Source organism: Podarcis vaucheri (genome assembly GCF_965113315.1).
Source record: "Podarcis vaucheri genome assembly, chromosome: 11".
NCBI classification, from domain to species: Eukaryota; Metazoa; Chordata; class Lepidosauria; order Squamata; family Lacertidae; genus Podarcis; species Podarcis vaucheri.
Genome location: NC_138749.1, coordinates 51,309,650 through 51,431,545, shown reverse-complemented (window position 1 = coordinate 51,431,545; position 121,896 = coordinate 51,309,650). Strand labels below are relative to the sequence as shown.

The following is a 121,896-nucleotide window of genomic DNA, read 5'->3' as shown; positions in this document are numbered from 1 at the left end:
TTATTATTATTATTATTAACAACAACTGTGCTGGGAGATGGCATATGTATTGCATTCAATATCCAGATTAGGGATAAAGAAGGAACTGATTTATACATGGAATGCTTTAAAATGACTTATACGTGAAATTTGGTGGTTTCAATCGAGTGTTGCTTGGATCACTTCCTGCATCAAGGGCCTGTTCATGTCTGAGCTGGTTTTCTCATTGTCAGTGTGTTTTTCAAAAGCTTGACAAATTAGATGCACAAAAGAATAGGTCTGTTACATTTTAAATATGTTTTAGACTGTCAACCCTCGTGCTGTATTGTATTTCTGTGGCATAGATTTAAAAGTGTATTAATACATATGTACTTTCCTACAGTTACATGCACTGTTGTGTATATCTGCTTATGTGCTAGTTCATTTAGGAAATGCATATGCATATATTCCATGTTTAATGCTGGGCATATAATAACACATAAAACATGTGAAGTTTGTTCATATGGAATTAGAAACTGTTAATGAAACTCGGGGGGGGGGAGGGGGGAACATGGCCAAAAGCTTAGCCTCGAGTTTTCCAGAAAATCCCATCCCTAGTCAAAAGCTCACCATGTAGCACTTTAGATCCCAGACTACATAAATAAGATACCCAGATGCATCCCATTTGTTCTCTCTGACATGCAACATAGCAAAAGGCAAAGAAGTGCAAGCACAGCACGTTCTGTTTCTGCTCAGACTAATTATGTGGCAGGAACATCCACGGAGAAGCCAGGGAGCCAGTTTCAGAGCCTCTAGCCATAGTACTAAAATCTCACAACATGAAGAGCACCACTGTCATGTCTGATACTTGGCAAAAAGTAACCCAGGTCATGGAACTTGGGCTTCATTCAGTTGATGCATAGCACATTTGTGGTTGAAGGCGGGAGACGGCACACCCAACACATTAGATATTCATACTGATCTTTAATTGTATTGGGTTTTAAATTTTTTTAAAAAAAAACTCGTATTTTATTGTATTGCAATTTGAAATACAGTGGTACCTCGTGTTAAGTACTTAATTCGTTCCGGAGGTCCGTCCTTAACCTGAAACAGTTCTTAACTGAAGCACCACTTTAGCAAATGGGGCCTGCCACTGCCGCTGCGTCACTGGAGCACGATTTCTGTTCTCATCCTGAAGCAAAGTTCTTAACCTGAAGCACTATTTCTGGGTTATCAGAGTCTGTAACCTGAAGCATATGTAACCTGAAGCGTATGTAACCCAAGGTACCACTGTACAGCCGTACCTTGGTTTTCGAACAGCTTAGTTCTCGAAGGTTTTGGCTCCTGAACACCACAAACCCGGAAGTGAGTGTTCCGGTTTGCGAACTATTTTTGGAAGCCAAACATCCGATGGGGCTTCCGCGACTTCCAATTGGCTGCAGGAACTTCCTGCAGCCAATCGGAAGCCTTGCTTTGGTTTCCGAACGTTTTGGAAGTCGAACGGACTTCCGGAATGGATTCCGTTCGACTTCCAAGGTATGATTGCATGTAAGAAATGAAACGAGCAACAAAAGTACAATTGAAAACCATACAGCGCAGAGTTCAGCTCATTGCAATTCCTACAACAGGCATCAAGAAAGAATCAAGTGGTCCACCGAGACCCTCAGGTATTTTCAAGTGGTCCGTGGAGAGGGGGTAAGTCACCACTGATCTGTGGGCACAGAAACAAGTGCATATGTATGGATGCAGAAGAGACCAAGCCCCACATATTTAGCCCTGTGGGGGAAAAGGCTGCCTTTCACTAAGTAGTACAGCAGAGATTTGTACTGAACTATTTTCTCTGCCCACCCCCCACCCCATCTCCTTTAGCATGAGCATCTAATGCACAGCACAGTTTTATAGCAACACACCCAGGCATCTGGTAAATCTTCTTCTTTTTCCAGATGGGTGTTCTCCAATTCACCAGTATCCCCCCCCAAAAAAACCCCATGTGTTTCAAGAAATAGCACATGAGCTTTGCTATCGGACAGCAGAAAATACAGAACTAACACAAATATTACCCCCCCTTCCACTAGTCCATGTTTTCTGTTAGAGTTAACTTAGATGCTTCTTACAAAGGTTTACTGATTTGTAACTCAGCATTCAACAATAAATCCAATAAAAAGCATAGGAAAACAATAACCAGCAATTAAGAAATGATGCAACAAAACAATAATCATAAACCAAGAGGGGTTACATCTAAAACATAAAACTCCAGTGACCTAAGGCTCAAAATCATGGACAAATAAAAACTCCTCTTATTGTGAGACCATGGCAGGCTTTATTTGGGGAAAAGATGTACAGATAAGGGGTCACTATCAGAAATGCCACAGTTTTAATCTCAATTTAGGTGGTTGGCAGTGAAAAACCTTATTACCACATCTCAGTTCCAGGAAGTACATACATGTGAGAAAACACACCACCCTCCATGTGTGGGTCTATCCCAGACCCAGGTGATTTAGGACACTAAACATCTAAACCAGCATCTTTTAAGACTGGTACTATATGCTGTGTAAAGTATTGCTATAGATTTATAGATGGTAGAAGGTAATTAAGGTCCGGGGATGTCAAAACTTTCCTTGGAGGAAATAGCCTGAGCCAAGTGTATATTAGGGCTAGTAAGGAGTTTGGTGGACCTGCTGATAAGCCCCTGTTATCAGCACAAGTAAAAGCTTGTTAAATAGGCGCACACTTCCTGGGTTGTGTCTTGGACATTGTAATCCTAGCCAAATCAGCAACTGTTGATGAAGTGAGGCAAATGGCTTTGTGAGGTGACCATGGGGGGGGGTCAGGGTGTTAACCATTAGGAATTCAAAGTGTCAGAGGAAATAGGTGTGTAAACAAAAGGGGGTGGAAGTGATGTGACAAGGAAGCAGAGAGGAACAGCTGAGATGGGATGGGCTTGGCAGAGCAAGTGAGGCTACCGAGAAAGGATGCTGATGCTGAAACTAAGGAATAAGCGGGCATGTGTTGGGGTGCTGCTGTTGTGAGCCGCTTGAAAGCTTCAGGTCATATATATGTGAAGTGGGAAGCAGTGTCCAGACATGTTGTTGTTGTTTAGTCGTTTAGTCGTGTCCGACTCTTCATGACCCCATGGATCAGAGCACACCAGGCACTCCTGGCATCCACTGCCTCCAGCAGTTTGGTCAAACTCATGCTGGTAGCTTCGAGAACACTGCCCAACCATCTCGTCCTCTGTCGTCCCCTTCTCCTTGTGCCCTCCATCTTTCCCAACATCAGGGTCTTTTCCAGGGAGTCTTCTCTTCTCATGAGGTGGCCAAAGTATTGGAGCCTCAGCTTCAGGATCTGCCCTTCCAGTGAGCACTCAGGGCTGATTTCCTTAAGAATGGATAGGTTTGTTCTTCCTGCAGTCCATGGGACTCTCAAGAGTCTCCTCCAACACCATAATTCAAAAGCATCAATTCTTCAGCGATCAGCCTTCTTTATGGTCCAGCTCTCACTTCCATACATCACTACTGGGAAAACCATAGCTTTAACTATACTAGCTCCACAACTTAGGGCAAAACTAAAAACAGATCAACAACGTTTACATCCAGATTTTCATTTTTTGCAATATGGCAACCCTATCATAAAGACACCCTTGTGCCTAATTTCCCAAAGGAAACACAAACGCAGATTAAAAGCAAGTGCCCTGGATTCTCCTCCATAAACAGCATCATATCAGACAACTCCTATAGGCCAAGGTCCCTTCAGCCCCCCCCCTAAAATATTTGAGGGGGCCGGGGCCCTCAAAGTTGATATACATTGCCATTCAAATGGCATGTGTGAACCACATCTTGTGATCAATTACGGAGTGTGGGCCTTACCTGCCCCCCAATATTTTATTCAACTTGGCACCCCAGAACAGCATCAATGTTTTTGCACAGCACAATGCTCAGAAATAAGATTGCAGGCTTAGCTTGCCATTCCTTGATTTTCTAAATTTAAGTCTGAAAAAGTTAAATTAAAGTGCAAAAGCTTGTTTCTTTAGACACTTCTGACGATTAAAACTTAAAAGCTGTGAGATGAGGGAATGTGGGCAAAGCTATGATGTGACCCCAGCTATGTTGGCCTCCAATGCAAGACGACTTGCAGACTAAAAGTGCACAAGCACTCTGTAGCTCATTTTAAAAAATGCATGTTGCAAAATAATTCTAGATTAGTTTTAATTTGCTTAACGCTACTACCTCCTGCTGGCGAATTTGAATAATTTACAGCATTAGCCAGTTCTGATATAAAAACAAAGAATATTTATTGGGGAAATGTTCCATTGCACTATACATATTTTTTTGTTAAATTGTCCAGTCCATGACCCTGGGATTGCAACTGAACTCTAACAGTGTGAAAAATGTACATGTTAAGTTGTGGGGGAACATATCAGACGACACAGCGATTCTTCAAACAGCTCTTGTTTATTCACAGGTCAGAACAGAACTGAACAGCGAACAACTCAGCCGGCCTGCTTTTATAGGCAGCCAGCTGTCAACATTGTAGCAACAACAACCCAGGGTTTCCCACCTAAAGTAACTGACGTGGACCTGAGTAAAAACTATATACACGATACTCCTTGTGGCCAGGGTGAGAACTTCAATACATAACAGTACAATAGCTTTTCAAGGTGAAGAAATGGTCAAGAGTGTTGACAGCAAGGAGACTCTCTGCAAACATTCCCCTCTACTGTGGCTATGCTTTTCTTCATTTGTTTTTAATGCATTGCTGTAAACCAGACCATTCTTTCTACCTTACAAAATGTTCAGGTTAGAGGAGGGAAGTATGTCATGGTACGCTAAGCTGGTACTCATTTTTTGATTGTCTGTGCTTTATTCAGAATAGGAAGAGAGAGGAGAGGAAATAGTTATGCAGTGAAAAATTTATCAATAGCAACCACCAAGTCAATTTCGTAGAGATTTTGTGAGGCCGGATTTTACATGTTGATATAACAGCCTGGAAAGCTACTAGCATATTTTCTATAGATTTGACATAAATTGGAGGAGGGTGGGAGATTTTCCCCAAGAGGTCTCAATGGCATCTGTAAAAGAGCCTGCAAAATCCTTTATTAAAAGAGGGGGTGGGGTGGGGAGCAACCTCCTACTCTAAGAACTATAAAATACACTTTAATAGTAATATACAATGTGCAAGAGTTTACTCATTCTTTCAAAAATTTGCATACCACTTAGCCCCATGATTTCTAAGTGACAATGAAGTTACAATGAGATAGAAAAGATAAGCCAGCTTTTTTTAAAAAAAAATAATTGTTGTTGTTGTTTTCAAAATGCAATACAATTACCGGTACCTAAAGGCAAGACTAAATATATAAGAAACCATTATGACTAAAACACTGATTCACAGAGTAGAACAACACACTGATCAGGTAAGACACACAATTTCTCCCCCACCCTTACGACATATATAAGATATCAGTACCTATGGGGTATTACTGATGAGAATGAGTAAGAGGATATATTATTTATTTATTAATTAATATTCATTAAATTAATTGTATTTAATTATGCATGTAGGCTAACAGCAAAGGCAAACACAGGTAGTGCCTGTTTTTAAAACTGGGCCTAGCTCAGAGAGCCCCAGTAGCAGACCATTAAATCCCATCCTTAGGTAGACTAATGAAGCATAGAAATAGGCTATTAAACCTTATTGGATTCTGCTCAGCAGCTGACCCCCATTTTGACCTCTTTTCAGTGAAACAGATCACACAGCAAATTTGAAATGAATTACTTACGGTTTCTAGGTCTCAGACATGCATCTTTCCTTATGCAAAGGCAATACAATATTCTGAGTAATACAGCAAAGCAGCCTCAGACACGTGTCTGAAAGGCATGTCTGCCTCTGTTGTTTAGTGTGTGAAGAGGCAAGTGGGGGAACAGGAAATCGGCTTGACTTCCTCCCTCTCAGGAGAAGAGGGGGCGTGACCTCCGTGAGCCTCTTCCAGCAATTAGAACTCTGTGGTCCTTAACCCCTTCATGCACTAACTAGCCCCAATGTGTGGTGCTGTGTAGGGATAGCAGCAGCAAATGAAAAACAGCGAGAGTTGGTAAAAAAAATTGCCTCCTCTGCAATTCTCCTGGCTGCTACTCCTCTCCTGCCACTGCTGGATGGATGGAGATAGATCAGTTAAAAGGCATAGATAACTACAGCGGTACCTCTGGATGCGAACAGAATCCATTCCAGAGCCCCATTCTCATCCAGAAGCGAACGCAATCCGCATCTGCACGTGCGCAGGTTGCGACTCGCCACTTCTATGCATGCGCGTGACGTCATTTTGACCGTCTGTGTGAGCGGCAAAATCCGGAAGTAACCTGAAAATACTTATCCCGAAGCTACTTCAACCTGAGGTATAACTGTATCTCTGCATTAACAAAATAAAATAAAAAATCCTTCCAGTAGCACCTTAGAGACCAACTAAGTTTGTTATTGGTATGAGCTTTTCATGCATGCACACAAAAGCTCAAAGCTCATACCAATAACAAACTTAGTTGGTCTCTAAGGTGCTACTGGAAGGATTTTTTTTATTTTGTTTTGACTACGGCAGACCAACACGGCTACCTACCTATAACTATCTCTGCCCTTTAGCTGCATAAAAACAAAAACTGAAAACATCCTGATTTGCAAAATAATGCAAGTATACCCCTAGTCATTGTGTTTCTTTGTGAATGCCCCCCGTGATGGGAAACCATTTAGCTTAGCAATTTTCTTTACAGCATCAGGAAGTTCTCTGAATCATGTATGAAGCATCCCTAAGGTGTCTCATTGCCCTGTCCTATCCTGCCCTGCTGACTCGGTGCATGGGAAGCTCTGGGCATTTCATCACAAACCATCCTCTCTGGCTGCAATGTTTAATGCCACACCTTCCCCGAGGCTCCGTTTATTACATAACAAATGGACCTTTTGTTCCCAGGGCTCAATCATGTGCAATCTCTGCAGTGCAAAATATTGATTAGCTAGGTCTATTAACAGCAGAGAGTTTCTAAAAGCTTGTATGTGGAAACTGGAATGACTCCAGTCCAGTTTCATGACACGCATTAGTTAGGCCAGAGCTCAGGTCCTAGAAGCTATTTAAGTGAGATGTTTTTTGCAAGCTCCTGTTTCTCCAGAGGAGTCATTCATATGGGTAAAAATATTTCTTAATGGAAGGAAGGAAGGAAGGAAGGAAGGAAGGAAGGAAGGAAGGAGCACAGTTTGTTTACAGAGCTTTCAATACAATTCAGAATGAAAATCTTATGTGCTTAGTTTTCCCAAAAAAAATCTACCCTGGAACCAGTTAAACCTCCCCATGTTGGTGCAGTAGGTTTAAGATCACAAGGAAGAAAAAATCCATCCACCAGGTGACATGGGAAACGTAGACTACATTCATGTGTACACCTACTGGAGAATAAGCCTAAATAGGATTTCCAAATAAACTTCCATAGATAGCTAATTTAAGTGTACTTGACTATGGTGGTACCTATTGCTATGTACTTTTAAATATCTTTTTTTAAAAAAAAATTATTATTATTTATTAAATTTGTGTACTGCCCTTCATCTGGAGATCACAGAGTGGCTCACAACATAAAAATGCAAAATGTGAACACAATACCTAACAAGAACAGGAAAAAGAACAAACCAATAACCCCCCTCCCATGAACAAAATTTAACATATATAGAATGCTAATCAGCCAAAGGCTTGGTTAAAGTAAAGGTAGGACATTTAAATCCAGTCAAAGGTGACTATGGGGTTGTGGCGCTCATCTATGGGGTTGTGGCCCAGGAAGACTCCCCTGAGTGAGTGCTTGAGGGCCCTGCTCCTTCCTGCCACTTACCATCTGGCCTGGGGCGGGGCCTGGGGCCTCATAAGGACTGCCTGCTGCTTGCTGCCTGCTGCCCAGGAAGACTCCCTGAGTGAGTGCTTGAGGGCCCTGCTCTTGCCACTTACCATCTGGCCTGGGGCGGGGCCTGGGGCCTCATAAGGACTGCCTGCTGCTTGCTGTGTGCTGCCCAGGAGGACTCCCTGAGTGAGTGCTTGAGGGCCCTGCTCTTGCCACTTACCATCTGGCCTGGGGCGGGGCCTGGGGCCTCATAAGGACTGCCTGCTGCTTGCTGTGTGCTGCCCAGGAGGACTCCCTGAGTGAGTGCTTGAGGGCCCTGCTCTTGCCACTTACCATCTGGCCTGGGGCGGGGCCTGGGGCCTCATAAGGACTGCCTGCTGCTTGCTGCCTGCTGCCCAGGAGGACTCCCTGAGTGAGTGCTTGAGGGCCCTGCTCTTGCCACTTACCATCTGGCCTGGGGCGGGGCCTGGGGCCTCATAAGGACTGCCTGCTGCTTGCTGCCTGCTGCCCAGGAGGACTCCCTGAGTGAGTGCTTGAGGGCCCTGCTCTTGCCACTTACCATCTGGCCTGGGGCGGGGCCTGGGGCCTCATAAGGACTGTGTGCTGCTTGCTGCCTGCTGCCCAGGAGGACTCCCTGAGTGAGTGCTTGAGGGCCCTGCTCTTGCCACTTACCATCTGGCCTGGGGCGGGGCCTGGGGCCTCATAAGGACTGCCTGCTGCTTGCGGCCTGCTGCCCAGGAGGACTCCCCTGAGTGAGTGCTTGAGGGCCCTGCTCTTGCCACTTACCATCTGGCCTGGGGCGGGGCCTGGGGCCTCATAAGGACTGCGTGCTGCTTGCTGCCTGCTGCCCAGGAGGACTCCCTGAGTGAGTGCTTGAGGGCCCTGCTCTTGCCACTTACCATCTGGCCTGGGGCGGGGCCTGGGGCCTCATAAGGACTGCCTGCTGCTTGCGGCCTGCTGCCCAGGAGGACTCCCCTGAGTGAGTGCCTGAGGGCCCTGCTCCTCCCTGCCACTTACCACCTGGCCCAGGGCGGGGCCTGACAGGCCTCACTAGGACAGTTGTTACTGCCGGAGAGGCACAGAGTGTTTTTAAAATGTTTTTTTTTTAAAAAAAATTCTGGATTTTTTTGTATGTGGGGGGTGGGGGTGGGATTGATGTTTGGTTGGGCTTGGGGAATTATTATTTTTTATTTTGATGTTTTTGTAATTTTTACTGTTTCTTGTTTGTATTGTTTTATTGCCAGTGAGTCTTGGGGAGGACCGCTCCCCCTGCAAGCCCACTCTCCACCTTGGGCCTGGGGGCGGCCCCCATACTCACCACCGCCACAACTCTAAGGACACTGCTGCTGTGGCAGCAAATGTTTAAGCGTGTTATATATTTTAAAATGTTTTAAAGGTGTTTTTACTTTTTATTTTGTTGTACCACCAGAAATGGTGGTTTTTTATCCATGTATTTTTATTTTGTTTTGTTTTATTTTGGGTTGGGGTGGGATGGTTTGTTGTGTGGGGTGGGGATTGGTTTTGTTCCGGTGTATTTTTTGTTTGCTTTTATATTCTGTAAATGGAGGCGAGTATGAGGCTTGGGATTCCTACTGTGGAGGGGCGAGGGAGGTATGGCGGTGGGGGCAGATGGCATAGGCGAAGGGGATCGAGATACGGATATGCTCGTACCCCTTCCAATCTGCGCCCCATCCCGAGAGACGAGGGTAGGGTGAGAAAGGATTGCTCACCTCCGTCACTGGTGTTGTGCAATGCCAGGTCTATAGGCAACAAAACCGCCACCCTGCAAGATTTCATCATCTCGCAGGGGGTCGACCTGGCTTGTGTGACGGAGACCTGGGTGCGCGAAGGGGTAACTGTTACCTTACGAGAGATGGCGCCCCCGGGTTTCTCCGTCCTCCACCAGTCACGGACTGTGGGCCGGGGGGGAGGGGTGGCATTATTAATCCGGGAAGATTGTTCTTTCAGGGCTCTACCACCGCCATCGATCCCCGGCATTGAATGTGTTGGCCTAGTGTGGGGCTCTGAGGTGAGCTTGGCTGTCTGGCTGGTGTACCGGCCACCTAGCGCACCAGCAGCCACCCTGTCAGGCCTGCTGGAGGCGGTGGCCGGCTGGGCCTTGGAGTTCCCTAACCTATTGGTATTGGGGGACTTCAACATCCATGCTGATGCCACTCCCTCCTCACAGGCTCTGGACCTGGTGTCTTCCATGGCGACACTAGGGCTCTCCCAGTTTGTTTCGGGCCCTACACATCAAGCAGGCCACACGCTGGATCTGATCTTTGGCGCTGGTATAGATGTGATCATGTTTCCTTCGATGAAGGTGCCATGGTCTGATCACTATGCTATGAAAGCCAGGATTGATGTTCCACCCCCACCCTGCTTAGGTGGTGAGCCGATTTGGGCTCGCCCGCGGAGGCTGATGGACCCTGATAGATTCCGCCAAGCCTTGCGGGACCTTTCTCCCCCTGGCGACTCATTGACTGAGCTTGTTGAGGGCTGGAATACCCAGCTCCTGGCAGCCATCAATGAGATCGCACCTAAGCGCCCTCTGCGACCCCGCAGAAACCGGGCTCCCTGGTTTACTGAGGAGCTCCGGAAAATGAAGCGGGACCTCAGACGGCTAGAGCGAGTATGGCGGGGTGCCCGTGACGGAGCCTCAAGAACATCTTATAGGGTTTTTATGAAAACCTACGAGATGGCAGTGAAGGCCGCTAAGAAGTCCTACTTCTCGGCCTCCATTGCATCCGCTAGCTCTCGCCCGGCACAATTATTTAGTATAATTCGGTCTTTAACGTCCCTCGAAGGACAGCCAAATTTAAATAACAATTCGACACACAGCTGTGAGGCATTTGCGAGCTTTTTTGCGGAGAAGGTCCTGTCGCTCCGCCATGACCTCCCTGCCAATTTGGATACAATAGAGGAACTGGAGGCCCCTCGACTGTCCTCGGGTCCAGTACTGGACCACTTTGACCGGATATCCCCAGCCGATGTGGACAGACTCCTCCGAGCTGGAAAGCCCACCACTTGTCCTCTCGACCCGTGCCCGTCTTGGCTGATTAGAGCATGTCCAGACGAGGTGCGGGCCCCCCTGGGGGATATCATCAATTTGTCCCTTGGCACCGGGACATTCCCAGGGGAACTGAAGGAGGCAGTGGTGTGTCCGCTCTTAAAGAAAACATCATTAGATCCCTTAGATCTATCCAATTACCGCCCAGTTTCGAATCTTCCATTCCTGGGTAAGGTGATTGAGAGAGTGGTTGCTGAACAGCTTGGTAGGTTTCTGGATGAAACATCGGCTCTGGATCCATTCCAGTCCGGCTTCCGCGCTGGTCATGGGACCGAGACGGCTCTGGTCGCCCTAACAGATGATCTTCGTAGACAGCTGGATCGAGGCGGGTCGGGGCTGCTGATTCTTCTAGATCTGTCAGCAGCTTTCGACATGGTCGATCACGAACTTCTGGACCACCGCCTCGCCGACGTGGGGATCCAGGGCACAGTCCTTCAATGGCTGCGCTCGTTTCTCTCTGGTCGGGGACAGAGGGTGGTGCTGGGGGGGGAACTGTCATCCCGCCACTCCTTGGTGTGTGGAGTGCCTCAGGGTGCGATTCTCTCCCCGATGCTTTTTAACATCTTTATGCGCCCCCTCGCCCAGCTTGTCCGGAGTTTTGGGCTGGGCTGCCATCAGTATGCTGATGACACCCAACTCTATCTGTTGATGGATGGCCATCCTGACTCGGCCCCAGACACACTGATCAGATGCTTGGAAGCTGTGGCTGGATGGTTACGTGGGAGCCGGTTGAAGTTAAATCCTTCGAAGACAGAGGTCCTCTGGCTGGGACGGGACGATATGGGATTGAGGGGGCAACTCCCATCTCTTGCGGGGGTGCAATTAGTGCCAGCACCGTCCGTCAAGAGTTTGGGTGTAATCTTCGATACCTCCCTCTCTATGGAGGCGCAGATTACAGCTATAACAAAGGCGGCATTTTTTCATCTCCGCCAAGCTAAGCAGTTGGCCCCTTACCTCTCTCGCCCTGACCTAGCCACTGTGATCCATGCGACGGTCACCTCCAGACTGGATTATTGTAACTCGCTCTACGTGGGGCTGCCCTTGAGACTGACCCAGAAACTCCAGCGGGTGCAGAATGCCGCAGCGAGACTCCTTACGGGGTCCTCGCTGCGAGATCACATTCATCCGGTTCTATACCAGCTGCACTGGCTCCCGGTGGAGTACAGGATCAGGTTTAAGGTGCTGGTTTTAACCTTCAAAGCCCTATACGGCCTAGGACCCTCGTATCTACGGGACCGCCTCTCCTGGTATGCCCCACAGAGGAACTTACGGTCCTCAAATAAAAACATCTTGAAGGTCCCAGGCCTCAGAGAGGTTAGGCTGGCCTCAACTAGAGCCAGGGCTTTTTCGGCTGCGGCTCCAACCTGGTGGAACGCTCTGTCACAAGAGACAAGGGCCCTGCAGGACTTGACATCTTTCCGCAGGGCCTGCAAGACAGAGCTGTTCCACCAGGCCTTTGGTTAGGGCACAGCCTGACTCCCTCCTTTGGCAATCCTTACAATACTTTAGTTTATGGTTGCCATCAATTCTGATTTTAATTAATTCTTATGATGTTTTTATAATGTTGCACTATTTTAGTGTTGTTAGCCGCCCTGAGCCCGGCTTCGGCTGGGGAGGGCGGGATATAAATAAAATTTATTATTATTATTATTATTATTATCTCACTTTCAGGCCAAGGGAGCCGGTGTTTGTCCACAGACAGCTTTCCAGGTCATGTGGCCAGCATGACTAAACCACTTTTGGTACAACTGAACACTGTGACGGAAACCAGAGGGCACAGAAACGCTGTTTACCTTCCCACTTCAGCGGTACCTATTTATCTACTCACACTGGCGTGCTTTCGAACTGCTAGGTTGGCAGGAGCTGGGACAGGGCAACGGGAGCTCAGCTCGTTGTGGGGATTCAAACTGCCGACCACCTGATTGGCAAGACCAAGAGGCTCAGCGATGGAGGTGGTGCTGTGGCCTGGTTAAAGATAAATGTGCTTACCTCGCGCCTAAATGTATTTGATGAAGGCAGCAGGCAAGCCTCCCTGGGGAGAGCATTCCACAAACAGGGAGCCACCACAGAAGTCCCATTCTCATGTTGCCACCCTCCGGACCTCTTATGGAGGAGGCACATGAAGAAGGCCCTCAGATGGTGATTGCATCGTCTGGGTCAGTTCATATGGAGAGAGGTGGTCCTTGAGATATTGTGGTCCTGAGCCACTTCAGGATTTATAGGTCAAAACCAGCACTTGGAATTGGGCTCAGAAACTAATTGGCAGCCAGTGCAGTTGGGCCAGGTTGGTACAGTGGTGCCTTGCAAGACGAAATTAATTCGTTCTGCAAGTTTTTTCTTCTTGCGAGTTTTTCGTCTTGCGAAGCACTGTTTCCCTTAGGAATGCATTGAAAATCAATCAATGCGTTCCTATGGAGACCGTCCGGGGACAGAAGGGAAGCGCCGCACGCCTTCCACTCTGTCCCCGGACCTGTTTAAAGCAAGGGGCGGCGGGGAGAAGATTGCTTCTCCCCGTTACCTGCCCCGCAATCTCCGGGGACAGAAGGGGAAGGCGCGCACGCCTTCCCCTCTGTCCCCTCTTTTGAAGCAAGGGGCGGAGGGGAGAAGATCGTTTCTCCCCGTTGCCGCCCCTTGGTTCAAAAAGGGTCCGGGGAGAGAGGGGCTGGCAACGGGGAGAAGCGATCTTCTCCCCGCCGCCCCTTGCTTCAAAAGAGGTCCGGGGACAGCGGGGAAGACGCGCTGCGCTTCCCCGCTATCCCCGGAGCTTGCGGGGCAAGCTTCGTTTTGCGAAGCAAGCCCATAGGGAAATGCGTCTTGCGAAGTGGCTAAGAAAACAAAAAACTCCTTCGTCTAGCGAGTTTTTCGTCTTCCGAGGCGTTCATCTTGCGGGGTACCACTGTATAATATGTTCAAACTGTCGTGCCCCAGTGAGAAATCCTTAAATGATTAGGGCAGATCAGTGTTTAGGCCAGAGGAAGCCAACATGATGCTCTTCAGATGGACTATGGGGGCTCACCCCAAGTATATGGAACTCCCTTTCTGCAATACTGTGTCAAGCACGATTTCTTTACAGCTTCCATCTCTTGCTAAATTTATGCCTCTTTCCTATGGCCTTTGGAAATGGAATAATTTATTCTGGTGTCCTCCTTTTAGTATTTTACCTACACAAGAAACAGAGCATTAGGCAAATAAATTTCTCACATTCTTTATTGATAAGTGGAACATTTATAATGGAGCAGCACTGGCAACAAACATTGTCAGTACCATCTGCTCAACAGAGGGCACTCTAAGCCTGCTTAAATATGGGGTGCATATGGCTTTATTTTCGTTTATAGTAGGGAATCTGTCACTTTCAGTTTCTCTCACTGTTCCTTTTTCCCATCTTCACTTATCCACATTTCCATATCAGTTTGTGAATTATTATTTTTAAGATCTCCTGAAAATTCACCAGCATTTTAGTGCGAATTTATCCTAAAATGCACATTTTTGTATGCAGTGTTGCCTAATATACACATATTTGCAAAGCATTTTACCCATAATATGTTATTGCTTACTAATATCCATATTTTATGCACACTTTACCATAGTATATTCATATTGATACACATAATTTGGCTGGAGAAGTTCATTGCAAAATTCTGCGAAGTGCAAATTTCAAAGGATGGCTGTGTTTCTTTTGCATATTGTCTTGGAAGTGTGAACTAGGTAGGTTTGCCTTTAAACATAAACTGAATCAAATTGTGCCACTTTGTACTTAATCTGTGATTAAATATCTCCCATAAAGATATCTAGTTCTGTAAACTCAAGTGTAGGGAACCTCAGGTCCAGGGTCCAGTTTCAGCCTGCTAAGCATTTCTGCTTGAATTTCAGGACTCTTCATAAGCCACACACTTCCCCAAGTCACACCATTCAATCACCATGCCTTGCCCTTCAAGCTCCTTCTGCCTGACGGGAACGAGTCCTTAAACAATGATAATGCCTTGCTTGCCTAGATGGAGAGGTTAGTGCATGGGTAAAACCCTCCGGCTTCTGCATGGCTGAGATGAAGCCTATGTTCAAAGGTAAGAGTGACATCCCTGGCTCCACCCACCCCTGGAATGGTAGCCCTCTGGCTGAAACAGGTTTTATTTTATTGTTTGAAGAAAAATGAAATAATATTATATTTTTTAAAAGAAAACTTACTATTCCAAAACAAGTAGCCAGTTTATGGAAGCTATATACTCCCTGCTACCCAGGTATATAAAATAAAAAGCTCCATCAATGATCCCCCCCCAAAAAAACTATTACAGCTTTTTACAGATTGGACATCCTGATGTTCTTTCACCTATGGCGCTTTCCTGATCTAAATTCAGGCATTGCATCTTGAAGCTATAGGCATCAAAGGCGTTACAGGTGTGAATTAGATTAGGAAAATTGCTTGGTTGGTGGAGGGAGGGGAACAAACTGTTAACCCGCTCCCTTTCCTCTCAGCTTCATTTGAATAAAAGAAAAAAATGTCTGGTGATCCAATCTATTCTATCACACATATAAAAAGGTAAAGGTACCCCTGACCATTAGGTCCAGTTGTGGATGACTCTGGGGTTGCGGCGCTCATCTCGCTTTATTGGCCGAGGGAGCCAGTGTACAGCTTCCGGGTCATGTGGCCAGCATGACTAAGCCGCTTCTGGCGAACCAGAGCAGCACACGGAAACGCCATTTACCTTCCCGCTGGAGCAGTACCTATTTATCTACTTGCACTTCGACGTGCTTTCGAACTGCTAGGTGAGCAGGAGCTGGGACCGAACAACAGGAGCTCACCCCGTCACGGGGATTCAAACCACCAGCCTTCTGATCTGCAAGCCCTAGACTCTGTGGTTTACACCACAGCACCACCTGCGTGTGTGTCCCCCATCTTAGGTGGTTATAATTGTTTTCACATAACGTGCATCCAGAATTTAAGAATCTTGAATGATAAATTCGGCACATAAGGCACGTTTTTCATTTAGCCTTGTGTTTGAATAATCTTATGTGGATGTTAAGAAGCCTGGGGTGTCTTAACAATTTCCCCAGTAACAATATCACCTGTTAGTAAAGCTTAATTCATCTGGCCTTCTTTATCTTCCCTTCTACTTGAACATAGGAAGTCACTTTATACCAGATCAAAGTATTTATCTGGTCCACTATCTTCAACTTACCAGCAGCAGCTCTTCAGAGGCCTGGTTCACAGCCATGATAAGCCATGCGGTGGCAGATTTTGGGCTTTAACATTTCCGCGGGGCCCCGGCTCTCACCTTCCATTGTTTGTTGTTGTTGCGATGCCCGCTGCAGCACCCTCTCAGCTCAGTGTACACTGCGGGCAAACTGGTTGTGCTCCCTTACATCCGCCTCTGTGCATTGCTCCCATTTATCATCTACACTGAATCATGTTATTTAGAATTGTAGAGTTGAAAGGGAACACAAGGGTCATCTGGTCCAACCCTCTGCAATGCAGGAATCCTCTGACCAACGTGGTGCTCGAACCCACGACCCTAAGATTAAGAGTCTCATGCTTTACCAACTGAGCTACCCCGCAGATGATGTGTTTTAATGCAAGACTATAGTTACATTGGGTGGCTCTGTGGGTTAAACCACAGAGCCTAGGACTTGCCGATCAGAAGGTCGGTGGTTCGAATCCCCACAACGGGGTGAACTCCGGTTCCTTGGTCCCTGCTCCTGCCAACCTAGCAGTTCGAAAGCACATCAAAGTGCAAGTAGATAAATAGGTACCACTCCGGCGGGAAGGTAAACGGCGTTTCCATGCGCTGCTCTGGTTCGCCAGAAGCAGCCTAGTCATGCTGGCCACATGACCCGGAAGTTGTACACTGGCTCCCTCGGCCAATAAAGCGAGATGAGCGCCACAAGCCCAGAGTTGGCCACGACTGGACCTAATGGTCAGGGGTCCCTTTACATTACCTATAGTTACATTAGGATTCCCACAAAGCAAATAATCATGCCTAATGCTGCTCAGCCCCACCACCTGAACACTGGAAGAACACAGGTCAAACTACCATATTTTTCCATCTATAAGACGCCCCCATGTACAAGACGCCCCCTATTTTGGGGGAGGGGCTCAGATTTAAGAAAATGGGGGGAGATGGCCCAGAGTATAAGATGCCCCCTAATTTTTGACATTATTTTTAGAGACACAAAAAAAACAACTAGTCTTATACATGGAAAAATACGGTATTTGTATATCGAGCCCACTAGGGTCTGAAGCAGATTCTTTCCCATTACCTGCTCCTTTTCACCAGAAACATCAGGAATTGAACCAGAGACCTGATGAATGCAGGGCATGTGCTCTACCATTGCAAGTCAGATCATATTTTACCAAGTGACGCTAGGGCTTTCATTCTTGCTAGAAGCTTGGCCTTGTGGTTCTGGAAGGCTCCTATAGAAGAGTCCCATACGCACAGAGACTTTGTGCCTGCCCTTTAGGGGAAACAGGAAGCCCCAAACATATATATTTTTAGATGTCCTTTTTATGTTGAGATTCGTAGAGACACCATTGATCCTTTGCTGAAGAGGCTCGCCGATCTTTCAGACAATTCTAAACTTAGTTCTCTCCTCTTAGGCAAAGATCACAAGATGACCTGGCTGGTAGCCAGATTTTGCACCCAGATTTGTAGGCACAGATCATCCTCTAGAATACTTACTTGGGAAATGTTGAAGTCGCCCTTTGGGGTGCCTCAACGTCAATTTTTATGGTAGCCCAAATCTCAGTTGTATGGGTGTATGTATATATCTCAATTTTAACTCATGAGCTATTGCTGCAATCTGTTCTGGTTGTATATTTTATCTTTATGAATGCTGTTTTTATTGTGTCATGCGGGCTGGTCTTTGACCGTAATAAATTATCTATGAAGCCAAGTGACACTATTAAACGAAGCCTTGTGTATTTGAGTTTCTGGTCCAATTCCTGAATCTGGTAACATTTTGCCTGAGTCTCGCCATGACAACAGAGCTATCTTCTGTCCCATTCTTACCTTTAGGAGGAACAGCAGAGCAAAGCATATGGTTAACTAAACAAATGCTTGCACGCATATAGAGGATTTTTAAATAACACACACACAAAACCCCTGTATCTGTTAAGATGTTCATAAGTAATAGAAGTAATTGTTACTGCTCGCCAGAAATTGAAACAGCAGCACCACTAATGAGATAATAAATTACAAGTACAGCCATAGCAACAATCTAGTTTAAAGATAACAGCTCTTGTTTTCTACACAATTAGCAAAATGTGGTAAAAGAAAGCAAGCCAGTGGTGTAGTGCCTTTGGAGGCTGTGCACATGGGCTTGCGTTGCTCTCCTGAAACCCAAATACTGCACATTGCTGCCAATTACCTAGAGGGAGAATTGCACTGTGAAGGATTTACTCAGTCTACCATCCAGTTTGGGTTTGCGTCTTTAAAAGGCACAGATACACTACTTGTCTGTAAGCACTTACAGTATTCTCCCGAGTCCTCATTAAAATGAAGCAAACAACACAATTGCTCTTTTGAGCTTTTTCAGCTGCAGCCTCTTGCTGTTTTACTGAGAAAGAGCCTTAATACTTCAGGGGCACAACACTACCAGTCTTTGATACGCTTCATGTTACTTCCCTTCGTGGCATCATGATTGCTAGTCTTTTTCCACCTTTAAACGTGTCTCTACCAGCCAGTAGCATCTACCCTTCCCTTCACCTCTGACTGCATTGTATACCAATTTTATCTACTTCTTGACTTCCTATTATCTGAATTTTGCTGCTTCAAAACAGCTCGTGTGTGTGTGTGTGTGTGTAAATTTGTGAGGATACCTGCCTCTCAAATTCAGGTAAATCAATGGCATTTAATCTATAATTTAGAGGTGGGAAGCAAATTCCAAACCAATATACTGAATCTCTGAATCATAGTTACAGGTAGGTAGCCGTGTTGGTCTGCTGTAGTTGAAACAAAATAAAATATTTCCTTCCAGTAGCACCTTAGAGACCAACTAAGTTTGTTATTGGTATGAGCTTTCGTGTGCATGCACACTTCTTCAGATACCTGAAGAAGTGCATTTTGTTTCTCTGAATCATGTCAGATCAGCGAATGGCATACAGTATACTAGTCACAAACCTACATTGGTCCGCATCCTCCGGGAGCAGAACTGTGGAGCAAAGTGGGCTGTGGATTGCAGCAAATGGATCAACTTCACATTTTTTGGTTACATTCTCATTGACCAACCAATCAAGGCCACAAAAACGCACAAAATCAATGCCTGCTGAGATTTGGAAATGTGATATAAGCATTTACACTGCAACCCTGTGCCCAATTAAATGCCTTCTGCACATTTATTTGGAAGAATGTTCTACGGCAAGCAATGTAGTCTGCTTCCAGGTAAATATATTTTAAGATCAAGATGAAAATTCCGCTGAAGTCAATGGGTTGTTTTCAACTAAGTTCTACTCAAAGTAAACCTACTAAAATTAGTGAATCAGTTACGTCTATTAATTTCAGTGGGTCTGCACTGAGTATGACTAATGTTGGATACAACCTAGTAAGTATGTATACCATTTTAACACACATACACATACCTGAAATTTTGTGTCCTACCAGACGGCTTCCAAAGAAATAAAAAGGTATTATTATTGCAGTTTTGAAATTAAAAAGTGGATCTTCCTTGCTTTCAAGAAAGTCAGTTTTATTTACTGACTGAATTCAGATTCTGCCCTTCAACGTAAAAAAACATTTCCAGGGCTTGTAAAAATATGCTAAAAGCAACAGTAAAAACCACTAGATAAAATATAAACACAGCAAGAAACAGCAGGATGAAAGTGGCAGTTAAACACAATTCTGCCAGGTTTTGGGTTTTTTTTAAAGTCTCAGGGAAATAAAAATAACTGGAAATTTTAGAATACTTTTGATTAACCAATTGGCTAGGAATGGTATTTTAAATGCAAGTTAACAGCTCAAGGTGTGAATATTCTAGCTATAAAAATAGCCTTTCTTATCTAGAGTGGCATATCCAGTTAACAGCAACAGACCACTGTGTGAGAGCATATCTTAAGCGTAGACTGGTACTGATGTTCAGCACAGAACCATCACCTTATTTGTTATAACATGAAAGTTTCCTGGGCAACTTCTTCACCAAGGGGAAAAAAATCCTTAACAGATTTTTTTCAGGTGTGAAAAGGTGACCTCGACTGCTCCTGTTGAACAGGGTGAAGAATGTAAACCATTTCACATGCAAAGCAACAGGTAACAGCTCACCTTGATTTTCACTTGTGCTTCGAGTGGCATTCCTACAAATTCCTTCTTGTTAAGTATCATTGAACCTAGTGGGAATCATTTGTGAGTAAGTATGCATATGATTGGGACGCGGGTGGCGCTGTGGGCTAAAGCCTCAGCGCCTAGGGCTTGCCGATCGAAAGGTCGGCGGTTCGAATCCCCGCGGCGGGGTGCGCTCCCGCTGCTCGGTCCCAGCGCCTGCCCACCTAGCAGTTCGAAAGCACCCCCGGGGGCAAGTAGATAAATAGGTACCGCTTACCAGCGGGAAGGTAAACGGCGTTCCGTGTGCGGCTCTGGCTCGCCAGAGCAGCTTTGTCACGCTGGCCACGTGACCCGGAAGTGTCTTCGGACAGCGCTGGCCCCCGGCCAATAGATGTGAGATGGGCGCACAAACCCCAGAGTCTGTCAAGACTGGCCCGCTCGGGCAGGGGTACCTTTACCTTTACCTTTATGCATATGATTATATTCCTATTCAGAGGTAAGGTGTGAAATAGAGCTTAAGTATCAATGGGCTACATTAATTTTGTATTTGGGACATTGCATTCTGCAATGGTTTATGCCTTATTCCAGGAAAGGAACACCTTTGTCGTTCTGTAAGGTTTTTATAAATATGGCTTGAAATCTTACAGAATTGTAAAACCGACAGTTAAGATGCACAAAAAACCCGTTAGCAACAACCCTTTTCCTCAGCAGTGAAAGAAGAGATTTATACTGTATATAAATAGCCTAAAAACTGCCACCTTCCTGTCTCCCCACACAGAGCCATTCAGTCCCGTGATGACACAGAATGCTTATGAGAATTTTTGTAATGGGATTCGTGGAGCAAGGATGCAAAAGTTATCTGCATATTGGTCCAGCAGCACAATGGTGTCTGTTTCTCAATCGAAAGCTATTCCTGCTGAATTGAAGACCACTTGAGGAAACTTTTCACAGGCAAAAATGTGATTTGGCATAGGTGTCTGTTGTTTGGTTGGATGGAATATAAACTCCTGCAGGTCATGAGCACTATATCTAGGGCATACCTAACAATAAATTGCATCAGTGATTGATTTGAACTAGACAATCAAATCTTTGTCTACAGATGTATCTGGTATATGGTGTAATATATTAAGATGTGTTTTCAGTTTGGTTCAAATGTTATTGGTCTGTTTCTGCTCTTTGACAGCTGTTCCTTTATACTTTGCCCTGCTTGAAAGCACTAATAATAAGACATTTAAAAGTAGGTCACTAATGTGGGGCAGTGATTTCTTCAACTCTTTCGTCTTTTGTCTGCAGTCACATCTTGTGCTTGTTCTAAACTGTGACAAGTTGTTTTCGTTTTGTTTTGCAGAAAATGAAAAACAAATTGCTTTCATCCACACACTTCCCTCCACAGACAGAACATAACTTTTGAAAACACAATAAAAGTAAGTGTAGAACGAAGACTGAAGTTTTATATCACAACAGGACACAGTAAACATCTGCATTTATTTGAACATACCACGATCATTTTAAGAGTCAATGTTTGTGGGAAATTTAAGAACTTTCCATCAATGCATGGTTTTTGTTTTTTTTAAAAAAAACACATCGGTATTATTACTGTCATATTGCAAAATATATTCCTATAAAGCCACAAACATACTTGATACAAATCCTAGAACAATTTGAACTCAGTTCTAACATGAATTAATTGGCCTGTATTAAGGGCACTGTTATTCAAATTTACTTCCAGCTATAAAATTATAGATGTCTTTTTCAAAATATACTATTACACCGGACTCCTTTTAAAGCCTATTTAGCATCCATATTGCAGAATACTGCATAAAACTGAAGAAGCTGATTCCCCCCACCCCAAAGCTTGCTTGAACTAATGCAGAAGCCAGATGGAGTTCATTAAATCTAGGCATACAGGGATTAAAAATAAATCCCCCAACGCATCCAGAAAAAAAGTTATTTTAGTACTTGGAAATGAAGAGTTTGAGCATCTTACTTTGAACTGTCTACAAGTGAATTAACGTCACTCACTTCAGTGTCATCTGTCACTCACTTACTCCCATTAACAAGCTGACAGAATTGCTCTTTATTTTAAAGTGAACATCAATCTGCAGACTTTTTTTTCCAGTTAGAAAGGACTTTGTAACACCATTTAGTAATAAAGTCTCGGATAATCAAGAATCAGCTTTGCTAAGTTACCTTCTAAAGTACTACATCTATATTGCCTGTTCCCTTAGCTTGTTCTTCTGACTATAAAGCACCATTCCCGCCCACCCAAAGTATATATATCTATCTCATTTTATTTAAAATATGATTCTATTTGTAGAATGGCAAAACGTCATGTATCACATTTATCTATGTCATTGTATTATTAGTACAAAAAGTAAAACAATTCCAAAGTACGTTTGCACAATCGAGGTTTCACAAAAATATGCACTTTTCCGAACTGTGTTACAATCAGTGGGTACACTAGAGACAAACAGGCACCTCTGTTTTAAAAGTTTGTTTGACAACAAAAATGATCCTATGGTACCAAGAGCCTTGGGACGACTGTGACTAACAGAATACACTCGCACCTGAACAGCGTAACCAAACAAATTCTGCTAAGGCAAGCACAATAACATCGATTTGCAGGTGGTGTGTGTGTGTGTGTGTGTGTGTGCACGCGAGTGTGAAAGTTTACATCTTTGACTCTCTGTTACCAATGGTCTTTCAAGAACGTCGTCTTTTACACTTTGGAGAGGAGCCCTGACTCTGGAGCACTTGCCTTAATGAGGTTCTGGATTTCTTTGAATTTGGGGTGGTCTTTGTCGGCTATTAGCTGCAGCAATATAGCTTCACTAGTGGTAACGATAATCCCGGTGCGAGCTAGACGCTGGGAAAAAAAAGAGCAAAAGAAGACAGCTGGGGTGAGTATACGCTGCGTACCTAGCGAGTAACTTTTCAACCACAATACCACTGCCTCTGCAATTTCTTGTCACAGGTGAGGGAGGTCCCAGGTAAAGAGGATTGGCAATTTAAGATGATAGAATATGCGAAACTAGCTGGCCTAGCGTACAGAAGAAGAGAGCAAGAAGAACGTATATTTAAAGAGTGGGGAATTTTTTGCCGAGTATATGGAAAGCAATTTTGCACAGCTGGAAACGCTGGCAGAGTTAAGGTGAATTCAACAGGGTAACAAATACTTGAGCAATGTAAGATGGGAGAATAAAATGGCTATGGCAAAATATGCAGGAATGGTGGATAAAAGTAAATGAACCATGGAAGGGAAAGGAGGGAAGTCATCAAATGTATGGTACTATGCAAGACGCTTATTCTGATGTAAAACTGAAAACTTAATAAAAACTATAATAATAATAATAATAAATAAATAAATAAATAAATAAATAAATTTTCTCAGCACAATATATTACGGTTCGTTATTTTAAAACAAGAGAAACATCCATTACCATTTGCGAGGGTAAACTTCTGTTCTCTTTCACTGAAATGTAGGTAGGCTGGATTAAAAATCCAAATGGCTAGGACTTTAAATCACTTATATGGAATAATAATACACAGGGCTTTTTTCCCTGCCAGAATTCAGTTCTGGCATTTCTCACGTGGGCGCCACTGCCATTATAAGATAACAAGGGAGGCATTTTTCTAGCAAAAGGGCACTGGTAATATACAATATGTCCTTGGTGAAATTAAACAGGATTTAACAGCAGGAGGTCATATTCCATGTAACATATTAAATTTGACAGATCCTTATTAGAGGAATACCAATTTCCCTAATATCAATTTATTTTTGTCCTGTCACACTTCTGAGACTATCAAGATATTTTAGCTGCTGGTGGGAGAAAAATATGCATAATATATTAAAGAGTTCTCAATGGAAACACTGAGATCAGATGCACACCTTTGCCAATGAAAAATAAGATTTGATTTAGCATGATAGGTTTGTCAAATGGCTGTAGTCGTGGTAAAGAAGTGGGTGAGAAATTATACAAAAAATGCCTAGTTTCTAGAAAGACGCTATGCTACTCTGGAACAGCAAAAGAAAGCCTTGTGGTTTCTTAAAAACTAATGTTCTTTATTATTACAGCATAATCTTTCATGGCTCAATCAGATCTGATACCTGGATACTCCTAACTCTTAAACATTCCAAATATCAACACAAAAACACACACAAGGAACAAACAAAAATGAGGAAGCACTAAATAATGCTTTCATTCAGAAAATGAGGCAGTAATTAAAAGAACAAAGAAAGTTGCAAATGCAAACTTCAAAAATGTTTGGTCCAGGTGACATTTAAAACAAATAATGACACAAAGTCAAAGTTGGGAATTATCTTCTTTGAATATGCCCGGTTTACAAGGCCACAAGAAATCGTCCTAAATCCCCTAGAAGAACATGACTGTTGTCCAGTATGTATTAGAAAAGTTGAGGGCAAATCGCTTTGCACTGAGAATTAGGCAGAAACATTTGCCATCACATATGAAAATTGCTCTCTGCAAGCAGGAGGATAAGAAATAAGTATTACTTAGTGTAGACTTATTTAAAATTAATGGATATAACTTAGTCACATGGTCAGGGGAGCAATGCTTATGATGGAAAAACAACAATTTTCTCATTGAAAGGAAAGTTGGGGGGGAAAGTTTGGTATTTTGTTTTTGGTATAGCTGGACAGTTCAGTTCTAACAGTAAGGTGGTTAAACAACATGTCGTAATAACATTTAGTTCCAATGATCTTTATTACAGCAGTTGAATGTTTTGTACCCAAACAGAAAATCATAAAAGTATTTATTAATACTTTATGACAGCAGTCCAATAAATACTTATGTCTGAGTAACCCACTGAAAACAGCAGAATTACTTCTCGTTAACTGTGCATAGGATTGCACTCTAGGGATGATACAGTGAAGAATCGGAGAGGGTTGATTATTTTAATGCTAGATAAAATCAGAGGATGAGTCAGTTGTGGTACAGAAAGGAATTTTTATAGTAACACTATTAGATCGGCAGTCGAGACAGAAAGTCTGGAAAAACACATCTATTGTAACCCAACCATCCTGCTATGGTAGAATTCCCTAAATCAAAAACCATTCTTGATGGCATACTGACCGACTTCCCCTCACAAACTTCCAAAAACCATTTCTTATTGAGCTTTCTCCATTGTTGGTCCGGTCTTAATATTAAAGCTTAGTAGTTAAAAACAGTAGTGTACAAAACGATCAGCCAAAAGCTTAGATAAATAAAAGAGACTTTACAAGTTTCATGAATGCAGGTAAAGAGGGAAACTCCTAGATATCCCCAAACTGCATGACTTGGACAAAATAAGCAAGACATATGGATCTCATCGGATTTTCTACCATTTTTGGTTACAATGTGGTTCCCGCTTCTCTTCCATGTAGTATGAATCCTAAAGTCTATCAGAAAGTTAGTGGTTATGCCCGTCTTGTAACAATTAAAGAGATCCATCTCATATACATCCGCATCTCAAAGTAGTTACCTCTAGGGCAAACATTCTGTCCATCATACTTCTTGAAGATGTTGCATCGGCCACAATGTGAACTTCAAGACCTCTGCCTACCAATTCCAGAGCTGTCTGTTGGATGCAGACATGAGTCTTGGAGAAAAACAAAAATTAACTTCATCAACTATCACATAAACCGAATATCAACAACTTCAGGACAAGCTAGCTGCTTGTGTATTTGTTTTCCACACAGTTAGACAAAATGTTCCGAATATAAGTGTATATAAGTGATCAGAGCAAGTTTAGCAAGCTATATTTACAGATAGCATGTAACCTATTTGTTCTATTATGGAATAACTTACTGGTTTTCATATATCTGTTCTTCTCTATGTATATAAATATTTTATAGGATTATTGCCGTAACACTAAAAAATACGAAAACGTCACTTTTATCTAAATACTTCTGTAAAAAGTCTATAGGCAAGTTATGAGTGCAGTACTTACTTCTACCCCAAATAAAACAACACTGCGAACTCCAGGGATCTCTGCTATTGCAGACTCAACTTCAGGCAATACCATAGAAAACTTTGTTTTTGGTAAGACAAGTTTAGCTGCAGTTAAATCTATTTCTTGAACTGTGCTTCCAAGACCTTTAGGATACTGTTCCGTTACAATAACTGGGATTCCTAAAATTCGTGCACCTTGAAGCTGCAAATGGAAAAAGCCCATACAAGAATTAAACTTTTATTTAAGCAATAAAATAGTCCATAACAATAAAAATTATACAGCAGCAGCAGCTGATAAAATTAGAAACCAGGTATGTTATACTAAGAAACCGAGTAAACTTACTAATCGTTGGCCTACGCTGATGATATCTCCAAAATACTTGATAGCAGGTCTAAATCTCTCTTGCATATCACAACAGAAAAACACAGTGCTTGAAGGTGTGAGGTTGCCCAATGTAGTTAACTGAAATAAAGGAAAAATCAGAAATCACAGGTCAAACAAGTCCTATTTGAGGGGAAATACTTTACATTGGCTAGGAGCCAAATACCCACTTTAGGTGAGCCCAAAGGGCTAGGTGTGTCCAGCAGGATATTGGACTTTTTTTCCTTTGAACAGCATGCTCCCATGTCATACAGTCAACTCACAAATCTTCCGTTTCAAAACCAAGATGTAACAGCAAGAGGAAAAAGAAAAATCAAAAGCTCCTTCAAGTGTGTTGAACTGGTTACACAATTCTTTGGATCCCAGTCATTATCTGCTGAGATAGCTCTGACATGCAGTCTTCCAGCACCTGAAGACATGTGCAATCTAAACATATTTCAAGATAAAGGTAACAGGCATTGACACAGATTTGTAAATACAGCAACACCGAACAGGATGTATTGCAAATATTTGATAAATTAAAAGCTTAATTTAAAAAACAACTAAGCAAAAAAACAGCACTCTAAAGTGAATCGCAGTGGGTTCTTCCCCCATTATGTGATCCCAACTTCACTATTTACATTCAGACGACTAGGACTGGAAAACTGTTCCCCATTCTAAGGAGCTGTGTCAACCCACCACTTTTGCCCCAGGCAGACTGAACCCTTTCTTAAAGTTGCTCTTTTGAAGAGACACAGACACACACACCCTTCACCATAATGAAAGTCCCCCCCCAAAAAAAAAATCAAAAAAAGTTTAAATGCAAAAAACTGGCACTCGATGCAGAAGGCTTCTCTCCAGAAATCTACAAAACAAGTTTTTCATTTCCCCGAAGCTAGCACAGGACACAGAACTGAAGGAGGGCGGAGAGAGCACTCTAAAACCATCTTCACCATCCCTTAAAAGCACCGTGAGTCTTTATCCTTACTAATGTCACTCTGAATACGGGAAGAACCTCTGCTGAGCCTTACTAATACAACCATGTTAACCCCTATGCATAATTCTGCAACTCACACTTTCTAACGTATGTCTATTTAAGGAGAAGGGTTGCAGCTCGGTAGTAGAACTCACATTTTGCATGCAGAAAGTCAACCTTCAGCAATTTCTGGAAAGACTCCTGTCTCAAACCCTGGAGATCTACAGCTAGTCAATACCCAACTAGGTAAACCAATTGTCCGAGTCGGTGTAAAGACAGCTTCTTTTGTTTCTAAAACATAGGATGGAATCCAGGGAACTGTGAACAATATTCTCCTCATGCAATAGGGCTTTCCCAGCTATTCCATCTCACTGTAGCCCCTTGCACCTTCCCAAGGGCTGCAGCTAGAAGAAATCAAAACTCACCTCCCTTATGGTAGTGGAAGTGGCTCTCCGGACTGCACTCGTAATTTTTCAACGGTGTGAGCAACTACTTGGGAATTATTTTATGTCCGTGATAAGCATACGTAAAGTTGCTTAAAAGATGAAAGTTTAAGCTGGAGCTGACTCACCATATCATTAAATGCAGTGTGGCTTGACTTTGTAACACACTTCCAAGTACCCTTTTTGTGCACACTGGCACAGTTTGTACATCACATTCAGCTAAACTTTAGAAGAAACTATGGTTTGACATAAATGAGAAGCAAGCTGGTGCCTGCTGCTCAAAGGTTCCCTGGCACTGCTTCCCCCTATTCCTATCGCACTGCAGACAAGGCAAGCCAGCCCTGACTTCTTGCGATGTCAAAACACAGGTTTGTGGCTTATTTCCCTCAAACAAACCATAAGCAACAGGCCCAGAACAAACCTTGTGGTTTGTCTGAAGAGAAACAAACTACAAGCTTCAGTTCAAAAGACAAGTCAGACAGAGCAGCAGCAGGAGCACTCTGAGAAGTTGTTTCAAACTACGGTCTTAATGTGATGTCTGAACAGGGCTAATGTGTGCTATCAAGGTAAGGACGGCAAACCAAAACAAATGTTTAGCATGGTCTCCTACACTCAGTCTGTTCTGCATCTTTCAATTCAGCCTCCCTTTCATGAGCAGCAGCACACTATTGATTGTTACTGGGACTTAAAGCTTGCAGCTGTGACAGCATGAGAATGCCTAAATACTGATCAAAATTGGGTAGGGACAGGTAGAGGAAATGAGCGCTTTCACCTCTATTTTGAGCAAATTTGTGGGATAGTTAAGTGCAAGTGATCCGAAGCAATATGTTTAAACTAGTCTGGTTTTTAAATAATACGGTGCCTCACTCTGCACAAGATCAGGCTGTTATTGTTCCTCAAAACACGTTCCCTAACTGACAAAGAGGCATTACTGAACGTACAGTTTGTACTCGTATGCTGTGGTGGTGGATGAAAGTTCCCTGCATTCTCCTGAGGTTACATCCCCTCACACACTTGCTTTCTGGAGACGTATTCTGCACTCAGCTATGTTTCCAAGTGGATGCTCTGCGTAGATTTTTTATATAACTAGTCTCATATACCTAGTTCAAATTGAATGCCTTACCAAATGCCCTTTCCAAAATCTGCAAACTCTTACTTTAATCTTGGACTGAGAACACTTTCCTTGCCAGCTTCAGGATAACATCAGTCCAAAAGAAGGCTCTCCTTCGTATTGCCTTTGAGTCCATTTCTGGCTTTCTGGGGCAGGAGGGCACTTCGTCCCTGGATTATCAGATGGGTGAGGTGAAAGGCACTCCCAATTCTCAGTTGGGGTTAGATGAGAAGCCCTTACCCTCATCAAAATTGAGCAAGCCAAAGTTGAGACATGTCAGGAGAGTCATGTTCCACCTGCCAACATCATTCTCCTGCCTTCTGGAGGTGGGAAGAATCTGATTTCTCCTCCCATCTTCAGGGGATTTTTTGCTACTCTGGCCAGTATTTTAAATGAGGAGATGGAAGCAAGCCCCACTGAAATCACTGGGTGGCACGGTCTTAAAATTAAAAATGCTTTGGACCAGATTACCTAATGGGCTGTGCAATAGAGCCCTTCACATCTCACCTGAGCCACAAACATCTTACATGGCTCTAGGAGGAAAGCCCTCCTCCCTTTTTGCCTCTGCTACCCAAGCCCATACCAACATTTCTCTGATGAAAATAGGGAAGTCCTATTCCATGATAATGATAAAAATAATATATTTATACCCCGTCCATTTGACTGGGTTGCCCCAGCCACTCCGGGATGCTTCCAACTTATGTAAAAACCTAATAAAACATTAAACATTAAAAAAAAAAAAACTTCCCTATATGAGGCTGTCTTCAGAGGTCTTCTAAAGGTTGTTTAGTTACTTATCTCCTTGGTTTGGGGGTCACATAACTCCATACCCTCCAACATTTCTCTGATTAAAATAGAGATGTCCTACCATACCCTCCAATGAAAATAGGACGTTCTAAGAAAAAGCGAGACCTTCTGGGATCAAATCAGAAACCGAGATGGCTTCTGTAAATCCAGGACCATCCCTGGAAAATAGGGACACTTTTAGGGTCTGCAAGCACCATACTGGCATTGGCCTACCCTCCAAGGTTGGCGGTAAGGATCGCTACACATGGGCGTAGCCAGGATTTTTGTTCGGGGGGGGGGAACCAATGTGACAGGTCAGTTAGTTATTTCCCGTGCTTTTTTTCTGGGGGGGGGGGGGTACGCAGACCCCCTAGACATTTTGTGCATCTAAGTTCGGCCTCAACGAGGGGCAGTATTTTTAATATCAATAGGAAAATGAGAATACTCCTAAACATTTTTTAAAAGAAAAAAAGCACTGAGTATTTCTAGTTTTACTTGATCTGGGGGATGGGGCAGCTGCCCCCCCCCTCTGCGACGCCCATGTCACTACCCACTTCAGACCTGCACCTGGCAGCTGTTTTTATAAGAGAAAAGAAATGCAAGAGAGAGATTTATGCTTTTCTCTCTGGGCAGGAGGCAGACCTGGAGTTTGTCCCGCGTGTTTGGGCGGCAGGGAACCAGCAAGCTGCCAGCCGGGAGAGTTCACCTCCTCCTCCTCCTCCTGCAAACGGGAGAGGATGGTGGGGGCGCAGGGATCTCCCCCTTTCCGTGACGGGGAAAGTGAGCAGGGGAGACCCAACCCCGCGCCCCCCACCCACCCACCCACCGCGCAAAGAAATAGGTCTGGGCAGTGGCGTAGCGTGGGTTGTCAGCACCCGGGGCAAGGCAAGTAATTTGCGCCCCCTAACCCGTGGATTTGCGCCCCCTAACCCGTGGATTTGCGCCCCCTAACCCTAACCCCCAGATGTTGCGCCCGGTGCGGCCGCCACCCCCCCTGCACCCCCCCCCCACGCTCCGCCATTGGGTCTGGGTGCGCGAGGCTCGCCCCCCCCCCTGCCGGCTGGCGCCCACCTGTATCTGCAGCGGCACCAGGCGCACTTTGCAGCGCTCGCCCACCAGGAAGCCCTTGGGCAGGTCGATGTACTGGCTCCACTCGTCGGAGAAGAGCTGCACCACGAACTTGCGGTGCATGTCCAGCTGGTCGCCGTAGAGGCTCAGGAACTTCTGGATCAGCACCTCGTAGCCCGAGCCGTGCGGCACCGTCGAAGGCCTGGCGAAGACCGAGAAACAGAACAGCACCGGCACCGAGCCTTCCACCAAGGGCTGCTGCTGCTGCTGCTGCTCCGCCGCCGCCGCCGCCATGTTCGCGGGCAGCCGCTCCAGTTCCGCGCCTCCGCTGCTCCTCCTCCTGCTGCCGCCTCCCGGCCAGACGGGGCGCGCCGGCGGCTCCCAATCGCGGCTCCTGCTCCTCCTCCTCCTCACCATGGGAGCCAGCCCTGCCTCGGCTCGCCTGGCCGGGGCGGAGCGCGCAGGTGGCCGCCGCGCCTCGCTTCCCCTCGAGCCTTCCGCGCCCGCCCTCAGGCCGCGTCCCCGTTATCGCCTCGCCGGGAGCCGCTCCGTCGTCCCCCCACGCAATCCACGCGCGTTGTGCTGGCCGGGGCGGAAGGATACGGGCTTGCGCTGTGGGGAGAGAGGGGGGGGGGATCTGAGGTGGCCAGTGACGGGGCTTAGAGGCGGTGGCCGCGGGGAAGCAGGGCTATGGCGGCGGCTGCTGCTGCTCCTACGCTGCCGCCTGGCAGTCTGAGGGGAAATTCGGGATGGGGTGGAAATGCCCCTTCCCTCGTTTCCTCTGCTCTTGTGGTTTCCATCTGCCGGCGAATAATTGTACCACGGCAAGCAGATGCCAGCACCACCCGCGCCAAAAAGAGAGAGAGAGAGGGACTGTGCCACTTTGGGGTTTTGGCCAGTCAAGTGTTTTCAATCCCTCCAACATTTCCCTGATGAAAATAGGAACGCCTTAGAATCATAGAATCACAGAATCAGAGTTGGAAGAGACCACAAGGGCCATCGAGTCCAACCCCCTGCCAAGCAGGAAACACCATCAGAGCACTCCTGACATATGGTTGTCAAGCCTCTGCTTAAAGACCTCCAAGGGAGGAGACTCCACCACACTCCTTGGCAGCAAATTCCACTGTCGAACAGCTCTTACTGTCAGGAAGTTCTTCCTAATGTTTAGGTGGAATCTTCTTTCTTGTAGTTTGGATCCATTGCTCCGTGTCCGCTTCTCCGGAGCAGCAGAAAACAACCTTTCTCCCTCCTCTATGTGACATCCTTTTATATATTTGAACATGGCTATCATATCACCCCTTAACCTCCTCTTCTCCAGGCTAAACATGCCCAGCTCCCTTAGCCGTTCCTCATAAGGCATCGTTTCCAGGCCTTTGACCATTTTGGTTGCCCTCCTCTGGACACGTTCCAGTTTGTCAGTGTCCTTCTTGAATTGTGGTGCCCGGAACTGGACACCACAATTCCAGAGGTTTTTGACTTTTGGGGTCCGTGGCTCCCCTGCCAGTGCCGGATTTACCCATAAGCTAAACAAGTTATAGCTTAGGGCCGCACTCTCTTGGGGGCCCCCCAAAAATTAAAGGGGGACAACTGGATGTACATTTCCAAAATGTAAGATAAAAAAACCAAACAAAATAAAACCTACATGCAGCAATAGTGTTTTGTGTTGTGTGGGCTCCTATGATGGAAGTAATGGGCCCCACCTGCTAGCCTGCTCCCTAAAATATCACTGGTTTGCTCATTTCTGTATATAGGGTGCCTACATTCTGCATGTGCAAATGGGTTTAGATACTTAATAGGTCCATAAATTACCATATAGCATATTGTTATGTACTGAAGTTCTCACCCTGGGCCAGCAGGGGGATACTGTAGTCCACATATGCAAATAAGGGATTGAAAGTGACATTCAGTGATTGGATAGTTACAGAAAGTGGTTACTGTTGCGTTGTAGTGGAGCTCTATATAAGCAGGCTGGTCGAACCCTTCAGTTCAGTTCTGTTCTGGCCTGTGAATAAACAAGAGCTGTTTGAAGAATCGCTGTGTCGTCTGATATGTTCACCCACAACTTAACACATATATTCAATACAATAAACAGAGGCAATTTGTTGTTGACAAAGGACAGCTGGATATACAAGGTGAGTCTTTTAAAAGAGGCCCCGTGGAACATGTGTACTTTGTATCCACGGGGCCTCTTTTAAAGGACTAACCCTGTATAAAGGGCCCCATTACCTTCAGTAGCTTAGGGCCTCATCAAACCTAAATCCAGCCCTGCCCTTGACCAACTGCATTCTTTCTGTGGCACCCCTGTGGGGCAGTTATGCTACCCCTTGCCTGCAGAGTGGGCAGCCTCTTGCCCTTTTTCAAACACCCTCCCTTAGGGAGGGTTCCCTCAGCCTCCTCTCCATGGGAGTCCTCTGGGCCAGCGCCCCTGGTCTCTGAGCTGCCCTTCCTGCCCCAAAGAGAGGTGCTGCCTCGCACTGCCCCACAGGGGCCTGGGAAGCACCCCCTGGCCAGCCCCAGAGGCACCATTCGCCTGGGGAGCTTGTAGCCAGGGCTGCTGTAATAAACAGCTGTGGAAGCCTTTGGGAGGCAGAGATGCAAGAGGGCATTAAAGGAGGGAGGGAAGGAAAGAGGGGCAGAGGCCAATGTTGCCCGTGGCACCCCTGACCAAAATTCAAGGCATCCCAGGGGGCCACAGCACACTGGTTGAAAACCACTGTCCAGATTCCATTATTATTATTATTGTTGTTGTTGTTATTACCCTGCCCATCTGACTGGGTTGCCCCAGCTACTCTGGGTGGCTTCCAACATACATAAAACATAATAAAACATTAAAACTTCCCTATACAGTTCAGATGTCTTCTAAAGGTTATCTAGTCACTTATCTCCCTGGCTTGTGGGCCACTTAATTCCATGCTCTTCAACGTTTCTCTGATGAAAATAAGGACGTCCTAAGGAAAAGCAGGACATTCTGAGGTCAAATCAGAAACTGGGGTGGCTTCTGTAAATTGGACTATCCCTGGAAAATAGGGACACAGAGAGTCTGAAATACATAATTTTTTTTCAGTGGCCAGCTTAATTACTCAACAAGGCCTATCCTAATGCTGATTGAGTTCATGACTGCAGCCAATAATTTAATGCTGTTATGACAGAAGCTTCTGAAGTGGTCAGCTGTATGAACTAGTCATTAACCAACTTGAATCAATTCCAGTTCCTTAATTAAAATATGATAGTGTCAATCCTATTTAGCTCATTTGATTTAATCAGTCTTAATTTGCCATGTGTTACTTTTCAAGACTACTGTAGTAATTTAGCATTTAGGATGGCATAGTAATGACCAGCGTTTTACAGTTTTATTGTACATCTATTGCAATTCCTAATTGCAAATATAGTGTAATGTATTTTGTTGCTCCCCCCCCCCCCACTTTTATAGCTATGATGCTAAAATTTTGGATTGGGTGCAATGTATTGTATCAGTGCAACAAGAAGTCTGGAATGACTCAAGAAGGGCTTGGTTCAACATAATGTACTGCAGAGGCAGTCTAGGGCTGTGGCAATATGAAGTATAATCCAATCCATGCTAACCAACCCAGGACACCCTTTGCACTTGTGCAGTGCTATTTTCACAAGGGATGTTTAACTCAGGATCAACTTACCTTAATAACCAATGACTCATACATCACACAAGATGGGCACCTCCCATGTTCCCTGGGGACAGCTTTCCACAAAACAGAAATAAATGTGGGATACAGGATGGTGAACGAGATGAAACTTTTGTCTGTTCCGTCGGGATTCATGTTTTTGATTTTGACAGCAGTTGAACTGGGAGCAAATGAGCCTCTACAATATTTAGGACACATAGTCAACCAGCCCAGAAAAGACCATCTTTTACCTATCTCTTATAGCACCCTATTTCCAGGTCAAGGTGGGTGGTAGAAGGGATTGCAGACATTGTCCAGCATTAATTCAATAACATGGGTACCTATTTGACCAAACAGACTTGCTCCTCTGCAAATGCTGATATAGCAGCACACACATGGATATGTATGTTCTTGAGAAAACGCTTGCTTGCATCATTCATCTCGATTGATCTCTCTGTATTTGTCCACTGAATACATGTACTAAATATTTTTTGCAGCAGAATATTTTTATCCAGCCTTCCTTCCTCCTAGAGTTTAGTTCCTTTTTTAATCAGTCTTTTCCACAAGTCAATTAAATTGTAGCCATTGAGTTTAAACCAGCTTAGTTTCATGGTGTCTGGTCTGACATCTTAGTGGATAACATACTGAAGGCTGCTTCAAACACACGTAAGTCTCCTACAAGTATATTTTTTGTATAGCAAAGTACATATACAATATGAAGGTACATCTCTCTCTCCCCCCTCCCCCACTTTCATATGTGATGGTGTCCACACAGGACATGTGTTATCCCTTATCTGTCTTGTGAAAAGCAACCCTGACAAAATTTTGTTCCTTTGTCCAAGAAAAACGTAAGCAATCTTGTTGAGGTATTCTTTTCAAAAACAGTCTTGCCTCCTTTTTTCCTTCCTTCTTCACATTCATGTCTAGATTCAGTGTTATTTGCTATTTTCTGCTTTAGTACTGCTGAACCACTGTGACCTACTCTTCTTCCTTCCATCATTCAATGTCAGCCGAGGTCTGAATTGATATCCTCATTTTGTCTATAGTCTCTGGAGACCTGTCAAGAGCTTCCTCAACAAGCTGAGCTCTGCTCAACAAGATTTTCTTCCACCCACTTTCTTTAGTGTCCTGAATTTTGAATGATAGATAAGGCAGTGACTGCTGTCGAGCTTATTTCCCCAATTATTGTATATTCTATGTATTGTATCTGTTTCAAGCCTGTAAGTTACCTTACATTTGCCCTGCTAGCTCCACTGAACTTTTTAAACCATGTGAACTTGTCAACTTGTTCTACATACTTTCCACTGAATGGTACTTCTGCACACTTTTCCTCTTTAATTTCAGCCACTGTATTACCAGCTTTTATTATGAGACCACAGCTGTGTTATCCTCTCCATCCAGGTAGGCATATTATTGTGATGGGAGCACCATTAAGTTCTTAAAATTAACATTGCCTTCTGTGCCCCAAGATGTGGCAGCTGGGCCTTATTAGATTCTATACATTTTGTTTAATTGATTACCACATTCATTACTTTGAATTGTATACCACCTTGGGAATTCAATCTGAACTTGCAAAGCCACTGGCTGGAAGGATTTGGATGGTGTGGAAGTGTTCCTTTGCTAGCAGAGAAAAGTGCCGCTGGGAAGGCAGATCTGTGGCGGATCTCAGCACACCCATGAAAAGCTTAGTGGGCGTAGATCTACCACTGGTGGTTTCTACTAGCAGCAGGCCCTGAAACCAAACATGTTGACATCTGTTGAGTCCAATACCCCTTCATTCTCCCATCTACTGTTGGCAGAATGCTTCTGAATAGTCGTACCTTGGTTTTTGAACAGCTTAGTTCTTGAACATTTTGGCTCCCGAAGGCCGCAAACCCGGAAGTGACTGTTCCAATTTGCGAACTATTTTTGGAAGCCAAATGTCCGAAGGTGCTTCCATGGCTTCCGATTGCCTGCAGGAGCTTCCTGCAGCCAATCTGAAGCTGCGCTTTGGTTTCCGAACATTTTGGAAGTTGAATGGACTTCCAGAACAGATTCTGTTCGACTTCCAAGGTACAACTGGACTACTTTGCTGGGAATCGCAAGTGAAAAAAAGCCCTATATGCATGTGGTTGGACACTGTGGGAACAGAAGGCTGAACTAAATGGGACTTCAACCTCATTCAGCCCTTCCTTGGCTTCTGGGCTGGGGGTTTATCCCACAAGGGCCAACGGTGATGCCGAAATCCAGCATCACCTGAGCTCTGTGACTGAAGTGCAAAGTGTTTGAGGACCGTGACATTCGCAGGGAAACCCAAAATGCTTGTTTACAAAGCTATTGTACTACCAACCTTACTGTATGCTTGTGAAACATGGACCACTTATAAACACCATCTCCAACTCCTCGAAAGATTCCATCAACGGTGTCTTCAAAACAATTTACACATCACTTGGGAAGGCAGGCAAACTAATGCCAGTGTACTGGAAGAAGCAAAGATCACCAGTGTCAAAGCAATGATTCTTCAACGTCAACTTCGTTGGACTGGTCATGTTGTTCGGATGCCTGATTGTTGTCTTCCAAAGCAACTACTCTATTCCGAACTTAAAAATGGAAATTTTAAAAGTGTAATGCTGGTGGTCAACAAAAGAGGTTTAAAGACTCTCTCCACGCAATTCTTTAAAAATGTAGTATAAATACCGATGACTGGGAAACACTGGCCTGCAAGTGCTTCAATCGGAGAACAGCCTTTACCAAGGGAACATGCACAATCTCTCTATAGTAGTTTCTAATTTGACTGAAGTGGTACAGAAATCAAAATCGTTCCTGAAATAATGTGTTTTGTTAAATCTGGCCTTATCTTTAAATTTTGTGCATCACTTTAGGCAAAAAGCAAAATGTATTATTATTTTTTGAACGTGGAGATAGAAAAGGGAAGCACAGTTCTTAATTTGACAGCAGGCTTCTTGCCTCTAGAAATATATTATAATTGGGAGCAGGAGGGTAATTGCTTTAGGGATTTTGTGTAGAAAGCTGAGTTGCTGGTTCATATCAGACTCCTGAGCTTGAATTGCTTTTTAATACATATTCCTGCCTAACACATTAGCAAAAAGAAAAACTCTCATGCATGCAATTGGTGTACTTCTAAAACAGCTTGCCTATTTAGTGTTAGACATAAAGATCCACCACGCTGATTGTTTCTGCAATTATTTGGGTTTCAATTCATTCATCTTCAACTACTTTGCATTTCTTATCATTTGAATTGATCTAAAGGAGTTTCATCATTTCATTTTTTTGGGAGGGGATTGTAGTATAGTAACAGGGAAAGATTAGAATGTGAGCGCTAAGCTTGTATTCAGTTAAGAGTCTTCCCTTTTATACTGCTTAAAACTGAAAAAGCAACACAGTTAATTCAGGCCCATTGCCATTTTCATAGAGTATGGAAATCCTAACAAAAACACATTTATATAAATAGATTGGAACTGGAAAAAAGGAAGAAAATAAAGCATTAACAGAAGGATTGTTACAAATGTGCTTTATATCTGATGATCGCATTGTATTTGTACAATTCTTACTTGTACTAAATGGAAATCAGATTATCTTCTAGCTTTTCCATAATTAACCATAATGAAATGTATGGGGGAAATCCATTAAAACAGAACTACTGAACAGCCTGCAGATGGACAGCAGGATGTAACTGTTTAAATAAAACAGTGTAGGCATGATCCAGTCAAACATAAGCACTTTTAAGTCGCATGCTTAACTCTCTTCCACTAGAGTCAACACGACTCTTAACTTTGGCTAGATAGTGCCACAAGTATTTTCTTCTTACCTTGGGAATAAAACAACACATCATGGAGATATAAACTGGTATGCTGATATGCATAACATAGAATTACAATTTAGAATATAAACTATTTGTAGAAATGTATTATTATTTGACTCGGTCATTATTCAGTAATAACTTGACTCTCATTTTTATTGACTGAAAGTCTAGAGTTCTCCCAACCAACAGATCTGCTGTTCCATAACATGATATTTCAGGGAAAGTTTGCACATCATTAAAGAGGGGCATATTTTCCTCATAACTAATCTGGAAGTTTCTCTGCTCAGAATTTGGTGGGAATTTCCCATATATTCCCGAGCCACAAAATTGTAAACATATCATAAGTGAGAGCTGGACCATAAAGAAGGCTGATCGCTGAAGAATTGGTGCTTTTGAATTATGGTGCTGGAGGAGGCTCTTGAGAGTCCAATGGACTGCAAAAAGATCAAACCTCTCCATTCTTAAGGAAATCAGCCCTGAGTGCTCACTGGAAGGACAGATCCTGAAGCTGAGGCTCCCATACTTTGGCCACCTCATGAGAAGAGAAGACTCCCTGGAAAAGTCCCTGATGTTGGGAAAGATAGAGGGCACAAGGAGAAGGGGGCAACAGAGGACGAGATGGTTGGACAGTGTTCTCGAAGCTACCAGCATGAGTTTGACCCAACTGCGGGAGGCAGTGGAAGACAGGAGTGCCTGGTGTGCTCTGGTCCATGGGGTCATGAAGAGTCAGACACGACTAAATGAATAAACAACAACAACAACCATAAGTGCATGATTAAAACTGAAACAAAAATACGTTACATTTTAAAAATTCTGGTCCTTTATTATTTATGAAAGCTGCTTATTAATACATTTTGTATAATAAAAAAAAATCACAGGAACACAGGAAGCCTCATACCAAGCTGGACCATTTGTCCATCTTCGTCCCATACCACCTACTCTGACCAACAGCATCCTTTCTCAAGCAGAGAGCAGGAAACATCATCCTTTTAACCGGAGGTGCCAGGGAATAAACATCAGGCCTCCTGCCTGAAAAACATGTGCTCTACAACTGAGCTATGCTCCCACTCCTTTATGTTCTACCTTTATTTTTTTATTAAAAAAACAAACCTCTACAACTGAGCTACGCTCCCACTCCTTTATGTTCTACCTTCATTGTTTATTTAAAAAACACCAGTTAATGTGTGCGTAAAATGAGAAAGGAACTTGCTTTTAATAAAGTCAAGAAAAACAGCATTTACAGAATTGGTATTTTAGTTTAAGATCTCGGAGATCCATTGTTCATCACTTACAAGGAGTTAATGGGCACTTCTGACTCAACAGCACAGGGCCAAGGGTACAAGGCGTTTCTATTGCCTCTCATGCTCTGAAGTGCTTACAAAGCAATCACTGTAGAATGGTAGGAAGGGAAATGCAGTATACTTCTTTTTAAAAGGTGCTGAAGTTTGTGTACGGGTGTATTCTACTGTCTGTGATTGCTAGTTCTATGCTGCACTCAGGGATTTTGGCCTGGATCCTAATTTTCGTTCTGTGAATGAAGCTAGATGTTCCCAACAGGCCCTTTCCTCTTAAACCCTCTCTATCCTCCGAATCTCTGCTCCTGAGGACTGGGGGGAAACAGCCGAAACAGAATGGCATATGGCAGGTGGGGATGGCTAGCAGCAAGAAAGTGAGGTTGCGTGGGCAGAAGAGCCTCTTTACTCACACAGAAATCCCTTGGATCCATGCCGTAGTTCAGGGGTAGGCAACCTAAGGCCCGGGGGCCAGATGCGGCCCAATCACCTTCTCAATCCGGCCCGCGGAAGGTCCGGGAATCAGTGTGTTTTTACATGAGTAGAATGTGTGCTTTTATGCAAAATGCATCTCTGGGTTATTTGTGGGGCATAGGAATTCGTTCATTCCCCCCCCCCCCCAAAAAAAAAATAGTCTGGCCTACCACATTGTTATGTACTGAAGTTCTCACCCTGGGCCCGCAGGGGGATACTGTAGATAGTTATGCAAATAAGGAATCGAAAGTGACATTCAGTGATTGGGTAGTTTTAGAAAATTGTTACAGTTACATTGTACTGGAGCTCTATATAACCAGGCTGACTGAACCCTTCAGTTCAGTTCTGTCCTGGCCTGTGAATAAACAAGAGCTGTTTGAAGAATCGCTGGGTCGTCTGATATGTTCACCCACAACTTAATACACATAGTCTGAGGGACGGTGGACCGGCCCACGTCTGAAAAAGGTTACTGACCCCTGCCCTAGCTTCTAGGGCAATAGAAATGTAAAGGTACAGAAAGTGGATCAGATAGCTAGTTTCTACAAGAATGGGACTGTGTGCCAGGTGGAGTGTCATGATACATAGGAGGGTAATTTTTCAATCATTCGTTGTGCGCTGCCATGAGTCTCGCACAAAAGAATGGGACTTTAAAATGTATTAAAATAAATAAGAAGTATTGCTTTACAACTAGGAACACCTTCACGTGAAGACTGCCTTACAAATGGCAATTCTTTAGGGGCAATGTGTTTTGGGTTTTTTAATGAACGAACAAAAACGCCTGTTGCGTACATGTAAAAAAGTTCTTGTTTTACTACATGTATTTGATAGGAAATTCCTAATGTGCAAGATACAGGTACCCAGTGTGCAAAAGACATCTGCACAACCTTCTCGTATTATTGCAGACAAAGGTATTCTTCCTGTATATTTGCATAGGAACAGAAATCAACGTGTTATCTTTGTTTCAAGCTCAAAAACAGAACACTAACAGCACAATCCTATGTGTGTCTAGTCTGAGGTAAGTACGTACAGGACTGCAATTTAATTTATTCAGTTTTGGAAATAAAAGCATTCAGAAGAGTTCTGTGCAGAGAGGGACTACAAGCTGGCGCTAAGTTTTTAAACAAAGAATACTACTGTGGTTCAGAGGCCATTGAGATCAGAAAACATTAAAATAAGGAAGATGTGAATAATTTCTGTTTCAGTAAAATAAGTAATGTTGCAGTCCTGCGTGTCAGAAGTAATAGCACAATACTGAATATGTCTACTCGGAAGCATATCCCACTGTATTGGCCCCAGGTATACAGAATTGCAGCACAAATTATCACAGAGGCATGATTTCGCAGAGTTAACAAATCAAAATTGTGGCATGATTCTCTCTTTTCAACTGTTTTTATTTTTTTAAAAGAATGTTTATAGGCATAACTTGGATATGGTAAGTTCCGTTCCAGACCACTGCAATAAAGTGAATATTGAAGAAGAAAAAAGGGGAGTCACACTATTTTTTTTTTTTGTTTCTCAGTGCATATGAGTGTTATGTTTACACTATTAAGCAAAGACTCCCTGGCTGCAGGGGCGGGAGGGGAAAAACCTGGCTCCAGCCCTGGCCAGCTCCCTTCTCGAGAAGAGAGGCGGTAGTAAGAAGGCCTCCTTTCCCTGCCTGGGCTTCTTGCTGCTGCACCGACATCCTCACAATCATAAATTTCTGTAAAGCACAATAAAGCACTGTGCAATAAAAAGAGGTATGCCTGCATAGTTAGGAGGTGACCATTAGGAACAACGGCCATCTACTGCTAATAGTGACCAGTTTTTGTCCAGCAGAGGGAGATTATACTATAAAATATGCAGCGTAAGACAGCGAAAGATAATTTCACTGTAGCTTTGTTATTCTCTCAATGTCACTTGTCTATGCTGATCATAAACAACATTTAATTAGGAGATATTTATATGAAAACTATAAAATACTGAACCAATGATAGTCTAAGGCTAGCCTTGGAGTAAATCTTACTCAATTCGATAGGACTTACTTCTGAGTAGACATGCCTAGGATTGCACTATAAGAGGTAGATTAGTATGCACTGATGGTCAAAACAGAGAAAGATTAATAAAGCATAATCCCTCCCTAATATTTACTGTAAAATTCAACAGTGTACATCTCTTCGCCAGGAGACCATACAGGATATAGCTGACAAACATGTTTAAAGTTTTGTCTTGTCTTTTGAAGCAGCTTGTAAAATCCTTATTAATAAGCACTAAAGTTTCACTTGTCCAGATAAGATTCTATCGTGCAGTTCTGTAGTTAATAAAACGTAAGACTTCTTACAACTGTCCAAAAAATATAGTGGGTCACTGATTTCAGATGGATTAAATCCTTCCTGGACCAACTGAAATTTTTGTTGCTTGAAAGTTCCTGTGACTTCCATTACTTCCTACAGGCAAAAGAGAAGATTTTTAGTTTGTTTGCTGTAAACAAAACAGGCTCACCAAGAGATGTGTTACATCTTTATCTGGGGGGAGATGAATATCTTCAGAGTCTGAGGCTACCTTTGAATAACTCATGAAACCATGGTGCAGCGTGATGTGAATGAATCACAATGACCTTGGGTTGCTTAGAAGGCCAAGAATCTGGGAGGTTTTGCCTCTGCTTTTAGTTAACCACAATTTGCCATATCCTCCAAACCTGGAATTCTGATTAACACCAACTGTAGTCAGTTTCCACAAACCAGTTCCATAACCCTTGGTTTGAATTTGACATGTTTGAAATTAACAGTCAACGTTAATGACTTTTTTTTTTAATGTCCCATGACATTATAAACCAGAAGCAAAACTAAACGCTTCTTAACTCCTCAGCCACAATGCTGGAGGAGAGAGAGGGAGCACATGATCGCAAGGTTTGTTCTTGCTCATGTACATCACAACAAACCATGGTTTAACATGAAATGCAAAATGCAGCTTCATTAACTTGGTTCACACAAGAAGGAAATCCAAACATTGGCTTACTGAGACCACGTGAAAGTCTGAGCTATGAGTTGTAGTCAATAACAAACCTTGACCACAGCTTGTGATTAGTGAGGAAATAAATCCTGGGAGGCTGCACACACATTTGAACTGTTTTGGTAAGCTATAGTTTGGCTCATTGTGTTGTGTGAACCAACTTAATGTCAAGCATGGAGTTCTGAAGCTTGAAGCAGAATTTATAAAAGTAGCTTTATAATACACCAATATCCTATAATTTGCTGAACTTTTAAATCTATAAATTTGTTTGGAAACTGTAAAGATTATATTACAAAAATGTTAAGAGATAGTATTTGATACAAAGATTGATACAAAGGGTTTTAGCTGCCCACATACATTTCCTCTGAGTCATACAACTGTCACAGAAATCAAAGATGGAAAAGGCAGTGAGGTTCATCTCTATACTGACACATGCTTTATTAATTCAATTTTTAAAAATCCTTTGCCCAACCATAAGATGTTCTGCAAAAGCCAGTAAGGACAACTAGGTACCGTATTTTTCGCACCATAGGACGCAGTTTTTCCATCTTAAAAACTAAGGGGAAAAGTCTGTGCGTCCTATGGAGCGAATGCAGGGGGGGGGAGGCAGGCAGGAAAAGCCCCCAAGAGCCACACACAAGCTTCGTGCGGCTCTTGCGGGCTTTTCCCCAGGAGGGAGAAGGGACTGACGCGGTCAGTCAGTCCCTTCTCCCTCCTCTAGAAAAGCCTTGTGCAATCTCTCCAGCTGCGGGGAGGCTGCGCAAGGCTAAAGAGGAAGCCCGGGCAGCGAGTGCGATCCATCCCCTCGCTGCCCGGGCTGCATCCTTAGCCTTGCGCGCCTCTCCAGCCGCGGGAGGCTGCGCAAGGCTAAAGAAGCCAACTTTTAAAAAATCTCTCTATCTCTACCTCTTTTTCTTTTTTCGTCCTTTCTCCGTCCCCTTCTTTTCCTCTGGATCAGTGTTTTTATCTAGATTAACGTTTTAGTTTGGAGGGGGGATATTATAAAAAAGGAAACTTTGCAGCTTTTATTTTAGTATACAATAAAAACAGATTAAACAAAACACAAAAGAAGGAAATAGCACAGAAGAAGAACAGAAAAAGGGAAAGCCATTTACCAGAGGCAGATCTTAACCCTTGCCTCACCTGGGAGCTTCTCCGGGCAGGAATTCCCTCGGCTTAAGTGGGGTGGGGGGAGAGTGGCAGGTAGGGGGGTTCCTACCTAGACACTGAACCTCTCCAATGAAAATTGGGAGTGGGCATTGTGTGAAGTGGCTGTGGATCTCCTGCCGCAGAAGTGTAGGACTGTATAGAGTTGGGAGGGCCACCCGAGGGTCATCTAGCCCAGCCCCCTCACAATGTAGGAATTACAGCTAAAGAACGCCAGGCAGATGGTCCCCCAACTGCTGCTTAAAAGCCTCCAGTGGTGGAGACCCCCAGCACCTTCCAAGGTCATAGAATTGCAGGGTTGGAAGGGAACCCCAGGAGTCATCTAGTCCAGCCCTGGTGGACAGCGGGCACGATCCATCCCGTTGCGCAAGGCTAAAGATGCTGCTCAAGGCTAAAGAGGAAGCCAAGGTAGTGAGCGGGATGGATCACGCTCGCTGCCTTGTCTTCTTCTTTAGCTGCGCTGGAGAGGTTTAGCTCCTGGCTGGAGAGGTTGCGCGGCTATGGGTCCCGCTCGCTGTCTTGGCTTCCTTGCTCTTTGGGGCTGGGGGGGGACCCAGGCTTACCCCGCAGCCCCAAGAAGCTCTGGGAGAAGCGGACAGGCTGCACGCAACCTGTCCCTTGCTCTTTGGGGCTGGGGGGGGGGATAATATTTTTTCCCTTGATTTTCCCCTCTAAAAACTAGGTGCGTCCAATAGAGCGAAAAATACGGTATATATACCAAGGCATGTGGTCATATATAATTCCCCTGATCTTATTTTTCTGCTCTTTCTCTTTTTCCTATTGTACTGTGTGAGGAAATACACAGAGATGCATTTGCTCAATTCAAAAGCAATTCTTAAGAGTCTTCCTATTAGAAGCACAGCAAAGCTAAAGTCTTGCAGGATTCAGTTCTTAGTATGTATCTTTCAGTCTCACCCAAGAGCAGCCTTTATTACCTCCCAGTACCCCCCCTACCAGATATTGATGCAGGCAAGGACCCCACAGCCCCCCTGGCTCACAATATTCCCATTTACAAAATCCAGTTATGAAACGTGGTGGCCAACAGATGTAAGCTGAGACTGTATTTATTTTATGGATAGCCAACACAGTGCATTCCATACGTTGTCGGATGACAACTCACTCCTGCCCATTGGCCATGCTGGCTGGGGATGGTAGGAGTTGGAGTCCAACAACAACATCCAGAGGGCACCATGTTGGCCAGCCTTGACCCAACACTACAAACAACTGTCTAACTGACTTCACTTTTCAAAGAGTCAGTAGCAACTTGGTGCCCCCTCCAATGTCACTGGAACTACTGACCATTGGCAATTCTGGCTGAGGCTGATGGGTATTTTAGGTCAAAGGATCTGGTGGGCACCAGCTGGGGGGGGGGGTGAGTCTGCTATTATGTAATTTCTAATATGCTCTGTTCTAGATGCGGAATCTCTACATTCCAACATTATTTCTTTTCCCAGTTGAAATTTCATTTTGTTATTCCTGATTCATGTTTCTAATCCCACTAATCCCTTTATATTATCTTTCCTGGGGTACACAACTCTTTCCAATTTAGCATAATCTGTAGTTTTCATTAGTGTGCTATCTAATTCCAACTTGTTAATGGAAATGGTAAAGAGGACTAAATGTACAACTGATTTCTGAAATACCCATTAGGTAGCTTTCTCTGAAGTCATCACTTAGTGTTCAGTATGTGTGGCTTAGTAGATCGCTGAGCTGATTTCCTGCTAATGATTAAGAGGCTTGGAGACATGCCTACGGTGCTTTGTATATTATTACCTGGAGTCTTATAAAGAGTGGACAGGCATAGCTGGGCAGATACATCACCACATGTTGATAAAGTTGTTCCAGATCTAAAGACTTATTAGGCTTTAAGATGACAGAGGCCATTCCTGCTTTTCCTTCATAACCTGTAGGGGATTATTAATGTTATATTCATTAAAATTCAAAAATGCCCAGCTATCAAATGATATAGTCAGTGCTTCTGATATTATACCATAGTATCACTTTTGGATAAATGAAGAAAACACCATAATAATTCATGGTTCTGGTCGCACATCACCCCCCCCCCCCCGTTTGTCTGAGCTTCTTTCCATAACTGTTTAAGCCCAGCTTCTGCTGGGGAGGGTGGGATATAAATAAATTTTATTATTATTATTATACCAGAAAATTGTATGGGTCACTTAAATCTGTGCTTGCTACAGTGAAGCATATCTGGTTCAGATTCCAAGCTAGCATCACAAGGACAGACTTGCGTTAATAGAGTGCACAGTCTGTTGTTTCTTTTTCCATAAGAGCCCTTCTAAATGCCTATCCTAGTTTTCAGTATTGGGAGCTTAAAAAATGCATTTTATATTAAATGGATGCTCCTGAGCTTGAGGAAGAAAAGGGGAAAAATGAACAAGAATTGTTTTACTAATACTGCAGGGAGATGGTATTCTTGCTGGTGCATGGAATTTGTTTCCAAACATTTTAAATAGCTATGTGAGTGCTCCTATAGGAATAGTAAAGTTGGGAGCATTCAGGCTTCAGCAGTTGACACAGTGACTCCTACCCATGGGAAACAACTGGGGTTTCTCTATGGCATTTTTGATAGCTTATGGCAATGAGGCAGCAGAGATGGCATTAAAGCGAAGGAGCATAAGACTTGATTGTGACTTCATAGGTTAGAGCTATGTGAATGTCAGACCTGTAGCAAAGGCAGCAGTTAAGAAACTGTACTTCTCTTTCATTCTGTAGTGCTCTGTTAGATGCTTAGCATAAAACAATGCTAATTTCAAATGCAACTCCCCCCTCTGCAAAACTGTCATAATGATCCCAAATACATGTAGTGGTACCTCTGGATGCGAACGGGATCTGTTCTGGAGCCCCCTTCGCATCCTGAATAGAACGTAAGATGCAACTGCGCATGCAAGGGTCGCGTTTTGCCGCTTCCGCGCATGCGTGTGATGTCATTTTGAGCGTCTGTGAATGCGATGAAACCCGGAAGTAATGCGCTCGGTTACTTCCGGGTCGCCGCGGAGCATAACTTGAAAACGCTCAACCTGAAGCACATTTAACCCAAAGTATGACTGTATTGTAAGCTTCGTTCATTTTAAGTTTTCTAAGCAAATGTTTCCCCTGCTGATTAACAGAATTAAAAATCTGCAAATTAAGTTATTTACATTTTAGCTAGCTCTCTGTGTTGTTTAGTTTTATGCATGCAACATTCAATGCATGTGTGAACATTTTCTTTCGTCCTCCATCCCAAAATAAGGCCATATCACAAACTACTTAAGGCTAAAATACTATATGCACATTTAATGTGGCTCGCTTCTGAGTAAACACATACAGGATTGCATTGATAAAAACTGGTTTCCCGGCATAGGAAATTTTCTCTTTTGAAAATAGAAACAAAGCCTCTGTATGGAAGTCTGGCACACTTAGGAGGCAATATAAACCTCATTGGAACATAGTCACCAGCACATCATATACAGACCTATTACTGATGCTGGCCAGGGTGGAAGGTGGGGTGGCTGGAAAAACGCTGTTTTGCTGTGCTAGTTCCTTGGCTGATGTATTGACAATACCTTTATCAGGCCTGTTGATGCTACATGATGACCGCAGTGGTGAAGCTGCATCCCCAAATGCCCCATTTCCATTTAGAGGAGTTCCACTTTGGGGTTTTCCTTATTGGTGGGTCAGCCTCACTGTCAGTGAAACCCCTCTGGCAGATCTAGGTGGGTTCGGTTGAGGAATGTGTACACAAAAAACCCTCCAGCAGAGCTGACTGGGAATTTAGATAACTGTCACTTCTCTGGATCATATCATAAGCTTGTTTGTTACACACTGATGTAAGGTAAAGGTAAAGGGACCCCCTGACCATTAGGTCCAGTCGTGACCGACTCTGGGGTTGCGGCGCTCATCTCGCTTTACTGGCCGAGGGAGCCGGCGTACAGCTTCCAAGTCATGTGGCCAGCATGACTAAGCCGCTTCTGGTGAACCAGAGCAGCGCACGGAAACGCCATTTACCTTCCCACAGGAGTGGTATCTACTTGCACTTCGGCGTGCTTTAGAACTGCTAGGTTGGCAGGAGCAGGGACCGAGCAATGGGAGCTCACCCCGTTGCAAGGATTTAAACCGCCAACCTTCTGATCGGCAAGTCCTAGGCTCTGTGGTTTAACCCACTTTCAAATTTCATTATTTACTTCATTTTTTAAAAAGCTTCCTTCCTAACAAATATCCCTTCAATATTAGCAGATGCCATTTGCATCGACACTATTTACGAGGTAAAATGCCGAATATTTTCCTTACCTTGTACAGAAACCCCATACACGTTGGCTTCCTGTATGAAATCCAACATACCGATGACATCAGAAATCTCGGTAGTGGCAACGTTTTCCCCTTTCCATCTAAAATGAAAAGGGTGCAGGTAAATATGCATAGTACCTCATGATAGCTTGTAATTCTGCTTTTTTAATTTTAACCATGCAGAAAAAACACCAAGCTTGCATTTCTTTTAAGGACTGTTCTCCGCAAAACAGGAATATTGCACTTCATTTGGGATTTTGACAGTATCTGCTCATTACTGATAAAACTATGATTTATCATCACTTCCAGGCATGATGAGCTTTCAGGCATATGCACTCCCCTCTTCCTTCACGGTCATGTGAAGATTGGCTAATTGGAAATAGATGGGGGGGATTGAGAGCTGAGCATTCATATTAAAAGCCTAAACTCTGGTTAATAACTATGGATTATTGAAATAAATTTTGCTTAATTTTTTAAAAAGTTGGCTTGTTTCAGTAAACCATAGTTTACTGGACCACAATTGATCTGGTCCAGACATAATGCTTAACTGCAGTTAGCTAAAAATGGAAGTGAAAGCTTACAATCTCCCAGAGAAGGAGAGAGAATGAGTGTGTGGGATGAAGGCTTGCCCAGGCTTTTGTGAATGTAACAAAAAAACCACAGTTGGAGCCAATGTCAGTCCTACTCAAAGTAAACCCATTGAAATCAAAGGACAAGTTATTTTTTAATCGTTCTACACTGAGTAGGACAAATACCACCATTTATCATTACCAATACACCTTTTGACTTCAATATCTTGAGGAATTAAACTTACAAAGGTTAGCTGTGAATTTAATTGTTAGAAAAATCAACCTGTAAACTTTAAAGCAAAGCATATTATTAGAGCATACAGGTGGTGTAGGAGGCAAATGTATTCCCTGCTTCTTACGATTAGCTATTTCCAAGGATTTTTATTTTTAGGTAAAATATTCCCCCCGCTCGGTGAAAATGTTTGTAGTCAGATGTAGGGTGCACTGGGCATAGAACAAAAGTAAGTGTAAGCAGAACTATCTGTACACACACACACACACACACACGGTTTAAGTTTTAATAGTAGCTGTACCTGAATGTATCTCCTGTCCTGTCCCAAAAATAAAGAAAGTTATCTTGATCTTGAAATATCAGGTCCCCTGTATTGAAATAAAAATCTTCCTTCTTAAACACGTCACATAGTAATTTCTTTTCTGTGTCTCTCTTATTTCCAGCATAGCCAAAAAATGGATTCTTTGAGTGTACTTTGGATATTAAGAGGCCAGGCTCACCTGCGTGTAAAATTGTGGAGAAGAAGACAGATGCAAGTTAGCTCAGCACAATCTGTAATTATTTACCAAGCTGTCTAAAGCTATCAAAAGGACAGAATGCCTCTTGAAGCATCCTAGCAAAAAGTGTTTGTGTGTATGCAAGTTTCTCTTGCATTGCCTCTCTTGTCAATCCAAAGTGATCACAAAATGCTGACCAAAGAAGCATGTCGGTTCACTCTAAAAGATCCTAAGAAAAATATAAAGGCGGCTTTATTCTAAATTATTATACTATGGCCATGATAAATCAAAAGCAGACTGTAGTCAGCATACAAACTCAAGACTTCTCAAGAAGGAAAATATGATGCCACCCATGTACAGAATCCAACTGGACTAGGAGTTAAATCTCACTTTAACACTGGTGATGGGATAACATCCTCTACCAGACCTGAGTGCAGCAGAATAACTTAGGGAGCAGAGAGAATGCTATTTTGGAGAACTCTGGGAGAATGGTTCTGTCACCAGGCATTTAACAACTGAAGCAGGTGCTTCATTCTGCCTACTGGTAGGGCAGGCCATGCCAGAACTCTTCACATCCAGATGTACTGCAATTTGATAACAAACTATGTCTCTGATATATTTGGCCAAAAAAATGGGGGGGGGGTATTCGGAGAGAAATAGAACTTAAGAGGGACTGCTTAGCTCTAAACCAATGTGGTTTTAAGGCCTCATTTGGGTTGAAAAAATAATAATTCTGGGCAATTTAGAAAAACTGAAGTCTCTTTCCGCATACAGGAGTTTGAACCTCAACATTTCGACACTCAAATTTCAGGGCCTGCTACCTTGGTCTTCACATAACTGAGCATGCTCTTGCAGTGTTTTTTTTTTTCGGGGGGGAGGGAGGAAATAGGTCAGAGTGGATATTATAGACATGGATTTCCCAAGATCAGGTTGTGTATATTAAGCAAAATCAACATACAAAAAGGAAATTCCAATCTAGCCTAAAAAAAAACAGTCTATTTTTTCTAGAAAAATGTCAAGTGGAAGCGTTATGAGATTGCTTTCCTGTGGTCTCATTATTTTCCTTAAATATGTATTAAAGAAGAAATAACAAAGAATCCAAAATAAACTGAAACAATATGAGCTATAAGCTTGTTAGAATTAAATCATTGTAAATATGTAAATAACGTACAAATAAAAAGAAACAAAATTGTTTCACAATCTGGCCACCAGATGACAGCAGTGGCTTGGCGTTATCTGATCCTAAGTTATGCATTTTAAAATTCTGGAGACTTTTCTAGCAAGTACAATAGCAACCTCTCTAAGTATGAATAAAGAGTAAGGCTTTATATCAGAGCAACTGTTAAGAATTTGCATCGCTGACAGCATGGAAACTGTGACAGGCTTGGCGAAGTACTCAACGCTAGGGTCTCATAAGCACATTCAGTTGTGATGCCATCTTCGCTGGAAGTAAACTCATGTAACACAGTGGTTGTAATATAAAAAAAATTCCTTCCAGTAGCACCTTAAAGACCAACTAAGTTAGTTCTTGGTATGAGCTTTCGTGTGCATGCACACTTCTTCAGATACACTGAAACAGAAGTTGCCAGATCCTTCTATATAGTGAGAAGGTGGGGAGGGGTATTACTCAGAAGGGTGGTGGGAATGGGAGATTGGCAGATAGCTGAGATGAACCTGTTGACGACTCTTAACAACTGCAATAGGTCTTACAGGAAAAGGCAAGGGGTGAGAAGGTGAAAAATGGCTTAGTCATGTATAATGAGATAAGAATCCGATGTCTTTGTTCAGACCAGGTCTCTCCATGGTTTTAAGTTTGGTAATGAGTTGCAATTCAGCAGCTTCTCTTTCCAGTCTATTTCTGAAATTCCTTTGTAGTAAAACAGCTACTTTGAGATCTTGTATAGAATGTCCTGGGAGATTGAAGTGTTCTCCTACTGGTTTCTCTGTTTTGTGATTCTTGATGTCAGATTTATGTCCGTTTATTCTTTGGCGTAAGGTTTGGCCTGTTTGTCCAATATAGAGAGCTGAAGGACACTGTTGGCATTTGATGGCATACACAATGTTAGACGATGAGCAATTAAATAGTCCCGAGATGGTATGTGTGATGTTGTTGGGGCCAGTTGTAATATAACTGAGTTACACATGGACTCCACTAATGCTTTTCTAGTTTATTAAGTTCAACAAGCAATGTGACCACGTTTTACCAGAACTCCACAGTGTTTTTCTGATATTTCAAATCTGTCAATTTCTGTCTCCTTGTGCTACGGAGCAGCACTTACCGTATTTTTCCGTCTATAAGACGCCCCCTTGTATAAGACCCCCACCTATTTTTGGGGACTCAGTTTTAAGAAGATGAGGGGAGATGGCCCAAAGTTGGCCCTCCATGCAGCTGCGGGCAGAAAACACTCCCTAGACTGTTTCCCGCGCACAGCGGCATCGGGTGGAAGTTGTGATCCCGTCAACTGGCTAGTTGGCGAGTGCGCCACTTCTCCCCCCCCCCATGCCACTATCCATGTATAGGATAACCTCAGTTTTTTGACATGATTTTTGAGTCAAAAAACCTCGTCTAATACACGGAAAAATAGGGTACAGAGGTGCCTCGGGTTACAGACACTTCAGGTTACACACGCTTCAGGTTACAGACTTCACTAACCCAGAAATAGTTAGCGGGTTAAGAACTTTGCTTCAGGATGAGAACAGAAATTGTTCTCTGGCGGGGCAGCAGCAGCAGGAGGCCCCATTAGCTAAAGTGGTGCTTCAGGTTAAAAACAGTTTCAGGTTAAGAACGGACTTCCGGAACGAATTAAGTACTTAAGCCAAGGTACCACTGTATATAATTGTGTTGTAATGTCTATGTGCATCTCTGTGTACAAACAAGCCCTACACCTTTAGCAAAATCTGCCTTATAATATTTAGGTTTTTCTCAGCAATCCTTGAAAATTCAAGCTAAGATTCTCAGCATCCTGAATGATACAGCTTGGTCCAGGGATTCACAGCACAACAATGGCCAAGGTGGTTTCTCTCGATACGACTAAGGAACAGTGACTATGCCTGTTAAGAAACTGCGGTCCTATTAAAGTATGTGTTCTTGTTTTCATTTCAATTAGGCATCCAATACATCTGGAGTATCTATTACCATCAAAATTCAGGATAAAATCCTTACCTTTCTTAACTCTTTCACACCATCCGTGTTTGTTTCTGATTGGCTCTCCTTTTTGCAAATCATACTTGATTAAGTCGAAAGGGAAAAAGAGCTTAAAGTAGAAAGAAAAATGGGATCAGTAATGTTTAGACAGTGACATCTTGTGGCAACATTCAATAATGTACATTAAATGAGTTGTGTGCTCTACTTAATGATTGTACTTACCTAAAAGTAAGCTTTTATGAAGATGCAACAAATACATTTTAATTGTAATATTCATATTATAAACTACTCATAGTACTTTTGTTATTGTCTGTATATTTGTAAATAAATAAACATGGGGAATATTTAAAAGCTTGGGCACCAATGCTGTGAAACGAAGTAATTTCATATACCACTTTCAAAAGTTCTAATGTGCTTACCAAGTTATACAAAATGCATTTCAAAACTTTCTCAAATGTCAGATTGTGAAATTCAAAAAATGTTAGAGGTAAATCAGGGGTGGGAAACCTGTGAGCCTTCAAACATTGCTGAACTACAAACCCGATCATTAGACCATAGCTGTCAACTTTTCCCTTTTCTTGTGAGGAATCCTATTCAGAATAAGGGAATTTCCCTTTAAAAAAGGGAAACGTTGACAGCTATGCATTAGACATGCTGGTTCAGTCTGATAAGAGTTCAACAACATCTGGAGGGCCGCAGATTAGTCACCCCCGGAGTAAAGGAATAGATGAAATTGTGGCAGTCAAAGTATAGATCCACTAGCTGTAGAAAGCTGCATTCTCATGTTACATTTGCATGTGTTTCTAGACAACAAAGTGAAGAGGCTCTTCAGAATATTACAAACGGTTATAAATAGTCAATGAGTCAAAGTATTCCTTCAATGACCACCTGTTGACTTGCTTCCCTCCTAGCTCAACAGGAAGGCCACTTTCAACCTACACAATTACACACACTATGGAAAGGGAGTCACCTTACAGTACCAACGACATACAATAAGATATATATGAATAAGTTTCAGATATAACATGCAACTTTGGATCCATGTTAATTTGCAGAATATCTTGAAAAATGTCCTGTTTCACAACTCATGCTAGAGTAAAACAAAACTAAATAAAAAAATGTTCTTCCATTTGCAGAAGAGGGTGTGCAATTTCCCCCCTCACAAATGGAATCCTAACAACTGTTACAGAACTTCCCTCTCATAAAGGTAAAGGGACCCCTGACCACTAGGTCCAGTTGTGACCAACTCGCTTTATTGACCGAGGGAGCTAGCATACAGCTTCCGGGTCATGTGGCCAGCATGACTAAGCCGCTTCTGGCGAACCAGAGCAGCGCACAGAAACGCCGTTTACCTTCCTGCTGGAGCGGTACCTATTTATCTACTTGCACTTTGACGTGCTTTCGAACTCCTAGGTTGGCAGAAGCAGGGACCAAGCAACAGGAGCTCACCCCGTCGCAGGGATTCGAACCACTGACCTTCTGATCGGCAAGCCCTAGGTTCTGTGGTTTAGACCACAGCACCACCCGCGTCCCTCAAGAGTTACATAAATTATGTTAAATAAAATGACCTGGTCATGAATCTTTTTTTCTTTTTCACAATGAAAATCCAGTTAGGAATCAAGCTTCAGGAACATGTTTCAGATAACACAAAACTGTAGGATCACAGACATAAAACATGCTTTTCCAGATGTAAAAGCATAAACGTTTCCTAATTGTTTTGCTGTTACTAAGTGGAAAAGTACCCCCCGCACAACACTGTGAAAACTTTTGGCTACCCACTTCCATTTAATAGTTGCTGTCCAGAAGGTTGCAGCTTGTACTTGTTATCCAACGCCATCAAAAGAGGTTCTTCTGTGGTTGTGTGTGTGGAGGATCAAATGGAGAACAGCTTGGATAACACTTTAACAACTGTAACTCATCATGGCCTTCAGATGCTAGCAGTACATTTTTAAAAAACCTGAAGCTGAAATCAATTCCTCCACAGCCAGACCCTCTTTCACCAGTGTGAGAACAGGGAAGGAGAGGATTGCTATCAAGGAAATTATATCTTCCAAGCAACAGCACACAGCAGCTTGTTGTTGTTTAGTCGTTTAGTCGTGTCCGACTCTTCGTGACCCCATGGACCAGAGCACGCCAGGCACTTCTGTCCTCCACTGCCTCCCGCAGTTTGATCAAACTCATGCTAGTAGCTTCAAGAACACCATCCAACCATCTCATTCTCTGTCGTCCCCTTCTCCTTGTGCCCTCCATCTTTCCCAACATCAGGGTCTTTTCCAGGGAGTCTTCTCTTCTCATGAGGTGGCCAAAGTATTGGAGCCTCAGCTTCACGATCTGTCCTTCCAGTGAGCAGTCAGGGCTGATTTCCTTCAGAATGGAGAGGTTTGATCTTCTTGCAGCTTGAGCACTGAACAAATGTAGTTCTCCTGAAGCAGATATACCATCTGGGAAAAGACACCTGGATTCTCTTGTTGGATTTTCCCATTAACAAGGCATTGAAGAACGACCCAGTTCATCTCTTTGAATACAGCAGTGGGAGTTACTGGACTGGTTGGCATGCAGTGCTAAGCGTAGGGGTGGGAAATCTCTGCCCAGTGACTTAAGATCGGACCGCCAGGGGTCCAATTTAGCCCACAAGGCCATTTCCCCTAAAACACGCCTACTTGCCCATTAGCTGACATCACTGGTGATATCAGCTGATGGGCAGGAGGACAGGGTTAAATTCTGCATTGATTATGCACAGCTTGTTTTGGTTTATAGTTTACAGTTTGCCTCCATCCTCCAAGTGACCAGCCCTTTAGATATTTGAAGATGGCTATCATAACGCCTCTTGGTCTCCTCTTTTCTAGACGCAGCCCTTTTGTATAAGGCTTGGTTCTAAGACCCGTTATTATCTTGGTAGCCCAGGCTGGAAAGGGGTTAGTTTAATCTCCGGTTTGCTAGTAAAACTGAATTGCTGTGTAATAATAATAAGAATAAGAATAATTTATTATTTATACCCCACCCATCTGGCTGGGCTTCCCCAGCCACTCTGGGAGGCTTCCCAAAAAAATATTAAAATACTGTAATACATCAAACATGATGCATAAAAATATGATGCATGTCCAAAAAGTGTGTCACCAGGATGAAAAGTTTGGAAAGCTCTGCCTTAGGATCTCCCATCTCGGACTTCCGGGGAGGTGCCTCTGGTAATGGCTGAATTCCTCTGATCGGGAGGAATTTGCCCCGTGGGAATTTGGGTCTGTACCGCCACGGCGAAGGCGGAGACCTGTAAAAATCACAGGCGGGAGAAGCCTGTGAACGTGGATTCGGCGGGCACCTTTTGCACCCTACTCGCGGGGAAACCCGGTTTCGGGGATCCGGAGCAACGTGGGGTGATCGGCGCGGTGCTTCGAATCGTCTGCTTCTTCCATGGCACAAAGCCGCATAGCTGTTGCCAGAGAGCACTGACCTTTTCCTGTGGACAATTTGACTCTAAAGTAATTACCCATGAGTAGAGCTGAAGTAGGGGAATTGGATTTTTAAACGTTTAATTTGGCATCGAAACGGGGAGGTTCAATACAGGAAGTCCGCCTCCCCTTTTGTAAATAAACTAAAGCAATGAGCCTGCAAGCTGAAGTCTTGGAAAGCCTTTTGTAAAAAGACCAAATCTCCATCGGCAAAGAACTAAACCCCCCCTTTGGAGACAGGAGAAGAGGGGGGGAAGTGGTGGACTGAATATGCCTGTAGGAGAGAGTCAAGAGAGTTATAATACCGCCGCTCAGACCCTGGAAACGGGCTGCTAGCAGGATCGATGTCTTTTGGAATGTTCATTGACAGCGTTTAGAACATTCATTGACAGGTAGCTAAACAAGAGAATACATTGTTTCTACTGTCTCCGGCTGTTCTTTAAAAGTAACTGAAAACTGAAACTAACTTTGGATTAATGGAACAGTACTGACTAATACAAATAGAAACTGTTTTCCCCTAGTGGAAGCTTTTGAAATTGGTTGCTCTACAGGAGCTGGGCTAGGGGAATTTCCAGCTGCAAGATAAAGAATTGTGAGACTCTGGGATTGACCTTGAATCTCTTAAGTGTTATGGCAAATGGAAAGGAAAAAACAGACAGAATGTCAACAGAAGAGGCCTTAGCGGTTGTATTAGTGAAAATAAACGATTCGCTGGAACAGCTTCACAAGAAAACAGACGTGATAAATGTGAAAGTGGATGCTGCAAATATTAAAATAGACTTAATGGCAGAAAGTTTAATCTGGGACAAAAGGTGAATACCAATACAGAAACCATCCAGAAATTGATACAGGAATCTACTTTGACACGGCAAGCTGCGGATGAAGTCAAGGAGAAAACCCTTGCTGCTGAATGTAAAGCAACACAATTGGAGAGAGAGAGAGTCCCATCCATACAAGGACAACTTGATGAACATAAGCTGACATTGGTTATGATTGAACTTAAAGAGAAACAGATGAATTTGAGCATCAGAGCCCTACCTGAGGAAAAGGAAAGCTTGACAGAGTTTCAGGAGGAGACAGGACTAACATCGGTTGAGAAAGAGAGGTATTTGGGGGGTTAGTATGACCGCCAGAAATGTGAATTTATTCAAGGATAACTGTGAAGGACGTTGGATTGAAGAGAAGGGGGATTTGGAAATATGGACAAATCTGAAGTTGTTATTGTGGGGCCGAGTCGCTGTGGTGGGGATGAGGGTTGCTGTGTTGTTGGGGATGTTGCTTTTGTTTCAAACATTGCAAGCTTTGGATGGGATGGATTGTTTCAGGAGGTGGCAGAGGGACGTCTCTAGATTTGTTTGGCAGGGCAGGAAGCCTCGAGTAAAATTTAAGATATTGACGGATGCCAAAGAAGGAGGTGGACTTGCCCTGCCAGACCCCTAAACTTTGTTGTGAACCATCTGCTTTTTGAGAGAATGGTTGCTTCTTGAAAGCACTGAAGTGTTGGATAATGGCAGATGACGTTGATGGACTATATGGAATTGGTGGAAATGACTGCAAGATCCGAGACCAGGGAGAAGAGTTGGGGGAAGAAGACTGGAAAAAGTATAAAGACTATTTATAGAAATATTGTAAAATTATTGAATGTTAGAAGAATGTTGGAATGAAGTTATATGGCTTTAGTAGAAATGTTATAAGGAATTAAGTATAAATTAGATTAACAGAAAATTAAAGGAAAAAATAAGGCAAGAATGTGTTAAGATAATTATAGGATAGAAAACAGAGGAAGATGGAAAGGAATTGCTGAAACAATTAATAGAAGTGGAATACAAAAAGGGAGGTGAGAGGAGGTCGTTGGAAATAAGCGAATGAAAGATAAGATATTGAAAATGTTTGAGGTGTTTTTAAATTGTTTTTGTTTGTTTTTGTTTTGTTTTGTATGCAGAGTTTTTGTATTGTATTTGTATTGTTCTTTTTTTCTTTTTCTTTTTTGTTTGTTTGTAGTGTTGTGTTGAAGCTGTTCGAAAAGTAATAATTTTTTTTAAATAATAATAATAATAATAAAAGGATCTCGCATCTCAACAAAATAATTTAACATTTCTTTAAGCTGAAAAACTAATATTTTGGAAACAACGTAGGTGTTATGTACTGAGGTTCTCACCCTGGGCCAGCAGTGGGATACTGTAGATAGTTATGCAAATGAAGGATCGAAAGTGACGTTCATTGATTGGATAGTTTTAGAAAGTTGTTACAGTAACAAGGTACTGGAGCTCTATATAAGCAGGCTGACTGAGCCCTTCAGCTCAGTTCAGTTCTGGCCTCAGAATAAAAAAGAGCTGTTTGAAGAATCGCTGTGTCGTCTGATATGTTCGCCCACAACTTAACAGTAAATAAAAAAGAAAAAGAACCGTTTCTTGCATTATCCACAGGATGGGGTAAAACTGCAGTGTTTTATTTGGTTGAAATATAATACTTATTAGAAACTCAAGAAGGCCAAGCCCCAAATGATACAGCTGTCACTGAAGTCTTTTAAGTACTCTCTGCTACTAATAATGTCCAACAGACAACAAAATCAAATAACTAATATTTTAATTCATAGAAAGCCTCAGCTGGCATAAATTAACACTCCCAGATGGGAACTGACTAACCCACTAATTGAAAAACTAAGGAAATAATTATTTCTGTTTCTGCTTTAGTTGACGGGAAAAGGAAATGTAGCATGACTAAACTATGCTACCAGGATATTTGGTTTGAAGAAAAAAGAGTTGCACAATCCAATGGGCTTGGAAAAGAGAAATGTTTATTCTTTGGCTTAATTTTTCTCTATTTCTGGTGTTCTGGTGCTCATATAACCAAAACTGCACCATCTATAAACAATAGGAGGGTTACGAAGCAGCATGGTAAACATCTAGGAAGTATGTGTCTACTCAGAAGTAAGGCCCCCATTGAGATCCCAGGTTAGTGTATTTAGAATAGCAGCTGAAGGGGAGAATGTCTCAAAACCAGCCTAATGCAAACTGAGCATGCTCAGTGGCCAAGGAATGATGACTAACTGGGGTGGAGGGCAAATAGAAAACTAGAGTGGAGAGAAAAAATGGAACGGAGTGGCTAGAAGCGTGAACAGCAGCACTCCACACTGCAACACTTCATTGTAGATCTCACTTGTGTTTTCACAGCACACAGGAACTACTATAGTTTAAAGCCACAGCCATTTCTGTGCTTTGGAACAAATGAGATCCCTTAAGACTAAACTGGTTAAGGAAGGTCAAAGGGTCACAGGGATTCGAACCACGGACCTTCTGATCGGCAAGTCCTAGGCTCTGTGGTTTAACCCACAGCGCCACCCGCGTCCCAATGTTAAAGGTAAATTTCCCTTAAAAAACAGAAGCGTTTCTTCTGGGTATTACTGGCATTGACATTCCCAAGGGAATAAGAAAATTCTTTTTATATGAAACCGCGGCCGCAAGAGGGCTCATTGCGACATATTAGAAAAATGACAAACTCCCTACCAGAGTCAAATGGTTATTCAAATTAACAAAATACGCAGAATTAGCCTCCCTTTCGGAAAGAGATAAACCCAGACAAGAGTTCATTCTAGAATGGGATAATTTCAAAAATTATTTGAAAAATAGCTGTAACTTAAACACGGTAGTTGCCTTTGAATGATTTCTGTAAGTAATATATACAATGGAAAATGATATTGAAATAGAAAAGAGAATTTTTATAAATTAATGATTACAAATCAAAGCATGATGTTTAATATAAAGGAAACATGGAGAGGACAGGAAGTCATGGGTTCGCGTAGAAAGTACATAGTTAAACTGCATGTATAATTTGTGATATTTTTATTGGATTGATGATAGTGAAGATGACTAGGTGTTGTATATATATGGAAAATGAATAATAAAGCTTGAATAAAGACTGGGGGAAAAGACTAAACTGGTTAACTTATATCAAGAGAAAGAGCAATACATTAATTTAACGCGAGGGGGAAAATATTGCTTCTTTTTTTAGAATGTAGAGAATCTAAATATTATGAATAATGTATGAGTTCTTATTTCAGCAAAAGTCTGGCAGCCTTATAAACTCTCAATTTATTTATTTTTAAAGCACAAAAATACAGACGTTTTAGAAGTGATCTTGCACATACTGGATTCAATGGGAATGAGTTGTCAACGATATGAGTTGGCTGCTACAATCCTTAGTTCAGAAATATCTATTTCGCTATTTAGCTTCAGTTACAGATGGGTAGCCGTGTTGGTCTGCCATAGTCAAAATAAAAAAATTCCTTCCTGTAGCACCTTAAAGACCAACCAAGTTAGTTCTTGGTATAAGCTTTCGTGTGCATGCACACTTCTTCAGATACACACGTGTATCTGAAGAAGTGTGCATGCACACGAAAGCTTATACCAAGAACTAACTTAGTTGGTCTTTAAGGTGCTACAGGAAGCTATTTAGCTTGTAATGCAATGTATTTCCATACAGGACTTTTCAGTACAAGTAAAAAATTACTGAACAAGCATGATTGTCCAGAATGCAGACTTCTCAAATTTCATTGTCAAGCTCTTAGACCATGTTTCTCAAGCCCTGCAATTACTTATCCCTTTTGCACTTACACAGCTTGTCACTTACTACACAACAATACCCATTAACTGGGAAGAGATCCAAAATGAAAACTAGATGAGTAACTGTTCAAAAGACTTGTAGTACTCGAGGAAGTCAAGACACTCAGAATGCTGAGCATGTTGCTGATTCAATCGGTATCTTCTTTTCAATTCCTTTGTGAGAAGGGGGAACACACAAAAAGTACTAAGAGCCTGCCATTGGACCAACATCCCGTTGAGTGTGCAGTCTTTCTTGCTTCACAGAAATGAGACACTTTGTAAAAGAGGCCCCAGGAACTTTAATCCTTATGTTTTATCCACAACTAAAGTCATTCCAATATTAAGCCATTGCAGGATATATAAAAATCAATGTGTTTAATGGAAGAGTATGATTATATGATTGCTCCCTTTGAATGGAAGCAGGGGTCTAATTTTCTTCAAATCCTGCTTCCCTTTGCAACTCCCTGTTGTTGTTGTTGTTGTTGTTGTTTAGTCGTTTAGTCGTGTCCGAATCTTCGTGACCCCATAGACCAGAGCATGCCAGGCACTCTTGTCTTCCACTGCCTCCCGCAGTTTGGTCAAACTCATGCTGGTAGCTTCAAGAACACTATCCAACCATCTCGTCCTCTGTCGTCCCCTTCTCCTTGTGCCCTCAATCATTCCCAACAACAGGGTCTTTTCCAGGGAGTCTTCTCTTCTCATGAGGTGGCCAATGTATTTGGAGTCTCTCAGCTTCAGAATCTGTCCTTCCAGTAAGCACTCAGGGCTGATTTCCTTAAGAATGGAGAGGTTTGATCTTCTTGCAGTCCATGGGACTCTCAAGAGTCTCCTCCAGCACCATAATTCAAAAGCATCAATTCTTCAGCGATCAGCCTTCTTAATGGTCCAGCTCTCACTTCCATACATCACTATTGGGAAAATCATAGCTTTAACTATATGGACCTTCCCTGCTCCAGAGTTTGGGGAAACCCTCCAAAATAGTATGGTGAAATGAGAACTGAACAAGAAATGTGAGGAAATCATCTCCTTATTTTCGCAGAAACATCTGCTGGACCAAGGAGCCTTCTGTTAATGGATTCAGACTTCTCATAGTTAATTTTTAACTCATCAGGCCAAGGCTGTGTCACCCACCTTAGATAGCTTCTCCAGAAGAATACCATAGGTGATGGAATCAAACGTTGCTGGGAGAAGCAAGATAGTACATTGTGTGAGGGAGGGAATATTGACTTCAGCATGTGACGTTATTCCTTGTTTGGTTGGCAATGCAAAATGACCATTCACTGGCCACCATCTGAATGATAGATGGTGGGAACACCCACCCATTGGTATTATTACCTTAGCTTTTTGTTCTGATACTGTGGTACTTTCCACCTCACTGCTGGGAGTGCAGAGGATTAAAACTATGGTACATTGGCATCGGTCCTGGCATAGTAGCTGTTAGCACAGCAGAACCACATTATTGCCCTGTTAGTCATGATCACACAAAAATAAGTGGATTTTTGAAAGTGTTTCACAATGAGTTGTAAGTTGGGCTTGTTTACTGCTTGCTATGCTAATGCATGCACTGACAACTCTCTGTTCTTAGTATTCATACATCCACACAAAGGGAGCTTTCTATACACTGATCTAAATGTATCCCTATCCCACAGGAGTCATGCTACTGGAGGGTTTAATTTTATTAAGGCTAAATGACAGCAAGCCCTGAGAAGCATTTCAGAGAAAAGTGATTTATGAGCAGAATCCCAGTTGGACAAAGTATTCAGTGATCCCCAAACCAAGTTTTTCAGTGAAGCATCACTAGCAAACAATTTTTTAAAAAATCCACCTCCCCAAAAAAGGAATTTAGAAAGGGAAGGGGAGTAAATATTTAGATCTGTTTCATGGTTAAAACCATAAAGCAAAGATTCAAACAACTGTATATATCATAGGTAAAGGGACCCCTGACCATTAGGTCCAGCCGTGGACAACTCTGGGGTTACGGCGCTCATCTCGCTTTACTGGCCAAGGGAGCCAGCGTACAGCTTCCGGGTCACATGGCCAGCATGACTAAGCCGCTTCTGGCGAACCAGAGCAGCGCACGGAAAACGCCATTTACCTTCCCACTGGAGTGGTACCTATTTATCTACTTGCACTTTGATGTGCTTTCCATCTGCTAGGTTGGCAGGAGCTGGGACAGAGCGACGGGAGCTCACCCCGTCGCTGGGATTCGAACCGCTGACCTTCTGATCGGCAAGCCCTAGGCTCTGTGGTTTAACCAACAGTGCCACCCGCGTCCCTGCATATATCATATCTGACCAAAATAATGCAATTAATAACTAGATTATTGATTTAGGGCTTGATTGAGAGCTAGGTTTAAAGCTTGATTTTGTATGAACAGCAGCTTCCCACCGAGTGATTCAGACTCTGAAGTTGCCAACTACTGCGCTATAAAAGTCATGTTAATCTGGCATTCCTTCACACAGTATATGCATGTAAATAATCACCTTATAAAAGAAATTAGTTCGACCCACAGATCCAATTTTGCCCGTGTGATTCATGAAGCAAATGTTTCCTTCCGTTGCACCATAAAATTCACATATCTTGATGTCACCAAATCGGTGTAAAAATTCCTTCCAGATATCTGTTCTTACTCCGTTCCCAACTGCTAGGCGAACTTTGTGATTCCTCTCTCCCTCTTTCTGAAAGACATTTTAAAAACACACATAGACATCCTTAAGATGAACCCATCTCATTTTAACCTACAGCAGATTCGAAGCTTGCATTTAAAAAGAATTTTTTTTAAAAAAGAAAATTAAAATCCGGCCCCTGTCTTGAGTTTATCTACAGATCAGAGACCAGCTGCAGTGTGACCCATCATAAAAGTCACAACCAATTCCTTGGAGGTTCCTGAAGGCAGTCCTGGTATGGGATGGCTCCTTGTAGAGTTGGGAGGGCCCCAAGGGTCATCTAGCCCAACCCCCTGCAATGCAGGAATCACAACTAAATCATCTATGATGGAAGGCCATCCAAGCTCTGCTTAAAATCATCAAACGAAGGAGAGTCTCCCACCTTCTAAGGGAGTCCATTCTATCACTCTATACCTAAGGCTAGAGGTCGACAATAGGAGTGTTTATTTGTGTGCGCGTGTGTTGAAGTTAGTATGGTGAAAACACCATTCACAATGGTATGTACAGTCATACCTTGTGTTGTGTTAGATTCGTGTTGCGTCTTTTCGGCTTGCGAACACGGCAAACCTGGAAGTGTATACTTCTGGGTTTCGCCACACGTGCATGTGCAGATGCGTTCTACACGCTTTGCATGTGCACAGAAGTGCTCTATCGTGCTCCACGCTTGCGCAGAAGCACCGCTCCAGTTGCTGACTTTTCGGGGTGCAAACAACACCCCAGAATGGATCATGTCCGCAACTAGAGGTACCACTGTATACTTACTCCACTTTTTAGTTTCTCAGGTTTTTATAGTGTTTGAGAGCCTGCAAAAACTCTTGGATTAGAGATATCAAGACCAAAAAGAAGTACGGTATATATACATCACTAACAATGTAACCTCTATTTGAACCACAATCAGTTCTATATGTTTATGTACTTGACAACTCATTAACATTTTTAATGTGGTTTTTTTATCTGCAGAATTTACACTGCATTTGGCTATGACAAATGGCCATAAGTGACAACCAGCTTTTGCATTTTTAATCATCACCACCCCAACCTAGCTAGTTAGCTTTAAATAAGGGCTTATCCACATTTACCTTTTGCTGCACTCTTTCCAGGCACAGGTTCACGCTTTTAACGCTTTTGCTTTCTTTTCTTTTTTGGCCTGAGCTCTCCCTGTGAAAACTCACTCTTTAAAGCTGAATAGGAGCAAACGTCAATTTAGGTTTTCTGCGGATTGACCTTTGCTCCGATTGAGCTTTAAACAGCCGGGCAAAAAGGAAGTGTGCATATGCCCTAGGTCCGGCTGTGAGCAATGAGATTATAGTTAGTTGTTTCATTGGTTTCAATAAAGATTTATGCTGCAATTCTAAACACGCTTACATGGCAGAATGACACTTATATGGCAGAAAGCCCTGTTGAGAACAATCAGGCTTGTTTTTATGCAGACTGTGCAAAGAATTGCATTCCTAGCCACAATTCCCTTTAGCTGGATCTGGGCAACCATTTTTAAAATGTGCAGAAAAGTCATTTAAATCATGTTGCTTTTTTGTTTATCCTGCTTATTTTCCTCCAGGCAATCAACTAAAATAGACTTGATTTGAGCGCCTACTTTTAAAAGCACCTACCTTCAAAGGAATCTGATTCCTTGCTAATTTCAAATTGGCACGTCATCTGCACCACTGCAGCTACCCTTTGCTGAGGTCACTGAATTCTTTGTTATTGAAATGCAAATCCTGGTAACACCAGACTAAAAACAACAACAAAGACTTTTATTGTGACCTTTTGTTCAGTGATGAAAAAAGACCACTAGAGAAACCCGCTCAATTCAGACTGAATGGTTTATTCATACCCCTACAGAAACTGAAACTCTCTAGTAGCCAGTTTGACATGCAGGTAAACTTTGTTTCCATTTATCCTTTTCATTAACAAAAGAAAGCTTTGTTTATTGTAGATATCCCACACAAGGAGACAGATTAATTCAAAGCTGCTATGGCATTGTTTGCAAAATCACAGTTGCTGTCACAAGTCCGTGCAAAGTAACTAAACCAATTCAACACATCTCAAGGCAGAAAATACTTTTGAGGCGACAGCCAGGGCCACGGGGCCAGCATAAATAAGCATGTAGAGTAAGGAAACAGACCTATAGAGGCAAGTGCAAAGTTGCAAACACTGGAAATACCCTGAGGACATAATGGAAACTGTCAGGGAACTGACATCGGAGGAAAGGGAAGTGGTAAGGCTCCCAGAGACTGGGAGAGAGTCAACAGCCAAAGCAGGGACCAGCAGGGGGAGCGCGGGGTCTCTGGAGGAGGATCTCAGTAATGCTGAGAGAGACGCAGCAGCCCAGGCAGGAAGCAGCAGGGGAGAGAAAGGGGTGAGAGACACTTCGAGCGAAAATAGCGGGGAGGTGTCAGAAGCAACTGCAGGGAGACCCATACTTCGCCGGAAGCTGCCACGTCGTGAGTCCAGGAGACGCGTTTCCGTTAAGGAACTTCTTTGCTGGAAGCGCTTCCGCAGACAGCCACTGTCAGACGCTACTAGTGACTAGAGCAGACATGTCTGAGGAGCTCTGTCACACACAGAGGTTTGTGGGGTCGCACAAACTCTGAAGGGGCACAATTTTAAGCACAAGCAGCTAACCATCCCCTGACAGCAGTGACAGCAGTCTGACAGTCTCTGTACGCTGCCTGTGCAGGAGAAAGCATCATGAGCAATCCAGTCGGAACCGGAGACGCAGGGGTTGGAGCTGGTCCAAGCTTGGAGGAAAGGTATCAAGCTCTGGAGGTCCAACTTGCGCTGCAGACGGCGAGGCTCGAGGAGAGAAGGGCTCAGGATGCTGACAAAAAGGGGAGAACCACTCAGTTCCCCAGAAAGGTACCAGGATTGGTGCAGAAGTTTGGGGGGGACCCCAAGGATTACCATGCCTTTAGGACTGAGATGCAATATGCTCTGAATGTGCAGTTTGATGAGTTCCCTGATGAGGAATCGCGAGTTGCGTTCGTAATTGGGCATCTTGAGAAGGGGGCGCGGGACTGGGTTCGACCCCTGATGGCAACGCACAACGATATCCTAAAGGACACTATGAAATTCTTTCGTGCAATGGATATCATGTTTTCCAGCGATATTGAGGAAGGGTTGGTACGCAGACAGCTAATGGCTTGCAAGCAGGGAAGCAGATCTGTCCGTGAGTACTGGACTGAATTTACCATGCTGATTCACAGATTGGGGTGGGATTTATCGGCGGCACCCATTCAGATGCTATTTGAAGAAGGTCTTTCTTCAGCTGTGAAAGACGAGCTGGCCAGGAGCCCCAGGGCGGGGTCTATGGATCAGCTGACCAAATCTGCGCTGACCATTGGAGCGCGCCAGGAGGCAAGAGCCTTGGAGAGGCGGGAAGGGAGAGGGGAACGTTGGAAGGAGTTACGCATTCCAGACATTCCTGAGCCAGCTTTCCCGCCGGCAGAGCCGATGGAAATCGGAACAGCCCGCGCGCGCGCAGTTTCAAAGCCCAGTGAGGGGGCGAAGAAGGAGGGAAAGGGAGCCCGGAAATGCTATCTCTGCCAACAGCCAGGCCACTTTGCCAGAGTCTGCCCCCAGAGGAAGGAATGGCAAGGGATGGTGGGAGCGGTTGAGGGGGAAGAGCAGGGAGAAACGGAGCAGGTAAAAGCCAACGCCTGGTTGCCAGCAGGGCACTGCAGCCAGGCCAAAGAGCAGTGAAAGTGCCCCTTCCCCAAGTGCCAGTGCCAGAAGCTCCTCGACCTGCTCTAGTGATTGAAGTGTCGCTAGAGCTGCAAAATGGACACCCCCTAAAAATAAAGGCGCTGTTGGACTCAGGCAGCTCCTGCAATTTCATGAGCAAGGAGTTTGCTGCTGAGCACCAGATACAGACTATCCCTTTAAGCAACCCCCTGCAGGTGACCACGATTGATGGCAGGGAACTGTTGGGAGGAGGCGTCAGCTTGCAGACCGTCCCAATGATAATGAGGGTGGCAAGGCACACAGAACTGATAGCGTTTAATGTGGCCACCTTGGGAGGCGCTCCCATTATTTTGGGAATGAGCTGGCTAGCCCTACATGATCCGCTGGTGGGCTGGCATCAAAGAGTGGTTTCCTTCGGTTCCGCACACTGCTTAGAACACTGCAGGGCGGAAAAGGGGTCAGCAGGGGCCCAAGCCACCCTAGCAGGGACGGAAGTGATGGAGAAGGGGAAGGTGCCACCACAGTATGCTGATCTCAGCGACGTGTTCAGCGAGAAGGAAGCGGACCAACTACCCCCGCATAGGCCCTTTGATTGCCAGATCAATTTACTCCCTGGAGCACAGCTTCCTGTAGGCAAGTTGTATGCCATGTCAGACAGGGAGATGCAGGAGTTGCGAGCGTTCATTGACAAGAACCTGAAGAGAGGCTTCATCAGAGAGTCCAAGGCAGCGGGGGGTAGCCCAGTGTTTTTTGTGGATAAAAAAAACACGGACAAGCCGAGGCTGGTATGTGACTTTCGGGCCCTAAATGCAGTGACAGAGCCGGCGGCTTTTCCTATGCCCAGGATTGATGATATTTTGACCAGGGTGCGAAAAGGAAAGATTTTTACAAAGCTGGACCTAAGGGGGGCGTACAACCTAATACGTATAAGGAAAGGGGATGAATGGAAGACCACCATGTTCACCCCTTTGGGGGCATTTGAATACCTCGTTATGCCTTTTGGATTACAAACAGGCTCCGCGTGTTTTCAAGCCTTTATGAACCATGTACTGGGGCCTTTGCTCTACAAGAATTGTGTGGCCTTCTTAGATGACGTGTTGGTGTATTCGGAGAATGAGGAGCAACATGTGAGAGACGTCAGAGAAGTGTTGAGCAGGCTGCAAGCCAACAGACTGTGGGTGAAACTGGAAAAGTGTCAGTTTCATACCAAGGAGGTGGAATTCCTGGGGTACCGCTTGTCAGACAAGGGGTTGGCCATGGACCCCGGCAAGGTTCAAGCGGTGCTGGAATGGAAAACACCCAAGACCAAGAAGGATGTGCAGAGGTTCCTAGGGTTTGGAAACTTTTTATCGTAAGTTCATCCGAAACTTCGCCCACCTGACGGCGCCCATCACGGACTGTCTCAGCAGCAAAAAGAAGTTTGTTTGGACGGGGGAGGCGGAGCGAGCGTTTGAGGAACTGAAAAGGGCCTTCGCCTCTGACGAACAACTTCTACATGTGGATTTACAAAAAACCTGAGGGTCGAAACAGACGCTTCTGACAGAGCCATAGGGGCGGTGCTTCTTCTGCAGCCGGGGAAGGAGGGGTCAGAGTGGCGACCGTGTGCCTTCTTTTCACGAAAGCTGAACAAATCTGAGAGAAACTACACGGTGCACGACCGGGAACTTCTTGCTATTTATGAGGCCTTCCGGAGATGGAGGCACCTACTAATTGGTGCACAACAGAAGGTGCAAGTGTGCACGGACCATAAGAATCTAGAGTATTGGAGAACTGCGCGAGTGCTCAACCAAAGGCAGTTGAGATGGGCCCAGGAGTTCTCCAAATTTAACTTTGAGATTTGTTACGTACCAGGCCCGGAGAACGTTAGGGCGGACGCTCTCTCACGCAAACCTGAATATTTGGAGGGAGAGGGTGCACCCGAAGAGACCCATGTTATTCCCGAGGACCGCTGGGTGTGTGGGGCGGCTTTGGTGGGGCAAAGGGAACTGGTAGAGGGAACGGTGCAGGATGAATACGCCCAGGACAAACTCAGGGGTCTCAGGAGGGAGGGAGACAAACCCGGGGGTTTTGAGGAGAGAAACGGGGCGTTGTATTACAAGGGAGCGTTATACATACCGGAAGGGGAATTGAGGGAAAAGGTACTCAAGCAACTGCACGATAGCCCCACAGCAGGGCATTTTGGGCAACACAAAACCATGTGGCTGGTTACCAGGGAATTCTGGTGGCCCAAGGTCAGGGAAGATGTGCGTGAATATGTGAGAGGGTGTGACCGATGTCAACGAGCCAAGGGGGAGAGGCGGGCACCGGCAGGTTTTTTATTAGAACCACTACCCACGCCGGAAAGACCATGGGAGGCAGTGGCAATAGATTTCATGACTGATCTGCCCAGGTCCAAAGGGAAGACAGCCATTATGATTGTGGTAGACCTGTTAACAAAGATGGCCCACTTTATAGCCTGCTCACATGCGGTCACAGCAGAAGAAACCGCTAGATTGTTTGTGGAAAATGTGTTTAGGTTGCATGGTGCCCCCTTGAGGGTGGTTTCGGACCGAGGGAAACAATTTACTTCCAGGTTCTGGAGGAAGCTCATGAGCTTATTGCATGTAGAGGTGAATTTTTCCACTGCCCGTCATCCAGAAACCAATGGGCAGGCGGAAAGAGCTAATGGTGTCCTCCAGCAATATTTGAGGTGTTATGTGAATGACAGAGAGAATGATTGGGTGGAGAAGCTGGCGTTGGCAGAATTTGCCTATAACAATGCAGAGAACGTGTCCACGGGGATGAGCCCTTTTTTGGCCAATCACGGGTGTCATCCCCGAGCCTTCCCAGGGGGGGAGGGGAAGAACTGGAGCGTTCCTGCCGCAGAACAGTTCGTTGAAGAAATGGAAGCGATCCATCGCCAGCTCCAACTTAATTTAAACAGGGCGAAGGAGGAATATAAGAGGCAGGCAGACAAAACCAGAAGGGAAGGGGAAAGCATTAGGGTGGGGGACCAGGTGTGGCTGTCCACCCAAGGGTTACCATTTAAAGGAGGTTGTAAGAAGTTAAGACCCAAAAGACTGGGCCCATTTGAAGTCACGCAACAGGTCAACCCAGTGGCTTTCAGACTCCGGTTACCGAACCACATGAAGTTGCACCCAGTGTTCCACAGATCATTGCTGTCACCGTATATAGGGGACAGAGAGGGGAGGGTCAATAGGGGACCAGCTATGGAGGAAAAAGAACACAGCTACCATGTAGCGGAGATTCTCGATTCTAGGTGGAGGGGAGAGCAAGTAGAGTATTTGGTAATGTGGGAAGGGGAGCCGGAGTCGGAAAACACCTGGGTCAGGGCAGAGGATGTAGATGACGAGGTTTTGATTGAAGCTTTTCATCAGAGATTCCCTAGAAAACCCCAGCCAGTGGCGAGGTTCCGGAGGGAATACTTCGCCACCACCGACGACGAAGAAGAGTTGGAGGGGTTCGCTGATTCCGAGGTGGAGGAGGATTCAGCGAGTCGGAACGAAGACCGATGGAGGGAATTGTTCGAGACGTCTGAAGATGAAGAGGATTCTTTTAGGGGTTTCAGCTCCTCACCGCCCAGAGGAGAAAGTAGGGGCGGGGGAGAGGGGGGCCCTGGAGGGGAGGTGGATGTCAGGGAACTGACATCGGAGGAAAGGGAAGTGGTAAGGCTCCCAGAGACTGGGAGAGAGTCAACAGCCAAAGCAGGGACCAGCAGGGGGAGCGCGGGGTCTCTGGAGGAGGATCTCAGTAATGCTGAGAGAGACGCAGCAGCCCAGGCAGGAAGCAGCAGGGGAGAGAAAGGGGTGAGAGACACTTCGAGCGAAAATAGCGGGGAGGTGTCAGAAGCAACTGCAGGGAGACCCATACTTCGCCGGAAGCTGCCACGTCGTGAGTCCAGGAGACGCGTTTCCGTTAAGGAACTTCTTTGCTGGAAGCGCTTCCGCAGACAGCCACTGTCAGACGCTACTAGTGACTAGAGCAGACATGTCTGAGGAGCTCTGTCACACACAGAGGTTTGTGGGGTCGCACAAACTCTGAAGGGGCACAATTTTAAGCACAAGCAGCTAACCATCCCCTGACAGCAGTGACAGCAACCTTATACAAATCTGAGAGCAAGATTGGGCGAGATGGCCCTACAGAAACATGACCAGAGTTAAGCAAGTCATGCAATTTCATAAATATCATATCAATCGACTTTAGGAACTTTTTTTTAGAGCAGCTGGGTTTTATTGTTTATGTTAATACACTGTTATTGCAGTAAAGGTAAAGGTAAAGGGGCCCCTGACCATTAGGTCCAGTCGTGGCTAACTCTGGGGCTGCGGCGCTCATCTCGCTTTATTGGCTGAGGGAGCCGGCGTACAGCTTCCAGGTCATGTGGCCAGCATGACTAAGCTGCTTCTGGCAAACCAGAACGGCGCACGGAAACACCGTTTACCTTCCTCCCGGAGTGGTACCTATTTATCTACTTGCACTTTGAAGTGCTTTCAAACTGCTGGGTGGGCAGGATTACTGCAGTAGTTTGTTGTTATTACTTACCTGCCTTTCACCCTAATATCCCACGGTGTGTTACAACAATTAAAATACACTATTAGACTAATTGTATGCTTTGGGCGAGATTCATCTAAAGCAGGGGTCAGCAAACTTTTTCAGTAGGTGGCTAGTCCTCTGTCCCTCAGACCTTGCGGCGGGAGCAGGACTATATTTTGGAAAAAAATTAATGAACGAAGTCCTATGCCCCACAAATACCCCAGAAACGCATTTTAAATAAAAGGACACCTTCTACTCATGTAAAAACACTAGGCAGGCCCCACAAATAACCCAGAGATGCATTTTAAATAAAAGGACACATTCTACTCATGTAAAAACACGCTGGTTCCCGGACCGTCCCGGGGCCAGATTGAGAAGGCGATTGGGCTGCATCCGGCCCCCCGGGCCTTATATTGTCTACCCATGATCTAAAGAACACCGTCAGCAGGAAGCCCTGCACTCGGACTTCCACTTGTGCAATGAGGCTTTCCCCCTCTCCTGTGTGCCCCTGGAATTGGCTCAGACCAGCATGTGGGGGACAGGGAGGGGGGTGTTGTTCCATCTGGCAAGCTAATAGGCTTGCGTAGACAGAACATTTGTAATAGCATGACACTGAATTCTATCTACCTTCATTGTTTTAAATTATACTAGTTTGTTTCTTTCTACTTTGTTAGCTGCCTTGGCAACATACATTATGTTGAAAGTGTGGGATGTGTTGTGTAAATAAATAAATAACACAACATATTGTTGTTTCTCCTTCAGCAGTTATGATGGCCCTAATAAGAGGGAGGCAGCTATTAAAAAAAAAGCAAAAAACAAAACTGGCCTTGAACCAAAGCTTTAACACCCCCAACGAGACCTTGTTTTATTTTCTGCACAAAACCCATCTTCAATCTGTCAATTGCTATTCTACACTGAAAAATATACAAGCTAAATCAGGCAGGGCTCATACCAGGATGTCAAGAATCCAATCTAATCCACATCTTTCTGAATATAATAGCATAGTAAAAAGAATGGGAACCTACTGGTGCTGATTAACACTGGGTGCATATAAGGAATTTGTCTGGCTGGAGTGGCTGTGCCTTCAAATATTTTTTTGTAATTCTTCATCTGCGATATGAATTTGTAGGTGCTATTACACATTTATATAGGACAGTGGTGAGAACCAACAATTTGTATTTCTCTTGCTTTGAACTTCCCTATTGTTCTCTCTTGATTTATCTTTTACAGATTTATCTTCTTGAGTTACTTACTTAGATTTATCTTCTTGACTTACTTACTTAGATTTATAAACCCCTCTACATTAACAGATCTCAGGGCCGTTCACAATATAAGATGACAGAAAGCACATTTTTCGGATGTTTGTGCATGGCATGGCAGTAATGCTGTCAGTCCCAATACAGGCATTTCCATAAATAACTAAGGAATTGCCATTTTTGCGGAGCCAGAAACTAGCTACGAGAAATCTGAATCGCTCTGCGTAAATACTGGCCCCAAAGTGCAAATGCAGATCATGCATGCCATGGAGACTGCCTCTAACTCTGCTTTCACGTGTAATGTATTTTTCCGTGTATAACACAACACCATGTATAAGATGACCCCTATTTTTGGGAGTCCCAAATTAAGAAATTTTAAAATTAATGAAGTTGTTGAGCTTTTGGGAGGAAATCACAAAAACAGTTGTTGAGCTTCTTTTGTAATTTTGCTGAGCTGTTTTTCGATGACCACCCCCCTTGGCAACTGTTCCCTGCTACCTGCTACCAACAAGGCTCCAGCCCTTGTTTACTTACCATATTACCCCAAGTATAAGACAACCCCCAATTTATCACTAAGATTTTCATAAAAAGGTTGTCTCATACATGGAAAAATACTGTACTTTAGAAGCAGGTAGATTTCTTTTAGAAGCAATAAGATAGGAGGCAGACTATCCTTTCAAAGAGTTGCTTGCCTCATAATATATTTGGCTGGGATCCTTGGCGAGAGAGAGATTTATGCATGCTTAGAATGACTGAAATTCTTGCAGCACCCATTTTTTCTTTTGTTGGCAATCTTGGGGACAATTCCAATGTTGTTTACCCAGGCTAGGTACCCAGATAGCAGGAGTGTTCCAACTCATTCAAAATTGTTCAGGTAAATCGCAACCATTAATGGAAGTCAGAGTTTTGTGCTCTGAGGTTTTCTGCCATATAAGCATGGTTTTAATAATTTTATGATGGTATCTGATTGCGTTTTGTATTGTTCAAAATTGTCTTTTGTAAACTACTCTAGGGTCTCATTAGATGAAGAGTGGGCTATAGATAAAACTAACACATAATTATATTATTTTAATTGGACTTACCACAGGCTGCTTGCAAAGGTAACGACACAGTTCCCCAATGTATTGAATAACTGTAATATTATACTTTTTGCAATCAGTCCAGAACTGGCTAGCTGAAAACTTCTTTCTTAAAACACATGTCGCACCTTGGGGGGAAAACAAAACCACAGTTTCAGGATTAACGTTTGGCTGACACTATGCACAGTACCTACTGGATAATTTTATTTAGGTCTAACATCCTTAAGAACAGATCTGAATTTAATTGATACACACTTGGTTTAATTGTATATGTACATGTTGCAATACATTGGGGCAGGGAACCTCAAAGTCTTGGGGGCTGAATACAGATTTCCTGTACCTCTCCATCTGGCCCTTGTACTCTCCTCAGGCCACACCTCTTAGTGTCTCTGCTTTGCTCACTATTTTTGAATGACTGGAATGGGTCTTTGAACTCTGATCATGTGTCCTGCTTGTATGGATGGCTGATAGTGGGGTGAGAGATTGTGTATAAAAACTAGGCTCCTGTAGAAAGGTAAAGTTGACATTTGTTGCCCTACCCACTTTTGCCTCTTTCCCCACCTACCACTGGTATGTGGCTTCAAACGGCTTAGAAGGGACTATGGCCTCAGGCTGAGATGAACCCCACCCCTAAAACACACTATGCCTTTGCATGAAGGCTGAACTGGGCCCAGTGACTCCGCTCTGTTGCCAGAGGAGAAGTGTGTTTGTTGAAGCAAAAGCAGCAACAGATTTATTATGGCACAAGCTTCTTCAAATAAACAATAAATCTATCCTTCTCTTGGACGTTTTCACACTGCTGGCAGGGCACGATTGGGGCAAGTCCTTGATATCAGGGGAGCAGGGTGAACTGGGCTGTGCATTTTGAGCCTTTTATGGTTGGGGGGGGGGGGTTGTATCTCAGGAGCTGACAGTGCTAGCTAGGCCTGTGCACAGCACCCGGTCTCCCACAACCAGATTGATCACCATGCCTGAACAACATGTTCGGTGTGCCTTTGAGGTAATTGATTCTACCAGAACACTCTTGTAATGCTAAATATCCCTTAAACCAGGATAGGCTACCCTACTGGCATGGCCAGATCCAATAATAATAATAATAATAATAATAATAATAATAATAATAATTTTTATTATTATTATTATTATTATTTATACCCTGCCCATCTGGCTGGGTTGCTCCAGCCACTCTGGGCAGCTCCCAACAGAATATTATTATTAATAATAAAAAGTGACAAAACATCAAACTTTAAAAACTTCCCTAAACAGGGCTGCCTTCAGATGACTTCTAAAAGTCAGGTACTTGTATATTTCCTTGACAAATGATGGGTGTTCCACAGGGCGGGCGCCACTACCGAGAAGGCCCTCTCCCTGGTTCCCTGCAATCTCACTTCTCGCAGTGAAGGAAACTGCCAGAAGGCCCTCAGAGCTGGACCCCAGTGTTTGGGCTGAATGATGGGGGTGGAGATGCTCCGTCAGGTATACTGTGCTCCCAGGCTGCGCTCCTGGTCCTTCAGGGGCACAGTTACCCCGTTCAGGAACTAGGGACAGGCAGACTGCAACCATGCAAAACGTATTTCTGATCTTAGCAGTTATATATCAAGCTGTGCTCAGGGCCAGGCCATATTGGCTGCCGCCCTTCTGGGAAGTACTGGTAAATTTCCCTTGAGGTGAAAATGCCTGTTTACACAGAAACGTGTAATTTGTTTGCTGCTCCTTAGAGTTTGGATGCCCTGCTTATCCAACCGCACCCACTCTGAAATTTTTTTGTGCACGCAGGAGTCTTCTATGCATCAGAAAGTTACTATACGCTATTTGTGTGAACTTTCATCCATTTTATGCAGAGGAAATACTAAGACCCAGCTTTTCAGAGTAATTCATTTGGCTGATTAGGAAAAAGTGAAACTGCTGTAAGTCCCCCCCCCCCACTTTTTTTAAAAAAAACCAAAAGATGCTTTCATCTCTGTCTTTCTCCCAGTAGATCATGGAAACAAATTATGCTTATCACCTGCAGCCAGTATAGAACCATCTCAACAACATAAAGCTATCCTCAGAGGCCTGTAACGGAAGTCCTATGGGAGCAACGTGTATCAGGTGGAAGAAGATATTCTCCAGAGCTTCTTACAGCTGCCCTTTCCCATGACCCAGGGCTCTGACTCTCCATCCTTATAGCGCTGGGCCCCTTTAAAAGTAGCTCTGCTCACAAGCAATGGGCCTCAACTGCTCAGAGAAAGCAGCAGTCCTATTTAAGGTTCAGTGTAGGGTTCCTGGTTGTCGTAGGGATATTAAGGCCTGCATTGACTGACCTGCAGCCTAAGCTTCAGTTGGATCTATCCAGATGATACCTCTATTGCTTGCCTTTTTGGAACTTGACCTCTGCTTTGCCTGACCTTCTGTCTACCTTATCGGCTGCGTCGCATAGATTCGCTTTTGGTGGAGCCAGATTTAATGTGTTCCCCTCAAATGTGCTGAACAATAGATTTTCTAACGGTAAAACCTCTGTTTTATGCGCATGTGACAACAAATCAATAGAATCCCTTCATCATATCTTGTTTAATTGTCCTTTATATATTGTTCCCTGATCAAGGATTCTGAGTTCAATCATTTTGGAAACTGTTGCTAAACCACCTGAATTACATCTAGCCTATCTACTCCAGGACATTGACTCTTATAGAACATTACAGGTTGCAAGATTCCTGAATTCTGTTATTTCATATAAAAGACTTCATGGAATGCTGCATGACTATTAAAATCTAGTAAACTCTATCCACCATCTTTATATTCAAGGCCACAATATGGTACATCTAGAGACTGTATGTAATGTGAAGGAGATTATGCGTTGAAATATTTTAGTTGATATTTTAGAATGTAAAATGCTATTTTATTTACTGATTGGTTTTACCTGGTGGGCCTATAGCCGAATAAAATATTATCTTTCTATCTTGCCTGACCTTGCCTTGATGGAACCTAACCTGTAACTTTGCATTCCTACAATATGCCAAGCACACACCCGAAACATGGACTAAAAGTTAAAGCAACTACAAGGCACACCCCATTAATGTGATTATTGATTGAGGGTCTTTTCTTGGCTTATTCTAACTATTTCAGTGTAGTAGTCGATCATTCATCTCCTTTAGAAACACTTGTTATGTAGTTTAACAATACATGCTTTCCATCAGCATGACTAAAGACTATGGACTTGCAGAGGGCTGGGAGGCCAGCTGGCAAGCCCCAGCTATGCCGTCTCCTTCCATCGGCCTGTGCTTAGACATAAATCAGCGACCAGGGCATGCTATTAGCAGAGCGTACTGCGCACACAGAATAGGCATGAGGCTTGTGAAATCATTCTACAGCTACAGATTTATTAAACATAAATCAGGACACAGAAACATGTCGTCTCTCTCTTGTGTCGACTCAGAGAGAACAGCAAAAGCAAAAGCTATACAGTGGTGCCCCGCAAGACGAATGCCTCGCAAGACGGAAAACTCGCTAGACGAAAGAGTTTTCCGTTTTGGAGGTGCTTCGCAAAACGAATCTCCTATGGGCTTGCTTCGGAAGACGAAAATGTCTTGCGAGTTCCTGCAGGTTTTTTCCCTCCCCCCCTTTTTCTAAGCCGCTAAGCTGCTTATCAGCTGATCCGATAAGCCGCTAAAAGCCACTAATCCATCAATGGCCTTGCTTCGCAAGAGGAAAAAACCGCTAGACGAAGAGAATCACAGAACGGATTCTTTTCGTCTTGCGAGGCACCACTGTACACAAATGGAAGTTCCCAGCAATCTGTGCTGGAATGTAAACAGACATGTGACATGCAACAATCTCATGCCTGTTCCTTAAGGTGGAATGGAAATGTCAACTTGCCTTACCCAGTTCAATGCATCCACCTATGCCAAGTAGAGCAGCTGCACTGTGGTAAAGAGGGAGAGTAATATAAATTATGTCATCAGGAGTAGCACCAAATGCCCATAATCCAGCAGCTCCTTTCAGAACTTGCAGATGACTGATAATTGCAGCCTTTGGTAAACCTGAAATAAAGAAATAAAATATACGCAAACATATATATTTTTTCTTTCAAAGGAAGTAAACACTGCTTATTTTAAAAATCAATGGCTACTTTTTGCACTCCAGGGTGAAATTTTCATCTGTATGCTAAAATAGGTTACGTAATTTGCACAAATTGTTCTGGAATATTACTAAGTAACATCCAAAATAAATAAACAAACCAGTTGCCCATTCACTATATATTCTGCGAAAAGGTTAAAATAACAGGCAAGTCAATGCATTAAGAAAACATATTATTTTGAAATTGGATATTGAAATTTGATGTAATATTATTTTATTGTTTGAAGAAAAATGAAATAATAATATATTTTTGAAAAGAAAACTTATTATTTCAAAACAAGTAGCCAGTTTATGGAAGCTATATACTCCCTGCTACCCAGGTATATAAAACAAAAAGCTCCATCAATGATCCCCCCCCCCAAAAAAAAACCTACTACAGCTTTTTGCAGATTGGACATCCTGATGTTCTTTCACTTACAGCGCTTTCCTGATCTAAATCCAGGCATCACATCTTGAAGCTATAGGCATCAAAGGTGTTACAGGTGTGAATTAGATTAGGAAAATTGCTTGGTTGGTGGAGGGAGGGGAACAAACTGTTAACCAGCTCCCTTTCCCCTCCGATACTCTATCACACATATAGTTGTAATAATTAGATAGTCTAATTATTTCCTTAGAAAAGAGCTTCTTTTCTGGTCACACAACCTGCTTTGCTTGAATTATAAAAGTTGTAAATTTTTAGGCAAATGATGCTTTTGCAAATTCTATATGAAAGTAAGTAAATTTTTATTTATACCACACCCTCCCCGGCCATGACCGGGCTCAGGGCAGCTAACATCAAATGTCAAATACATTAAAACACAAACAATTGATTAAAATACATCTTAAAAATTAGAATCAGGATAAAATTAAATGACTGCCCATGAGATTACAACCATAGGGGTCGGGAACCTCAAGTATTCATCAGGACCAGCTATCCATGTTGATCCCACATGAGGCAATAAAAGGGCCAAAGAGGTAGCTTACAGGGTCCCATATGGGGGGGGGTGTCAAACTTGGCTCAGACCGAAGGCCAGGCGGAACAGTTCCATCTTGCAGGCCCTGCGGAAGAATGTCAAGTCCCACAGGGCCCACGTCTCCTGCGATAGAGTGTATATATGCAGCATGAATTAAACTGACTTACACTTCAACCTGATCCTGGAAGATGTGAGAGGTTGTTGTGGTTTTTTCCATTTCAACATTCTGCATGTGCTGCTGCATTTATTTCAATAGGGACCATGCACACAAGTGTAGCTTTAAATGTATGTAAAAGTAAGATCTAAGCACTTGGTTTCAATAATACAAGTTAAAAGGGGGGGGGGATGTGTGCTACATCATTGATCAGGAAACATTATGGGTAACGGAGATAAGACATGTTCTGCAAGCATCAGAGAAGAAAACGAAAAGGCATCTATAATATTGGTATATGGCACAGACACACAAATTAGCCTTTGCTGTTAATCAAAATGTAAGGAACATATGGCAAATAGGGCCTCTTAAATAATATTTAATACAAAAATAATCATACAATTTAACAAATAACAATAATACTATGAGTGGAACATTTGTTTTCAATCAGCTATATAATGTTGCTTTTCATGTCCTCCGATAAGGAGTGTTTCGAAACAAGCACATAAAGATCTTAGCTTCTTAGCATCTGTACCAATGGCAACAAACCTGGCCATCTGCTTCAAAACTAAAGGGCTAGTTAGTAACTTAATCCTATTTTCTTTCTCCACAATGACCTGTAAGCTCAGCAAGCTTGGACAGGAAACATTTCATAACAGATGTATAACAACATGCTAAGAAAGGAGATTATAAAGCTCACGAAGCCAAATTCCAAAGCCACGTCACATGATCAGAAAATATGCTGCTATTTGTTCCAATATTCAAAGTAGAATTAGTAGGTGGTTGTTGTTGTTTTGCAATATTAAAAGGTAAAACAAAAAGTAGTTATTTCTTAAATGAGTAAGTTTAATGTCCTGGCCATCTGGAAAAACTGAAAAGCTTACTACGTACTATATAGGTTTATGGGGTCAGAAGTATACAGTAGGCAGCTGGCCTTAAAAAAGAAAGAAAGAAAAGTTTTAACTGTTTTCCAAGCCAAGAGCTTTTCGAGGTGGGGCCCTCCCATATCAGTGTAGATTTATAGTGTGTTTGCACTAGGTTAATCATTAAAAAACAACAACACCACAATCACTTCTGACTGTGTATTGAAAACCTTTATAGAATGTTGTACCTGTTGTTCCAGAGGTAAAAATGTAGAGGTGAGGATCCTTCAAGTTATTAGCAACACAGAGATTAGCTGGTACAGGATCATCAGAGGCAACTTCTAGCTTGTCCAAAATGGTACCAACATGTGGCAATGTGGATTCTTTCGCCATCACCCAAATCCTGATATCTTCTTGGAGGCTAGGAAGAATTTCCTCTAAGGTTCCAAGCATATCTAAAAAATAATATTGCATCATATTAAATACAATACTGGATTCAATTAAATACAGTGGTACCTCTGGTTACGTACTTAATTCGTTCCGGAGGTCTGTTCTTAACCTGAAGCACCACTTTAGCTAATGGGGCCTCCCGCTGCCACCGTGCCACCGGAGCACGATTTCTGTTCTCATCCTGAAGCAAAGTTCTTAACCCAAGGTACTATTTCTGTGTTAGCAGAGTCTGCAACCTGAAGTGTATGTAACCTGAAGCGTATGTAACCCGAGGTACCACTGTAGATATCAGTAGTGAAATGTCTGTCAGGATCGGAGACTGGGGCAGGAAGCAGGTCAGGTTTGTGTCCCAGATTACAATCTTCAACAGAACCCAAAAGGAGCCACTGAGAACAAAATATACTATCATCTAGAAAGCACCATTCAGCTTTTCATTTCTTCACTGCACTAGGGTATGAGAAAGACATGATGATTAGCTTCACGTAACACTAATCCAAAGTTTGACAAAAGGGTAACTAAGCTATGCCTTCCCCTAGATGTTGTCAGACTAACTGACCATTAGCTATGCTGGCTGGGGCTGGTGGGAACCAACAACTTTAGCAGGGCCACAGGTTAGCTAGTCCTGGCTTAGCATTATGGGAGAAAACACATGAAGAAGAGTTTGGATTTAGAGTTGATATCCCGCTTTATCACCACCCTAAGGAGTCTCAAAGCAGCTAACAATCTCCTTTCCCTTCCTCCCCCACAACAAACACTCTGTGAGGTGAGTGGGGCTGAGAGACTTCAGAGAAGTGTGACTAGCCCAAGGTCACCCAGCAGCTGCATGTGGAGGAGCAGAGATGCGAACCCGGTTCCCCAGATTATGAGTCTCCCACTCTTAACCACTACACCACACATGCATACATCCTTGCTTCTCCTCTGAAGTGGCTGTGAAGAGGCCAGAGGATTCTCCTTCGCAGATCTTAAATATAAGCTCGAATTGTACTGGGAAAGGTGGTTTGCTAGGTATCCTTGTCCCAAGTGGTTTAGGCTTTAAATGTTATGTTAACAATAAAACCCTGAAATAAATAAATAAATAAATAAATAAATAAATAAATAAATAAATAATTTATTAATTGTACCCCGCCCATCGGGCTGGGCTTCCCCAGCCACTCTGGGCAGCTTCCTATAAAATATTAAAATACAGTAATGCATCAAACATTCAAAGCTTCCCTAAACAGGGCTGCCTTCAGATGTCTTCTAAAAGTCTGGTAGTTGTTGTTCTCTTTGACATCTGGTGGGAGGGCATTCCACAGGGCGGGCACCACCACCGAGAAGGCCTGTAACTTGGCTTCTTGCAGTGAGGGAGCCGCTAGAAGGCCCTCGGCACTGGACCTCAGTGTCTGGGTAGAACAATGGGGGTAGAGCCACTCCTTCAGATATACTGAACTGAGGCCGTTTAGGGCTTTAAAGGTCAGCACCAACACTTGCCTTAATGTCTAATTAAGATGTGGTACATCTTTCAAAACTGGCACAGTACCTCTACAGCTGGGTGTCCCACTAGGCACTCTAGCAGCTGCATTTTCAGCTGGCTGTAGCTTGCAAACCAGATGCAAGGGTAGCCCCACGTACAGCACATTACTGTAGTCTCATTGGGAAGTTACCAATGTATGGACCATCTATGCAAAGCTCTCAGTGTATAGAACTGGTTGTAGATGGAATACCAACCAAAGCTGGTAATGGGTGCTTTGAGCCAGAGGCCACCTGGGCCTCTAATGAAGGCAATGAATCTAGGAGAACCCCCAAATTACACACCTGCTCCTTCATATGGAGTACAACCTGATCTAGAGCTTGTACGAAGCTCAATTTCCAGACATGGCCACTATCTTGTCAAGATTACCGTATTTTTCGCCCTATAGGACACACTTTTCCCCCTCCAAAAATGAAGGGGAAATCTGGGTGCGTCCTATGGGGCGAATGCAGGCTTTCGCTGAAGCTTGGAGAGCGAGAGGGGTCGGTGCGCACCGACCCCTCTTGCTCTCCAGGCTTCAGGAAGACATCAGCAGCCTAGGCAGCCCTGCGGGAGTTCCCGCAGGGCTGTCTAGGCTGCGGATAGCAGCCTGCTTCCCGGAGCACCGGGCGTGCTGAAAGCAGAGCGCCCGGCGCTTCGGGAACACATCCGCAGCGTGGGGAGCCCTGCAGGAGTTCCCCGCAGGGCTCCCCACGCTGTGGATAGCAGCCTGCTGCCCGGGGGGTGGGGCGCCCTGAAGCAGAGCGCCCCGCGCGCCGGGCAGACATGGGCCAGCCCCACAAGCTCAGGGGACAGCAGGGAGGCGCAGTGCCGCCATCCTGCTGTTCCTCAACCTGGTTCGGTTTCCCCGACCTGCTTTTGGGGGGGAAATAAAGGGGAAATTTTTTTCCTTTATTTCCCCCCAAAAAAACTAGGTGCGTCCTATGGGACGAAAAATACGGTAAGTTGCAGTTTATTAAGAATGTATTGTCCCTCCCGATTCAGATGTTACAGAGAAACAGACCTTGCCACCGTCGGCATACCAGTGTCATCTTGACCGATAGCTTTTAATGACACTCCCAGTGGCTTCATATGGACATTAGATAGTACTGGGGACAAAATCATGCCCTATGGCACACCACAGAGGCTCAAGGCACAGTCACCCAAGAGCATTTTCTGGAATCAATCCTGTAAGCAGAACTAAACCCACCATAAAATGGGGCACTCATCCTGTGACTCGGGGACATCCCAGGAGGATACTACGATCAACAGTATCAAAACCTGCTGGAAGTACATAGAGTTCATAAAGAATCGGCAGATTGCAGCTGCTCCCATTCTCTTGACAGAATAGCATTTCAATGATGCCTAGTGATTATGTTTCCATAACATCTTACATCACTTCCTAAAGTACAGTACTTTTCAAAGCACGTTAATTTTGTTAAATAAAATCCATTTCCCCTGATTCTAAACACACATTAGTTTCTCCTTACTTTTTCAGAATGAATTTCATCAATGCAAGAACTGACTCCCATCAATCTTTAATTTAAGACAGCTGCATTCATCTGGTAATATGTAGGCTAATAGAACTTTCAGAAGAAAGACTTTTAAAGCAAAATATTAAACTGAAACATGCTAAAAGAATAAACATTCCAAGTACAACTGCAGATGTCATTCATTTCTACTTCAGTTTCAGCATAATTTTTTAGAGTACAGTCAGTCTCACAGTGATCCTATAAAAGTCAATTCAGTAATTTTTGTGGAGATTTAACAATATTTACCGAACTGTTCCTTAAAAGACAAATTGAATTATCTGGTGATTTTTAAAAATGCATACATTTTCTCCTGTTCTTTAATAACTATCTCATAGAACGGAGGACCCCTGGACGACAAAACAAGACACAAGTCTATTTACCATATGCAACAAATGACACATGGAATTTGTACAATGTTAACAAGGAATTAACTACCATGCAAGACCACTTAGTCTTGTGTTAAGTGGTCAAAGAGACAATGATCAGGATTCCTGAAATACAATTAATCTTCCAGAGAGTTTTTACTGGTGACATTTTACAGAAATCTGTAGCATCAACTAAAGTTGGATTTAAAAATTATGTTATTCATGTGTCTTCTATTATGATAATCCATATGTATATGTAACAGCTATTTCAGGAAAACATGTTATACATGCTCAGGACCACAATGCCCCAAGGACCACCTCTCCTCATATGAACCAATCTGGACCCTGCAATCATCATCTGAGGCCCCTTGTCATCTGCCATTCCATCTGAGAACAGGAGGGCAGCAACGCGAGAACAGGGCCTTTTCTGTGGTAGCTCCCTGTTTGAGGAGGCTCCCCTGGCGATTACACACCTTTAGGCACCAAGTGAAAACGTTTTTCTTCAACCAGGCATTTGGCTGATTAACATTCTATGGCTTTTTAAATGTGTTTGTGGGAGGGGTTTATTGGTTTGTTTTTGTTTTATTATGTATTTTGTATTCTTAATTTGTATTTATCTGTGTGAACCGCCTTAGGATCTTCCGATGAAGGGTGGTATGCAAATTTAATAAATAATAATGAAGTAATTCTCAAATACTTATGCCTCTCAATGGAAATCAGCATATACTGTTTTCAATAATCAAGATCCTTATTGATCACTGTATTCTTTCCCACTTGGTAATTCTGCATGAGGGAGAGGCTTTCATATTGGAAGGCAAGTATGTTGTGAGTCTGCAAACCTTCTAGGAAGCTTTCTTTAAGAGGTTGGGTGATGGGAGACAATTTAGACACCCAAACTTTTACAGCACTTTGGAAGGGTTTATTTATTATTTATTTGTAGTCTGCCCTTCTCACAAGAGTTCCAGAGTAGCAGACGATAACATTATAAATCATAACTGATAAACATGTAAAGCAAAACAAATCAAATCAAAGGGCATCTTAAAATTGAGTAAAAATCGCCGTATAGAGGGGTTAACAGCTGCACGCATGTGGGGATAGCTGACACTACAAGGCACCATCCTCTGCATTCTGCTGTCCATGCAACCATGCATAGAGAGCGTAAATGCTGTCTTCAAATATCTGAAGGGTGGTCATATGGAAGATGAAGCAAATTTGTTCCCTGCTGTTCCAGAGAACAGGACTAGACTCAGTGGGTGGAAACCACATGAAAGCAGATTAGAGCTAAACATCAGGAGATGCTTCCTAACACTAAGAGCTGTTCATCAGTAGAACAGGCTGCCTCAGGAAGTATTAACTCTCTTTCACTAGATGTATTTAAGCAGATCTAACCCACTGAGCCTCTTGGGCTTGCAGTTTGAATCTGCAGGACGGTGGTGAGCTCCCGTTGCTCTGTCCCAGCTTCTGCCAACCTAGCAGTTCAAAAGCACACCAGTGCAAGTAGATAAATAGGTACCGCACTGCAGCGGGAAGGTAAACAGTGTTTTCATGTACTCTGGAACTCATCACAGTGTCCTGTTGCACCAGAAGTGGTTTAGTCATGCTGGCCACATGACCTGGAAAGCTCTCTGTGGACAAACACCGGTTCCCTCAGCCTGAAAGTGAGATGAACGCTGCACCCCATAGTCGTCTTTGACTGACCTTAACCGTCCAGGGGTCCTTTACCTTTTTACAGCATTGAACAGGGGAGGTTCAATTACATTAAAGAGAAGAGAAATTTCTGTATTGCAGGGGGTTGGACTAGAAGACCCTTTGGGTTCCTTCAGCTCTACAATTCTATAATTCTATGAGTCTATGTCCACAGTGCCTCCCAATTCTACTATTTCACCCTGCAGTCACCCCTCTTCATCCGCATTACCTTTGCAAACCCAGGTTTGGAATTGCCAAAGATACATTTGCTGACTTAACGTGTATTTTACAGTATTTAATAAAAACTGTATACCACTTAATTGTAAACAAAGCCTCTGGCTTATATTCAAGGTAGTGCTAAGGTTCCATAAGTGCAAGGAGTTTCCTTGAGGGATGGAAGCTTCTCCTCTGTATGCCCCTAAAATCTGTTCTGGGTTCCCCCCCTAGACCCTTTAGAGCAAATCTGGGGATGGGATGGGATGCAGGGAACAGGAGAGGGAGCAATTCCCACTGGGCTAGCAGGAATTGTGCTGGCTCCTCCTAGCGCAACAGGTTAGCTCAATATAGCTTTCCATATTGGAGCCATAACAAATAGAATAAACTACCACTTGTTGGCTCATGCCAGTATTCAACAAGACATATAAGAATAATCAATCCTACAGATTCCTACACATGAAAAACGCTTATGTCCCTGTGGAGATGGCAGTACCAAATCAGTGGTGCATGCCCTTCTGGCTTGCACTCTTTATAAAGACTTGAGAAATGAGATTATCACCCCTCTCTTATTGTCCATTCCAGGTAACCCAACCACTGCCACAGTGTCCTCCTAGCAGATCAAGAGTAGCAGATGACAGCAAAGGTTTCAAGGTTTTTAGCTGGGGCACTTAGAATAAGGTCCACTATTTGACTGCTGATTCAGGACCCGGAAGTGTGTTTTGTATAATCAACTTTTTATTTCTGTTCTTTGTATATTGCATTGCTGTTTTGTTGCTATGGCCGATGGCTGATGCAAATAAAGATTCATTCATTCACTCACTCATTCATTCAAGACTTCTAAATTGGCTCCTAAAGCATAACTGAGACCAAGTAATGTTGAGAATCTACCCCAAATCCTAAAGATATGAAGAAAATCGCTGTGCATGCTGCATGCAACTTCTAGCAAAACATGGGACTTCTTTGTTGCTAAAGCATCGTGTCCTTGTGATTACAAGTTAGAACACCCTCACCTGCCGCTATAAGTTTATATATTCAAAATAGTGCCAAACCTTTTTCAGGACTCTCGTGTGTGTGTGTGTGTGTGTGTGTGTGTGCATGAGTGTATGTAACATACAGTTTCCACGCACATACAAAACTAGACTATCAAGGAGAAGGCTTTACCCTATCAAACCATTTTCTATGCTCATAGACCTTTCTACTCTAAGAAGTATTCAAATACGCAATCACTGATCTGCATGCAGCCTGAGTTGGTATCACAGGAACAAACTCAGAGAGGCTAAGGTCCATTCCCCCCAACCCAATATTTGAGGGGGCGGGGCTCCCGCAAAGTTGACAGACACTGCCATTCATATGGCGTGCATGCAGCATGTCATGCAATTATGTGAGCTTAACCGCCCGCCCCCAATACTATATTTAAGTTGGCATCCCTGGTTGGCATAAGCCCCCACCCTGCTCCTCTAGAATGAAGATGGGTGTAGCCAGGATTTTTTCCTAGGGGTGGCAGAACCGATGTGATTGGTCAGTTAATTAAGGATTTCGCTTGTTTTACTTGATGGGGGGGGCAGCTGACTCCTGACCCCTTTTGCTACGCCCATGAGAAGGAATAAACTATAGGGCACGTTGAGGAGGGAGAATGAAGTGCACTAGGATAAAGGGGCGGGCAATATGCAAATATCAGGTGCAGCGTTAGAAACAGATATCAAAGCTAGGAGCTAAATGGCGCCTTAAACTTAGGTTATGGCCGCAACAACGGAATGTCTAGGCACACTTTTTTTTAAGAACAAGAATACAAAGCTGAAAATGAATGAACCGCAGCTAAAATATTTTGTTCATTTTTCACATGGTCGATCCCACCCTCCTAATATTCTTCAGAGGGTCTCTTGTTTTTGTTTTGTTTTTAATTTTATTTCGACAACGTAATAATCATAAATAAGAATAAAATGTGCACACCGCCACCAAGGCCATTCCATTGTAACTATCCCACCCCCACCCCCATTTTCAACACCTCTTGTGATGGTTTGACCCCTTTCCGATTTAACAGTACAAATTCTACAGACACCCTCCATATCTCCTCAAAATCATTTGTCCTGCATATTCCCCATCTTACCTTAATGGCACATGTTAATTTATCATTAATAGCTATATTCCACACCACTTTATAACCGTCCTTCCATTTTATATTCTGCTTGCCCCTTCCACTTCCTAGCTATAATGATTCATGCAGCTGTCAATAAATCTGTGAGCAAGTCCTTCATAGCCTGTGAACAGAGGGTGACTTCTCCAGTCTTCAGAGAGCAGCTGGAAGTGGGGAGGCAGAAAAAAGCTCCTCCTCTCCTTCCACTCTGCGGTTTTAATCATTAATCTCAGGGGCAGTGCTGCTCCCAGAAACAGCTCTAGCTAAGAAAATTCCCTGTCGCCAAAGGCGCCTAGAACAAGGGGGGAGTTTCGAACACGGATCAGGCGCGTACTTTACCTGCTCCCACCACCAGCATCTTGGGCGCGCAGCTGGCGATGCAGTGCAGGAGGGACCTGGCGCGGACGTTGCAGTTGAGGAAAGCCACCACGCAGCCCAGCTTGGCCAGCCCAAACCAGGCGTGGATGAAGTCGGGCTCGTTGCTCATCAGCAGAGCCACGGTGTCGCCCCTGGCCAGCGCCCCTTCCTGGAGGAAAAGCCGCGCCACCCGGTTGCTCCTCCGGTCCACCTCCCGGTAGGTGTGCACCTGCTCCTCGTAGACGAGGAAGGGCTTGTCGGGCTGCCGGCGGGCCAGCGCCCCGAAGCGCTGGAGCGCGGTGGAAACGCTGCCGCGCAGCCTGTAGACCTCCACCCTCAAGCCATAGCGCGCCACTTTCAGCAAGTACTTCAGGTCGGCCCAGAAGTAGGGGAAGAGGAGCTTCTGGAGGACGTGCAAGGAGACCAGACCGGCCGCCACTGCCGTCGCCCAAGAGGGAAACATGAGGCGAAAAACAACGACGGCGCGCGGACTGGAAAGTCTTTTTTTCGGGAGACCAAACAGGCGGACAAACAAGCGCACGCCGCCCGCCTAAGGGAGCGGGGAGGAGCCAGTCACCCGGGCAGCCTCGCAAAGGAGCCGGGAGCGGAGGGAGGGCGCTCGAAGGCGATGAAGACGCAGCGGCTCTCCTCTGGAAGGGGCTTCGGGCCCCGCGCCTGCGCCTGCCCCCGAGGAAGCGGAGGGTCCTCGTCCCCTCAGCGGACTTGAGCCAGCGGCAGCTTCTTCCCCCCGGCCGTCCCAGCAAAGCGCCGCCGGCGAAGGCGTGGAGAGGCTGTTGCGCGCGCGCCTCCGTCGTCGTCTTCCCCTTCACTACCTCAGCCCTTGCATAAGGCGTCGACTCCGCCCCTTCGCCCGAGGCGGCGGCGGCGGCGGGAAAAGCCAGCGGACCGCTGTCCCTTTCTCGCCTCACGATAAGCCGGGAGCAGAGGTGCCAACTTGCGCGCCTGCGTAGGAGCCAAGGTCCCTTTCGCTCCCCCCCCATAAAGTATCTGAGGGGGCCGCCCTCCCCAAAAGTTCATGGGCATTGCCGTTCCAATGGTGTGCGCCATCAATGATGTGGGGCGGGGCTTACCTGGCCCCCCAATATTTTATTCCAGTTGGTACCCCTGCCTGTGCGCATACGGTCACCCCTCCACCATGCCATGCCCCCCATCTGTTCATGCCACTGTTGCCACCACCGCCCTGCGGGACCCCGCTGCTTGTTAGGATATAGTTCCATTCCACCTTTAGACCAGGCATGTGGAATTGTTGTATGTCACATGTCTGTTTACTTCCAACGCAGTCTGCTGGGAAGTTCCATTGTATATAGCTTTTGCTATGCTGTTTTTTGCTTGGACACGAAGGGAAGCAGACATGTTTTTCCTTTGTTCCTAATGCTGAAAAAAGGTAAAGGGTCCCCTGGCCGTTAGGTGCAGTTCTGGCCGACTGTGGGGTTGTGGCGCTCATCTCACTTTATTGGCTGAGGGAGCTGGCGTACAGCTTCCGGATCATGTGGCCAGCATGACTAAGCCGCTTCTGGAGAACCACAGCAGCGCATGGAAACACCGTTTACCTTCCCGCCGGAGTGGTACCTATTTATCTACTTGCACTTTGACGTGCTTTCGAACTGCTAGGTTGGCAGGAGCAGGGACCGAGTAACAGGAGCTCACCCCGTTGTGGGGATTCGAACCACCGACCTTTTGATTGGCAAGTCCTAGGCTCTGTGGTTTAACCCACAGCGCCACCCAACGCTTGTAAATATGCTTACATGTGCCTCTGTCCGCCACTTCCGTTGTGAAGAGTTGTTCACTCTGCTGATTAGAGCGTGCTCAGTTTCTGAAGGCTTCTGAGACTTGAGTTGCTGATTGATGCTATTCCGAGAACTGAAGTTTGCCCGGCTGCCAGCCGGTGGCTGGAGCCAGCTGGGGGCCTGCCAAATGCCCCCGTCTTCCTGGACACATCCCAACACTGCTCACCTCCCTGCCCCCTCGTACAACTTCACCGCTCACTGCCACTACCCACACCGGTCCTCTGCTGCCACATGACCCTGACGCTCGCCTCCCTGCTGCATCTTCTGGACCACGTGGCTCTGCCTTACCTTCACCAGCTGAAATCTTTCTCTGCCCGCTCTGCCACCGAGGAGTGCTGCGGCGAGAACTTGCAGGCCGCTGCCGCCTCCCACCACGAGGACTGCCAAGCCACTGCTGCCACATTGTGCAAGGCCTGCCACACTGCCGGCCTGCTTTCCAGGCTGCCAACATCAACACACTTCCGGAAGCCAGCACTCCTCCTGTCCACAGCCCGGTAGGTGTGAACCTGCCCTTTGCTGATGCTTTTGGCCCAGCTTCACAAAGCGCTCCAGCGTGGCATGAATCCTGCCCGGTGGCCTGTAGACCTCCATGGTCAAGCCATGCCACATCACTTTCAGCAAGTACTTCAGGTCGGCCCAGAAGTAAGGGAAGAAGAGCTGCAGCAGCTGCTAACCACCCTTACCTTCACTGGCTGAGCTATTTCTCCACCTGGCGGGTCTGATGTTCCTGCCGCCACCTCCTGCCGCGGCAAGGCCCCTCAGCCTGCCAGCGCAAGGCCTGCCAGGCCACCGGTATGAGTCCTGCTAGGCCGCTGCCAGTGCTGTGAAGCTTGACGGGCTGCTGGCAGGCCTGCTAGGCCGACAACAAGCAGCCTAGCAAGCCAGCTAGCAGCTTGGCAGTCCTTGTGGCACCACTGGCAGCCTGGCATACCTAGGAAGCAGCATTTTGGATGGAGGCTCCTGTGGGAATGTTCAGGGATGCAGGAGAGGATATATTGTTTAATTATAACCTTTCCAACTTGTGTAAACAAGTTCACAATTTAGCAGAGTAACATTCCCCTTTTTAAACTCACAGCAGATGCACTTGCTCAGGCTCACTAAAGCCTCTATAATAACTGTTCTGGTATTTTCCCCTTATTCCCTCATAAAAGATAAGACATGACACAGTCTTCTTTAAAAGTATAAAAAGAGTTTACTCACATTCTGTTCACAATCGGATCCCAGAAGGCAGACTTAGCTTAGAAAAGTAACATACACCTAGAAACTATCCCATAAAGAGATAGTCCCTTTGTCCTCTCTTGGCTGGAGGCCAAGAGAGCATATTTGGCTAAGCAGATGTTGCTTCTTCAATGCATGTAGTCAAAAAGAGAGAGATGGCTGCCCTGCCCTGTGCTTTTGTCATTACCTGCACAGGTGAGGCCACGCCCACCTCTGATCACGTGCAGAGGAAGTCTGTCCCAGCCTAGAAGGAAACAGGAAGTTTACCTGCTGGCTGGACAAACATTCCTCCCCATTTGTAAACATGTTCACACTAGGAATGTTGTACTTAACTGCTCTTGTGTTTCACATCCCACATCTCCATGCTAGGCCCTCAGTATTGGGGGCGGGGGGCTGAGCACCCCGCTACAAAATATTAAGGGGACTGAAGACACCTCCGCTCATAGGAGTTTGTGCCCCTGGTTGAGAGGCAGAGGGACTGGTCCAAAGTCACCCACTGAACTTCAGGGCTGAGTAGAGATTTGAACCCTGGTCTCCCAGGTCCTAGTCTGAGCACTACACTGCACTGGCTCTTCACATATGAACAACAGTAAAAAGTAACGCATTCCAGGCTAAACTATGTTTCCAGCGTAACTTGCGAAATTTCCTTGCTCCTTTCACAAATGTGGTGGTTCCAATCCATAATATAACGTGAGATAAAAGACACAAAAGGGGCCTGTGTAATCCCTGAGGGGGTGACAAAAGGCACACCACGGGGGTGGCACTTACCATGGGGCCTGGCCTGCAGTGCGCCCAAGCCACGCGTCTCTCTTGTGAGTGAGGCGGTGGCTTGGGGCCCCGAGCTGCCCGAAATGGCAACATGAGGCTTGCGTCCGCCATGCAGACACCGTGGGTAGATCGCCACAGCGCCTCCCTGGGCGGATCGCCCTGCCTCCGTGGGCGGCTTGCCCCGCCCCCAGCGCTCCGGGTGCTGGAGCGGCTAGCTACGCCCCTGCCTAGGCATCACAAAGGTATCACTTGTGAACAGAGTATTTCTTAAATTTCTGATTTACAGTCCGTCTTTGAGTCAGATCACTGCGTTGCCGCTTTCATGCTACATTTTCCCTGAAGAAGTCCAGTACAATGTGTGAATTGACCATAAGTTACATATTTTTCCACCCTCCAGGCAGAAATGAAAAGCAGCGAATTGGGTAATGAAATTAAGCGCTTTGGTAAGTTCATTGAATAACAAGGGAGCCGCCCAGGGTAGTTGAGTGGAACTTGAAAAAACAGCTAATTCATACAAAACCTCTTACATATACAAGTCTGGGAGCTGCTGCCTACATTGTCACACACTGCAGTTTAAAATGGTTGGTTGTGATGGTGCATGTGATTTTTTTGTGAATATTTATTATACCATCTGACTATCATCAGCTAAATTACCCATTTATCTGATAAAACAAGCTGACCTTCTGTTGAGTATTGGACAGGTTCCAATGTAACGTTTTACAGTTAGATCATTCATAGATAGCATATAGGACAGTGTTTCAATATTGCCATATTTTCTTGAAAGCAACTGTAATTAAATTCCATTCCACTTCTGTATAAGTAAGTTAGTTTAAGATCCACATGACAATTACTGTATTTGTGTATCAGCGGGTCTGACAGTCATTGCAAGAATAACTTGTTACAGTTTTTCTAAAAAGTTCACTTACCTTTTGAAGATAGCTTTAAATGGCATGGTGGTTTGTACTGTATATCGTTTGCAGTTTGTTCTGCGAAATGTAGGTTCATAGCACTTTTTTATTTTTTTTAGGCAGGGAGATGACGACACATTATGAAAATGCATCTTGGTCAAGTGTTGAATATAAATATTATTTCCCTCCTTAAATAATACAATTTCATGCAAGTCATGCTGCAAACATATACTGTTTTTCAGCTGCCTGTTTTGAGGTGTATAGGAGGCCTCTGATCATTGAGCAGTCAGGGGCCTCACACTTGAAAAATCCTTTTATCCTCTTCTTATTGTTTAAGCTTCAGATGAAAGAGGGCTCAGAAACAATTAAGCAGATTTTGTTTGTCCATTCAGGACACGTCTTGCATTGTGTAATCGTGTCCCAGTTCTTTGAACTTAGGAAGTATAAATGATAAGGATTACTTTTTTGTAGATTATAGTTTTCTCTGTAATTCAAAGCCTTAAATGAATATATAAGAAAGTTAAAAATGTTAGATGTTTGTGAAGGTAGCAACATTGCTACCTGTTGACACTGCTGTTTATAGAGCTGGCATTTGTTTGGTTCTGAACTAACTAAGGGTAGAAACATCAGGTTTCAAAATGCTTATAACAGGTATAGAGAAAATTAATAATAGGTCACAATGAACCATGGGAGCAGAGATTAAATCAATTGGTACCAATGGGATACTTTTTCCTACAGTTAATAACTGGAGGGGGGGATTTAATGACCTGCAGGAAGGTTGTGATGAAAATCATAATCCAACAATTATTACTATTATTTCTTAAAACATGACATAATTTCTAATAAAGCATTTAGGGTCACAAATGAGAGAAATTTCATTTCCCCCACATCAATATGACTTAAATGTAGTCAGCAACTTGAACAGGATGGTCACCTCAGCAATTGTGCAGTGCTTGAACTCATGTACCCATGATAAAATAAACACTCACAACATCACAGTTCACAGATGCAAGTGTATATATTTTTTCCTACACAGAAATTATCTCTGTGCAGGAAACGTATTATGGGGAAAGTGGTCAGAATCAAAGCAAAAGTTTACACAAATCTGAAATGGGGTGGGGGTGGGATCAGATAATGGCTTTAACTTTTCATTTTTGATTTGCATAAGTTCAAATCTGAAAACGAAAGTTACATTAACAAGAAGGTAAAATGTGATGAAATCAATGTGAATAATGTTAAATATCAAAAAATGTATTTCTAATGTTCCAATATCCAACCACAGATTTAACTGAGGGTGTTAGAAAACATTCCAATAGGAGAATCATAAATGTGCATTTTTGCAAGTTTAAATTATGAAAATCTTAGATCCCCCCCCCATTCAGTTCATATTAGTTTTAGAAGTGGCATTTTGATTCAAATACTTCCTGACTTCATTAAACCCAAGGCTGCAATCCTAACCAAACTTTTTCAGGATAAAGTTCCATTGAACTCAGTGGGACTTAACCTCTGAGTATACATGCTTAGGATTGTTCTGTAAGTAATGTTCAGGGGTAGGACAAGCCTGTGTTTTCTTATGCTGAGGGGGAGATAATGCCACTACGAAGCCAATGGCTAGCTCTTTTGCCAGTTGCCATGTTCTCTGGCCCACACCCTTCATGAATGTTGTATTATTTTACTGTTGTTAGCCGCTCTGAGCCCGGCTTCATTATTATTATTATTATTATTCATGAACCTTCCTCTACACTGAAGAAGGAGAAGAGGCACCACCTAAGGAACCATCACCCCACATTTCAATACCTTTCAGGCCATAGAATATTATTTTACACAACATCTCAGACACAGAAAGCCCTGGCACCTCTGTTTTCACTGCCTTGATGCTAGAGCCTGCAGTACCCCTTAAGAAACAGATCCTTGGCGGGGGTGGGGTTAAAAGCAGACCCAGAACAGGCAGGCCCCAGGGGACCCCAGCATGCTGCTGAGACAACAGCTCTCCTTGGGTGAGTTACTGCCAGTCTTTGCCACAGAGATCTGTCCAGGGTTCTGAAAGATCTTGCCCGTTGCAACCTTGCACTTTCATCTTGACTGCTGAATGTGACCCTTGCTTCAACCCAGCATCCCTTGGCTTCCTTGAGCTAAGCTTGGACAGGACACCAAGGACTCATCGGAAAGAGTTAGGGCACAGAGCAGCAGACAGGCACCAGACTCACACTTCAGCCCGTTGCCAGTCATAGATGTCAAGAGTTGCAGGGGGAACATTAGCCAGGCAGAATGGTTGCTATTTTTCAAGAGGGGTTCCTAGATTTGAATCCAGGGCCTGGTATAGCTCCCTCTCAACTCGGGCACACCTAAGCCAATTCAGAAAGACCAAATGCCAACCAGTTCTTTTGGCCCACCATTCCCTTTCCCTTTCAGTTCCTCGCTGTAGTTTAATAAAACTGTTTTTTAATATTGGGTAATAGAGTGTTTTTATAGTAAGATTGTTGCAACCTGCCCTTGGATCTTATGGTGAAGACCAGGCAATGAATGAATGAAATATTTGCCCTTAACTTGGGTTTTCTAATCTACATGGTATCCTCCAGATTATGCTGAACTGCAGCTCTTATCGTCCCTGACCATTGCCCATGCTAGGTGGTACTTATGGAAGTTGTAGTCCAACACATTGAATACCCTGTCTGAGCTGAAGAATACACTTCAGATAAGCGTATAGGTAAACAGAGACTGTGGGTGCATTTGGGTTAGCCAGGAGCTCTTTGGGCACATTGGAAACACAGGACACTGCCTTATGCTCAGTCAGCCTCTTGGTCTATCTAGCTCTCACTGGTGCCAACTCCAGGGGGCCTGGGCACCCACAGAATTTTTGCTGTGGGTGCCCAGCCTCCACTGCCATCACGCACTGCCCACCATTGCCACAAAGTTGGTGGCTATGATTGCCTCCTATGGGACTGAGTTCTGTACTTTAATCCGTGCTGAATCTTCCAACATTCAGTTTCATTGGAAGTTCTAATCTTATGAGAAAGAACAGATCTTGGATTGGCAACTCATACCAGATCAGGGGCGCATTCCTCCTACTGTCTGTACCCTATTGCTTAGGAAAATCCTAGTTGTTTCCTCATCTTGTTTGCCAGACAGAGAAATTCACAAACAGCTGTGGGTTTGCTAAACTTCCATATAGGCTCTATTTGTTTGACACATTTTTGTAGTTTCTGGATCTGGGTGGATGAGAATTTTATCTGCTGGTATCTTTTAATTCTTGCTTCATCACAAGGGAATGAGAGGCAACAAAGATAACATAAACAATAGGCCTAGTGTATGCAATTATGAGGGATCAGCGCTACATTATGAATAAACAGCTACATTTTTGTTTTCCAAAGGATCTTTCTTGCCAAAGAATTTGACTTGGATTTGGTATAGCAACTGTGTTTATATTCTACGTAAATTGTCATGGTCCACGGTGTCTTTTATGACAAGAGTAATTAAGGCTGTGGATTCCTGTCAAGTGAAAAATCCTGGGTACAACAACCAAAGTTTTGAAAAATGGACACAAACCCTTAAGTACTAAAAATGCATTTATTTGTTTTTGTAGCTGTTTTTTTTTTTAATTTCACAATGTGTTTTACGCATAGGAACTCCTATTCCAGCTTCCCTACTATGGTTGCTGTTTCCCAGAGCCAGGAAAGAATTTCCCTGCTTCGCAGGTTTTGCCTTCCCCGTAGCAATTGTCACAACTTTGGCGGTTTTAGGCCTTGGACGATATTCTTTAGTCCATTGACGGAATAGAGGGGGAGTGTGGCTACACACCCCACATGCCCCTCATGATGTTAGCAGGGCCCCGTTAGAGGGGTTTTCACAGGGAGTCACTAGCCATGAGTGTTCAGTGTATGGTCAAACTCACAGAAATGGAGGAGTGGGGGGCCAGCTGTGTAAATGTCCATTTTGCAGTGCCCCCCATATTTCCTGCCTTGCTTCTGCTCAGTGTTATGTACTGAGCTGAATAGGATCCAAAATGCAGCAGTCTGATTGGTCCTAGAACAATAGGATCCAAAATGCAGCAGTCTGATTGGTCCTAGAACAATAGGATTCAGAATGCAGCAGTCAGATTGGTCCTAGAACAATGCAGCAGTCTGATTGGTCCACAGGAACCACCCAATCCATCTCCAGATGGAAGTGAATCCACAACCTGATTGGCTTACAGGAGAATTCTGGAATTAACCAATCACGTGCAGCCCATTGTGTAAATAATGTATATAAAGCAGATACTTTGGGGAAACTTCCATTCCCTCCTCACCACTTTGAGCTGAATAAAGAGCATGAAATCCACTCTCGACTCCAAGTATATTTCACTCAGCCTCAGTCCCTGCCTAATGGCTAAAGATGCACACCAAAGTACAATAGAATTAAACTGAAGTTGGGGAGAAGGGAGTGTCTCTTCCAACCACTGGCTGTTGATACAATGGAACGGGTGATCAAACTAGGTCATACTGAGGAGCAGACCTACTGAAATCACTCGATTCAGGCCTGGTAATTTCTATGAATCTACTCTGTGTCTGGAGAACATTGCATATTATCCAGAGCAGCGAAACTTTGTCTATTGTGGCCAGTGATGAGGGATGTTGAGAGCTGTACTCCAGAAACATCTGGAGGGTTGCAGGTTTCCCACTCAAGGGTCAAGGCTTTTCCCTCAAAATGAAGGAGGGCAGGCGCTGGCCAGAGGCAAAAATGCCAACCCACAGAAGCAGCCCTTCCACTGATAGTCATTATTGTTATATAGTCTGGCATCCGTCTGGCAGAACCTCCTAGGCTGCACTAGGGGGTGTCCCTTAGTGCAGCCTGCCCTAGTGAGCCCCACTTGTGAAGGAACAATTTGGAGCTCACTTTGAAGCCATGCCCTTCTCTGCCCCACATATATGGCATTAGATGTGGGGCTAGTAGGCATGGTTTGGAGAAGGTGGCCTTGAGGGCTAAATTGGGGCATTATGGATCTTTTTCAGTTTTCCATTTTAGCCTTCTTGGGTCCCAATTGGGCAAAAGGTGTGAGATTTATAGCCTCAAACTGGGTATGACATCTTTTAAGATATTTTATAATAAAAAAAAATTTTCCAGTGAAAGTTAATCACTCATGGCCAACGTGGTCAACCATTTTTCCAGGGTCATAGGCTATCAAAATAAAACCTTGTTTCTTCACTTAATTTTTTTAACCCTTGGCCTAATATTGCCTAATATTTCCATAGAAGCTCACAGTCCTTTATCTAGGCCATTGAGATAGTATACTAAGAGCAGGGCTTTTTTTTCAGCCAGAACTCACTCCAGAGCTCAGTTCTGGCACCTCCAAGTGGGTGCCATTGCCATTACTGTATAAGAAAACAAGGGAGGCATTTATGATGAGTTCCAGCACCTCTTTTTGTAGAAAAATAGCACTGACTTAAAGTATTTTCATTATTTGTAAAAGCCAGTTAGAGTAACTTAGGCTCAAAATGCAGCAATGTCATTTTTAATATTGTTTGTGTGTGTGTGTGTACACACTAGAGACATGGAATGAATGAATGAATGAATGAATGAATCTTTATTTGCATCAGCCATCGGCCATAGCAATAAAACAACAATACAATATACAAAGAATAGAAATAAAAAGTCAATTATATAAAATACATTTTAGAGTTTTGAATCAGGGAATGTTTCACCCAGTGTGCATTACCCCCAATTCAGTGAAGTTGTCACCTGCACATGTGCAACGGCTTTCTCAAATGTGCACACCTCAGCTTAACAGTGGGTTACATTTTCAAACCTGCCAACCTAGCAGTTCGAAAGCACGTCAAAGTGCAAGTAGATAAATAGGTACCGCTTTGGCGGGAAGGTAAACAGCATTTCCATGCGCTGCTCTGGATTGCCAGAAGTGGCTTAGTCATGCTGGCCACATGACCCGGAAGCCATACGGCGGCTCCCTCGGCCAATAAAGCAAGATGAGCGCCGCAACCCCAGAGTTGTCTGTGACTGAACCTAATGGTCAGGGGTCCCTTTACCTTTTACATTTTCAAATGGGTTGAAATCCTAAAACAGCAGCACCACAGGATAAACCTGGATTGCAGCTAATGTTATGTGTACTTAGCTTCAAACACCAGCAGTAAACAGCAATGTGTACACTGTGTCAGATGTCTGGACTTAGACAAGTTTTTTGAGAGGAAAGCTCAACAACTCTGGGGCTTGTCTAACAAAAAGCTCAACGTTTTTGGAGTGTCCTGGTTTTTGCTTTTTGAAATGTGGCAACCCTAACAGTGAGCAACTGTTCCCTGAAGCTCAAAAGCTTCCCTTCTCTTTGATCAACAACAAGTTTTCATTTATACAGCCCATGTTTCACTTTGTAGTAAGAGTGGGTCTTTTTTTAAATATCTAATTTCAAAATAAAAATGAAGTTTTAAAATACTGCCACCCTGTGGTGGTTGGGAAACTTAACACAACTTTCAGTTCAAGTTCCACAGTATGCCATATTTATTCCAAACTTTCAGAGCAGTTCCTAATTAGGAGTGATTCTGTCTTGCTGATGTCAGCACATTTTACATTTTTTGGCTCAAAGAATCCACACCTGTGTACAATAAGAACTACAACAGATTCTTTATAAACTTGCCCAACTTGCTTGCAACCACCCAGGCCTTTTGCTTCCACAAGTTTCAAAGATGCCATTTCATAATATTGCATTTCTACTTAAAAGCTTGTTTCCGAATGTATTAGCAACTGTTCTGTCACCTTTTGTATCCATCTTTAATCGAAATAGTCCATCCCAATATTCTCTTAAATATTATATTCATAAAAATAGGTGCTGTTTACTTCTTAAGCAGAGGCAGGGAACCTCAGACCCAAGAACTGGATGTGGCCTTCAAGACATGCCCCCTGCAGGGCATGCCTGCCTCTCCAGGGCTCACACATCCTATCACCAAACAACACCTATGGACCCTGCTCTGTGCCCTCTTAGTGCTTTTGCCTGGCTGGAATGCTTTCTTAGTTTGCGCATGGTTGCATGGAAAATACTGAGGGTATCAGTGGGGCAGGTGGGCCAGAAACCTCTTACTTTCCCATGGCTCAAATGTAGCCAATTGTTGAAAACTAAGGATCACAAAGGTCCGTATAGTTAAAGCTACGGTTTTCCCAGTAGTGATGTATGGAAGTGAGAGCTGGAAGACCTCGGTTTTCCCAGTAGTAATGTATGGAGGTGAGAAGGCTGGTCGACGAAGAATTGATGCTTTTGAATTATGGTGCTGGAGGAGTCCCATGAACTGCAAGAAGATCAAACCTCTCCATTCTGAAGGAAATCAGCCCTGAATGCTCACTGGAAGGACAGATCGTGAAGCTGAGGCTCCAATACTTTGGCCACCTCATGAGAAGAGAAGACTCCCTGGAAAAGACCCTGATGCTGCGGAAGATGGAAGGCACAAAGAGAAGGGGACGACAGAGGACGAGATGGTTGGACAGTGTCCTTGAACCTACCAGCATGAGTTTGACCCAACTGCGGGAGACAGTGGAAGACAGGAGTGCCTGGCGTGCTCTGGTCCAAAGGGTCACGAAGACTCGGACATGACTAAACGGCTAAACAACAACAACAAGGATCACATCTGTTCTTCTGCCATTTTTTGCCTCTGGCCACATCCACTTTTGCACCTGACCTGGCATGTGTCCCGCAGATGGTTGCCATAAGGGAATGTGGGTCCGGGCCTGAAAAAGGCTTCCATCCTTAGTTTATTAACAATCTGAATGCACCTCTGTCCAGCCATTCCAACAAATGGTCTTCTGTTTTCCTATGGAAGGTCTGGCTTTAGTTGCTTAGGGATAACCACTCTTATGTTGCTCTGCGTAGCCATAAACGCAGTGGAAAAGGAGACCATTTATAAGGAGATGCTGTGCCGCCCTAATGAGAAGATTAGGAACACCTGTATTCCCTTCCTCCCCTCCAACCTGGCTTCTATATATGACACCGTACCATAAATGGGCTTGTATGTCTCTGTGTAAATCTAGAATATGTTAACGCAGGCCTTTCCTTCTCCATTTCCTTGACTGCTGTGCTGAGTCTGCTAATATATTTGCCAATTAGCTCACTTGCACTGGCAGGGCTGTGTGATAAGGGCCATGCTGAGAGAGACCACCCAGGTGTTTCACTGGCTGCTGAACAGCTCTCCATCTGGCCAGATGGTAATAGCTTTCCATCACTACAAACCTGCGCCGGATTCAAGCATATTACTCAAAGCAGCTTTTGCTTTAGATGCCAACATTATTCTAATGTATTCGCTACTCAATAGAGAAACCTTAATGAGAAATTCCCTCTTAAACATGTTGCTTTAAGATTTGTAATGAACTTTGCTCTCCCCACTTTATTGCCAATGAGCCCAGCCATTATGCACCAGATCAGTGACCTTTAACCTTTAATTTTTACAATAGCAGATATAGACTTTATCCCTGATCCTGGTGTGGACTTTGGTATTATGGTGCCCTGAACGAGGACAAAGTTTGGTGCCCTAAATATTTATTTTGTGCACTCTCCCCTCTTACCTTCCATTCTGTGCAACCTCTTAAATGAACCACGTCTTAGTTGTGGCAACTCAGTCGTCTGTCTGACTGGGCCTATCTTTGAGCAGATACCTGTACCCCTCAGCTCAGTACCCTATGCAGAAGAATCACCTGTACTGGCCTAAATCTGGTGCTGCCTGATCCAAATATTGTTGCATACAGATCTACTCAACAGATAGCTGAAGCCAGTGTTGACAGCACAAGGGGAAGTTTGTGGTATCCTTTTCCTCCCAAGGAGATGATAAATATAGATGGAGTGGATTAGTTCTGCATTCACAATCCTGATGCAACACTGGCAAAGTCCAGCAATAATAATAATACTAGATAGGGTTTTCAAGTGTTCAAAGTGCTTCACAAGTATTATGTTGTAATCGCTGCACCAATAGGCTGGATTATATTTGAGCTCAGATTTATTTTCTGTGCACTCATCCAGGATTCAAAGGTCTACAATTTATTAATGCAGATGCACATTCGCTCAGATACCAGTGCGCTTTCACAGTTTTAATGCTGGAATCCTAGAATATCGTTCAAGTGTGTTTCTAAAGTGGTTTGCCACTAGAGGGCATTGATGTGTTAAAATAAAATTAAAAATAGCATGGTAATGGATATGAAAAAGCCCAATCGGCTTTATTAAGGTGTTGCAGATTTCTGCATCTAGAACTCAGATTAACAAATGCAAGGGAATGCAAGCTTTGGCAGCATTTTTTTTTTTGGGGGGGGGTTATGGATTGCATAATAAAATAAACAACAAAGAATCTTTGGGAATTATGATGACTACCCTTAATTTTATTGTAGCATGTACATTCCTAGACTTTGTCAGACGGAGAGTTCTGTCTGGTGAAGGTTCATAAAGTCCACCGCACCATCATGGGTCAGTAGCTTTCACTGTCAAATATAAATCAATCCCCTCTGTACCACATCTCTTTTTGAGCTGATTTTAATCTAACAAGTATGTGAGTATGTGGATACCTTTCCAAGAATTTGCATGCATTCTAGTAATGCTTACTGCCATTTATTGCCACACTGGATCAGGCAGTCCCTGAGTGACCCTCTCAAAGTTGCTTAGCTAATCCAAACGGTAGTTCCCTGAACTTCAGGAGCAAAGCTTTCCAGTGGATGTTGAGCGGAAGCTTGCTCAGAAACCCAATCAAACTGGCACAATCAGACTGGATAACATTTCCGGCCATGTCACCTTTGGCTAATTCAGGCATTGTTCAGTTTCCTTCATCCCATGGCTGGGCAGCATTTTCATCATGGCTCTTTGGTGTTTGCTTGAGGCTGGAACACTGGCACCCATAAAACAGCTTCAAAAAAATGCCAAACTCCTTTGCCTAACTTGCCATTTATTTATTTATTTTATCAAGAAGATGTTAAAACGAATATCAAAACCCACAAATACCTAAGCCATAAAGTTAATATTGCAGATGCTAATCGAGATGCAAAACAATCAGTTGTAACATTTCAAAGCACTTTTAGTGAGAGGTCAAGCACTGGAGGAGGAACGTGGGGGCGGGGGAAGCGGGCCACCCTGGGTGCCATCCGGGGGGGAGTGCCATCGTGGCTGCCCCCCCGGGACACACACCACTTGCCGCGCACCCCTGGGACGTGCGCCATGCCCTGCACCACGCCCCCGTGACACGCGCCAGCCACGCCCCCACTGCCTGTTTGCTGCTCCGCCACGGAGGTCAAGTAATATTCCGTGGAATAGTTGTGGGCATCCATCTGTTTTGGGAGACAATGGAAGCGTGTGCCTTTGGGAGTAAAGTCAAACCATTGGAGAGATACAGCACCTGGCTGTAGAGACTGAAATGAGAGAGGCACTGTCACGGGCGATCAAAGTCCTGGCTGAGGACGTCGGGACCGGGGGCAAGATGGCAGGGTGGGAGCAGGAACAAGAGTCCAGAAGTCAGGGGTCCGAGGGTAAGGAAGCAAGGAGTCGCGAAGTCAAGGGTCCGAGGATCAAGAAGCAGGGAGTCAAGAAGCCAAGGTCTGAGGATCAGGAAGCAAGAAATCAAGAAGCCAAATACAGCAAGGCAGTAAGCGTGTTGCTGTGGCAAAGAGCCAAAGGGAAATGCTGACCTTATATCCCTTCCTGTCTCTTGCCACCAGGTGCAGTGAGTCACCAAGCCTTGCCTCTCCAGAACAAACTTAGGAAGGCCCCAGTCCTGCGAAGCCCTACTGGTCACAGGGCCTGGCTCCTGCATGCACTCCTGACAGGCATGCTTTATTGCAGCTGGGGCAGATGACGGTGTCTGGTTTTGCTGCCACAAATGCACCACGGCGTTCCTTCTCTCTGTGCTGATCCCAGCAGTAGCAGGCTCCATGTCCTTAATGCCAGTCTCAAACCAGTCGGAGATCTGCTGTTCTCTCTTGTCAAAAGCTTGTATCTTTGATGTGGTTCCACCTTGGTTCAACGCTATCTCCGGGGCAGTCCAGTAACCAAAGAACCATTGTGGGCAATATTCTCCATGCTGCTAAAAGGCAGATAGAGCCAATGAACCTGGAAGTTCCACTGCTGAGGGCAGGCAGTTTCATACAGTGATCCAACCCATACCTTGAGATAATGTATCAAGGGGATTGCAGGGCTGTGTAGGCCAGTCCCATTCTCGCTTTCGACACTCTGATTAGGGACCTCTTTTGCATGGGGGATCTCTTTTCACATTCCTCAGCATACACACAGAGCCCATTCATATACACACAACACATGGCAGCAGCTGAACTAACCTGTGCTCCCATGTTATTTCAATGATTAGAGGATGTTCATCTGAGTCCTCCCCACTTTTGTTAGCAGTGGGAGAGTTTTTCCACACAGCCAAATATGAATAGAAAATGCACTGTTCTGCTAAGTGTGCTGCTCTAATGTTTCCAAGAACCAACTGCTAAAGATGTTGCTTAGACCTTTCTGAAAGGAGCACCAGTATTTGCCAATGGTTCATAGGGTTGTTGGTAGTGGTGGGCTGTGTGTGTGTGTGTGTTTGTGTGTGTGTGTGTTTGTGTGTGTGTGTTTAAACAATCAAGCACTATACAGTGGTGCCCCGCAAGACAAACGCCTCGCGAGACGAAAAACTCGCAAGACGAAAGGTTTTTTCGTTTTCGAGTTGCTTCGCAAGACGAATTTCCCTATGGGCTTGCTTCGCAAAACGAAGCTTGCCCCCGCACCCCGGACCTCTTTTGAAGCAAGGGGCGGCGGGGAGAAGATCGCTTCTCCCTGTTGCCAGCCCCGCAATCTCCGGGGACAGAGGGGAAGGCGCGCACACACCTTCCCCCTCTGTTCCCGGACCCCTTTTGAACCAAGGGGCGGCAACGGAGAGAAGCGATCTTCTTTCTCCCCTCCGCCCCTTGCTTCAAAAGAGGGGACAGAGGGCGTGCACCTTCCCCTCTGTCCCCGGACCCCTTTTGAACCAAGGGGCGGCAACGGGGAGAAGCGATTCTCCCCGCTGCCCCTTCCCTTGCTTTAAAACAGGTCCGGGGACAGAAGGGAAGGCCCGCGGCACTTCCCCTCTGTCCCCGGATGGTCTCCATAGGAACGCATTGATTGATTTTCAATGCATTCCTATGGGAAACCGTGCTTCGCAAGACGAAAAACTCGCAAGAAGAAAAAACTTGCGGAACGAATTAATTTCGTCTTGCGAGGCACTAAACTATATGGTATAATTAAAGTTTCCAGAAAACTTTGGTGTTCACCCGGTATCAAAGATGCCACCCAACACTTGGATAATGAAACCAGACCATTTAGTGCCAGTAAAGGTAAAGGGACCCCGGACCATTAGGTCCAGTAGTGGCCGACTCTGGGGTTGTGGCGCTCATCTCGCTTTATTGGCCGAGGGAACCAGTGTACAGCTTCTGGGTCATGTGGCCAGCATGACTAAGCCACTTCTGGTGAACCAGCGCAGCGCACGGAAATGCCGCTTACCTTCCCGCCGGAATGGTACCTATTTATCTACTTGCACTTTGACATGCTTTCGAACTGCTAGGTTGGCAGGAGCTGGGACTGAGCAACGGGAGCTCACCCTGTCGCGGGGATTCAAACCGCTGACCTTCTGATCAGCAAGTCCTAGGCTCTGTGGTTTAACCCACAGCACCACCCGCATCCCTCTTTAGTGCCATTATTTGTTGGGAATTTGGCATCATTTGGCAGCAATGTCACAGCTCGACAAGGCATCATATTGTGATGAGGCTTTGGTGCAGGGAAACCAATAACTAAAAAAACACAAAACGTGATGGGGATTACTAGGTGCTGATGCAGGAGACTTTGTGTGTGTCTGAGAGACAAGTTTGACTAGGTGTTGGTTGATTTCTCATCAAAAAGAAAAAAAAACCAAAAATAGTTGCAATGGATACATTTCTGCATTTTTTTAAACTAGCAGCTTTGATTCTGACTCTTTTTGAGCATGCTATAATCGTATTTTGAAGTTTTCCCCTGTTACAGATACGCAGGTTACATTATAGTTTTAAATGAAAACAGATAGAGTCTTTTTTTTAAAGGGAAAAATCACCAGGATTTTAGGCTTTTTGAAGTCTCCAGAGTTATGAGACACAGGATTTGTCCACCCTGCCAATTTGTTTGGATTCTGTGCTGAAAAGCTAGCCTTTCTGTCTGGGTTGTCTTCTTGATGAAGCCTAGTTATAAAAGCAAATAAACGAAAATGCTTTAAGTCTTTTGCCATCTAACATTTTCCTTTCTGTGCATTTCTGCTGGGTGTGATGATGAGGAGAGAAACATGCAGGGGCTGATGTACATAAAGCAGGTTCTTGTGGCGTAATTCTCTCCTGGAATGTATGATAAATATTTTTCCCAATGGCCTACCTTAAGACAAATGATCTATGCGCTTGGATGACATAATTTCTGTAATGGGATGGGATGGGGGCAAAGAAATGGAAAATATGACTGCGGCTGCCAACGCATAATGAATACCCTTTTGAAAATGCGAGGTAAAACAAACTTGATTTGCAGTCACCAATGATGACGGCAAATGATCATCTTATAGACCTTGCAGTTTCTCTCTTTCTCTCGTATTGAGAAATCTCACACACGTTATTGAATTTATATTCTGCCTTTCGTCAATCATGACACTCAAGGCAGAATACATAGGGTTCCCAGGTGGTTTCTCATCCAGTCACTGACTTAGATTAAGCAAGGGGGGGCACATCGTGTGTCCTCAGACCACGCCCTGGGACCCCATGCTGTTACTCTCAGCACAGAGGTTCCCATGCACAAAAGTGACTTTATCAGCAGCTCCCCCCCCCAGATGTGTGCACCCTCCCTTGAAAAGAACGAGGCTCCACACTGGGCACAGAATATATTCCAATGAGCGCACAAAGCACTTTCATTTTCCACTTTAAAACTCAGTATTAATTTGTTCCGTATTGTATGATCCAATTCAAATTTCTGAATTTGGCCCACATGGATGGTAGCATGTTCTGCGGTCTGGTTCTGTTTCAATCCCATTATTTATTGTCTTTTTTGAAGCAGTTTTGCTTTCATGTTAACTCAGAGCAGCTAAAATAAGATTTCCAGGTCTTTTCTCTGGGCCTCTGTTCAGGATCACACCTGCTTAGTTTTATCAGTTTCACTGTATCCTGTGCTTCTAGAACAATCACTAGACTGCTCTTAAATCATAATCATCATAGGCAGTCTCTAACTTGTTCCATCAGCTCAATACAGTGGTACCTCGGGTTACATACGCTTCAGGTTACAGACTCCGCTAACCCAGAAATATTACCTTGGGTTAAGAACTTTGCTTCAGGATGAGAACAGAAATCATGCTCCGGTGGCGCAGCGGGAGCAGGAGGCCCCATTAGCTAAAGTGGTGCTTCAGGTTAAGAACAGTTTCCGGTTAAGAACAGACCTCCGGAACGAATTAAGTTCTTAACCTGCGTTACCACTGTAGTATTTTTTTGTACAACAGAACCGCCAGCTCCCTGCCCTGGTCTCCTGTCCCTGTGCATACACCACACCCTCCCCAAACCTGCTTTGGAGGTGGAGGGAAAACCCGTAAGAGATTTAGGGGGCATGGGAGGAAGAGAGCGGTGAGTTGTTTTGCTCAAGCAGAAATCCTTGAGCTGATGGAACAAGTTAGTTGGATTCCACTCAATATTATTTATTCACTTATTTAACTTGTTAGTTGCTTGCTGCCCAAAAGGTCTCCAAGCAACCTGCAACAAATTGAAAACATAAACATAAGTAAAAAACGTTATATATGCAGTTCAGGAAAAAAAATCACAAAGCATAAATACAACTATACAAGCAGTTGGTGTAGTCAACCGTTTATCACAGTGAGCAACAAATCAATTCACAGCTCCTTTGCATGGATTGTTTAGAGCCCAGCCTTGCTCCAGGTTAAGACAGTCTTCGTTGCGTTTTTGCTTTTATCCAGAATAAAATTCACTTTTCCCAACCTCAAATTATTCTGAGGTAGTTTGGTTTTCTCTTTCTGGGACATCGTCTAAATCAAATTTCCGTATGGTTCTCTGCCTAATTTAAATTCATCACTTTGAAAATAACATCACTACCTTATGTAATTCTGGATACAAAGGGAGATTTGTATTTCTTAGAAGTGTCCAATACAGAGACGGTCTTTTGCTGCTGCCATATAGAAGTTATGTTGTAGATGAAGCATCTGTGCCATCACCCAGTCCCTCCATGAGATTTATCTCCATCAAAAAGAGATGGGAAGTGTTATGTACTGAAGTTCTCACCCTGGACCAGCAGGGGGATACTGTAGATAGTTCAGGTCCACATATGCAAATAAGGGATCAAAAGTGACGTTCAGTGATTGGATAGTTACAGAAAGTGGTTACAGTTACGTTGTACTGGAGCTCTATATAAGTAGGCTGGCTGAACCCTTCAGTTCAGTTCTGTTCTGACCTGTGAATAAACAAGAGCTGTTTGGAGAATCGCTGTGTCATCTGATATGTTCACCCACAACTTAACAGGAAGGTGGATGGGAATTGCACTAGCAGATCCATAGGGCCACATGGCGGATTGTTTTAATTCCTGAGCAGGTGCAAAGGTTAGTGCAACCCAGTACATGTTCTGAAGTCATATTGACTTAGCCATTGATGGTGGAAATGCAGAAAGAGGGGAGGGACCAGAACAGAGGCTCAGGCAACCACACCCAAAATATTTATGTTCCAGACCAAGCTTAACAGCACTTGCTTAATGGTTTTTAAAATCACAGTCCTACCAGCGCTGCAACTGCAGCGGAGAAAGGAGAGGGGAATAGCAGTTCATGCTTTGAACAATGATACACACATGTCCACAGTATGGTGTCTTAACCTCTAGCTGAATATCTTTCTCCTAATTGCCATTTTCCAGCTACATAGTCAAGAATTATCCACACATGCAGACAGAATTGTCTCGCTTAGAAAAACATACTTTTCAGAGGTTCTCTGATTTGGATTTTTTTAAAAAAAGACAAGTCTGCATTACATTCCAGTGTAAACAAAACCCCAGATGTTTTAGCACATGGATGTGAAGTAAAAACTTTCTATTATTTATTTACACATTCTAGCAAATATTTTACCAAGAAAAAGTGGCGAATGTTGACTTTTCACCACTTAGGCCCCAGTTGGAACAACATCCTGTATGCCACAGCGTCAACATTCCTTGTAAAGTTTTCTTCACATAAATCTTTGGGGACAAACATCCGACACTTCTCCTTTTCGGTCAACAATGGCGATTACCTTTTAAAGCACAATGGCGAAGTGAGCCCAAGAACAAAATAGCTCCTCTCATTCATTCTTTCCCCAATGTTATTTCACCTGTGGGGGGAAAAAATCTCAGCCTGGCCTCAATTTCTCCTGTTAAAATCCTTTCCCACTGTCTGTGAGTGTATGGAATCTGATAGGAAATGTTACTTTGTCAGATTGCGGTCTATAGTCCATTTGTTTCAGAGGAGGTCTGTTGAAGTGAAGGATGTTATTAGTCTCTGAAATGTCCTGTGCTCAAAAAAGTGAGACATCAGGGCAATGGTAGCAATGACAGACCTCCTTCTGTCTTAATAGAAACTCTGCACCCTAAACACATACATTTCATCCTGAGAGACCTACATTGGCTCCCAGTACATTTCCAAGCACAATACAAAGTGTTGGTGCAGACCTTTAAAGTTCTAAACAGCCTCAGCCCTTTATACCTGAAGAAGTGTCTCCACCCCATCATTCAGCCTGGACACTGAGATCCAGCTCCAAGGGCCTTCTGGCAGTTCCCTCACAGCGAGAGTTGAGGTTACAGGGAACCAGGCAGAGGGCCTTCTTGGTAGTGGTGCTCTCCCTGTGGAACGCTCTCCCATCATTTGTCAAGGAAATAAACAACTACCTGACTTTTAAAAGACATCTGAAAGCAGCCCTGTTTAGGGAAGTTTTTAATGTTTGATCTTTTATCGTGCTTTTAATATTCTGTTGTGAGTCGCCCAGAATGGCTGGGGAAACCTAGCCAGATGGGCGGGGTATAAATATTACTATTGTTATTATTAACAGTATCATTTGCCATCATTGAGATAGAACCATGGATGGAGAATGTGATGTGGGCATATTCACTTTCTGCACATGACTATAAGCAGGTGGCGCTATGGGTTAAACCACAGAGCCTATCAGAAGGTTAGCGGTTTGAATCCCTGCGACGGGGTGAGCTCCCGTTGCTCGGTCCCTGCTCCTGCCAACCTAGCAGTTTGAAAGCATGCAGTGCAAGTAGATAGGTACTGTTGCCCTGTCCCAGCTCCTGCCAACCTAGCAGTTCAAAATCACAGCAAAGTGCAAGTAGATAAATAGGTACCGCTCCGGTGCGAAGGTAAACAGTGTTTCCGTGTGCTGCTCTGGTTTGCCAGAAGCGGCTTCGTCATGCTGGCCACATGACCCGGAAGCTGTACGCCGGCTCCCTTAGCCAATAAAGCAAGATGAGCGCCGCAACCCCAGAGTCGGTCACGACTGGACCTATAAGCACTTGATGCTATGACATCAAGTTGACCAACCATGCAGACTTTTGACACAAATGGTAGTAGTTACAAATCCCTGTCAGGCTTATAGCACTCTTGCGCAACAAAAACGACATTTAAACAAACGGCACAGCTAAAACCTGAATTTCTACCTTTGATATAGCTCTTAAGACATGTTGTAGGAAGAAGAAGATAACAATTCTATTTATTGAAGGGTAGCCATGTTGGGCCATTGCAACAAAAACAACCCCAAAACTTGTGGCACCTTCAAGACTAACTCATTTGCTGTGGACCTGCATTCACTTCTTAAGATGTGCATTGGAAACACATGTGTACCTGCAGCCATGGGAAACAGAGAATGAAGAAAGGAAGAACACCAGAATTCTTACAGTTGTAGATATCCTCATTATGAATATGTTCACAGCAGATTATTTGGTTATTTCTTGCTCATAGCAGTCACCTGGAAATAATTAAATGGAAAGTTCATTGGTTCAAAGTCCACTTTATAAATACTTCAGATTTCAGCGTATTTATTTATAAAAGTATGTCTATACCACCATATCATAAAATATCAAGGCAATGAACTTCCAGGGGAGAGATCCTGGCAGAACGGAGGTCTTCCATTGGCTCCTTACTGACAGAGATACCAGTGTGGTGTTTGACGATAGCCAGACAAAAGTTGGGCTGTCAGCTTTCACTTCTGAAAAGAAGCTGAAGCGAATGGATTGCCTTCTTGTCATTTTGAAAAATTGCAAAGGAATTGGAAAAGGAACTGGTGGTGCAGCCGATGCCCATCATCATGGCAAAGGTATGGGGCAGCTGAGGAAACCTGCGGCCCTCCAGATGTTGCCAAGCTACATATAATTCCCATCAGCCCCAGTAAACATTGCCATGGACAGGGATTATGGGACTTGTAGTTTGATAGCATTTGGCCAAAGTTTCCCCACACCTGGTATAGTATCTGAGTTGGAGAATGTTCCCTAGAGGTAGGAGAGGTTAAGGCTAAAATCATGTACGTACATACATAAACTTCGTTGAATGTGGAAGGACTTACTTCTGAGTAGACACATAGGATTTCACTGTAAAATTGAAAAAGTTGTTCCCAAAAATGTGCTACAGAAAAATGCATCTATTCACAGGTTGACACCACACACACAGGAAGATTAAATGTGATGGTAAATCCACCTTCTTACCTAAACAATGGAATAATTTATACAACCTCATTCAAAGCTCATACAAGTGCATGGCAAACTATGTTTCTGTCTTTCACCCAGGCACACCAGCGTTAGAAGAGAAGCTCAAGTATTTTAAATGAAAACTGATCTCTTTAAGTAGATCATATTGAACTTTACTGACAAGGTTTTGCTTAATTTGGGGGGGAAATACAACAGGGAACAGAACAAAGAATAAAACCAGAGTAAAAGGAACTGTGAATAAGTGACAAATTAGAGGGGGGAAATTCACTCAACGCTTTATGCTTTTGGAATACTTTTATGAAAATGAAGTGCTGTAACACATCATCAAAAAGCTTTGGAATGTTAGAGAAGTATGTCAAGGTAGGTCAGGATAAGTTAACTGTGTCCTCATTGTTTTAAGTGCTACACTTTTGCTTTAGCTAAATGTAATTCTTGTGTACACACCATACATTGAAAGCACATTATTTCCCACAAAAAGTTCTGGGAACTGTAGTTTACCACTAACAGAGCTGCCAAAGCCCAGCACCCTTAGAAACTACATTTCGAAGAATAGTTTTTTTGGGGGGGAAATAATGTGCTTTTAATAAATGGCATGTATGCAACCCATGAAACTGTTTGATTAGTGCTCTAAATCCAGACATCTCTGGCTCAAAATTCAGTCTTCAGGGCTCCCTCTTGGTCTACTTGCTGCCTGCTAAGGTTCTTTCTGCTCACATGAGTCCTTGCCAAACAGACATGGAAGATTAAGAAAGCCAGGAGGGAAGAAGGATGTGAAAAACAAAAAACAGTGAGAAAATGGGGAATGAGAGGGAAAAGAATGTGTTAATGATGGAGGAAATGAATGGGAAAGTTGTCCTGACAAGCTATTCAATACCCTTTCTTCTCCCCTTTGCGGCTTACCCCAAATGACACACAGTCTCTGCTGGTGGAGAGGGGAGTTGCATGAGAAGAGGGGAGTTGCATTTTCTGAGGGAGCAGAAAATAAACGGAAAACAAAAGAATATCAATGCAGCAAAAGTTAAATAAACCGTACAGCTTCTAGCCAGCTATAGTGCTGTGTGCTGGGATTTATGACTTGGACTTAAACATGCCCTCTGGAAGCCAAGTATAAAAATCAGACATTTACTCTCCTGTGAAAAAGTTAAACGGCTAAATTTTCCATTAAGTAGAAACTATCTAGATGTCCAAAGAAAATGCATCCCATTTGGGTTACAGTTCAATGGAGAAGAGCAGGCATGTAATTCCTGCTGTGACACTTCAGGCTGCATAAAATCCAGCAGCGTAAAGACATAATAAGGCAAGGGAGTCTCACAAGAATTGCATACCATTGCATACATTTCACAATGTGGAAAGAAATTTATACCAGTGAGAAGTTCAGTGCAAGCCAGTTATCATACCAAGAGGAGTATCACTGGTACTCATTCACTGCTTTATAACACATCTGTTTTGAGAGCGATATATTCCCAGTTCTTAGAAGATTTTAAAGTCTTATTAGAATTTAGTATTCCAAGATACTTTCCAGTATAAAGTTTGGGATGTGTGAGTGAGGAGCTAACTCTAAGTGTTGTTCTCAGGCTTCCGCTAAAGCGCAGTGGTCAGGGCCGGATTTAGGTCCTAAGCTACTGAAGGTAATGCGGCCCATTATGTGTCCAGCTGTCCTTTGTCAAAAACAGGTTTTCACTGTTTTTTGTGCTGAATGTATGCTATATGGCAATTTATGGACCTAGTAGGTATCTAAAGCCATTTACACATAACAAAATATGTATTTTATCAAAGTAATTGTTGAACTGAAATACAATTAAGAGGAAATATTAATATATATACACCGTATTTTTCGCCCCATAGGACGCACCAGCCCATAGGACGCACCAAGTTTTTTTGGGGGGAAATAAAGGAAAAAACTTTATTTTCCCCCCAGGCGCTTGCGGGGCAGGCAGCGGGAAGAAGTGCTCTTCTCCCCGCCGCCCGCCTTCAGATCAAGTCCGGGGACAGCGGGGAGACGCACTGCGCCTCCCAGCTGTCCCCAGAGGTTGCAGGGCAGGCAGCGGGGAGAAGCGCTCTTCTCCCCACCGCCCGCCTTGAGATCAGGTACGGGGACAGCGGGAAGACGCGCTGCGCCTCCCTACTGTCCCCGGAGCTTGCAGGGCTGGCGGCGGGGTCTCCCCGCCGCCAGCCTCCAAACCACATCGGGAGACAGCGGGATGGCGGCGTTCCGCCTCCCTCTGTCCCCCGACCTTGTGGGGCTGGCGCTGGGGCTCTCCTGAAGCCTGGAGAGCGAGAGGGGTCGGTGCGCACCAACCCCTCTCGCTCTCCAGGCTTCAGCGAAAGCCTGCATTCGCCCCATAGGACGCACACACATTTCCCCTTCATTTTTGGAGGGGGAAAAGTGCGTCCTATAGGGCAAAAAATACGGTATGTGTGTGTGTGTGTGTGTGTGTGTGTGTGTATATATATATATATATATATATATATATATATATATATATATATATATAGTATTATAGTAGCAAGTGGGAGTAATAGGGAACTGTACTAGTATAGTGGTACCTCGGGTTAAGTACTTAATTCGTTCCAGAGGTCCGTTCTTAACCTGAAATTGTTCTTAACCTGAGGTACCACTTTAGCTAATGGGCCTCCCGCTGCCACTGTGCCACCATCATGTGATTTCTGTTCTCATCCTGAAGCAAAGTTCTTAGCCCGAGGTAATATTTCTGGGTTAGCGGAGTCTGTAACCTGAAGCGTATGTAACCTGAAGCATATGTAACCTGAGGTACCACTGTAAATAATAATATAGGGCTACCAAATAATAAAGATGAATATTTTTCTAAAGTAATTTTATAATGGGATCAAAATAAATTCTGTATTACATGAAATCAATCAGTAGGCAGAAGACTCATACCCTTAGTCTATGCTGCCTGATCATCAGTCTATAAGCACTCTTGAATATTAGATAACAGGTACAACAGCTTGATCTACATTCAGTTGTGCTGCACTGCAGTCTGCAGCTGCATGCTACTGTTGCCCTGCAACCAGTCCATGCAGAATGTACGGCAGGCACCCTATATATAGAAATGAGGAAACCAATGATATTTTAGGGAGCAGGCGAGCAGGCGGGGCCCATCACTTACACCATAGGAGCCTACACAACACAAAACACTGTTGCTGTATGTACGTTTTATTTTATTTGTTTTTTATCTTATATTTTGGAAGTGTAAATCCAGTTTTTTTCCTCTTTAATTTTTTTTGGGGGCCCCCAAGAGAATATAGCTTGTTTAGCTTATACGTAAATCTGGCACTGACAGTGGTTTATGACTGTATGTCAGGGGTCAGCAATCTTTTTCAGCTGTGGGCCAGACCACCGTCCCTCAGACCATGTGGTGGGCCAGACTATATTTTGAAAAAAAATATGAACGAATTCCTATGCCCCACAAATAACCCAGAGGTGCATTTTAAATAAAAGGACACATTCTACTCATGTAAAAACACGCTGATTCCCTGACAGTCTGCAAGCCGGATTGAGAGGCGATTGGGCCACATCCGGCCCCCGGGCCTTAGGTTGCATACCCCTGTTGTATGTGAACCCTGAAAGCAGGATTAACTATATTGGTAGCTCCAGTCATTACTGTCCTCACTCCAGCAGGGCAGAAACAGCTCATGTATTTAACCTCCCCTTCACCTGGTTCTGATGTTCACGCGCATTGCACAGCTGCGTGGGATCACACAACAGAAAAAGCAGGTCTTGTGCAAATGCATGTTTGCCCGAAGAGGGTGTTACTACTGAAAGTATAATTTAGAAACTCAGGTTTCAAAGTACAAAATTAAGTTTTCAAAAACCGTAGTCTGCTGTATACAGTCTAGGAAACTGAGCCAGACCGCATATTTGGAGGAAGGCTATATGGCAATATTTTTGGTTTGGAAGCCGGAGGGTATTTTATTGAACCTGGTCCAAGGAAATCTCCTTGCACTTTCTCAATGATCGTTAGAAAAAAATATATATAGTCAGCTACACTCATCTTGTTACAGAGCCAGTTACACTGTGAGTGCCACATCCCTACAGACCTCCAGAGCCATAAATACCGCTTCCAATTAAACTAATAAGGATGCTCTCCATCAAGGGCCATTTTATTAAAAAGTTATGGGGGGGGAGGCAAAATTTCATTTAAGGAATTTATTTCTACTCTTGTCCAGTGTGAACTGGAAATCTGCTTCTCTGTCAAAAAAATTAAAATAAAAATGGTAGGAAGATCATATTTTGTATGTTCATTCCACTCAAGATACGTGCATTGGAGAAGGTCTTATTGCTCCCAATACTAGTTCCTGGGTACAGCCAAAATACAAGAAACAGCATTACTGGGAAATAAAATATGATGTGGCATGTGCGTTTTCACACCCACTTCACTGATTCTCTCATGCAGTCTCCTCAGGCCAGGGCAGACTGAATTTCCTGTTGTGTCAGGCACTTTCTCACAAGCAGGCATCCACCAGACTTTTGTTGGATAAATTCAGAATTAAATCCATATTCTGCCATGAATAGGGTTGCCATATTTAAAGAAGTAAAAATCCGGACACAAAAAGTTGTTGATGGGAAATTGCCCAAAGTTTGAAAAACCTGGACATTTTGCCAATTCCCCAAAATACACCCCGGACGCTAATTCTGTCTTTGGAATCCCAAACATATGGCAACCCTAGTCATGAAGGTACCTACAGTATATAGATTTGGGGCAAGTTTCTGCAATAAGCAGCTCCTAAGAGGGTTGTTGTGAATATCCAAGCTCCACGAACCCCTAGGAAGAATCTCTCTCTCTCTGTATAATTATATAAATATATATATGAGAATGAGAGAATATTGGCCTGTTCAGAACCACACATGCTATTTTACTTTGTCTTAACATGGAGAATATTTTGGAAATCTGTTACAAAAACTTGTCTGGAGTTTTACTTCTCTTTAGAACGCTGCGGTTATTCCATTTGCTTCCTAGTAAGAGTAAAAAGACTGGTCCATTTTGTGGCCTGCACTCAGTTGAATGGGGCCAGTAAAATATACTGTACACCAGAACTGGTTTTCTCCTATGTATTTTTAACAACTCGGGTGAATACACCATTTCCTCTTCCTTCACCACAGAAGTGCCTTGAAAAGGGATCTGAAGGAAAAGCGTTTCTAGGGATTTGTTCTTAGAAGGATGACGAAAAAGGAGAGGGAGGGGGAATTCCTTTCAATTTAAGGGAAATTGGAGGATCATGGCATCTTGAGGTTTGGGACAGCTAAACCATACTAATCCTCACACTAGGCCTCCTGGCAAAATTCTTAAGGCTGCTGGAGCAGCCAGTCGTGGAGAAAGCCAGAAGCAGAGAGTGGAATCTGGGCAGGAAGGCTACAGTCCTTGATATCAAGATTGTGAGGAGAGGGGAGGGGGTTACATTCCCAGTTTTGGCAACCATCTTTTGACGCTTGCCAAACACACCCTAAGAATGGCCACACATGCGCTGGTGTCCATGCCAGAGCACACCAAGGAACAAAATGAAAACAGGAATACGGCTGCCGCCACAGTGCCAGCAATAACAGCTACTCGGGAGCCAGATTTCTGCAAATAATATGTGTAGGTGCCTTTTCTTTCCTGTTCCCTTGTTACTTATTTCTTTCAGCAGGTGAAATATCATAGATTTTGTTTCTTCTTTTCAATTAGAGAGAAGGTACATTTATTTTTTAAGACGTCGAAAGGAACTTTATTTTGGAATTGTAACCGAGGAATTGTAACTCCTGGACTTCAACTGCAATTTTCTGCCATTCCCTCAGGCCAATTGATTTTAGCTCTTCTGAAAGTGAGTGCTGAGATTGTGCCCTTTAGTGAATTCCCCCTTTCTGCTGTTTGGTGCTGGGTTAATTATCACTTTATCCCAGGATTCCCCCCCCCCCAGCCAGAATGCACTGGAACTCAGTTCCAGCACCTCTCAGGTGGGTGCTATTGTCATTATAAGAGAACAAGGGAAACATTCATTGTGAGTTCTGGCACCTCTTTTTCTAGAAAAATAGCACTGCTTTATTCTAACTATGCATTACCATTATAAAGTGGACATTTTCTAGTTACCCACTAGTCATAGCCACAAAAATCTTCAAAAATCATCCTTCCACAAAAGACAGGAATGTTGTTGCGTGGTTGCATTGCAGATATTAATATTGCACAGCATGAAGTGACTGGATGCATAAGAACGGACTCCTTTTAGAAATAAATAAGTGTCCAGACCTATAAAATATTGTTCAAAGATTACTTGCAGAACTTCCTTCAAAAGCATAATGAAATACAGTAAATGATACCTCCAAAATAACCATAAGATCTTGTGCAGTGTCCAGCACAGACTCAGCATCTTTTTAGAAATAAAAGATACATACAAACTGTGTCTCTCCCCCATTCCAGCAAGCACTGGAGAGTCATTCACACCCTTTTGCTCTCTGTGGCATTCAGAGAAAGACTAACAGGCAACTCCCTTCAAAATGGCAATTTGCAGTTCAATACCTTTGTCACCTGATCTAATGTTACAACACTTACATATTAGCTAGCAAAAAACAACAATTCATTAATTATCAACTCAGCAAGAGCTCAGACTGCTCTTCTTGCTTTTCTAAAGCTTCAATGGAATCTCCTCATGTTAAGCCTTCATTAATACACAGACATTTTCCATGACTGTGTGAATTAAACCAATTCTACTTAACAGTTTGTTTTCATTGTCTGAAAGCATCTGAATTCTGCTCAAGTTATAAAGAGTTGCTTTATACTGAGCCAGACAAATAATCCATCTAAATCGTATAGGGTTTCCGAAGTCTAGAGCATAAATCTTTACCAGCTCTTCTACCTGAGATTTTTCTAACTGGACATATACACTCCTGGTGGACTGTAGCTCACACTTACAAGTTGCAACCATTGTGCTACTGATACTTTGATTCGTTCACACATTTAATGGGATGGGGCAGTTGTCTTTATCATTTGCTACTTTGGCTTCTTGGAGGCAAGTGCTTGGGCCTCCATGACCCTTCCTCTCCCTCAATATTTGTGAACCACAGCCCCCCCATCACAAATCAAATCATATAGCATCTGAATAATAGCATGAAAAGCATGTGTCCATGTGAGATTTTCTACTTTTCTGTATTTGTGTTTTGATAATACACTGAAGGAAGGGTTTACAAAGGGATAGCATTCAGTATTGGTTGGCTGGCAATAATTCGGCTTTTAACTGTTTCACCCTGCTGAAGTTGTTTGAGTTGTGCTGTGTATCTACAAATGCAGGGAATCAGATCCTGATCCGCTGACAGCCGTAATCAATTTAATTACTTCACTAAAGTTTAACGATGAAGTTAATTGCAAGTGAGCCATCAAAACCGTTATTCCATTAATTCATGCAAAAAAAGTGAAGGAGCTAAAGAGTTCAAACCAAATGCCAAGATTTAAAATTCAGGTGTGTGTTGGCTACGCATAGAGTTATGTTACTGTTTCTCTCTAACTCTATTCCCACATTATTTTATGTTTAAGTTTCACTGAACTTCTTCATACTTTTGTGTAAGGGCATGTCATTCTATATACACAAATTGAAAGTGACCTAGAATAAATTAGAGTGATACAGCAAAATAGCACTTTTAAGTTGAGCCGGGTATCCTAGAAAACATCTGTGTTCAGTTAAGAAGTCCTCTGTTTTACAGTAGACCATGTTCTTTGTACTAAAATGAACTTTTGTTCTGGCAGAAGGCAGATGGTGTTAACAGTGTTTAATTAGGTGGCTTTCAAAACTTGTATACCTCCTCTTGCCTCAGACAATATTTGCCAAGAGTTTAAGGTTATTATCAGAGGAAAGTGCAGCAAACTGTGTTGCACAACCATGTCTCATCCACTAAATCATGTTGAAATTCAGGATAATGATATAAAATAGTCTGTGCGTATTTATTGCTCTAGCAGCAAAAGGACAAATGTAAGAAATACAAGATACCCTATAAATACCTCCAACCTTCCTGTGTCCCATGATTCACGCCAAAATGTCAAACACAAATGTAAAGACCCGAACAAAAATTAAAAGTGATGCTTTAGCAAAAAAGCTTAAGATGTAAATTGAATGTTATGACTAGTTCTATTATTTTCTATTTATGATCCATTTACATATGAATTGTATGCATGTATATTATCAGATAATCCATTTCCATACACACAAAGAAAAGTACTAGTGCAGAACAATCAAACATGTTTACTTGGAAGTAAATCTAACTATATTCCATAGGGTTTACTCTCATGTAAGTATGCAAAGGATTACAGCCCGAGTTATACACTTTCCCCTCCATGGTAGAATCCACGTAAATACCACATATACATGAAGAATCTGTGGACATTTCCCCGAAGGTTTTACAAAAGAAATAGGGTTTTTTAAAAAAAAAAATGATGAAAGGAAAACAGGTGGTAGGCTTGTGAGCAAACCAAATTTCACTTTCAGGGAATCTGGTTGTACACCTGCTAAAAACAGTTTAAAATATTAACACTGGAGTATATTTCGCTACAAGGGACGTTGGTGGCACTGTGGGTTAAACCACAGAGCCTAGGGCTTGCCAATCAGAAGGTCCGGCGGTTTGAATCCCCGTGACGGGGTGAGCTCCTGTTGCTTGGTCCCTGCTCCTGTCCACCTAGCAGTTTGAAAGCACAAAGTGCAAGTAGATAAATAGGTACCGCTCCAGCGGGAAGGTAAACGGCGTTTCCGTGCGCTGCTCTGGTTCGCCAGAAGCAGCTTAGTCATGCTGGCCACATGACCCGGAAGCTGTCTGTGGACAAACGCCGGCTCCCTTGAGCTATAGAGTGAGATGAGCGTGCAACCCCAGAGTCGTCCACGACTGGACCTAACGGTCAGGGGTCCCTTTACCTTTATATTTCACTACAGCACAAAAATGCATGCTTTTTGCATTTGGACATTGGAAATTTAAGCATTCCTATTCTCACTCACAACATATTGCAGTAAAAAAATAAATAAAATACTAGAATACTCAAATATCCCATACATGCTATGTGCTAGTTGTTGGCATCTGTCCATATGAAAAGACTTGGGTCAGCATCCTATTTCTAGCACTGTGTTTCGTTTGTTATAAGCCTGGTTTCCGGTGTTTCAGAATGTAGTTTTGACAAAGCAGCAGAGGTTGCATCCAACTGCATATTCCTTCATCTGCTATTTGAATACAGTGGCAATTCCACCCCACTCTGAATTCCTAGGCACTTCACATATTATGCAGTCATGAACCTACTGTATGCGGTTATTTGTGAATATGCAACAGGAAGCCACAGCAAATCCCACCAACCTAGCATGTGCAACTGTATGAATCATGCAGGTGAAAACAGATTTGTCATGTGAACGTATTGCTGTGATGGCCTGGGATTCGGACTCGGAGGCTGAACCTGAGGGATCCCAGCCTGCACAGGAGTCCCCGCCTCCAGAACCAGCTGAGCCGGGGCTGGAGCATGAGCCTGAAAGGTCCTCACCTGTGCTGGATCCTCAGGTGCAGGCATCAGCTGAGTCTGCTCTGGCTCCTGAGGTGATGGAGGACCCATTGCCTGCAGGTGCTCCACTCTCAGCCCCATCACGGGAAGAGGAGGTTGCCTCTGGGTCCGGTAACCCTCCATCCTCTCCTGAGCTGCAGAGGCTCAGAGCAGAGAGGCGGAGGGAACTAAGTTCCCGCAGGAGGAGTGCTTGCCTCCAGGCCAGGAGAGGCGAGTCACCTGTGGACTGGGGCCGCCCTATGCCTCGGGGCAGATAAAAGCCAGTCAGCCCCAGTCCCAGGTTGTGGGAACACCATTGTTGCTAGCCTGTTCCTGCCTGTGTCCTGTCCTGCTCCCCTGCCAGAGTTCATTACCCCACCCGACTCCCTGCCTTGGACCTAGCTACAGCTTTGACGGACAGCCTCCATACCGCACCATCGACCTCGGACTGGACTCGGACCTTGCCTCTCAGTTAGCCCCCCGGGACCAGCACAATTGCGTTTTTAGGTTTGACAGCAAAAGAGT

General features: G+C 43.9%; 2 protein-coding genes across 3 annotated transcripts; both read right to left on the bottom strand.

Annotated features, from left to right (window-relative positions):
* Positions 1–21,598: 21,598 nt before the first annotated feature.
* Positions 21,599–31,681, bottom strand: ISOC1 (isochorismatase domain containing 1). Its single transcript, XM_082191623.1, has 5 exons — positions 30,832–31,681; positions 26,427–26,546; positions 26,082–26,285; positions 25,614–25,730; positions 21,599–22,998 (listed from the first exon to the last, which is right to left on the bottom strand). Exons 1-5 carry the CDS (start codon positions 31,243–31,245, stop codon positions 22,852–22,854), a joined length of 1,002 nt encoding a protein of 333 aa, XP_082047749.1. The 5' UTR covers positions 31,246–31,681; the 3' UTR covers positions 21,599–22,851.
* A 7,384-nt stretch (positions 31,682–39,065) lies between these two features.
* On the bottom strand, positions 39,066–88,987 carry SLC27A6 (solute carrier family 27 member 6). Of its 2 annotated transcripts, XR_014211985.1 has the most exons (11): positions 88,476–88,987; positions 80,513–80,719; positions 78,042–78,200; positions 74,185–74,309; positions 63,450–63,644; positions 52,938–53,028; positions 49,579–49,777; positions 48,480–48,577; positions 45,966–46,096; positions 39,443–42,460; positions 39,066–39,378 (listed from the first exon to the last, which is right to left on the bottom strand). XR_014211985.1 is itself a non-coding variant. In XM_082191579.1 (10 exons), exons 1-10 carry the CDS (start codon positions 88,954–88,956, stop codon positions 42,284–42,286), a joined length of 1,863 nt encoding a protein of 620 aa, XP_082047705.1. In that variant the 5' UTR covers positions 88,957–88,987; the 3' UTR covers positions 39,066–42,283. The 2 variants fall into 2 exon arrangements, 1 of the variants encoding a protein (XP_082047705.1); XM_082191579.1 differs by having other exon boundaries at positions 39,066–42,460.
* Positions 88,988–121,896: the final 32,909 nt, after the last annotated feature.

Excerpts from the sequence above, each read along its gene's own strand:
- ISOC1 (XM_082191623.1), bottom strand. The coding sequence starts at position 31,245 with ATGGTGAGGAGGAGGAGGAGCAGGAGCCGCGATTGGGAGCCGCCGGCG. Across the intron at positions 25,731-26,081 it reads TTGTTTTATTTGGGGTAGAA|ACTCATGTCTGCATCCAACA; the intron begins GTAAGTACTGCA and ends TTTTTCTCCAAG. Across the intron at positions 22,999-25,613 it reads ACAGAATGTTTGCCCTAGAG|CGTCTAGCTCGCACCGGGAT; the intron begins GTAACTACTTTG and ends TTTTTTTCCCAG.
- SLC27A6 (XM_082191579.1), bottom strand. The coding sequence starts at position 88,956 with ATGTTTCCCTCTTGGGCGACGGCAGTGGCGGCCGGTCTGGTCTCCTTG. Across the intron at positions 49,778-52,937 it reads GTGTGAAAGAGTTAAGAAAG|GTGAGCCTGGCCTCTTAATA; the intron begins GTAAGGATTTTA and ends TTTTACACGCAG. Across the intron at positions 46,097-48,479 it reads GTATGGGGTTTCTGTACAAG|GTTATGAAGGAAAAGCAGGA; the intron begins GTAAGGAAAATA and ends AATCCCCTACAG.